Genomic DNA, 144,179 nt, shown 5'->3' with positions numbered 1-144,179 from the left:
CAAACGCCACGTGTGTAAGTTTTCTCCGGGCTCCGCTTCCTTCCACTCTCTTTATTCCAATATTTTTTTCATTCTAGTCTTCGACGTCTTCTGTAGCTTAGCTGGCATAACCATTACTTAAAAACAAATTTTCTTATGGCTCTTGTGAGTTCAGTAGCCCTACTTTCTACATGAAATTTGCCTGGAAATATTCCATTTAACAGTTAGCTAGTGGTAGGGACGTAAGCAGAGGATATCTCGTGATAGTCCTGATACTTCTCTCGAATCCGGACTATTTTGTAACTTTTGCCTAACACTAGGGGCGATTTTATAGATTTTACTACAATCTGTTCTCATACGGAATTTATCCTTCTTCTTCTTATTATTATTATTATTATTATAGTAGCATTGTAGCAAATTCTCTACGAAACCTTTTTGGAATAAATATAGAGCTATATAGGGGATTACGATACTTTTGTTCTTAGAGGGGCCTTTTTTTTACTTATTTCAGGATCGATGACCTATTTTACCCATAATTCACCTGGATTTTCATTTAAAAAACACGATTCATTTTTATTAATCCTTAGAAGCATGTTTTTTTTATCTCTTTTCAGAAAGCAGGTTTAGTTTTTAGCAGTCCATGGAAAGACCTGTTCATTTTTTTAGCAGTCCATAAAAAGCTCTGTTCATTTTTAACAGTCCATAGAAAGCGCTATTCATCCTTTAACAGTCCATAGAAAGACCTGTTCATTTTATTAGGCATTAGAAAACCCTGTATATTTTTTATTAAGCATTAAGAAGCACTTTTTGTTTTTTATTTACCTTATGACGTGTGTAAGATGTTTTCGCTGGCGCCATTACTGTTTTGTTCCGTTGCGGCTTTCCTTTATAGACTTGCGCACGCTTTGTATGACCGTCAGTAGTAATGGCCCCACTTGGCCTCACTTTGGACTTTGACTCCGACCTTTGTGACGTCATAGGTCAAAGGTCAATGACCTTGGCCCGGGGTCAATGACCTAGGGGTACCTAGGACCACCCCCTCTAAATTTTGGCAGGGGTACCTTGGCCCACCCCCTAAATTTTGGCAGAGGTACATAGGACCACCCCCCTTAAATTTTGGAAATTGCCAAATCTAAAAATTGGGTATGGTAGCCTAGGACCATAGTATGTACCTCTAGCAGTATTCGGGGTTTATGTCGTTCCCTTTCATGGGTAAAAAATTGCCAAAAATTCAAATTTCGGAGGTTTTTGACCTAATTTATCCCCTTTGATGAGGTATTATTACCTTATATAGTTATATGGGCGTATACAGGGGTCCATTCCCTTTCATAAGACATGGGTATATTAATGCACCCCTTCAAAAATTTGGGAGGGGTACCATGGCCCACCCCTTTAATTTTGGAAATTGACCAATTTCAACATTGGGTATTATAGTACAGGACCCTAATATGTATTATAATAAATTTGGGTGGTCCACCTCATTTCCTTCTAGGGGTACAAAATTGCCAAAAATATAAACGTAAGCAATACGTTATACCACGTGTTTGGTTTTTGGCTCAATTTATCTCCTTTGATGAGGTATTATTACCCTATATGGTTATATGGGCGTATACAGGGGTCCATTTCCTTTCATAAGACATGGGTATATTTGTGCACCCCTTGAAAAATTTGGGAGGGGTACTTTGGCCCACCCCTTAAATTTTGGAAATTGCTCATTTTATATATTTGGTATTATAGTACTGGACCCTAACATGTATTATGATAAATTTGGGTGGTCCACCTCGTTCCCTTTTAGGGGTACAAATTGCCAAAATATAAACGTAAGCAATACGTTGTACCACGTGTTTGGTCTTTTGACCCAATTTATCCTCTTGGATGAGGTTCTATTACCTTATATGGTTATATGGTTATTATAGGGGTCTATTTCCTATCATAAGACATAGGTACATTTGTGCACTCCTTTAAAAATTTCGGAGGGGTACTTTGGCCCACCCCTTAAATTTTAGAAATTGCTCATTTTATATATTTGGTATTATAGTACTGGACCCTAACATGTATTATGATAAATTTGGGTGGTCCACCTTGTTCCCTTTTAGGGGTACAAAATTGCCAAAATTTTAGTACAACCACGTGTTTGGTATTTGGTACATTTTATCCCCCTTTGATGAGGTCCTATTACCTTATATGGTTATATGGTCATGTATAGGGGTTCATTATCTATCATAAGACATAGGTACATTGGTGCACCCCAGGAGGAGTACCTTGGCCCACCCCTTAAATTTTGGAAATTGCCCAATTTAAACATTTGGTATTATAGTACAGGACCTCAATATGTTTCGGTGTTTCTATTGTTAAATTTTTAAGTACAACCACGTGTTCGGTTATTGACTCAATGTATCCTATTTGATAAGGTATGGACGGGTATCCCCTTTCAATTTGGTAGTACCATTCGGGTGTATTACAGTCACGTGATCGATGATTTGGTTTTAATGTGCGACGAGGTCCCTGGTCAATGTTCTCTAGGAATTAGGTGGAAACTTTGCACAGGGTTCTCTCTTATATCGCACAGTTCTTTAGGAGAATCTGATAACGTTGTATATGGAATGGACAATAAAAACACATAAATAAGCATAAATTGTATTTTATTCATTTTTCTGGTTTCTTCTTTTTCTTTCTTATTGACAATGTTTGTATATTGAGCTGGGTTTCTTCATTAGACTGCCTCCTCTTCTTGATTGCGATGATTTGTTTCCATGTTTTGCAGCATAGCACCCGTTTGCAAAGCTTCGTATTGTGAATTCTGTAAAAAAGAACGAGGAAAAAGATGATTAGTATAGAAATAGATGATGATTAAACAAATACATTTGCAATGATAAATATGATAAAATTACCTGGAAGGTATATTGCAGCAGTCTACGATCATTAACCGTGGGTACTGTTGTGAACAAATATTGAATTTCACGCAGAGATTTTCCTTGGGCTTTACAGCACAAATAAAAATAAGCATAATAGCCACATACGGATGAACCAAGACTTTGCATTTGGCTATTATTATATTTATAGTACATACAATGAAGTTTTAAGAATGCAACATGTTGTGGTACATAAGGAGGAAGGCCATAGCTGTCAAAATATTCTCCAACACCGCGATGATCAATATAAATTGCAATCCAATGACTTCCTAGTTTTGTGGATGGATCTGTATTTACAATCATTGCCAGAGGAAGAGAAATCCGTGAGGGCAACTCATCGCTTGCAAATACCCCGGTAAAATGATTTCTGAATAATGGACTACCGTGTAAAGCACTAGCTAATTGTAATGTATTCAACATCGTGAATGGAAATGATACATAACGTATACGTACCTTGTAATTTAAAAGTCCAGGATAATGTTGCGCTGGTGGTCGATCTCTAGGAGTGAGGAAAACTCTCCATACACAATACAGTTTGCAGGTGCTGCTAATTTCTCTTGGAAATGAACTTCCAATCGGATGGCGCCATGTCGTTGTAAATTCCAATAGTGACAATCTCCAGCAGAAGAATCGGGAGTTAGGTCAAATACAAACAGTGTATATCCATTCTTGTAGTCGGCTCTTGAAATTGTATTTCCAGTATTGGTAAAATGTATGCCAGAGCCTGAGAACAATGTGTGGTACGATGAAATGTAGAGATTTTCTTCAAAGTTGGGTTGCAACGGTTTTGAAGGTACAGCTTTTCCATCCACGTACAATGTAAAGAAATTAATGTTTAGATGTTGAAATTCAAATGGATTGGTGGTAATAGTTCCACTGGATGCTTCATTCGATGTAAATCCTACAATAATACGATTTGGCAATGTTCCCATAAACAGGTTATCAATAGTTTTGGATTGTATATCCTTCGGGATGGTAAATGATTTCATTTGAACCCTTGGCAGAGGATACTTTGCCGGTGTAGATTGTAAAATTTTATTGTGTGCCAATTTGACACTAGGGCTGATGCTGACTTTTTTCACCTGTAACGATGCATCTAGAATATTGATTTTTGCATTGACACCACTTTCACCGGCCATGAGACAAAAGTTTGGCTTTGCAGGAATAAGTTTCACACGTAATTCCACTCCATGAATTAAAAATTTATCTTGATTAAAAATGTCACAATGAAGATGTCCAATCATATCGAATTTCATACTTTGTTTTGTCAGTTCATAGCGTTGTTGAAATCCTTTGTTCTCACTTGTGGTTGCGTTCATATGACCAGCCGTATCTTGATACCACATTGCTGTTTGCAAATGTGTATTTTTAGCTCCATCACTATAATTGAGCAGTTTTTCCAGGTACGAACGATATGGATGATTATGTGACGGAAATGAAATCAGTTTATTGTTCAAGTAAATTTGTACTTCACTAAACATAGCATTTAGAAAATCATTGACAGGTGCAATTGCTTTATCCGTATTGATGAAGGAGGAACCATCTGGTTTCACAATTTGTGCTTGGATGTATAATAAGGTTTGTGGTAAATCAATGTATTCATCACTGCTACCACTCACTACAAATTCTATTGGTGAATTTTCAGCTATTGAACTAATTGGTTTGTAGCCAATAATACGATTGTCCAGAACACTGGTTTGCGTGGGCAACGTTGAAAAAATGTCCAATTCACTTTTTACACATTCACAGGATTGATGATGTAAGAAAGCCATCGTTGAATTAATCAAAAATATCTGGTGACGATGCCAATGATCTCTTCTTCTTCTTATGTGCTAATTTACGTCTCTTTGTAGGATTGATGGTGTTGTTGATCGTTGGAAGGTCAACCTCAAACTGAGAGCAGTCATCCCATTTTCGTTTATGATATCCACTTCCCAGCATAGTTTTCAACTTGTTTTTAGCTTTTTCTTGTAAATTTGATTTTGCCTCTTGCATCCGTTGATGAAACGATTCTTCCAGCGGTTGATTCGAGATCACAACATCATTAATCATATTGGCACCTGATTTTAATAATTCTTTTCCCACAGTTTTAGCTCCTTGCTTCACAAGTGGTAACACTGAACGAAATAAGCCACCAAGGAAACTTCCAATGCCATGTCCTGCTTGATAGGGACTTCCCACATAGACGTTGCCGATACCGGATAACGCTTGTTTTTGGTAGTATTGCAAATACGGATCAGTCATGACGACGACGACGGAAATGTAGTTTTGTACACACCGTTCCAAAGGTGAATGGCATACGATGACCTGTGCTATCCCTTATATCGATTTGTATTTGCTCAAAATTCATTTTTTCCACCGGAACATAATGTGCAGGATTAAAGATTTGTACTGCATGACTTCCAAAAGTATGATTCACAGGATCCATGTTGACAATTCGTAGCAAGGGTACCATTGTATCTCCAACAATGACAGATTCAATAATGTCACAATAGACGTACATTTGTGATGGTAAGCCTAATCGTACATCCGGTGTATATTGTCCCTTTTCCATATCTTTTAAATCACTTTTCGGTTCAAATCCAAGCATTAAACTAACACTTGGTGAAATTTGTACAGAAGTATCGATTTCCTTTTTGGGATGTCTTATGAGGCATATATTATTAGTTGCGTCATGAGATATAAATAAATTGGTTTCTTTATGATGTATATTAATTGCATGAATAAGATCCCGTATATTGTTATAATAGCGTACAGGGATCGTTACAACCTTCCACGGTTCTTGATCATTACTACTTGATGATTTGTAATATATTTTATTGTTTTCACTGTTAATGTTCAGCAAAGAATGTGGATAATGAATCTCTACAATTGCCACATCCCATTTCTGGCGAAACTCTACACGTCGTTGTAATTTCGTAATATATGAAGTCAATGTATTTTCTGGAAAATAATCCATGGAACTATTACTGGGAAGTGTAACGTAAAAATCTTGATCAGGTTCCATTCTTCTTCTTCTTCAATGAAGTTGCAGGGATCCACGAATTGAATGAGGAAGGATATCCTTTCCACTGGACGAGATACTCCTTTCTGCGACCATTTGTTCTTGTACGTAATATTTTATCGATGAGGAACGTCGAAGGGAGCGGTACTGGTTGTAATTCTTCTCTGTAGAAAACACCATCGATAAGTTGATGATTTAAATCCTCTAGTCGATACACTGGTGGGTTTCTTGGTACAATGGCTTTTACTTTGAATATTTCCCAAGTCCAGTTCTCGAGGTAACCCTTGTCAAAGATACGTTTTGTTTTACTTATACGAACAGTATCACCAACAGATAAATCCGTATCTTGTTTTGAACGTTGTAGCTTTTTGTCGTATAAGTTATGCCACACCTCCAGTAAATTGTCCTGAGAAACGTTTGCAGGTGCCATTTTAATACTGGAATGCCGACTTTCATTGTATGCTTTTACAAGTAAAGGCAATACTTTGATGTAATTGTATGTTTGATATTTGGTAAAGTATTTCCACATACGATGTTTCAATGTCTGATTAAATCTTTCTGCGATGCTGGCTTTAATATCTGGATCCTTTGTTGTAACATGTTGCACGTTGTGTTTCCTGAGAAACTTTTGTACTGTCTTGTTGGTAAATTCAGTTCCTTGATCACTACGTAGCACAATTGGTTTCCTGTCCTGGAAAATCATTTCAAATGCATTCACTATATCCTCGGCACTTTTTGATTTTAGTGGTACAGTCCACCCGTACCGACTAAACACATCAATCACTGTAAGAATATAGCGGTAATTGTCATTATAGTTTTGAAGTGATTGTAAATCATTTAAATCACATTCCCATTGATCATCAATATTGTTGACAAGATAAAAATCTCTACGGAAACGACGACGTACAGGACGATGTAACGTGTAGGTAGGTTGTTTGTTTAACCAAAGTTTTATTTTGGCTAGAGGTATAGATTTTCCTGTGGCTTGCCATAATTTCTTTGCAGTAGAAAATGATGCAGGATGTGCTGGATTGTAATAAATGGATTTCAACTTTTTGTTCATGGTTTGTACGTTGACCATTGTGGAATGATACGTTTTCTTTTTGGTCGGACTTCTAAAACATCATCATCTTCTTCTTCTTCTTCTTCTGCTTCTCCGGAAGAAAATAATTCAGGTGCCGGTTTTGGTGGTGCAGATCCTTCAGATGCTGTTGTACTATTATGCTTGACAATATAGTTTAATCTCCGTGGATTACCGATCAATTCTTGAGGTGTGTTTGACGATGCAAGGTAGTTGCAAAACAATTCCCAGCCTTGAGGATTAGAATGTTTCCTCGGTCGAGTCACATCGCACATTAAATCTACAATATTGGATCCATGTAGTTTATTATCGTTGATGTACACTGTTCCTTTATGATCCCACGTAATTGCGTCATCTTGTTTTAAACGACGGAATAGTAGTTCGGCTTTCTTACGATACATTTGTGGTATTGCGGCTAAAATTTCTTGTTTCGTGCTATCGCCAACATTCGGGACGTCACCATCAGGTTTCATTGATGTAATTGTAAGTGGTATTGGTTCTTCTTGTTTACGTATCACATAAAGATATTTCTGTAATATTCTATTGTACTGATTCCATTTTTCTTCATCACTTGGATACGATGTATTCAATATAGATTGCATTTCACGATCGAGATTAGATTCTCGATTTTCACTCACAGGGGATGATGATGCATGCATTCGTTGAAGCATTTCTGGTGGCACTAAAACCATCTTCTTGCTATGTTCCATGATGTTTATTGTTTAAACAAAATACTGGATAACACACTTCCTACAATAGGTGCAAGTAATGCAGGTAAGAATCCTCCTTGTTGTACGGCTAAATGTTTCTTCTTTTTATCCAATGATTTTGTATTGTCTACGAGATAGCGGAGCGTGTTCTTGTAACGCTTTAATCTTGACTTCTGCGCACTTGTCAGTGGAACATTGCCTTTTAAGACATTATAACAACATTCACAAATACTATGAATTAATGAAGCGTCTGCATTGGCAATAATAGCTTTACGCAATCTTGGTTTAGCTTTGTGCAGAGCACGTAGCAGATCAGCGTGTTTCACTGTAGGAGACATCGTGACAGACTAAATCATTCTTTTCACATGCACAATAATTTAAACATGTTTTGTTGGTACGTAAACATAATGATGCAAATCGTCGGGAAAAATATTTGTACGAAATCGCATTTCATCGGGTGTATCTTGTTTAAGATCCATCAGTAAATAACCATGTGGATTTCTTGTTGCGTCGGCATAACTTTCTTGTAGAAACAGTGGATGCTCAGGCATGATTTGATAACTCATATGCTTGATTTGTGACTTGTCACGTGGATTTTTAAACAACACCAAATACGAACAATTTAAACTCATATTTCTATTTGCTTTACTTTGATGAAATACATTTTGTGTTATAAAAATCACACTAATATTTCGATGATGTGATCCTTTTGTGAACATATCAACAATATCACTATTCACTTCTCGCATATGGTCATCAATAATAATCAAATGTGGTCCATCTTGAGGCTGAAAATCTTTCATTCGTGGAAGTCCTTCGTGAAATTCTACTGGAACTGGCATTGTTGCATACACGTCTTGCCATTCTGCGTAATACCAGTATATCTTACGAAATTTTGCATTGATCATGGTTGGGAGATGTGACAGTAATCGCTTCACAAAATACGTTTTTCCACACCCACTAGGCCCTGCGAGAATACAGGTAAATGGATGTTTCCACTGTGTATCCATGATGAACACTAACACCTTGTTTCAAAAATGATGCGTATTTAAAGCGAGTACAAATTTTTTTGTTTTAGTTTGTAAATTCTTGCACTCACTGGTGTGAAAAGGAAAGAAACAGTTCATCTGTTTATCGAGTAGTTGAAAACCGTTTATTTGTTAATCGAATAGTTGAAAACCGTTTATTTGTTAATCGAATAGTTAAAAACCGGATAAAGTTTAACGGTTAACCGTGAAAGCTGATCACTGTTTGATTTTGTTGAAAATTTTTTTTTCAAATTTTTTTCAAATTTTTGTTTGAAATTTTTTTGTTTGTAAATTTATTCTTTCAAAATTTTTTGTTTGAAAATGTTTCGTTTCAATTTTTTTTTTCGTTTCCAAATTTTTTGTTTGAAATTTTTTGTTTCAAAATTTTGTTTGAAATTTTTTTCGTTTGAAAATTTTTAATTTTTTTTGTTGCAAAATTTTTTGTTTAAATTTTTTTTGTTCGAAATTTTTGTTTTGAAATTTTTCGTTTCCAATTTTTTTTGTTTAAAATTTTTTTGTTTCAAACTAAAAAAACTTTTTGTTTGAAATTTAAGTTTAAAAAATGTTCGAATTTTTTGTTTAAAATTTTTGTTTGAACATTTTTGTTTCGAAATTTTTTCGTTTCAATTTTTGTTTTCATTTTTTTTAGTTTGAAAAGTTGAAAAAAAAAGTTTTAAATGCCAAGAATCTTTCCTAGAGAACATTGACCAGGGACCTCGTCGCGCATCAAAAACCAAATCATTGATCACGTGACCGTACTACACCCGAAGGGTACTACCAAATTGAAAGGAGATACCGTCCATACCTTATCAAAGAGGATACATTGAGTCAGTAACCGAACACATGGTTGTACTTAAAAATTTGAAAATAGGACCACCGAAACATATTGAGGTCCTGTACTATGCTTCAATTGGACAATTTCAGTGGACCCCCATTGCCAAAAAATTTAAGAAGGGTGCAACAATATACCCATGTCTTATGATAGGATATGGACCCCTTGTAATCATAGGATCTCATCAAAGGGGATAAAATGGACCAAAAAACAAACACGTGGTACAACGTTTATATTTTGGCAATTTTTGTACCCCTAAAAGGGAACGATGTAGACCATCCAAATTTATCATGATACATATTGAGGACCTGTACTATAATACCAAATGTTTAAATTGGGCAATTTCCAAAATTTAAGGGGTGGGCCAAGGTACCCCTCCTGGGGGTGCACAAATGTACCTATGTCTTATGATAGGGAATAGACCCCTATACATAACCATATAAGGTAATAGGACTTCATCCAAGGAAATAAATTGGGCCAAAATACCAAACACGTGGTTGTACTAAAATTTTGGCAAATTTGTACCCCTAGAAGGGAACAAGGTGGACCACCCAAATTTATCATAATACATGTTAGGGTGCAGTACTATAATACCAAATGTTTAAATTGGTCAATTTCCAAAATTTAAGGGGTGGGCCAAGGTGCCCCTCCCAAATTTTTCAAGGGGTGCACAAATATACCCACATCTTATAAAAGGGAATGGACCCCTATACATGACCATATAACCATATAAGGTAATAACACCTCATCAAAGGGGATAAATTGAGCCAAAAACCAAACACGTGGTATAACGTATTGCTTACGATTATAGTTTTGGCAATTTTGTACCCCTAGAAGGGAATAAGGTGGACCACCCAAATTTATCATAATAGATATTAGGGTCCTATACTATAATACCCAATGTTTAAATTGGGCAATTTCCAAAATTGAAGGGGTGGGCCAAGGTACCCCTCCCAAAAATTTCAAGGGGTGCATTAATATACCCATATGCTATGAAAGGGAATGGACCCCTGTATACGCCCATATAACCATATAGGGTAATAACACCACATCAAAGGGGATAAATTAGGTCAAAAACCCCCGAAATTTGACTTTTTGGCAATTTTTTTACCCATAAAAGGGAACGACATAGACACCCAATACTGTTAGAGGTACATACTGTGGTCCTAGGCTACCATACCAAATTTTTAGATTTGGCAATTTCCAAAATTTAAGGGGGTGGTCCTAGGTACCCCTGCCAAAATTTAGGGGGTGGGCCAAGGTACCCCTGCCAAAATTTAGAGGGGGTGGTCCTAGGTACCCCTAGGTCATTGACCCTGGGCCAAGGTCATTGACCTTTGACCTATGACGTCACAAAGGTCGGGGTCAAAGTCCAAAGTGAGACCAAGTGGGGCGATTACTACTACCGTCCGCCAGGCTCGCTGCGACTAACTTTTACAGCCTACGGATTGCGAGGTGCTAATGACATTTTCCTGTTTGTCGGCTCTTTTATACTTTAGATCAGGTAAGAAGAGGGAGTTATTACATACCTTTTCACTTACCTTTGATGACATGCCCGCAACTCCGGTGCTGCCTATTTTCATGGTTGTTTGTTCTTGTCCGCTGGTTTATTGATGTTGGCAATCTGCTTTATGACGTAGTAGAATTTGATGCGCGAACCGAAAGCGAAGAAATATTGCGATACCGCAATTGAAACCTATGGCTTTAGGGTATACTTATAACCTCATTGAGTATTTTGATTCAGATCATTACTGAATTTAATAAATAATAATTAATTGCGTGAATATCTGAATTTGATATTGTAATTTTATGAAAAGTATAAATATTGGGCACTTATGTATTGAAGAAAAAAAAAATTATAAAAATACGAAAATTATTGCAATGTGGATATTTCTATGGCGCTTACACGTACACTATCCGGAACTAGATATGTTTACAAGCTGACGTTTGCATGTCGCTCTTTTCCAGAAGTATGCCTCATTTGACATTAATTGCAGGCATAGCAATTGATTGCAGAATATTTGCTGCTCCTTGCAAGTTTGAACTATGTACTTTATGCACAGCACTTAGCATTGTTAATACAGTTTGTATTGTAATTTCCGCTTATTTCCATTTATTATTATTATTATTATTATTATTATTATTATTATTATTATTATTATTATTATTATTATTATTATTATTATTATTATTTGAATTATGAAAATAAGTATTATTTTACGTAAGTAGGATTGGAACTTAGACTTCATGAATTACTAGTCGGTTATGATATTTACTATATGTCATGATATATATGTCTGAGAGAGAGTTAGTTTTGTGTTACAGAAAATTATTATAAATATGTGATTGCATTTTTAGTATATAAAACGATATAGAAATACCAGTACCTATGATGTAGATGCGATAGTTTTTTATTGCATGTTCAATTATTTATATGTGAAATTACACGTTACAACTAATTGATATGTATAATACAGTTAATAACTTTTAATTCTAATTGCCGAGATCATATGATTTTAGTTTACTTTGGGATTGTGTTATTTAGATTTTAATGTTTAGTGTGTGTGTGTCCTCATAGTTATATAATCGGTAACAATGAACAAACAATTTGAAAATAAGAAGACTTATTTACCAACCTAATTCCGTGCTGTTTAGATTTCATGTTACGTATGTATAAGAATCGACATTTTATATCGGTACATAGGATGAATGTATTTGAAACTAAAATTGTATTTTAGATATTTTGGAGGGCGGACTTTTTAAAGATAAACCCTTTTTGTTTTGTTAGGTACTTATTCTTTTTGTATTTAGTATACAAAGGGCGCTGCATTTTTATTTACCATATTAATGCGTATACATTTAAGGTATAATACTTGAGTTCAATAATTTTGACTAATTTAATACAACTTGTATTCAAAATAATGGCTGCATTTAGGATAATGTCAATTTAGAGTGAATTTTAATTATTTAAAAATATTTACTACGTACAGTACTAATTTTACTAGAACTTAACACTAGTTTCAAGCTGTTCTGCTTGAATGAAATTAACATTAGCGATTTGATTTACATTGGAGTTATTTCGATTATGCTCTGAAATTAGAATTCTTTTCTTTATAGTGGGAAATGTATATTTGTGATTCCTTGAAAAACTTGTTACCGCCTCTGAACGGAATAAACGTTTATTTTATTTTGTAGTTTCGCTTTTGTGAAAGCTCTTGAAAAACTATATGAAGAAGAATGTGGGTGAAAATGAGAGAACTGAGAAAATTTCCCATGCACGATGTTTGTCGATTACAAACATACATGGTTCAGAATTGAACCAAGAGTATTGGCGCTAAAAATTTAGGCAGTATGTTTCCTATAACTAAGAATAGAGAATTTTCTTTTACTTCAAAAAATGTTGATAATTGCAGGAGTAAAAGTTAAACATTTTATGTGATTGTGTTGCAGAAATATTTATATATTATGTGGACATAAGACGTACATTGATTACAGTACTAAGACTATTGATTTAGGCGAGGATCTTAGTTGAGGCCTTTTATAGAGAGGTTTTAGTTTAAGCTTGTTGATGACTGCATTACTACACTTTCAAATTAATATAGTGAAAATGATCCGTAGACGGGCTAAGGAGATCGGATTGCAAATGAATTTCTCCAAATGTGAGGTCAGCTTTCTCGGAGTTTCCAATGAGCAGTCTAATAATCTCTTCAAGCTGTTTGACGAAGCCGCGCCTGGGATTCAAAGAATTTCGACAGATGACGCCAGCTTATTAGGAGCAGCATTATCTAATGAGGCGAGACGAACAATATTAAAAGACAAAATTTCTAAATTAGAATTCTTCTTTACACGTCTTTCCTTGATTTCAGCTCACTCTGCCTTTTACCTACTACGTGCCTCATTGTCCATGCCAAGGCTGCTATACTTTCTTCGCTGTGCTCCTTCTTGGCGGGATGCTGATCTACTGGAATGCTATGACAACACCTTGAAAACCGGTCTAGAATCTATCCTGAATTGTTCACTCAACAATAACTCTTGGCTGCAGGCGTCCCTTCCTGTTAACCACGGAGGTCTCGGCATTCGTCGCGCCATGGATCTGGCTATTTCATCCTTTCTGTCTTCATTCTATGGCGCTAAGCCATTGATCGAGACCATTCTCCAACAAGATCTTAGCCTAGTATCGGATTCGGATGTCAACGATAGCATTGCTAAGTGGTCATCTATAGTGGGATCAGATCCCCCTGACCTTGATAAGAGAGGACTACAATCCTCTTGGGACGATCCTCTTATAAATCATCAATTTTCAGCTCTGCTTCAGTCATCCGATAACCCAGAAGATAAGGCCAGACTTCTAGCTACATCATCTCCAGAAGCAGGCGCTTGGCTCCATGCTATCCCGTCACCTTCTTTAGGATTACATCTTCCCAATGACAGTTTTCGAATTGCCAGTGCACTGCGTTTGGGAGCAGATGTTTGCGAGCAACACAGATGTCCTGCCTGTAGAAGTGTCGTAGACAAGAAGGGCCTTCATGGACTCTCCTGTGCCAATAGTGCGGGCAGACATTCACGCCACTCCAGCGTCAACGACATTATCATGAGGGCACTAATTTCAGCAGGAGTTCCTTCTATATGTGAACCGTTGGGATGCAGTCGTGCAGACGGCAAGAGGCCAGATGGTATGACTCTAATACCGTGGAAGAAAGGAAAAGCACTTCTATGGGATTTTACTTGTTCCGACACCTTCGCCCCTTCAAATATACATTCTTCCTCAGCACAAGCTGGCAACGTGGCTGCTCGCCGGGAAACAGAAAAGCGCAGGAAATATAGCAATTTACTCGACAAATATCATTTTGTCGCTATAGCTGTCGAATCGGGTGGTTCATGGGGTCCCGAAGGCCTTAACTTTATAAAAGAAGTTGGTCATCGCATTCGTTTATCGTCAGGAAATGCTAGAGCAACCTCGTTTCTACTGCAACGCATCAGCATGGCAGTACAAAGAGGGAACGTTGCATCAGTTTTGGGAACGCTACCCTCTGGTAAGGAACTGGAGGAGATCTTTTGTTTGTAATCTCGGCGAAGGTTTGAGGATGCTGTTGTGAGACATATTACAATAACGTGTATTAGTGAATAATTATATTTTAATAATCTGTAAAATGTAAATTGTGCACTGTTCAAGGAATGTAATATTTTGTAGTTTTGCCAGCGGACTTAATGCAAAGTGGGATCTTATTGTTGTCTAATTTCTAATTTTAATTAACTTTGAATGTTACAAATTTGAATGAGGCCGTCGGTTTTAACAATATTTCATTGTTAAATTTGAATGTAAATAATTAGGCAAAATTGCTTTGTTGTTACAATACATATATATAATTTGATAATGTTGATTAAGATAATATTTACAAACTTAATTTCAAATCTCCCTCTTTGTTTAATGTGCTACCACGTAATTTTATTTCCATTTCTTCTCTTAATAACGTTTTATATCCATGAGTAGACCTGCATATAACCGATGCATTTTCAAATATAATTTTATGCTGTTCTTCCAGTGCATGTTGAACTAATGCTGACTTTTCTGGTTGATTTAATCGTTTACATCTTGTGTGCTCATTACATCTGTTTTTATTGTACGTCCTGTTTTGTTCAATGCATGTTAGGCCATATTCACATGGAAGTGTCTTAAAAGAATTTTTTTTAAAAAATGTTCATAACAATGACTAGATATATATTTGTATTTTCATTTATGTTCTATAGTGTCTGAGGAAGGATATGGTAGATATCCGAAACCGTTACATATTATAGTTTAAAATATAGTGGATTTGAAGTGAAAATATTTAAAGTTGCGCTCTCAAATGGAGTTGAATTGCAAAGCTTTTGGTTGACAGTTGGACGTGCTAGCTGATTATTTATTTCCTATGCTGCACAACAATATTTTATTACATATGCTTTTATTTGACACGATTTATATACATTTAAATCACCGACAGAATCACCGTAGGTAAAAATTGTTTTTGTCTCGAAATTTTATGTTAGGTGTTTTGGTTGTTTACCGTAAAATATTTTCTCATGGGGTATATGTGAATTTGATTCTAAGGCTAGAATATATCGTTATTTATAGAGTATTTGACATAGGTTTAATTGAAGTTGGAAATCAAAGATCTACACATTGACATATGATGCATATATACTACACACTGATATTTGGTATATTGTAGATATATTTAAATTTACAATATAAGAGAATACTAGAATTTGCCATAACTTGTATTAGAATTTGCTGTAGAATCTTATTCCGCAGGTCAACTATTTGAAAATTTGATTGAATTACGCTTGTATTTTGCTGAAGTAGGTTGTTTAGAAGATTATTTTTGTATAGAGATACAGATTAACTACACGATGTTACTGTATGATGGTGAAAATGGTTGATACTTTATTGTTGAAATAATAGATATGTCATTATTTGGTTTGTAGGAAAAGAATTTATGGAAACTTGTCTGTATTAAGATTTCAGAGTGTAAGATAGAACTTTGTTTGATGCTATGTACCTTACGTATAGATGATTACAACTTGTCGAATTATACCCAGATAGCAAAAATGACTTGCAACAAACTTGCAGCAGATTTCCAATTCAAGTCTGGCAAACTTGCAGCAGACTTGTAATGTAAGCCTGCAAGTTTGATGCAAGTTTAATGCAAACTTCCTAGTTGACGCTCTTCAAACTTGCAGCACGCCTGCAGTGCAAGTGTATGGTAAGTTTGCAAAGCAAGGTTCTGCAAGGGGTTTACTTGCACAGCAAGCCTACTGCAAGTTTCCACTTGCACTGCAAGTGCACAGCAAGTCGGAAGCAAGTTATTACAGGTTTGACGCAAGTCTGTGCAAGGATACCACTTGCAATGCAAGTCTACATCAAGTTTGTAGTAAGTCTTCTGCAAGTATATACTTGCATTGCAAGTCTACAGCAGGCCTTCAACGAGTGAGTGTAGTAAGTCTTCTGCAGGTATATACTTGCATTGCATTGCATGCCTTTTACAAACCGAACTTTTACTGTATACGAACAATCACACAGTATATTTTTCTCAACAACTTTGTCAATAATACCCGTTTAAAATATAAATTTTTTCTACATACTGGATACTTACGTAATTATCGTAATTATTCACCTGTTTTAATGCTTCACACACTTTGCACCTACTACAAATGGCGGCCTGGTGGGGAGATTTCTAAGATTAGACTTTTGTGCCACCTGTTGGTAGGAACTAGAACTTGCACACTTGCTACAAAGTTGCAGCAAGCCTCCGAGGCAAGTAAAATCTAGCAAGTGAAAATCAAATTACGACATTTGCGGGTAACTCTTTCAAAACGTCTGCAGCAGGTGTACAGTGCACGGAAAGTCTAGCAAGTTAAAATCAAATATAGTGAAAGACTTGCTGCAAACCAACATGCTATTAGGGTATACACACTTTTCAAACTTGAAAGCTGTTTACTGTATTATATTAATGCAATAATACCAGGAACTACAAATTAATGTTATAACTTATTATGCCTTATTAGAAAATATTTCATCAGAATTGGAAACTATATTTGAAATAAAATTGAAGACAAAGAACTATACTTGAATTTAGCAATGATTAATATTTGCTTACTATATTGACTAGAGCTTTAATTATGTGTTATGATCGCATCGCAATGTTTCTTCGCTTTCGGTTCGTACTACGTCATATAGCAGATTGCCAACATCAATAAACCGGCGGATAACAACAAGCAACCAGGAAAATAGGTAGCACCGGAGTAGCGGGCATGTAATTAAAGGTAAGTGAAAAGATATGTAATAACTCTCTTCTTACCTGAGCTAAAGTATAAAAGAGCCGACAAACAGGAAAATGTCATTAGCGCCTCGCAATCCGTAGGCTGTAAAAGTTAGTCGCAGTGAGCCTGGCGGACGGTCATACAAACCGAGCGCAAGTCTATAAAGGAAAACCGCGGCGGAACAAAATACTAATGGCGCCAGCGGAAACATCTTACACACGTCATAAGGTAAATAAGAAACAAAAAGTGCTTCTTAATGCTTGATAAAAATTAACCTGGCTTTCTAATGCCTAATAGAAATGAACCGGTCCTTCTATGGACTGTTAAAAAATGAACAGCGCTTTCTATGGACTGTTAAGAAATGATCAGGGCTTTTTTTATGTACTGATAAATAATGAAGAAAGCTTTCTATGAACTGCTAAAAACTAAACAGGGCTTTGTGAAAAGGAAAAAAACAAATCATGCTTTTAAGGGATAAAAATGAATCGTGTTTTTAAAATTATGGAAAAATTCAGGTAAGTATCGGTCCGTCCTGAAACAACTAAAAAAAAGCCCCTCTAAGGACATAAAAAGTATCGTAATCCCCTATATAGCTCTAGCTATTCCAAGGGGTGAAAAGGTTTCGTAGACAATTTTCTTCTTCTTATTATTATTACCGAATATTTGACACCTCAACATTACGTCCTATTAAAATGCAAATAAGCATACGGAAGTTAAGGAAAATGAAAAGAAATTTTTTGGACCATCTATAAGGATTAATTGCCGTATAAGAGATACTTTGCAAATAAAAGAAGGGGGAAAAGGTGTCAGCTCCTGGACAATACGAAAATCGAACCTTAACAGAAACTAAGTAGGATATGTCTTTATCACGATACATAGTAACGACCTTTCTTTGGGTAAAAGACTTTGGACTATGTATGCGTTATGTTGATATTTTAACAAAATGTACATACAAATATAAAAAAAGAATAGTTCCTATTTACAAATTTTGGTTGAACAGATGTATGGAACGTGTTGGAAATGGCGAACAAAAATATTATTATTTCTAGTAAGAGTGGAAGAACTTAGAAACAATTCCACAATGAAACAATAATGTTTGACACATTTATGACACATACCCCATGTTGTCATGAATTGTTTGTTAAACACGTTGGGCCTTGTGCAGAGTCGTTCTGACGCGTGATTAATGCAATACTAAAGCGTTCGACTAACATATGTTGCCTGCAGTAGTCAGTCTTTTAGTATGACTCTAATCATACGTCAAAATGACTCTGGATGAGGCTCGGTAAGTTTTCAGAGAGTACGAATCGAGATTGTACACTTTGACGTCATGTTATCAGTTTCTCCTGTGAAGCAAGTCGTTTCAATTCTAACTTGTAAGAACAAGAGAAATTGACCGTTTTTCATGTTATTATACGTCAAAAATATTAACATTGTCAATTATAAATTTTTCTTAATTTCTTCGGCGAGAATCGAACAGTGGACTCCTAAATTCGAAACCAATGCTCAAGCCAGTTTTGGGTTCGGTTTAAGCTTGAAACAGGATGTGTCCGTTTATTTCAGAAAACGAACCGTAATTTGGTTCAGATTTGTTTGAAAACAGACATTATATTGCCACTTTTCAGAATATCCGTATATATTTTGGAAACGTTTCAAGCGATATGTAAGGTTTTCGTTTTAGGTTAAGGTATTATGAGTCCGCTCTTTCACTTTTGAATTGAATTATGATTCCCCATGTTTTTTCTCTATATATTGTTTTTTTTGTGAAAACACGTTAATGAACAATTGAAAATACAACTGTTTTTCGGTTCGAATTGGTTTGGGTTTACAACTTGAAAATGTAATCTTTACGTTTAATGTCCCACGATTATGCCTGTTAGATTCAAGAAGACTGAGATTAAACCAAGTGAATTATGATGGACGAATTGGTGGAATGAGAAAGTGTGAGTGTCCCGAGAAAGCCCACGAGCACGATGTCCGTCTCAAGTTCACTTGCCTTGGGAACGAACCAGGTACCCTACCCATCAGATAGTTTAGTAGGCGGAGTCTCAGTTTCGATTCCCGGTAAGAGAGCCTTTGAAATATTAAATGTCCTCGATGTATCTGTGTTCGTGTCCCTGTCATTCAATGTTACTGGAAATAATTGTAAAACGAGAATAACCGAATATAATAGATATAAGTTACAGAGATACTTTCCGTGAATAATAAATAAAAGTTTCTGAGGCACCAGCTTCGTTAATGATTCGAATTACTCTTAAGACCACTTTCTCCTTTATGTTCTTCTATGTTTGTAAGCCTTTATTTTATTTAAATTTGAATTCTCTGGACTATAGTATTTTATCATAACCGACATCAGTCTCTCATCGTTAATAAAATATTGGAATCGTAAACGTTTGCGATTTCCTACAAACACGAGTGTTTCTTGACTCTTACTTAAAAGGGCAGCCTTAGGATACTGGCTTGAGCATTCGTTTCGTAATTTAGGGGTCCGCGGTTCGATTCCCGCCGAGGAAATTAAGGAAAATTTTATAATTGACAATGTTAATATTTCTGACGTATAACAACATTAAAAATAGTCAATTTCTCTCGTTCTTACAAGTTTCTCTTCTCGTTGAAACGACTTCCTTTACAGGGGAAATACTGACAACATGACATCACAGTTTACAATCCCGATTCCTATTTTCTAAAACTTAGCGTGTTTAGCAAACAATTCATGACTACATAAGGTATGAGTCATAAATGTGTCTGAAACATTAGTTTCATTGTGGAATTGTTTCTAAGTTCTTCTACTCTTACTAGAAATAATATTTTCGTTTGCCATTTCCAACACCTTCCATATATCTGTTCAACCAAAATTTGTAAATAAAACTATTCTTTTTTTATATTTGTTAAAATATTAATATAACGCATATATAATCCAAAGTCTAAAATTTGGCAAAACTTACTTAAAAGTAGGGACTTTGGGGAAGAGGTTCCGTACCTTCAAGAAACACCTCTGCAACTACCCAAATTTTAAACGAAAGCGTTCCACTTAAGTTTCATGTAGAAAGTATTCTACTATATCTTTTAAGGAAAATAACTGTAATAAAAATAACTGAATATCACTCAAGAGTAAGGCATATAACAAACTAATATTTAGGATATGCAGAGGTAATTATAAAAGCTTTGCTACAAAAATACCTACACAGATTATAATTCAATGAGCTCTGAAATACAAAGTAACAAAATAGCCTATAGCCTATAAGATTCAGTCTACAGAGCAATTGTTACTTAAAGAATGGACATAAACTATTTCGAGAATCGGGACGTGAAATGTTTACGACACTTTTCGTCTCGTCTCGATTTTCATTTCCAAAGCAAGACGATAATTTGAGTTAGCCTTGCCCAGTCTCGAATGTATAATGTTAATTCTCATGTTATTTTGTTTGTTTTAGAAACGAGATTAGAAATTCCTCTTCTCGTGTGCAACATTAAACATAACCGAAATATTCTTGACAAATGTCACGTTTCTGCTTCTAATGGTATGACCTGAGTGATAATTAGCTCCTAGCTTTTAATCTTCTGCGAGATAATAATAATATTAGTTAATTATTGTTATTACTATTATTATTCCTGAAGATTTGATAGTTCAAGTATTGAAACATCTGAGTATTCAAATAGTTGAAGTTAATAAAAGCTGTTTCATCGCCACCAAAAATTCTAAAGTAAGAAAAAAAATTCTTCCCACACGGAGATTCAATTCAAGAAACTGCAGATTACTTGTCGAGCGCCTTGACTACTGAATCACAATGACTACGCGGTAAATGAATCGTCTTTAGTGTAGCTACGTTAGGTTTGTTTGCCTCCGCTTGGAAAGTTGTATGTTACTTTAATTCATTTCAAAACGTCTCACAGTGGGGCGAAAACGCAAAAAGCTGGCCAAAAGTAAAAAAACGAGTTAGTAATATAGGAATTTTTTATGTAGTTGGCTAAAGTGATGTTAGAAGGGCCCAAATCTATAAATAGAATAGGGTTTTTACTTTATTCCGACTACCTGAACCACTCTTAAGTAGACCCTTCAGCAGGTCAAATGCTTAGAGAACAATAGAAGAATTGTGACGCGTCCGTTGAAACGGTTGTAACTTTCGAACGCGTTCATAGTTTTTAAATCTGTAAAGTTTTTCTATATCGTACTGGTAGGTAGAATAAGTGTATGAAGTGAAAAATTAATAATAATGATGTAATAATTTATAATTTGAATCGAAAGTCAGGCAAAATTTTCACATTGATTATATATTTTATTAACTTAAAGCGTTGAAAACATTATGTGCACCCTCGTGCACCACGTTCATATTTTGTAGAATGGTAGTCTATTAATTAATGCTGTCCACAAAAACGTAGCTGTCAAAACGTGCCAATTACAAAGCGTGTTGATGTTAATTATTGTTCATTTAATGTTACAGTGACAAGCCGTTGCAGTTATCATAACCGAATCAAATACCAGTAATTTGTGTCATTGAAGTAATAATACATTTCTAATAAATAAGAACGTAAGTAACAAGTAATTGTTCATCAAAATATGTGAAAAAAGTGAATGTTGTTAAAGATACATTGTGAAAATTACGAAGTATGTTGACATTCTTTTTATTCCGCCATTTTGTTTTTTTCAATTTTAGTTGCAGAATCGTAATCAGCAAGCTCAATAACCCCTTAATACTAAATTTCATTCAATTTGAATATAGTTATCATATTTTGGCCAGCTTTTTGCGTTTTCGCCCCACTGTGCGTCTTTCGTATTTCTTTTATCATGATATAAGTGTTATAAAATATACCTAACAAATAGCAGAGTAAGATAAAGAGAAATAGGTTCTGAGAAGTAAAAATTTGTACTGAAAATTCCCTGATTTCCAGATTTTTCAGGTCGGTAGGAATCCCGTTTCCTCTATTCTTTGGGTAGTCTTCTGTGTCCCAAGATCTTCGAGTTGTTTCTGATACGCAAATCATTTTGCTATACAGGTGGAGAGTTTATTTTATGTACGTTTTTTTCCTGGAGTGTAACGCCCGGCGGCGACTAGATCGGACCATTTCAGTTGCCTATCGCCAGTGTCGCGACTTTCTGATTTCCATGCATTGCAGAAACTCCTGATGCACTTCCAGCCCTGTCATCTCAAATATTCCATTGAAGTAGAAGACACGTCGACAACGTTCAAAATCCACGAGTAAGAAGACGATTGTAGATATCTATAAGCCTGAGACTGGTGTAATAATCAAGAGTGTGCCTCAATCAAGGACTGTCTGATCGGCGCTGAGATTAGTGCATTATTAAAACAAAGAGGTGTCGGTCAGCTAGCTATTTTGTATATGTATGAACGGAGAATTGTCGTTTTCTATGTGCTACTTATATGCATTTTTTTCGAGCATAGATCAGTCACAGATAATACCATTTGTAATTAGCAACCTGAACTTTCACGAAACCAAAAAGAACAATGTAAATTAACAGATTATTTCCTACTCATTTTGCGTCTAACAAACACTGTAAATTATCAGAAAAATGTATACATTGGCTTTACAGTCTTCTCTTAATATATACCGGTAATGATATAAACTGGAAAAACTAAAAACGACAAACTTCCTAATATCTCAACTTGAAATTCTCAAAAATCGTAGGACATTTCACGAAATTTCTTGTGGAAATAAGATTTCTTCACTTACCAAGTAGAAAACCAGATAATACTCTCTCAATTTAACTAACTCTAAAAAAGACATTCCATGAAAGAAAAAAACAATTTCAACTATATTCCAACAATACTCTCATTATTATTTGTGTAATAGATTTTTAGTACTTTGGTACTGAGTTCGTACATAAATTTCAAAGAGATGTAACTAGAATCAAAATAACTGTAAAACATTTACGAATATTTATTTATTTATTGTGATAACAACTTTATAATATAAATTCTAATAATAAGAAAACGTTCAAAATAGGAATCATGAATACAATAATGATATATGTAAAAAAAACAATACAACGAATATTGTAGATATTTGCTATATACATTAGAAATACTACATTGTAACTATTACTATTACCATATTATTACTTTGACTCTTAGAATCGATAAAGCTAATTGACTCTTGAAGATGGACGTAAGAATATCGCTATTCATTCATTAAAAAAATATACGAATACAGGTACAAACTCATGGAAATACCACTATACAATAAAACCACTCCTTAATGTATATATTTACTATCCCATAAACTTCTATGCTTAATTTGAAACGAAGTACACAGAAGCTTATGGACAATTGCAACAAAGGATGGTATCGTTGACTCCATTGGTTTCACTGTAAGAGATGAGATTTGTTTAATGACTTTTAAAATCATCTTAGCAACAGCAGCTAGAAGTATTATTTATTATAAAAGTGGCCTCTGCAATGTTTTCTGTTTTCGACATTTTATATACATTATAATAGAATATAAAAACATATTCAGATTGGAATTTACGCAATGAAGCATTCCCATATAAATGAACAGACGAGATACATCTCATTTCGAAACTAGTGACGTGTTTCCACTAATTCGAGGTGTGTTTCTTAACTAAGTACAGTTTTGAAAAAAAATCGTAACAATTTTATTGTTATATGAAAGCCTGTACCTTAATCTACTTTTGTACATAGTTTCCATCAATATTAAGGCACTTATCGCATCATACAACAAGCTCTTGAGTACCATCCTCACAGAAGTCTGCTGCCTGATTTGTCAACCACTGCAACACAACCTTTTGACCTCATCATTCTCCTCGTGGCGTATCAGATAACTACGAAATCGTAAAGCGTCTGTTCTCTTTCACGTTTTTGTGAACTTTCTGCACCAACTCTTCAATGGTGACAGAAGGTCGTCCACTTCGTCCCTCATCATGAACATTCATGCGGCTATCTTTAATATTTCTAGTCCATTTCCGTATCATTCTATCGCTCATAATGTTTCCTCCATACATTCACAAATCTGGCGATGAATTTTAGCCGCTTTCACGCCTTTAGCACTAAGAAAACAAATTTCAGCGTGTATTTCACAATCGATGGGGTTCTCAATAGTCGGAGCCATTTTATCTGCTCACAAACAAACGTAAACACGATCGAATGTTTCCGTAATGGGTCTGTGGCTTGCCTACAGATGTAGGTTCACTGCCCATCCGCGGGATGCTGACCGCAGCGCAGTAGTGGCCGAATTTCAAAACGGTATTTACTTAAAAAACACGCCTCGTACATATGTTCATGTTTAAAATGAACAGATATAAACACATGAAAATTTAACTTTGTATTTAACATTACGCTAATTTCATTGTCCGACCAATAATTTCAATAGTCCTTCAGTTCTATATAATACAATCTTATGAAGAAATAAAGCAATTTTACAGTCACTAAACTGTCCTCATGCACAGAAAATTATTGCTGGGTGGAAGAATTATACGAATTACATTTAATCAAAAGTATTTTTTACTTACTAAATAATTTTAATCATAACTGAATAATTTTTTTCATAATTGAACTGAAGTTTTGGAACAAATTAAATTCCGGACACCTCAACTAAGTCCATTCAGAACGTAACTTACAATTTGGAATTGTCAAATAGAGTCTAAAGACAAGATAACAATCCACAAACTTTCCATTTCAGAAACTTGGAACTTATTACACGTTTCCATTCTGTCAAATATCACATTACTGAAAGTTAAATTTTTCAGACATTTACATTTACATTTGAAATAACAACCAATTACAAAGTTAACACTGGATTCATGAATTAGAGAATGCCATTTGAAACTATAAAACATACTTTTAACATATTGTTTCAATTTATCCCCAAATGAACACTGTACATGCCTAGGTGTCTCACTGTTATTAAGTAGATGAGCTTGGGAATTAAAATTGAAAACTAAGTACCTGCACTTTGAGAAATTGATTCTAAGATTAATTACACATTTTACTTTGCAAATAATACTAAAAAAGGAAAGCTTAACATACTCGCGGTATCGTTAAAAGATATCTTCCTTATTAAAAGCTTTCGTGCCGGTGGTAGGAAAAACAATATGCTAGGAGTCTGTCAACCGGTTTTGCATAATAGAATACAGTTCAGACAGAAAGGGAAAGGATAAACCCGAGTCCAATATAGATCAGCTCAGTGACAAACGTATCGTATCATCAGCGACAGTTTTCGAACATATCATCTATGAACAAGTTAAAAAAAAAAATGGATGCCTGTGTTTTCTGACAACAGAAAGTAAGAGGAGCAGTAGTTCAGTAACGAGAAACCACCGACGGTTATATCAAAACCTGCATCATACTCACGAAAGATATTCCTTTCCTGACTATAGGTTCTCGATACACTTCACTGTAATTGGAGCTATACAAGCATCGCTAAATTCAAACCAATGGTCTTGAGATGATTACTCGAAATTAAATTCTCCTTGCGCTGAGTTTTCATACATTTCATTATTAAACACTCCCCCGCCTGCCACGCAGCAAAATCTTTGTCCACTTTGCATCTCTTTCCCGACTTCTGCTCAAACCAATCATCCGATATGTCAATGAATTTTCCTTTGTTAGATGACGTATCATTTACACTTTTTTTCGCTAGCTTCGAGTAATTTCTATTAAAGTTCACTGACACTCCTTCCGGTTGAATAGTAACAGTATCTGTTTCTTTACAGTGAGTAAATATCTCACTATTTTCGATTAATTTCAATATTGATCCATGATTGTTCTTATATCGTTTCTTACAGGAGAACCCGGTCTGAGATGTACAAGAACTCAATAGCATTCTGTTTTGCGCCATTGAAAAGTCGTTAATTGATACGTCAGGATGCGACCTTATTTCTCAGATGTATCGCGGAAGCATAATCAATTAAGTGTCAGTGTCTGTCAGTTGTAACCGAGTGAGCGAGAGAGAAGAGAGCTTTCTGGATCTAACGGCTGCCATCGCAAATAGGCATACTCTTTAGGAAAGTCCGCCGATTCTCACTTTCTCCCTGCTTCGCTTTAGTTACGACCCTCAGACGCTAGAGCGCTTTAAGGCCAACCGCTTTGCTTTCCCGTCAGAGTTAGACGTTGGAGCTTTCTGTGAGCACGAACTGCCACCTGAATTCACGACCTCTCTGTTGTCATTCACCATGGAAGTACGTATGGTTGTCATTACCATGCTTATATTCGGAATATAGATCATCTGAAAAATTGGATCAAACCAGAAGTAGAGTCGCCTGTTGTCTCTTCAAGTCCAATGCAGCAGAATCAACCATCTACGAATAGTCTTCGAAACAAATGACCTAAAGAAGTTCTGTACGAATTGCTCAAGCGAGAACCAGATCGTATGTTCCCTTTGCCCCAGCTCTGTCAGCGGCTTACATCTGAAACCGGTTCCTCCTGGAAGAAACGATTTACGAACGACCATGGAGCAATATTGAAATTCATCGAAAATGGTAAGATATTTATTCACTGTAAAGAAATAGATACTGTTAGTATTCAACCGGAAGTGTCGGTGAACTTAATAGAAATGTACTCGAAGCTACCGAAAAAAGTGTAAATAATACGTCATCTGACAAGGGAAAATTCATTGACATGTCAGATGATTGGTTCAAGCAGAAGTCGGGAAAGTGATACAACATGGACAAAGATGCTGCCGTGTGGGCGGGAGAGTTTAATAATGAAATGTGTAAAAACTCAGCGCAAGAATTTAATTTCGAGGAATCATTTCAAGACCACTGGTTTGATTTTAAGGAAGCTTATATAGTTCCAATTACAGATAACATATTAATTTCCATTGGTGGATTGCTAAGACTGGTGTATTATAAGTTTCTGCCTCGGAACCCAACAATCACAACTGAAGTGTACTGCCTTCAGCTGAACACGTCATTAGAAATTATGCACAAAGCAGCCATCGCTTGTCAGTCGTCTGGGTTCCATACTCGTCCAGGACGATACAGCGGACAGGCTACAAAGCACCCAGAAAAATCACTGTATTCAGACAAAAGGTTTTCCCGCACTCTACATATTCCCCAGATTGGTCCCTTCCTACTTTCACTATTTCCCAATTTGAACCGGTTCATCTTACGAAGATAAACGATTCGTTAACCAAAATTCTGTTATCTGCACTGTGAGTAATATTTTTGAACACTGTGATGCGGACATCTGATAACGTAGCAATTCTGTCACTGAAAACACATTCGAACCGCCGTATTACAGAAAGCAGAAGTATTATCTAAATAAAATACTTTTTCTTGTTACTAATGTACTTTGTCTTTGTATCCGACAGGATAATAACAGTGAAACAATCCAAACTAATTGTTGAAGATGTTTGCGTAAAAGATTCATTCTAAGTGAAGAAGATAGATACGAGACGAAGTTGAATAACCCCTTTCCCCTAAACGTTTGTGCAAAATTTTTCTCTTCATTGTACGAATACATTTCGGGTTAGAAATTTCCAATACTTTCAAGAACTTCTTTCAAGGCTTATGTTTAATTTTCAATGATCAATTCGCAAACGAATACTATATTAATGGAATTAATTCATCCATCCATATATATATATATATATATATATATATATATATATATATATATATATATATATATCAAAGCCTAAGTAGGTAAAAATGTGGGAAATGTCGGCGACACCATTGTCGGAAAGGTCGGATAGATAAGCAGAAGGAACCGTGATTCAATGAAGAGTGTGTGGAAGTGGGCCAGATTATAATGGCTTTAGAATTTGACAATTTTTAAATGTTGCAACATACGAAAATTTAAAACGGAACCATACAATATTTTTTGGTGCAAGAGGAAATGCAACACGTAAAGAGACCGCTGAAATGTCAACAATAGCAACAAAATACGAAAGTTGTATAAAAGTAGTAAACTGATTCAGGAACGGAAATCAACCTAGATTGAGTGTAATGGAGGATGAATATGGCACTATTCTATTCATACTAAATAAATTGAGAATCATTACATTACAATTTTCCTTATAATGGAGAAAAATTTAAAAAAAAAAAAAAAAAAGCCTGAACAGCCTCGCAAAGCTACTCTATCTGTCTTATGAATTTATTTCTTAAAATTCACATAGCATTGGTATAACAAACAAAACAAAAAAGTACCAGGTAGAAACATCGACCACTGCAGAAGTTACTTTGTTTTAAGAAAAACATTTAATTAGATAGTACACGTGCACAATTATTCTTATATAAAAATATACACTTTACAAATGATATTATACTCAAAGCTTGTATTAATTTAATAAAAAACAAATGATTTATTTTCATATACACAAATATACAGGCAACTGATATATATATATATATATATATATATATATATATATATATATATATATATATATATATATATATATATATATATATATATATATATATATATATATATATATATATATACAGGGTGGGCCATTTTAATCAATCCACGGAAATATCTGAAAAATGATAAGACAGAAGAAATGTTTGAAATACACGGTATATATTGCTAAGGGGGAAAACCAATTCCGCCAAAAGTACCCCTCACCGCCCACCGTAAATGGGGGTAACTTTGAAATGTCAAATGGGAACATGGGTCGAGTAATACCTCGTTCGAAAGGTCTTGGAAAACTAAGTAACGCTGTACCAAAAGATGTTTCATATGGAGCACCAGTTTCAAAATGGCCGCCGGGTCGGAAACTCCAGTACCCGTAGTATGAAAACCATGGAAGGTAAATGAATGGAACAAAACTGAAATACGTAAATATCATAGGGCATATCGAATGGTGTGGTCCCTATGATCCCAGTGGCCTCCCTGAAGGGGTCTTGCGGGCTAACTTCAAAATTTCAATGTCCAACCGGACAACGGTTTGGGCGTACGCTTGACCTATCCAATGCTGTTTGGAAGGCAGACTTCATGGATAGAGAATTGGTGCACTGAGTTAATGCGCATGGCCACATTTACATTTTGATTAACTATTAGCACGCATGTCATATTGTGAGCTTGAGGGACGAAACGGTGTGCACGTATATCCCCGAAATGCTTTCTGAATAACGAGCACGCATTGCATAAAAGTTTCTGTGGCGACGGAGATTAGCAAATTCACACGTTTGTAAGTTCCAGCAACTGCATTATTCGACAATTTCTTTCGTATAACGTTCCTTCTGTTTTCGCATCAAATCATACTCAGCCATACAGATATGCGTTACCATTCAAATAAAATTTCACCTTTTTTTGTCACTACAGCGTCATCCTTACAAACAAATGTTTCAACCACACTATCCTATTTGTAAGGTAGCCTTAATTTGCGAATTAAAGTAGAGTTCTCATTTGAACTTTCCCTGCTACTTTCCACCCCACTCACATACAGAGCGCAGGAAGAGAGACTTAGATTTCTCTCTATACATTATGGCAATTTTACTCTAATATTTTTTATCTCTGTTGTATTATTCTCGAGCCTTGGAACGCCTCCGTGGTTTTCCTATTTAATTTTTGTTATTTTCATTTATGTCTAGCCGTATTCATACTATGGGCACTAGACGTTTTCTTAGACACAGTCACCATGTCTTGGCGATCATTTTGAAAACGGTGTCTCATGTCGAAAATATTCTTACAGAAGCTGTTTGATATTAATTTGTCTATGTAACATGATGTTACTCGCTTCAAGTTGCTATTTGAAATTTTCAAGTTGGCCCCGGATACCTTTCAGTTGGCCCTTGGAGTCACTCCGACAACCTCTCGATGTGCCTTACGTCAGTTAGCTACTCCAGTTTTCTTCTGTTGATTTATCTCCAATCGCTTTCATATTACGGGTACTAAACTTTTTCTCTGACACGGATACTATGTTTCGGCGGCCTTTTGAGAACACTGCCATTTCACCTCAATCGTTTTCTCCTGCAAGATGTTTGATTTTGCAAGATTTATCGAACGAGGTACCACTCGACTCATGTTACTATTTTAAATTTTGAAGTTAGCCCCCAAGACCCCTTCAGGGAGGCCACTGGAATCACAGGGACCACACCATTCGATATGATATTTACGAATTTTAATTTTGTTCCATTCATTTACCTTCCATGGTTTTGATACTACGAGTACTGGAGTTTTCGAATCATATCATGGCGGCCATTTTGAAACTGGTGCACAATATGAAACATCTTTTGGTACAGTGTTATTTAGTTTTCCAAGACCTTTCGAACGAGGTATTACTCGACCCAGGTTCTTATTTGACATTTCAAAGTTACCCCCCGTATCCCCCATTTACGGTGGGCGGTGAGGGGTACTTTTGGCGGAATTGGTTTTCCCCCTTAGCAATATATAACGTGTACTTCAAACATTTCTTCTATGTTTTATCACTTTTCAGATATTTCCGTGGATTGATTAAAATGGCCCACCCTATATATATATATATATAACAGTGCAAGTAATAATATTTTCATTATTTTTAAGTAAATAATTCATTTATTTAAAAATTGTGAAGTATTTTCCATTGGAGCTTTGAGGTTCCTTTTTCTTCTACTATTTTCAAAAATTACACTGGGATTCTGGTCCTGACTTCTCCAAATCTGATCCTGTCTTACCTCGATAGTTACTATTACACTGCTTTAAAAGCATTTATCTATTACATTACCTTAATTTACTTTTTTAAATTAAAAAAATATATACGTTACTCTAAGCTACATTAAATATAATGTAAGCTAAAGCAAGAACTCAGTATATATGAATAGATAATCAGGACTACTATCAATGTGCAAGTGTGAAAAGCTTGTAAAAGCGCAGGTTAAATACAACATAGTAGATGAATGTCATAAAAGCTCAATGTCAATCATGCCACAGAAAGCCATTGTTATATGATTTATAACACGGTATGACTACCTTTCAACCCCAACTTACAATCCCACCGAGAAAACTGAACGATTTCAACTACATCACAATAGATATTTTTAACTTCTAACTTACAACTACACACAGTGGGCAAGTTGAATTTGTGAATTAACCAAGGACACAGAATTGATTTCACTTAACGTTCCTGGAAAAAGAATGAAAACATTATTTTTGTGGAAGAAATTGGAATAAGAGTCGATAGCTAATTGACTATCTGATAACTTTGATCTTACGATTCGAACAATTTACCAGTTCTTCTAGTATAAGAATTAAAAATAGAAAAATAAGTACGTGGACCTTTACTGAAGTTCAGAAGATGTGAAATTCATTCATTATCATCACATTTCTACCAACATTCGAACTACTTGCTAATTTCGAATACTTTCAAAAGCTTAGAATAGAATTATAAGTAAAAGAAAATAAAAACAAAAATTTAAAAAAGTCTCCTCCATAAATTTCCAGAAGCGTGGAAACTATGCTTTCGTACTGTACTCTACAATGATTTCCTATTGTACTGTGTTTAATTAAAGACAAACAGTTTCACAACAAAAATCTCTTTAACACGAACTGGAGATGATAATCAATATTCATTTCCATCCAACTGCTGAATCCAACTGTCAGAAGTAATACTCACCATAAACCATTTCGTACACACTAAAATATGCAGAGAGAAATATTCATAGTGGAGCTTAATATCTAAATATTCTAAATTACGATTCAGGGTCAAAAATTTACAAAAAACTTAGACAATCACAATGCCTGAACATGATTGTTCTTTGTGAAACCAAAAAACATATATACTACGTACGCAGATCATTAATTGTTCTTTCATTTTCGCAAAATAGTGATAGACGTCAAGTCCCGTCATACACAAATCAACTATCTATTTCTCAATGTAAACTCTGGCCTGGAAGTACAATACAAAATTATTCCAAATTTGTTGACGATTGATCCATTTTCGTTTGGCCCTGGGACATTTTCAAGAGTAATATAAATTTTGACACAATAATTCCCTCCGATATTCAATACGATGTTCTTGTGTTTCTGTGTTGTTAGTTTTGAATTTTGACAATAAAATGACAGGAAATTGATTGATTGATTGAATTTAATATCCCTCTTCAACACTAAATTGTATGAGACGGAAAGTACTGTTTGAGGCGAGTTTTTATCTGTCACTATACGTACCGTCATCAGATATCGAATCCGGATCAATGAAAAGTGATGAAAGAAAATACTGCCCCTACTACAAACAATGCAATTATACTATGTTCATATCAACACTTATCAACGATCGTGAGCATATGTTAGAATAAAAATTACATACCCGCTTTGGGATCAGAACACTCATAGTGGTGGAAGTAAAACTGTATGTATACAGAATTCCATCTACGAAATAAAGTAAATTTACATGACATGTTCACCTCTTTATTTTCTACTATGACCTCAAATAGAAGATCGTTCGAAATAAATGATAAGAAGAATAATTTTAAAAATCGTCCAACTTTACAGTTTTTAAAGTCACCACATAATAAGCACATAATGTATACAAGATGTTGTACTTGGATTCGAATGCTTCTAGACTACTATACTACGGTACTAACAGATACATACAATTTACAATGAACCACATATTTCAAATATTTTTTTTAAAAAACTTTGACCAAGTAATACTGGTATTTATGTAAATTTGACTTAAAAAGTTGCATGTAATATTACAGTAATACTACAGTAACTACCGTTTTTTTTTTTTTTTTTTTTTCATTAGAAGTATGTATATATAGTCTAAGGTAAGCGAGTAGGAATTTGCTATGGTTTCAAGACTGTACGAAAGAAAAACAGGCATTTTTTCATTATTCTTACTTCTTTTAGGTTGATAAAACTGTCATTCCTTGCATTTGTGGAACATCTCATTAATAGGAGACTGAGGGTTTGATAATAGGAATGTAAGAAACACAGAAGGCTATTCTCAAAATATTTCATGAACTGAAAACAGCTCCCATTTATGCAACTTTTTTTCTTCTTGCCTTCCTATAACTACACATTCAGTCTACTTCCTTGAAAAGTAAAGCATGTTCCACGAATAAGCAATACACAATTTTCAACAAGGAGGTTAAGAATAATAAATGCTTTAGCATCTCTTTCGTGCATATTCATCATTGTAAAAAGGGAATAGCATTTTGAGTCGATTGTACATAAGATTAACTTTACAATAATACATCAAGAAAAAATACGTCAGAGTAATATAATATTCACTTTTCATGCCTATTAAGAATGTTCAGTAGAAGGCTCATGCAATCACAGACAAGTTATCAACAACAACTAAATTTAGGATTACACTCAGTTCATGATATGTTTATTGACATCTTATGCTTATAGAAATAACATGGCACTGGTTAATATTAAACTGGTTCAATTGATGATCATAATAATTAAAAATATTCTTCAAAAGTGGAAGTTGATGTTCTTAAATTTCTTGTACAATTCAAATCTGAAAATGAAAGAAAACATAGCATTAGGTTATGAATATGTTGTATGTTAGCAAAAAACATACAATTACCACACTTTATTATATATAAAAAAAAAGAAAAAAGTAAGAAAAATCTCAGTTTGACCTGATGTACATTCCCGATTATATCGAAAACCGTTAGTCATATGTCAATGCGGTTTTCACTAATCGAATAAGCTATTCCCATGGAAGGTTCTTACCTATAAAATATTTGAAAATGTTAATAATTAACTAATTATTTAAAAAATTCCGGCTACGCCTGATGAAAAATGTTATCCTAAAATATGAGGCAGCCCGGTAAGCAACAAAGTAAGGAGGGTTACATATAACAAAGGGGAGTAAGAATATTCCTGAGTCAGCTTTCTCCAAATGTTTAACACTGTTTGGTGATGGGATGTCTAGGTCAATACGTCTTGACCGACTTTTGCCAAAATATCATCCACTTTTTCTGTGATTGGCGCCTATTGCAAGAAGCATTTTGGATATCGAAAGTAGTAAAATTAATAAACTTAAAAAATAACAATTTCAAAAATGCACTAGAAAGCTGAAAACTTTTTATTTTAATATAAACCAACTTTTAAAAAAGCAGTAGAGAGCACAAAACAATTATAATAAAATGCTTAAAAGCAAAAAATATTTGATTAATGTTATATATAAAAATATCTAAGTCATGCCAAGCTAAACATATTAATACTTCATAAAATCATCATCGAAATAACTTTATTTTAAGCATTAATTTGTTCAGCTTGGCACGAGCTCAATAATAATAATAATAATAATAATAATAATAATAATAATAATAATAATAATAATAATAATAATAATAATAATAATAATAAATTATTTTCTGCTTTTAACCGCTTTATTATTATTTTCTGCTCTTTAGTGTTTTCAAAAGTCGATTCATATTTTTAAAAAGAAGTTTTTATTTTTCAACAATCACACTTACGAATTCATAAACTAGTTATTCCTTGAATATGTTGATCTCCACCATCATTACTTAAGAACAAACACTGACACTGAATGAGCACAACTATAGAACGTAAATGTCTATTGATTAGAGAAAACCGCTTCTTTCTACATATTACCGTTTTCACTATAACGATCAATGTTCAAACTGGAAGTGGTTGATTTCTGACACTTCCAGTTTTAATTAAGATATTGAATGTGTTCTGAATGCCCATTTTAATGAAAGTCTATGTGGGAAATCCCAACAACAATTTACGGGACCTTATGATGTTCGTAGTGATTAGACTGTAGACCGTAGTACTATCTCTTGTTGACCTAATCATTCTCGGGAACACCGTATCAGGATAAAACTAACCAAAGGTTAGGAAGACAGCGACAGATGAACAAAAAAGTGAAGCAAATATTAATCTTTGCACACGATCACCACGGAATCGTCATTACAGACAGAGTTCCCTGTGGACATGCATTCCTATATTTTAAGTGGTTAGAGACCCAGTGCACCTTCCTTGGACTGAACCACAGGCTTTACGACGCCAGGTACATTACTGCTCAAAAAATTTCAAATACCTCAAATCTGAGGGACCAACTAATATGAACATATTATTTTGGCACGACAATTTTACACCGTGTGTCAGAAATATTCCTGTTTGCAGCATAGAACTTGATCACAATTGGATCAAGATCTGAGATACTGCAAATTATAATAATGTGTGGTGGTGGTAACATGTTGGCTTTGTTTCGAAGGCATAGACAACTGGCGTTATTGCAGTGACAGAAATTCGAAAGGACGACAGGTTTTACATGTTTTGTAGTTCTTTATATCTAGCTGACATCTTAACGTTTAAAAAGTCAAAAATATACAGGGTAGCCCAAAAGTAGGTATTAGGTTTCAAATGACCCGATTCATGGCATTTTATATAATGTACTTATTGTTATCCATACAAGCAGTGACTTACAGTTTCTTTAAAAACACTCATACCTTAAGCTTGGAACAAACAGAAGCAAATAAACTATCTTAATAAACTAAAATGCCATACTTTGTAGGTTTGTATAATTACTTTTGGGTCACCCTGTAGTATTTTAAAAAGTGTTTACGACGACCTATATACAGCGTTCTGTGACCAACTGTCATTTGGTGGAAGTGTATAGCGTGCTTCTCGTTACTGAAACGAGCAAAAATTGGGCATTCGAAACCATCGTAAACACTTTTCAAAATACTGTATTTTTTAGCTTTTTAAACGTTAACAGATAACCATGACATAAAGAACAACAAAACATGATGTAAAACTGTTCTTTCGAATTTCTGCCCCTACATTTATCTTCATATGTCTATATCTTTCAAACAAAACTAATATGTTACCTCACATTCCGCACATTTGTTTATATTGTGTAATATCTATTACAAATTCCCGTTTTAACATTTATAATTAGATACATCATCTGCAGTATCTCTCAAACCCTGATCCAACTGTCGCCAAACTTTATGCTATTAAACAAAGTACCTCGGATACATAGTGAAAGGGTTCTTGTGCCAAAATAAGAGGTCCACAGCAGATGCTCATTCAAATATGGGGGTGTTCGAAAAATTTGAGTGGTACTGTATTTTATTAGTTAATGCCTGATACGCAGAGGCCAAATCCTTCTACAGCTAATCACTGATTGGAACAAACCACAAGAGAGCTTACTACCAAAAGTTAACTGCATTTTCCCCGCAATTTCTAAGACGGTAGCTAACACTCTCAAAGAAAGGTAATAGGATACAATTGGTCCGATAGGTCAAAGCCTATTTTCCAGTTATACCTACTAGTTGAGTGAATGATCCTAGTTAGTAGGGGTCTTGGTACTTCCGGTGTCGGCGCGTTAAGGCATGCTCACTTGCCCCTAATGGCTTACGAGGCGACCAGACCCACCAAGCTCTGTATCTTTCCATGTGACCACAACTCGGCAGAGTCTAACTCATCATCTGGGAATCCCCTGGAAAACGAAGCCTACCGGCTGAAGTATCAAGTTCAACGTAGACAATGTTACTGCAGCTAATAATCTTGTGAATGGCTGCAAAATGTGTGCCGAAAAATGCATAAAATCAGACTCGGCCATTTAGTTTGCATAGTAATGCATGGTCACATCTGAGGTTAGCTGAGACCGATTTGGTGACAAAGTACACTGATCTACACTTTGATCATTATTTTCAACCACCTTACAGTCAAGACATCAATCACACAGACTTTGATATCTTCTCGAAGCTGAAAGAGCCCTTATGAAGATAAAGATTCTCCCAACTGAAGAGGTTTCTTCAGTGGTTATTCGAACCATTAGACGACTACACAAAACTGGTACCTTAGGAACAGTAGATCTGCCAAGACGTTGAAACTCTGGTGCTGAAAAACAATGGAACTATTTTGAAGGACTATAGGGAGAAACTACTTGAAATTAATCTCGTAAAAGAAATATTTATCTTACATTCTACGATTTCCTCTTCTGAAACACAATTCATTCCTTGAGTGCTCCGTAGCCTGTCCCTGTACCTCCAATGACTAGTCAAATCCCTGCCAATCCGAAGCCTCGGATTCTTCGTCCTCGCGGCGACCAATAGCTTTTATACCAGTTTTTAGTAATGGAGTCCCTTTGCCCTTTCCTGAAAATACGGGAATTAATGATTTTCACAATAACTCTAGATTAATGAAAGTACAGAACCTTAAAATTCACCATTTTTATAAAATCTCTACGAATAGAATTTTATTATAATTAGAAATATATTTAGCCAGTACAGTACCTAGACGCTATAAAAATAACTTCATCCAATCTTACGCATGAATCTACATTATCAATACGAAGTAGATTTTTCCTAATGCTTCCATTAAGAAACACTATGTCACTCTATTCTTTGAACAGTACTCTACGAAAAACATTGGGTCAAAACACCAAAATTGATATGCCACACCATCCACTTATTACATTACTACTTCTCAAAGAAACAAAAAAAAAAAAAAAAAAAAAATCAATTTTGTGAATCTTGGACGGGTAAAACTACTTTATTACACTCTGATAAACTGGAGTGTAATTAAATTACACTCTGATAAACTGGAGTGTAATTAAATAATTTAGTTATCTCCATAGTTACAAATTCTTACACTATAAAATAAATATACTACTATTCATTATCTTTATCGTTATGAGCAACGGTTATCAATTCAGAAAGAAAATAGAAAAAAAAAAATATTTACCTATTAATCCAGGAACTTGCAGTAATGGCATTCTGACAAGAAATCTTATAAATACATTGTTCCTAAGTCTGTGTTTAGCCATCCTATAGAATACTATTTTATTCAGATTTTTTAAAATGAAGAAGTGATTTAAATGTTAATAATACGTTTATTTCTCTTTCATTAACAGCAACAATCAAACGACAACAGAAGATAAACGAGAACACAGAAAGAAAAAAAATCTATTCAAGACTTATCGTTATTAATTTCAAGAGGAAGATTATAATTTAGACAATAAGTAGTTACATTTACATTCTAATTATTATTCTCATTCTCCGATGCCGACTATCTATATTTAAAAAAATGTATTTCATTGTATATAAACTATTACAATAAATTATCGCTATTCAACATGTTTCCATTCATTTGCGTAGTTATTTGCAAACCATAATAGTTAACATTTTAGTCAGTCTAGGTATAGTTTTCATCTAAATATTTTCGTGCATTGTGAACATATAGATTACATCCATAGTGGTTCCTACAGTCGTTCAAGGTAATGCCTCCTCAAAAATCTTATCATCATGAAATCTCCCTTATTTGGCATGTGGTCAACATAGTCATTCATATTATATTCATATTATTATTGTTATATTTTAGTATTCAATTTCAGACTTATTATTGCAATTTTACCACATGCATTTTCGTAATCTATAACAAAGATTCCCAATCTCTATAATTTCACGTAAATTGGGTTATAACACATTAATTTCGATTATTCACATTATTAACTAATAAGACCCTAACCTATCTAACCTAGCCTACTATACACATCATTGACACATTTACAATACACAAAATAAAATTATAGCATTTTTAAATATTCCCCGTGAACAATAGGAACATTAAGTCATTAAATTGTTACCTAGAATGAACATAAAGTAGCAAATAAGACATTTGCTGTTATCCTTGATAAGGTTTACTTGCCATTATAATTAGCATCATTCGGAGAAAAATTTAATCATCGCGTATAATAATTTAATTCACGAATTTCTGAGTTAACTATGGCTAACGGGACAGAAACGTATTTAATTTTAAGAATAATAAGATAGATGGCTATTCAAAGGACATTGATGTATTGTCGTAGACATGTTAGTGATAAGTCTGAACAACCTCCATAGGCCTACCTAGACTTGTGTGCAGACAAGACGAGCTTACTTGCTCATATTAAGAAACTTAAAATCCTCCTGTAAATTCAACATTAATATGGAAAGAGTTTTTCTAAATAGCAAAGTTCCTTTTTTTTTTTTTTTTTTTTTACTTAAATTCACAAATTAGTATCACGCAGGGTTGAAAAAAACGTTTTTTATGTTTAAAACGTTTTTAACGTTTAAAACAAAGTACTTGTTTTAAACAAAAAAAAAATGTTTAAAATGTTTATTTTGTTTAAAACCATAATCTAAATAGGCATATATATTACATTTTTACACTCTTAGATATTGCTTGCCATCTATATTCAACCGCTAGATGAAATTTAGGGAACTTCCCTAATCTCGATCCGCCCAAATATTCAATTCCGGAGAAAGAAATCGGGATTTTCCCGATCACCGTTCACAGAATATGTAGTTTAGTTTCTTTGTGATACGTTCTACTGGTCGTCTGCATTCTTAATCTTTAAACGTCCATTGACGCAACTGCTGTGTCAGAGCTTTAAACTTCAATGGCTCAGTCTTAAACCTCAAATTAAGGCTGGAAGATGGTTTTGGTACCAATTTATTCCTGAAAGATGCAGCTTTGCTGGTGTGCATTTTATGTATGTGAGAGGAGGGTAAATATCGTGGTTTTTGTTTTGTTTTGTTTTGTTTTTTCAAGTTTTTTGTGGCCCATTCCCCCTCTTGGGAGATAGATTCATAAAAATTGTTACGTGAAGCAATGAAGTAGGCCACTACATGGTAATATCGTGTATTTGTACTTCTTGCTTATATGGGGGGCAGGGAGGGGGCAAAATTAGCCAATTTTTGGAGTTTAAGTTTTTTGACGTAAATTACATTTATTTTTACAACAAACATCAATAGCTCAACTCATTAAGACCTATATATGATTACCTACCACATTAGCTGTATTTTTAAATATTTCTTTTAGTCCGAGTTGATGGAATGTTTTTTTCCTTTTAAACTCACTCTAAAAGATTGTCGGGAAAGCACAAACAGAATAGTGTATACATTACTTAATAATATCCCCTTACAAAATGAAACGAGGGGGAAAAAAAGACAACAGTATACTGCAAATATTAAAAGTTATATAGTGCTCATCACACAACAAGGTGTGTATAAGGCCATATTGCTCACTGTTTTCATCCCCTGATGGTGCATTAGTTGACCAAAGGAAAATTTGTTAGCAAAAGTCTGCACCCACCAGGAACATACAGGATGATTTCTGATACATATGCAAGCTTTAGCTTTTTGACGGGAGCTTTCACCATCATACGCTGTAACTGTAGGAATGGTAACTTTATCACCTTTGTACGGTTTAAATAGCTAATTGTTATCAATATTAATAGACAAAGATACAGTCATATAACCCTTCTCATCTTCTTTGAAATCTACTTGCTTATACTATTAAGTTGGAGGTTCTGTTTTTTCCACAAACCTTTCGCAGTTTTCTCGAAAAATATATACCACTCTCTGAAGTGGGCTCCCTGTTCAGTTACTACAGGTTTTGCTTCAAACTGAGTTTCGATTTGGGTCTTCGTACCATTTATTACAAATATCAGGTAGCCAATAGATGCGATCAAAACGATGAACAAGTCTACCTATAACACCAAAATCCCGCTCACATGACAAAACTGTATCCATAAATGGGAAAATAAGGCACCTGTACAAATCTGTTCATGATCAAGGACATTAAAAATCATAAAGGTGTGATTTCTATTATATCCTGGACATGAATAACTAAACAGACGTAATTCTTTGATGTCTAAACAGATGTTGAAAAGAGGACTATTACAGAGGAGTAAACCAATCTGGACTTTTTTTAGCTCCGCCTTCATATGTGTAGAATGTGGCATTCTGGCCTCATGTATGAATACTAAAAACACTTTCAAACAAACTATCTCTTGAATGGAAATGTAAGTAAAAAAGTAAATTTTGTACGAAATCAAATACTAATCTTGCAATATCTGATCTGTTCCTACACATTTCAGCCACTTGTTCGATTTTTCTTTAAAAGTTATAAGCCTCTTTTTATGAACCTGTAACTCCGCTGCTACTGCAATTTTCATCATTTGTACTTAAGTAAGAAGGCTTGATTTTAGTATTTAAATACTCACATGTTGAACATAGGACTATTTGGTGTCTTCCGAATCGACAGCCATAGTTTCCTTAATAGTACTTTTGAAAAAAAAAAAAAATCTACGTTCTCAAGCTCCGGCTATTTTTCAAGAAATATGTCATATATCATTTTAAAGTTGAAGACAGCTTCCAAATAAGTTACAGAATTTTAAGGAATGAGGCTACGAGTGTGTCAGGTTCTATTTATCAACTGCACCTTCTGAATATTATTGTCGCTATTACATTACATCTAATATCTACCGGCTGACTTCGTTTAGCTAAAAGTTTATGACGTCGGAAAACTGCTTTACTTGAAACGGCACACAAATTTGAAAACTGATTACTTCTACGTGATCTGAGTTTTTCATTGCAAAATATTTTAATATAGAGGAAATGATTAGATTAACGAGCTTTAGGTCGATTCCGACTTACGTCATGGCATTCTAGTAAGCCTCGTTCTTCGGTCTCCCACTGCAAAAGTGTATGTATACTGTGCTGATTATTTTTTGTTTTTCTTCATCACAAAGCACGAAGTATACACTCACATTTAGGATTCGTTTATTTTCTTTCTACTAATTGACCAGTTGTTACAAACTTCTCTCCTCTATGTTTTATCTCTAGCGTCATATTTGTACTACTACCATTTCCTTTTTTCTTTTTTTTTTTTTTTTTTTTTCTATACTAGCCTGTTGTATTTTGATTCACTGCCAAGAAAACAGGATTACAAACTTACTTAGTTTCGAAGCACAGAACAATTAATCCGTTCAAAACATAAGATACCATTAAGTGTGCATCACGATCCGCCGAGATGCAACGAACTAAATCGGCGTTCTGTTGGAAGTGAGAACAAGGTATATTAAGGTTAAGAAGGTAAACTTAATTATAGGCATTATCATGTCAATCTTCTTCATCTCAGCTAAACCGTCAGTACCCAGTAAACGCAACAGAAGGGTGTGAATCTCACTTCTACTAAATTAATCACTTTCGTTATATCTATTGCTCATTTTAGGAGTAAAATTTCTAGAACGGTTTAGTTTGGCCAAAATATGATTTTTTTTCCTTATTACTCTAATCCACTAAATTATATCTATATTTACAAAAAACATTAAACTGCGTCAACTACATATCATGCCTTCCATTGTATTTGAACTAAAACATTAACAGCAGTTTCAATCATATTTCCTAACTAGTACAATTAATATTCATTACATAATTTTGTATGAATTTTAGCTATAGTATTTTCTAAATAATCTCAAGTTTGTATGAATAAAAAAAAAAAAAAAAAAAAAAAAAAACCCTATTGCACAGTCTGTCCATGCATCTGATCTGTAATACCACAAAATCAAAGAAAATAACTTACCCAAAACTCTTGCGTGGAAGATAACAGTAACTGGAACAGCAGCTGCTGTCTTTAAATGAAGTTTTTCCTTCAACAACTTTTCTTTATGTGCCAGAAAATGTACCGTTAGTTTAATTTTATCTCCTGCCTGTCCCAGCTCGAACACTTTGGCGTTGATATTTGGGGTAGCATTATCGTCCATTAATAACTCAGTTCCTCGGCCTTCCAACACCATCATTTTGGGAATTGCCACGCTGATCTCATACAGATGATCAATTTGGAGAAAACCTAAATGGACATTTAGAATTTGTCCTTGATCGGCAGGTACAATAAGGATAGTATTGTCTTTTCCAAAAACATCTTCATCTTCAGGGAAGTGAACTTTGGGATGGTCTATAAAAGATAGAAATAAGGTGTAGGATGTAAGTGTTCTTATTAACAGCAAATAGGTCAATTAATGTAAAATCAAATAACTCACAACCTATCAATCTCAGACTCTTACGAAATTTCGAGAGATGGTAAAGGACGAACTCATACGCAAGAATTCAGTTTCCAGTGACAAGCCTTTTGCATCTAGTAAAATTGCAAACATGTTTTTAAGAAATGCTGATTTTCATATACAAGTAGAAATTTAAAAAATCGTAACTTTCCTTTTATTTTTCCACAAACCACTGCATTAAATTAGGTGCATTATTTATCCACCAACAACTTATTTGGCCAAAACAAAACGAAAGGTACATAGGAATGGTTTAGAAAAGGATTTACAAAGAAGTGAAATGTGATACTTCATCAAGTTTCTTAAATTGGAAGACAAGAATTATCCACAAATGAAAATCGGAAAGGTCTCCCATTTCCGTATTACACCGGTTCTTGTACTTCTCACTCATCCAACGTAACACTAACACAAGATGGAGCAGTGCACTAGTGTTCTGTCATTAACTCAAAAGTTTACGTGCTGTAATACATGGGTGCTTCCACTATCTTGATAACTATTTGTATATAACGAATTGCGTACTAAAAGAATAGCGAAATCACTATCACACAATACTAAAACAAGTAAGATATAACCCTTTTCACAAAGCACTTTATAAAATACGAAGGTGAAAAGTAAGAAGAAAAGAAAACAAGAATCGAAAAGTAGCAGTGAATTGTTCCGGTGGGCGGAATCTTGGAATGCACTCATGTAATACAGAAGGTTTTTTCAGGTTTATGGTAACGAATTTAGTACCCTTACCAGCTTAAGAAATGCTGTCACACTACCAGTGATTGTGTTCGGCGTGCAAGCTGTCTGTCTGTTAGCTACCGTCTTTCATCTGTTTCCACTGAAGAAACTGCATTGAACCATTGTTTGATCAACTCTGTCCCATTCCACTTGACAAATATCAGTGTACGCGGCTTTTGACGGCCCTACGACCATTTCAATAGCGGGAACCTAACAAATTCACAGGAAATTTCACAGGAGTGTCTGTAAAAGGGAGTATATGAATTCCTGTTTCACGTGCCATCCGCTCCATGTACGTCACTGTTGACTCTGCGTATGACTGAACGACTTCTAGCGAATGATAGCACAAGATGTCACTGCCGATGGAATATCATGGCAGTATAGCGCGTCAAAAATGTTAATCTAGTAATCAGGGTTGTGAAAAACCCATGTTCTTTTAGAAGCTCAGCCCAGAGGGCAAAATTGGGTTTTATTAAACATTGTACGTCCATTTCAAGTCATATTCCTACTTAAAATAACATTTAAGCATTCATGTTCTATTGTACATATTTGTAATAAATAGACCCCGGAAGTTCAGGCATTTATTTTGTGTAAAATAGGCAGGCAAAATGACATTTAAAATTTGACAAATAGGCACTAAAAGGCAAAAACAAAAGTTGTTACTTTTTATAATACTCAAACATTACATGATATTTTTCTTGTTTAGGAATTTATTTTGTGTAAAATAGGCAGGCGAATGGCATTTAAAATTTGACAAATAGGCACTAAAAGGAAAAAACAAAAGTTGTTACTTTCTAATACTCAAACATTACATGATATTTTTCTTGTTATATGAATATGTGTACAAAATGTTACTTACAGTGTATGCTGGTTGCACATGACTACAAGATGCTTCTTTAAGTTATCAACAGTCATACTTAATCGCCTGTCAGAAAGAACGGTTTTCACAATAGAAAATGATCTTTCCACGTCAACTGAAATAACTGGGGCGTACATAAATGAAGCTATTGTAGATGGACTCATTTCAAGATCAACACACTTTTCACCGTTCAGATCATCACGAATTTTCAACATATTTTGAAAGTCCTCGTTAGCTGCCACAACACGTTTGCACTTTTCATAAACAGCCAGTCCTTTTCCCCCGGCACTTTTCCTAGCTGGTCAACTGTTTCCTGAAAGATCTGTAAGGATGTTGGAAGGGTTTCACCTCTTTTCTCTAGTTTCGTAATAGTCTCTGGCAACTTACCATAATGCACTGAAATGAATGCAAGATCACTGCTGAGATCTGAACAGCACAAAAGTTTTTCACATCGGAAATTGAAGCAGCATCCTCTTCTGATAATTGTCCCATCACAGCACGGATCGTTTCCAGGTTGTTTGCATAGTACACTGCTGCTGAAATCCAGGTCTCACACCTCGTGATAATCGGCTGTGGAGGACGGGAAGGAGATTTCAGAAATATTTTTTTGGTGTTTGAAATTAGCTTGTCTACTTTAGGGTACAACATCCTTATCTCTTCAGCGATTCTATGTATGAAATGAAATCTTTGAGTTTTACGTCCCACGGTTATGCCGGTTAGACTAAAGGAGACGGTGATAATGAGAGATGAGTGAAATGGTGGAATGAAGAAAGTGGGAGGAAACGGGAGAACCCCGAGAAAACCCACGAGCACGGTGTTTGTCCACCACAAAGTTCACTTGGCGGGGGCTGGGATCGAACCCGGGACCCCAAGCACCAGAGGTGAACGCTCTACCACTGAGCCACCGCGCCCCCCGATTCTATGTATGCCGTGAACTAAACATGTGATATGAATCATGTTGGGGAACAGCACTTTCAATGCCCGCGCAGCTTTCTTCATGTACAGAGCAGCATCTGTAATGAAAAGGAGGACATTATTGTGTTGTGTTCCTTTTGGCTAGATGAGAAAAAGCCAATTTGTGAATAACTGAGCTATTGATGAGCCATTAGCCTTTTCGAGCTCTTCTACAGTCAGAAGAAATAACAAGGGTGAGGATGGTTCCATGGGTCCAATGATGACGTTGGTTAGGTATTTTCCTGTAGAGTCTGTCGTCTCATCTATCGAAATCCAAATCTTTTCCCCACAAACCTCGTCACGAATCTTTTGCAGAGACTTTACATAGCAAAAATTTAAATATGTTTTCTTTAGAGTAGCTTCTGACGGTACAACTTCCTTCGTGCATTTTTCCAGGAAATTCTTTAGTATCTTGTTTTCCAGCTTCCAGAAAGGTATTCCCGCTGCCATGAAAGCCTTGCCTAAGTCAAAAGAAAATTGTGATTGTCTACTGGATGAACAAACAGCTGTTGAAATCAAGGACAATTTCTTCTGTCCCGTCATTTTCAAAGCAGCATCTTTATATTTAACAGTATTCAGATGCTGAGATACAAAGTATTTCTTGTCGTGATTAATAGCTTTGCCACAAACGTATCTGCGCCAAATTCACGGACGTATCCTTGTAACTTACTGCTCAACGGTATGCTAAATTTTGGCATGATGCGGCCTTTTGTGCGTTCGAATCTGGAATAAAGAATATTGCTTTGAATGCTTCGTTGATTGAACTTAGTTCTTTCTTTCTTTCTTTTTTACAGAAGCTCTAGTTTCTTTTGATGCCGACTGGGGAAACAATGGCCCCGCGAACAACAACTTGAAGGAAATCACCGCTCTTTGTTGCAAGCGCAGATATTATTTCTGATAGAGCGCTACCGCCTTTGTTCGCATTAATTGTTACAATCCCAAAGTTCGCCGACTTTCGTCTAAGCTAGCGTTTTTAAATCAACCTGAACCTGAAGTCAATGTTATTGTTGAACATGATATCACGCTACGCAGACATTTCAATGAAAAAATGACATTCCTAATCGAGAATGAGCATTTATAATTTGAAATTTTTGTATCTAAAATTGCAAAAAAGGCAACAACAACAACAACAAAAAAAAAATTTACACATCCAAAAGTTGGTGAAGCTATTAAAAGGCAAAATAAAAAAAAAAAAACTTCACTGCAGGCTCACAACAACACAAAATGAATTTTTCCTTTTAAAAAGATACAGATACAGGCATCTTTAAAAGAAAGGCATTTTGCCAAAGTTTCGGGCTCTAGTAATAAAACTATGGAATTTCTCTATCGCTTAAAGGGAATCAGTGAAGACCCATTCACATTTCGTGGAACATATTTTGTACTTTGAATTCGCTTATATTTCGATTTCTAGACAGGAAGAAGTAGACAATTTTCTAGCGTAACAAAAAGGCGAGTGATTTCATATAATATAGAACAAGAATAAAAACCCCTATTATACTCAGGATTCAAGAGTCAGCCATCCTGACTGAATATTTCTTTAACTTCTCTCAAAATATGCCACGTAAATACAGTACCTCAAGTTAGGAGCCAGAGATGAAAGAAAGCGGCTTTGTTAACCCTTTTGGCACAAATGTTGTGTCACGCATACATATTATTAATTATCCCCTAGAACCTCGCCTATATGCTTGCTTCAAAGTAACTTTTGTCTTATGTTCAGAGGGTATGATGTTATAACAAAATACATTTTACGCTCTTTGCGTTCGACGATATAAGGTTTCAAGTTTGGTCTTGAAAAAAAAAAAAAAAAAAAAACCTATGTGTTTTGAGCTAGCGTAGAAATATTTCTGTTTTTGCTTAGCAAAGTGGAAGGAAAAGAAAGTTTATCAGTTTTGTTTGTCGGTACTGAAGAGTCACAGTTCGTGAGCATATATTAAGAAATGAACATTATAGCATTTTCCCCCTCTTTTCTCTCCATTTCCCTCCTTACATCTAGAAAACTACACTTTCATTTCACTTTTTTCGTACTGGGCAATGATTTAATGTTCTTAATGTTATCATACAGTAAGTACATCCTTATACTAAGCATGGCATAATACTTTTTATTATTATTATTATTACAGGTATTAATGACATATGTGTAGTGATATGAGAAAACAACACCTGCAGGAAAAAGTGTGCCTGACAATAATGACAGATGATGGTGTGTTGCAATCTATACTGAAAGTGAGAATCACTCTAATATAAAACTAACGTATCGTATCTGCCAACGTTGTACACCAGAGTACTAAAGAAGCTATAATACCAGTTTCATTTTCTAATTAGAAAATATGTCTTAAATTTAATTTCCAAATTGTAAAAGAAGTATACAGTGAGCCAACACTTGATACTTCTACACGTAAGAATTATACACATTGGTTTCAAATGAAATTTAACATAAAATAATATTTTTTGCAGGGAAATCAGATATTTGTCAAAACAAGAACAGAAAAAAAAAATACAAATGCAGAGTCTACTACAGTGACATGAGAAAAAAAAAAGAATTCCATTAAAAAGCACTTATTAAACAAATAACAGGTAACGGTTGCAAAGAATGAGTCACGGCAGCCTAAATAAATATTGTGACAACAAAACAGCTTCCCCCGCCCCCTCCCCCCCAAAAAAAACGCGCTTCCATAAAGCAGAGTTTACTTTTTCTTCTTTCATACTTAAACAATGAGCTCACAATGAAACTTCAACTGAATAATTTCATGGAAAAGAACAACTACGAATATGTTCAGATGGAGCACTTGAAGTTGGAGTACGCTAGAACAAGATTCGGGATGTTAATAATACAATTATTACGTACCAAAAATACAGCTATGACGGAAAATAAAATGTTGGGGAAATGTTTATCTAATTACTGAAGCGAAAAACCGTGCTTAAGTACAACTAAAACATAGAATAACACTCACCCTTTTTCTGAGTCATAGTAATGTCTCCGGTTGCACTGCTGCAAATAGTAAAAAAAGAAAAATTTCACTATTATTAACTTGCATTTTTCACAATCATATACACAAACTTTGCTCTTCAATAAATTGCAAAAATAAATGAACCACAACTGATTCGGGAGATTAAACGGATAAGCTTCTACATTTTTTCCCAAATTTTCATTAACTTTATATATATATCTACTGCATAAATGAAGTGGAACAAAACGTTACAGGAAGAAAATCTTTGAAAGTATCCCAAAATCTTTTCTTCCTATGTCTAACTTGGGAAAATCTTTTAATCTTAAGATTGGAAAGTATCATATTCCAAACCTATGCTCTTTCCCGTAGTGGTCTTATTACTGATCTTATATTGAAAGTACTTTCTTCATTGATAGACACCAAATAAACGTAGACACTACCACTGTGTCGTGTAACATAATGAAATTTACAGTGAGGCGGTAAATTGTACCAAAAGAGTATTCCATGCACAATTTGTCTAAATGAACAAGACAGACCAAGATGGTTCTGAGTCTCTTCCTCTAGGTAGTGTTCTACCAGTGGTCAAGTCCACGGAAATCATAGTGATTGACATGGCAGACTTATGTTAATTACAGGCATGGTCACAATAACTTTCACGGTTGAAACCATTGAAAAAAAAATCCTCTTTCTTTTAAGTCAGCGGTTGGGTGTGTCATTAACTATCCCATAATAAGGACTCGTCTAGACACAACAAATAAAATGTGTTCAATGGATCCTCCTGTAGTCAAAAATTTCAGAAATAAAACAGTTTCCATTAGGATTTCCTGGGCGGAGATGATCTACAGAAACACGGAGTACTATCACAGATCTAAAGATTAAAATAAAGAAAAAAAAAAAAGACCACATCAGAAATTGCTTATTGAAGTGGACTAACAGCAAAAACTTTGACCAGTGACAAATTCTTAGCTTGATTTATTCACTAATAATTTGGAGAGAGAAGGTTGGCCTAAGTGATGCCGGCCGAAATAAAAGGTGTTTTTGAGTTGAGTCTGGGTTTCTGACCTTTTTATTAGTATACTATTCGTAAAACCAAGATGTATCATATTAGTTTTTTGTTACGAAACTTTGGAATTTAATTACACGAATTAGAAGATATCAAATATTCTTAAGACATACAACGTACAACAAATAATAAATATCAATCTTATTCTAAGAACATCAAAAAATGCTAATTATACTGAATAAAAAAAAAACTCGTCTTATTTTAAGATAATTAAAGAACACATTCATGTATGGATTATAGTAATATTTGAAACAACATATGCAATTTTACATTTTAAAAAGTAGATAAAACAAAAGGTAATAATAAAATTTCGAGAATACAGCAGTCTAGAATGTTGGAATTTTCAAGTTGAACCATTCCTAGCACAAGGTGGATGTTTCTTTGTACGTATTTATTTTCTCGCAGTCAAAAAACAGTGATACACGATGGGGGGCTGGGGGTCCGAATTTCTGGCCTTTCATGTTTATGTAACAGGGGAGAATTGGTGCCTGGCAACAGCGAACAAAATAGAACAACTCGTTTAAAGAAAATCGTAATTAGTTATGTTGTTATGCACAAAAATGTTAATTTACTCACAAGAAACAAGAGGCATTATGAATATCTGAAGGAGTCGTACTTCTTGAAATAAGTTTATATCCCGACGAAGATCACAGGAAAGAAATAAATGTTGAAATTTAGATATATTATATAGATAAATTAAAGGTAACATTTTTTAAATTTCATTTATATAAGTAAAGGGTTGTTTATCGTAAAAAAAAAAAAAAAAAAAAAAAAAAAAAAATGCCAGATTTTATCTGTATCTTTACAGACACAGCATGCTTGGTGCAATTATGCAAAAACAAAAACAAAAATAACAACCTGTCCTAGGTAGTCACTGCATGTTTGTATGACATTTAATCTGTGTCCAGGCAGGGCGAACCACAAGGGTCTTTAAAGTAGCGCGTCCGTTTGCGAACGTGGGTATGCGCATAAGAGTTCTTTATTTCTACATTTGCTAATACGACTATTTGTTCGCGTGGTTAAAAGTAGTATCATCGTTCGTATCTGCGTAAGAATACCAACTGGAGTGGGCTTTGTAAAGTTAATTCCTAATTTTGATTAGTTTATGTGTAGACACCAATTAAGTCAGTTTATCGGCAATTATTAGAAATGGCATCAAAACAATATTCCAATTTGTTAGTTTATATGGGTTTTTGAAATGTTTCTCAAATAAAAATGATAAATCTCTTAAAGTGGTGTTTCGACATTCCGTTGCGTACTGCAAACAAAAAGCACCGATTCAGTTGATTGTCTAACTGCCACACGAAGAAGATTCCCCACATATTCTGTTTCTGACACGGAAGTCTCGGCTAAATTAACAGTCTATTTTATCGAAACAGAAGAATGGCTCACGCACACTCTCAAAATAAAATATTTCTTAAGTTCGTTCTTTCATTGGAAGGCATATATTATCCAAATCTACTAATTAATTTTTATGACTTTCCCGTCTCAAATACGCGCAACGTTAATCATATCTTTCGATGGTGCTTCGTCTCATCTTCATGTTTGTCCCCTTAAATCACCATGTTCAGGTCTATGACTTGAAACAACTCGACATTGATGTAAGTTCAGGTACAGAGACATGAAATTTGGGATTTCCCGTATATGAGTCTTTCTGAATTATTACAGCATTCGAAAAGGGACAAGTAAGTACAACTGAATGGTCTCCGGAGCTGTTATAAACCTTAACGTAAAAGTACACAAATGAAAAAAAAAAAAAAGACGAATAGATTATTAATACATCTAAATACTCTTTCTTTTACAGATAGCTAATACAGTAGGGAGTTTCCAATGCAAGAAAGTGAACATTCAGAATGATTCTTCAGAAGTTATCTTCATTAAACAGTACAAAAAAGATATCCTGAACCTTAAAAACATGAAAAATGCTGTCCGAGTTCTACAATATATATCATTGTTAGTTGACCATATTTCGCCACACTTCTTAGCAAATAACAACCTGATATTCAAATACGCTTCTACTATTAATAGATTTACATACAGTCCATGTATTTATTTAAGATAATATATGAATTTTAAAAAATGTTGAACATTCAAAATATACATATTTTCCTGAAGAAAACTTCGATGTTAAGATTGAGTATACATCATGACAAATTGGATTGGTGATTTTACGAAGGGAATCCTTCCCAAGCTCTCTGCATTTAAGATTGTGTATTTTGTGTACACATGCTTCCTATCAAAACATAAAAAACATGTACTTGATAAAGGAAGAATCTCTTGACTATCAACAAACGTAACTATTACGAGGGGTGCTGAAAAAGTTCCTGACTATCAAGAAAAGCAGGTATATATATCACCCTCTCCTCCCACAATTTTAGCGGGGCTCAATTTGAATTTAAATGGCATCAGAAGTGTCACTGTTCATTTCAGAGACCTCAAAAACTATAGATTCGACACTAATATCGGTCATTTTCGATCATTTGTAAATGTCTTTCCCTTCCTTAAGTTACACCCGTCAAAGTGATATTACCAAAATCATCTCATGTTCGAACTTAATCTAGGTTGAAAATTTGATCGAGATCGGTCCGGTGGTTCAAGAGTGAAGTCACATAGACAGTCACTTTCATTTTTATTTTTTCACCCCCTCCCATTCCCCCTCCCCTATGTTGCACCGTCAAAGTTAAATGATAAAAATTATTCCAAGCCCGAACGTCATCTATGTTGAAAATTTGATCGAGATCGGGTGGGTGGTTCAAGAGTTATTAAATTTTATTATTTTTATATATTTGTGCCTCCCCCTTCCGTAAGGTCTGCTCTCAAAACCACCCTAGGTCCGAACTTTATCCTTATTGAAAATTTGATGAAGATCGGTCCTGTGGTTAAAGAATGATTAAGTCACAAAGACGGTCACTTTTATTTTTATTCTTTTTACAGAAGGCTGTTTCAGCCTTATGGTAGTGAAGTACAGACCCGTGCCCTAGGACGTAAAACCCCGTTTCCACCAACGATCATGTTCGCTGTGAGTGCCCCGTTGGTGAACGACTGCACGACATCGTAGTTTCCACTGAAGGAGACCTCTATTGAGCACTGCCTGATTCAATTTCGCCCACTACTCCTTGCACACTTTTCAATGGCCACCAAGTGTGGTCGGACGACGCTTATTGATGTTCCATTTGAGGAGGCCGAAAGCACAGAAGTCCATAGGGGATGCATCTGGTGACTTGACGGGGATGTCTCGAAATGGGATAGCCTTTACACCTGTCTCCTGTTCCATACGTGTCATGTAGGCCAACCGTTCGTTTGGCAGTATGGCTGCTGGCCATGTCCTGGTGGATGAACACTCTGTCAGTGTCATTGCCATAGAAAGCCGGGGCATGTTGGCGATAGATGGGTTCCAGTACATGCTCGATATAATACGCTGCATTCACCTTGACATTTGATGACACCCGGTGTATCGGAAGCTCTCCTTTTGCACAGAAACCCGTCACTACTATAAATCCCTTTGGAAAACTCTCCTTGCAGGAGCGAACCCATTTTGTATGATAGGTTCCATCACTGCGGCAGTAGTAAATTGCACGCATCTGCGGGATCCTGTCAAATAGACCCATGCTTCATCCAAGGTGATCACATAACGCCATTTGTCACCTGCCAGGTAACCTTTATACAGTCTTTTGCATGCCACCTGCCGTTCTGCGATGTGCGTTGGCTTCAGAACATGGACCCACCGCTTGTGTGCACTTCTGAGTCCCAAATTGTCGCGTATGATTCGGTGTACAGTTGCCGTTGACCGGCCAACACGCCTCGCTATGTCACGTTGGGTGGGTGGATTCTCCTGGGTCACAAACCGGCGGTCCTTGGCAATGACGTCTTAACTGCGTTGTGAAGCCGGTTGCTTCTTTTGCCCCTTTTGATGACACATGGCAATGGTTTGCTCCGGGTTTGCATTGCGATGGATGGCTGTATTAATTTCCTTATCAGACACTGTGAAACCTTTCTTCTTGCACTGTGTTCTTATTCGGCTATAGCTGTTGCCAATATCAGAAAGTGCTACGATGTAGTCCTTCCAAAAAGGGTCGATTTTCGGCGGAATTCTACTCACACACGTCTCTCCTCTGCACGGCTTGTACACAAGTGTCTGGCTACTCCGTACTGCGTATGTCACGTTGCTGAAGCGAAACTAGCGCCTCTGGTGGCGACTGCAAATTGCTACCATAAGGATGAAACAGCCTTCTGTACATATATTCCCCGCCCCCTCCTCCAGGTTCTACCGTAAAAGTGAAATAATGAAAACATCTCAGACCCGAACTTTATTTATGTTGAAAGTTTGATCAAGATACGTTTGGTGGCAAAAGAGTTATTAAGTTTCATTTGCATTTATAGATTTCTCCCCTCTCCTTCCCCTCCTCTAAGTTCTACCGTTAAAGTGATATGATAAAAACCACCTCAGGTCCGAACCTCATGTATGTTGAAATTTTTTTAAAGATCGGTCGGGTTATTTTTTGAGCGATGAAGTCACAAAAGCAGTCACTTTTATTTTTACTTTTTCTTACATATAATCTCCCCCTCCCTTTCGTAGCACTGTAAAAGTGAAATGAAGAAAACATCCCAGGCCCAAACCTTCTCTATGTTGAAAGTTTGATCGAGATCGGTCGGGTGCTTCAAGAGTTATTAAGTTTTTTATTTATTTTTATAGATTTCTCCCCTCCCCTAAGATCTATTGTCAACATGAAATGATAAAAAACTTCCCAGGTTTGAACTTGATATATGTTGAAAATTTGATTGAGATCCATCGTGTGGTTCAAAAGTAATTAATTCACGAACATAGTCACTTTCATTTTTATATTTATTGATTTTTGTATATCTCCCACTCCATCCCCTTCCCTACGTTGCTTCGTCAAAGTGAAATGATAAAAATCATCCCAGACCCGAACCTCATCTACATTAAAAATTTGATCAAGATCGGTCGGGTGGTTCAAGAGTTATTAAGTTTTATTTATTTTTTCTGACCCCCTCCTCTCCCTTCCCTAAATTTTACCGTCAAAGTAAATAGCTAAAAACAATCCCAGGCCAGAGCTGCATCTACGTTGAAAATTTGATCGAGATAGATCGGGCGGTTCAAAAGATTAAGAGTCACAAGCATAGTCACTTTCAATTTTATAATATAGATTCATAGAATTTTTTAGTGCATTAGTTGTTTTCGTACACGAACACGACATGCCAATAGTTGAATTTGTCAAATAAGCAAATAGCATAATGGCTTTGAAAAACTGTGTTCGAATTGTAATGCTTCACACGTTATGTGATGGCATTCCAAACTCTGATCGTTTATTTACTCATTATTCTTATGATTTTGTTGTTCTTATTCATTCAATTAATTATTCAATAATTTGTCGTTAATTTTATTTTGCATCTCAACGGAAAGCATATGTTGGCTAAATGGTACAATTTCTGCGCCTCTAAATTTCTTCGTGAAAAGAGAAGCTTAAACAAATGAAAGTTAAATGGTATTCTTAAGAGTTAATTATCAGAAATATGAAGGTTAAAAGTATGCAGTGTTAATTAGTGGACCCACTCCGGGTTCTCACACGCAATTTCCGATGACCATCTTTATGTATTAAAACTGTTGAAGCATAATCAAAATTTCTAGTGGAAACAATGTTATCTGCTCTTGTGATATCTGATGGCTGTTTACAACATTTAGGAATATCTGGACTGTTGATGCTACAGAAAGTTATGAATATTTTACTAGGATATGGTATATATGTAAGTCTAATATTAATAATCCTGTTTGAGAAATGAAAATCCGTAGAATGATTTGGATTACAAGGTTTATTGAAATGTGGAACTAGGCGTATTCCAAGTATGTTATACATGTGAAGAATACAGAAACGTCGAGAAATTGAATAAAAGAAGAAATAAGAAGAATAAATGCGCTTTTATTATTGATAGAATAGTACAAAGTATATTTCATTTTAGTCAAGATAAAATATTTAATTAAATACAAATATAAAGAAGTAAAGTTATAAAAGCTCGAAATACGCCTAAGAAACTAAAAGATGAAAAAGAGTACTTTTTATCCACATATTTCTTATTGCAATTAGGAATCATTCTTCAGGATAGTCAACACACAAAAAGTTAACTATGGAATACCTTCAGATAATAAACTATATTTAAAAATCCAATTATTAATAATACTAGCATATACCTAGATATACTTGCTTAAAACATCTAAGAATATATCAAGTTGAATTAGACCGTCGTCCAATTACATTATAATTTGGATGGATCATTGGAAAACAGCTACATCCTGAAGGAGAAGGAAATAAGATTAATATGTAAAAGCAGATAATGTGTTTCTTGATAAAATATGTGCATGTTAGTTTATATATGTATTATGTATGTATATGTTTTGTGCTGTTTTGTAGTAATAACATGAATTGTGAACTGTTTGTTGGTCATTGTATCTAGGCATATTCTGATTATTCCATGTTCGATTCCTTGGGTACAGACTGTCCTCATTCCGTATCTGGAAGCGTTTGTTTGTGTTTTCTTGCTTGGGATGTCATCCTAAGCTGGCGACTAGGGCCGTTCACGTCGACTTCGTGAGTGTTTCAGCGTTCACGCAGTGTAACGTGTTCCTATTCTTTTCCGTTGCGTTTTATATTTACTTACCCCACTCTTCGTCTTCTGCTGCTTTGAAGAGAGTCCACTGATAATGACAGAAGATGCATCGAAAGAAGAACATGTGACTACATCGCAGTGGTGGTGACGAGAGAGGAGCGTTTCAGCATAGCAAAACGAAAAGGGTTTCACCTATTTCTAATGCTGAAAATTCTACTTTTCGTTAACAATTAGAATTCGCGCGCCAAATGCTTTACCAAGATTAAGTCTATGGACATCTCGTTTTTCGATGATTATTCCCCAATGGTATGTCAACTCAGGACATGTGACCCCTTACGACACTCAGCGCGCTCTCTCGAATCACCATGTCAAATTTGGTTAACAATGGTTCAGACATCCCGGAGGAGTATCAGGATAAACGAACACCTAAATCGAGTAAAGAGGAGCTTCGCTCCAACAATTGCTATTATACTACTTATTCATTTTCTTTTCAGACCGGCTTATGTCAAATTCATTACACATTTCCTACCCACTGCGATATTCAGTTATTAACAGCTTCAAAATGTAATGTAACTCATTGTCAACGTGAATAATAAAGTGTAAATACTAAAATAAAATTTTAAACCGAACTTGGTTAAAATTTTAATGAAAGTTAAAAAGTTAATAAGCAACTCGAACTCACTGCCTGTAGTGTGCGCGCTCGAGCGTGCAGTGACGCACCACAACTAACTGAAAATTATTCAACGTGTATCTCCGTCATGTGGATCATTTCTTCTTATTCTCATATTCGGACCTAGAACCGCTAAATTCAAAACCAAATTAATTTCGATCGTGCAGCTTAAGGAACTGGAACCATACATTATACATTTAGTTCTTTCTTGAGGGAATGTACTCTATAGGACCTTTGAAACAGTTACGATTTACAATAGGGATTCACCTATTATTATAATTTACGGAATTAATATGAAATATAATGTTGATAGATCAATGTGTAAAGTAACAGAAATATAATGCGATCTTACCTGTGAGATACGAAGTTACGGATGAATGAAAGACAAAAAATAAAGTAATTGAACCAACACTCCTCCATAACGAACCCATTATGGAGAGTATGCAAAGCTGAAACCAGTGTGTCAAGTATGGAAGCGAAACAACTGTCGTGAAAGATTATTTATTATGTTGAGGTTGGAACAGTGTATAATGACGGAAATAACATAAATCGTGCACACAAGTGATAAATCTGCAAAGCAGTAAAAGATAAGGGGGCACGGTGGCTCAGTGGTGGGGTTACTTCTGGTGCGTGGGGTACCTGGTTCGACCCCAGTCATGTAAGAAAACTCATGCCAAAGAGTTTTCTCCATGTACTTCCGTTTCCTTCCACATTCTTATTCCACCAATGCTTCCATCATTCACTTGTATTCAGGGACGTAGCCAGAATTCTGAGTTTGCAGGGGGGGGGTTCAAAACAACACCGACAACGTTTGGGAGGTGATTCCTGTCACCAAGATAAGACAGAAAGTATAGACACCAACCTGGGTGCACAAATGCTTCCTTTTGGAGTTATAGGCTGCCAAAAACATGAAAAAATGAAATTTAAAGGCCCACAGCTCCAAAACTATGGGACCTACCGTAGTCGGGTCAAGACTTCACTTAGAAACTAGTATGTGCTCTATCCAAATATTCAAGTTTCAGAATCCTTCGGTACTTCCGTAACAATTTTTAGAGTTAGTTGGTGAGCACTTCAAATTATATAACCGTAGGCAAACTCCCTCTATAAAAATTGTCTCGTGAATACCTTAGTATTCTGAACCATGTATTTTTGGATAGCGGGATACTACCCGAAACCAGAAAATTGTTCATACTGTTATTTCGGTTTTTATACGCTCTTTGGTTGATTAAAACATTTTACACCATTTTGTTTGGCAGACTCCAATGCTTCATTGTAGAGGCGTAATGAATTTTCTTTTGTTCTAAGTTCTTTTATGATTTCAACAACCGAAAAAATAGGTAACTGGGTGTCTGCTAGGGTAATATCTTCTCCTTGTAGAGAATTATTCAGGCCACTAGTAATTCCCAAAATCTTGCTAAAAACAATCAAGCACGAAACAGTTGCGAATGATTTCAGTTTGAAATACCCTCAGCTTCAGTAGTCTTCTTAGCATCCTTAGCCTCTAATGCAGAGATTATGGCTCCATAATTCTTTCTGACAGCATTCAGTGAACGAATAACGGTATGTGAAGCCCAACGAATGTCTGAAAAGCCAGGTATACTGGACTGCTCCAAACCTAACGTTGTCTGAGCTTGCTGTAATCGTCTATGAGCTTTTACGACGGAAATGCAATAAATAATAATAATAAAAGGCATTTGCTTGTTCGAACTCACTCACTTTTACAATTATTAAATTTAACTGGAGCGTATAGCTATCGATATACAGTGCGAGGAGATGTGTCTTCCGAAATAACTTTTGCACACCACCTATGTGGCCTCTCATAACGCTCGCTCCATTCTAAGCTTGCCCAATGCATTTTGAATCCTTATTAACACCTACAGAAGCCAAAGTTTCGATTTAATTGTTTCCGATATGTATAAAACATTTAGAAGTTTAACAAATTTCAAAAAGTGTTCTATCGTTTTAGATTTTTTTACATATCTCACGCAAGCACTGAAGTTGTTCAGAAACACTAATATCTCGCGTTTCATCAGCCATAACGCTGAACTTTCCAGCGGCATTCAGTTGACTTACAATGACATTGATGATTTTTTCACCGCAACACAAGATAACTTCATTTTGAATTTCTGAGGATAAATAAGTGGAATTCCCTGGCGTTTTATATTCTTTGAAAAAGGATCAAAATGTCGTAACGACCCGAATGTTTGCAAGAAATTAATTCCCTTTATAGTCCAGTCATTATACGAAATTTTAGAAAAAAAATCATACAAGCAAGGGACTTGGTATGAATATTCTATATACCTTTAGGACTTAAAATATATAAAGTCCCCAAAAATAAAAGTTGTGCTCAAGCCGCCATATTGGAAAATGGCTGAACACCCAATATTTACGAAGGAAATCGTAGGTCTAGGTTTAAAATAATATAGTAAGCACACTGATTGGTATCAACAACGTGAAAGCAGTCTTCGGGAAAATACGACATATCGGTAGACTTAAAACATTTGAAAAGAGACGCCCTTTTATTTTTTCACTGTCAAATAAGAATGGTGGTTTTGGTGCAATCTCGTACTTGAACCACCTTCTCAGTTCTTGATGATCTCTAACAACAACAATTATCATGTTAAAAAGTTGCTGCGTATTGACAAGTAGTGTTTCATTGTTTATGATAATCCCAGACTTTAATGCTGCAAGGAGAATTACTTTATCTTTCCTGTGAATGATTACAGTCCAAAAATCTTTTCCCTCTTTTGCTGCTAAGGAAGCCATTCTCTTTCCTATGACTTGATCACAAGCTACTGTATCATCTGTGACCAGTCCTGACGCGATGTTGATTAGTTCCTCAGATTCTTGATGAAATGGATTATGTTCCAAGAGCCATATGCAAAATGTTTCCGCCTCCCGGTAATAACGAATCTGCCGAGAGGTTTGTTCTTCCTTATGCTACTTAGGGAATGTAAAGGTTTGTTAAGTTTCTCTACTGCTTTTGATATTTCCCGTACTAAGTGGTAAGGAAGAAATCCGTCCTAACAAAGTCTCATTTGTTATGCCTCTACCATGAGTAGGTCCAACTACAAATTTTATCGGGAGGGTCAGTGATTGCTCTATAACCACATCAGTGGATACCCCCGACCAATATCTTTCAGAATAACGAACGGAGAAGAATCCTTCTTTCGTAAACTTTTCGAAACCTTGTGTTGACATTCGATGTTCGTATTCAAGTACCAACTGAAGATACAGGTGAGCACTTTTTGCGTACAAATTGTGGCCTGATGTATGAAAGGTAGGGATCATAAGTTTAAATATCTCCACATGCTTCCTCCAGTTTCCAGTTCTTTCGGCTGCGATGAATTCCATGACCAGCATCAATTGGTTCATATACAGAAGCCACAATTTTGCGGTTAGGCTTTCTTCCTTTACTCTTGTACAGATTTTATTTAAGTCACCTACCACTTGGACACATGTCTCAGACAATGTTAATTCTGCCAATGACTTTCATATAACCAATGAAAAATGCGCAAAATATTAGTAGATGTGCTCTCAAGAATCGAGAGAAAGCATGTCCTGACATGAGGTGGGGAATTGTGTTTTTAGCGTACACACTTGACCACAGTTTCTCAATTCCGCTGCCACTCATGATATAACCTATCGAACCTAAGAAACTCATTAACAAGTGAAAACCACCTAGTCGTACACTGTGTTGAAAGAGGACTCCCAACCTCCTCTGACATTATAACTTCATATTCCTTTACAAAAAGAGGTTGGTCGAAAGTAACAACACATGATTTGTTCTTAGGTTTTCTCTCTGAAGCAGCATACATCAAACTGTATTGATAGCACTCACATTACTTGCTTCTAAATTCATAAAAGGAATCGGCAATACTTTAGTAATCAGACAGGCTCCTTGCTCTTGAAAAACTGTTTTCATGTAACCATTCCAAAATGGTATTGGGTTCTTTGAGAACAAGAACCCACAAATCCAAGGAATATTAAGCTGGATTCCATGCCTTGACAATTCACTATTCATTTCGATGTTTTGTATCTTCAAATCATTTAAGAAAGATGTAACGGATTTCTTGTAATGCACAATTTTTATACTATTCAGTTGAGGGTATATTATCGTTTTCACATTTCGGATATTAGGTGATGGACTTGATACTGTTTGACTTGAGATTATGCACTTTATGCTACCAAGCGTGTGAACACGCCCCTTACCACCTAGCGTACTCGTGTTTACATCTGTATTGTCAAACACAAACTTCATGAAAGAACTGTCTTCTACGTCAGGTTGGGTACTTTCACTTGCACAGTTTTATTAGTGTCTATTTACAATATTCTGATCTTGTTTCCACGCAGTGTTGCCTCTATAACAGCAATAACTCAAAAAGAGGGAATTAATTTTCCGAAAATTCCCTCCAGTATTTCCTTATATTAAACACTTTAAACAGCAACAGTACACCAATTCAATGCCCATTTCTTTGTGATTCCAGAGATGAGTAACTCGTTTATATCAGCAGGTAGAATGGTGAAAAAAATCGCTTTACGAAACATTACTTCTGTATTACAGAGTTCTTTACGCAGTTCAGACAAACGCAATTATAAGAACTGCAAATAATTATTCCCTTTGATTTCGTCGGAATATTGTGTAACTTTCAGAATATATTTATTATGTATTAGTATGCTTGTATAATATCATTGGGTATGAATTCCATGCAGTGCTGCCATGTTACAGATGAAAATATTCGAAGGAAGGGAATTTTGGGCACTAAATCTTAAATATTTCCCACCATTACTTCACTTTAATAGGTACTACAGACAATTGCTATATGTCGTATGAAAGCTTATTTTATTGTGATTCTAACGAGGTATAACTTGTAAAAATTGACCAATCAGTGTGCTTACTATATTATTTTAAACCTAGAGCTACGACTTCCTTCGTAAATATTGGGTGTTCAGCCATTTTCCAATATCGCGGCTTGAGCGCAACTTTTATTTTTGGGGACATTATATATTTTAAGTCCTGAAGGTATATAGAATATTCATACAAAGTCCCTTGCTTGTATGGATTTTTTTCTAAACCTTCACTTTTGAACCTATTATGACTGGACTACTATTTAAACTGCTGTCATCTTCATCGTTGCCTCGGAAAGCCAACCCCTGTCGACCCAAATGGTTCACAATCGCGACTATACGTTTCAAGCACTCGCGATGGGCAGTTTTTCTTCTCTAGATGCGTGGTTTTGCAGATCCAGAACATCTCCAATTTCTTTGAACTTCCGAAAACATTCAGCTGTGAGATAGTAGCAACTTCCTTAGCTTCTTAATTATCAACAGTGTACGAATGAATATTTTCCTCAACAACATGCACTTATCAGTTTCGCTGCAGGTACTCACCAATTGCTTATCACTTTTTCCATCTGAAATAAAATATCCAGATTTTATAAATCTTTCTATATTTAACTTAATTTCAAGAACATACATAGCAAACTTAACACTGCACACTCAACGTTCAATAAGAAAATACTCTTTCCCGCTCAGCCTATTGCCAGCGCCAGCGCATATAAGGGTCTCCTCTGTTTTGCCAGAATCGTTGCTAAATATAATAAAAATAAGAAAGTAAATCTACAATCAATACCTTCTCGTAAAACAATTCAAATCTAAGATATTATGTTGCAAAACTCAGCAATGGGGAAGAGGGATCCTTCTAGCCTTTGAGTCGAATCGATCTTTCAGTTTTGTCCTAGTCGGTTATAAAAAGTGCATTCGCATAGATTATTAGCCTTAGTACCTCACGGCGACTCTAAGGCTGGAATCACTCTGAAGGCTAGAAGAACCTCGCAATGTTAACGAAGATAAGGCCCGGGCCCCAAAGTTACAGATCTTATACTATTATTACCGTTTACTTAATGATTAAGAAATTGCCTATAAATGGATTTAAAAACTAAGCTTTTCTTAGAAGTATGAACAATTTCAGTTTACTGTGGATATTTTTTCATTTATTGTCGGATAAAAACAAATTGTAACATATAATTTTAAATAAATATTTGGGGGGGGGGGCAAGCCAAGATTTGGGGAGGCCGGTGCCCCCCGTGCTCCCCCTTAGCTACGTCCCTGCTTGTATTAATCATTCGTCTCCCTTAGCTTAAAGGGAATGACTGTGGCACGTTAAACTGACAGTGAGACATTTCATTACGCTTTATTTTCTTCTTGTAATTTGTAAGTGAAAGTGTAAATGAAGAGTTCTTTCCACTATCTTCATGAATGTGTATACCCACCGCCGCTGACGTGCTTGTTCCCTACAGAGACACTATCGCACGAATGTCTAGCTGCGCTCCTGACTAAGTGGTTCAGATAACATTATCGCTTTTATTGGCCATATAGCACAACTTGGTAATGTTTTCTACTACTACCCTCGTTTACGTGTACGCACCGTCGCTTACTCGCCTGCATACGAACGCACCTACCGCGGGGCCCGCTGCGCTCCTCCCCTAACATTCTCGCTTTGAGTGGCACAAATTGCTTAGTATTTCCCCTCTACATGTTTGTAGCATTTATACCCCACATCGCACAAAACCCCCTAAACTGAATGTGCACCAAAGAATCCAACTCCACTCTTAAGAAATGAATGAGTGGATCCCTATTACAAAACTGCACCCTACAAACACTGTTCTCTATCGGAGGATTAGCATTCCCGAGTAGAATATTCACTTTAGGAGGATTGTTAGAGGTACAAGCAGACGGTGATATATCTCATAGAAACAACTGTGGAAAAATATACTCACTGATTTGTGCTAGTTGGCAACTGAAGGCGAGTGCATCTACCCGAGTTAGTGCAGAGGGCCCGCGCGTTAGCGCGACGGAGCGTCAGCGATGGAGAGTATGGGCATAAGAAAAACAGTGGGGAAATAATTTAATAGAGAATAAGATCCCATGCTTTACATATGGGAGAACATTGGAACACGTATATCTATACGTATCGCCTTAGTTTACTCCAGTACATTTCTTCAGCAAATTTTACAAATATGTGGTTCCAGATTAGGGTTCACTCGAGCAGACGGTAGGCCTACTACCAAACAGAAAATCTATAGGTAAAATAAGACGTGAAACATTTTTTGTGAAGGAATGAGAGTGTGAATATATAAGTAATTACTGTCAGTGCACAGCATATTGAAATGATGATAGTGAAAGTACTGTATGTGTGTGCTCTTCCACTATTCTCGTTTATGCACATACCATCCGTCGCTGACGCGCCTGCTCCCTGCGGACGCACCCGCTCCTGCTCTGACTCGGTTGGATAACATTCGTGCTCATTTGTGGCCACCTACTACAAGTTGGTTCATGCTTTATGCACTATGCAATACGTCCACACTATTTATATTGAGCCTCTCTGAAGTCAATCTGCAAGTAGTAATGGAGTTCCTCATTTAGTGCATGCTCTATTAAAAGAAATACAACGCTTTATCGTAACCTGAAAATATAAGAAATATGTCATAATTTGGTACGTCTACTAGAGTAATGCCCCAGATTCTTAATCAGCACTATTTCGATTTTTAAAAATACGTAGTGGATTCCCTAAAGTAAACGCGTATACACAATATCTAGAAGTAAATTTACTATTTTCGTTACACTTTCAGCTCACCTTCTACTGTATCTTCAGACCCAACCTCAACAGTGTTTTGTTGTTAGATCCTAATCTGTTTTATTTACGCACGGAAACATACCAGTTTCCATACTAATTATAGACTCACGACACATTTTATCGCATACCGAGAAGAAACACATTAACACTTGCCTATTGCTTCCTTAACTTTGCTATACTTCTCTCAAGGACGTATAATTGAAGATCTCGTACTATGTTTGGCCATTTCAAAATTCCGCTCCACAGTAATCTATCTCCAACGAAGTCTTGTTGGACGTCAGTAGAAACTATTCTCAAAAACTCACTGTTTACGTAATTCGGCTAACAACAACAAGTTATATTACCAAACTTTAAAACCCATTAAACACGGCGCCATGTTAACACATCTTCTTCTTCTTCATCACTAATCTAATAGAGATGATACGCCGTTAGGCACAGCGCAGTTATTATATGGATTAAGCGAATAATAAATTAACTAGTAGCAGTGCCATGTGTATATCACGTGAATGAGTATGGTTTGTATAGGGTAATTTTGTCATAATCATTATTTAAACCGGAAGTGGTAGTAGATTTCCTAGCGCTTCTGGTTATAGTAATGATTAGACTTTGGCTAGCTGAGGGGCTCCGCCCCCAGTCGCCCATGTTTGCTCGGCCTACAACCTCGCATTTCTAGAGTATCAGCCTTTACATCAAGAGTGAATTTCGTGCATTTGCTCTTACTTGAATTCGGTCAGCTGACGAGGCTTGCTCCCAAACCCGCGTTTGCTTGGCCTACGGCCTTGCACTTCCTACATCCACAATTCTACCGAATTTTAAGTTTCTTTTCTATTTCAGCTACCTAAAAGATAAGATTTTGTATCCCAAGAAAACACCCAATTAAGTAACATAGAAATTTCTTCATCCCTTTAGACTCGCTAAAAATTACAAATATTCACTTTTGGTAATTTTTCTGTGGGTTGGTCCTGAAAACATACAGTCATGCCAAATTTAATCATTGTAGCCGTACAGGAAGTGCCCAATAATTTTGGGTGTAAATATGTCCCATAAAATAACATGGAGATTTTTCAATTGCTCTTAAAACCCCTCCAAAGTTGGAAGTTTTTATTTTTGGTGATCTACTTAGGTAGCGCTAACAAAAACATACAAGAACACCGAATTTCAGATTTTTATTCCAATTCCAAGAACCTGAAACATGAGATTATGAGTTTTTAAAAAGTCCATTTAAATAACATGGGGAAATTTCTTCATCCCACCTTTAAACCTCCTCAGTGGGGTCCAGGATATGATCAAGGGAGGGCCAAATCCATAGTTCGCTGTTTTATCCAGTGTAAAGCAGAAATGAAGCCCATTTTATCCAGTATATATTTGGGCGTCAAGGGGGAGCTATAGCTTCCGCTTGGATCGGCCACTATATATATATATGACCGTGCCGTTAGGGGCGTCGGCCCCGGGCGCCGAAGTAAGGGGGCGAAAATTCGGGAGAAAAAAGGAAAAAAGATAGGTAAAATTGCTTGTGTTTAGGCCATTCTGTCCTTTGCCAATTAATTATTATTAACTTTGTCTGTGACAGCCTTATATTCAATTTTTGATAGTGTCATTCTGTATGTAGTGCCAATTTTTCTGTACAGACGGCTCTTGGGGTGACTTTTCCTCTACCCCGAAGTTTCGCATACTAGTTCCTTTCCTCCTTTTGTTCAAAATTTACAGTTAGGTCGGATCCAAGCATCTTTTGTCAGTGTGGGAGTGAGAGCTTTATGTATGTAACACGCTACCGCGATCATGCTTGGAGGACCAAATTACATTTCCAGGGGTGCCCACAAGGGGGGGCTATGACGCAAAGTGCGTCATTGTAATATTTGGGGGGTTAAAAAATCTGTATAAATATGTTTGAGGGAGTGTAAAAATTAATCGAAAAGAAGATTTTTTTCATGGAAGAACACCTACGGGTAGACAATTGGGGGGGTGCGTCATGGACATAAGGGGGGATGGGCACCACTGACATTTCTTTTCAATTGGAATAACTATCAATCTTCTGTGTACCAAATACAGTCCATTAATTGTGTAATTCTTATTGTGTGTTAGTATTAAATAATTATCAAAACATGTTTTTACACTGTTTTTATGTATGTTAAAACAATAAACGTTGTTTGCATAAACAGCTTGGAATATATGTATGGGGGCGCCGTCGTATACTCTAGCACCGGGCGCTAATTTTCCACGGCACAGCCCTGTATATATATATCGGGTGTTGCAAAATAAGTGTTACAACTCTTGGGAGGTGACTCTTGCCACTGAGACAAGAAAAAAAAGTTCTCTTGAACTTTCGGCTATCGGACTTAGTTTCGGATCTACAACGTGCCGAAAGCGTGGGAAAATGACTTTCGGACGCTAATAGTTTTGAAACTATCCAACGTAAAGAGGGCGGGTAAAAAATTCACTGAAGAAGTCATACCTGCTGTATTGAATTTTGCATGTTTCATAATCCTACCGCGCACGCGCAAGGGATTCCCCAAAGGAACGTAGGGAGTCCCGGATAATCTGCCAAATGAAAATTGGTCTAAATGGATATAAATTGATAGGGTTTCTACCAGGTAACAATAATTCGTTTGTATTAAGTCGATATCTAGAACGAATACAAAATGGCGGACACCTTCATGCCCGTTGTGTGTGGTTGCATAATCGCCAGGTACAGATGATGGCCAAAAGTGACGTTCTGAGTATTAAGTGTAGTGAATTTGTACTCAAATGCTCAAGAAAGACATCTGGAGTGTCGGTAGAGCACAATACATGAAGCAGGGTGATTCACATGTGTGGAAACACGTAACGAAAAATGCCCAGAAAAATGCACTCATACTAATTAAACATGATTTCAAAGCACCGGAAATGTAAAGAATAGCATCAAGAACATGAAAGCCATTGCCGATTCACCAATAATATTCCCTCAATGGACAAATGCCAGTCCGTCCAATCCGATGCAATATAATGTTCATGGTCGCATACGAATAAGGATGCAACAACTGAGGCCAAGTTGAAATTGTGCAAGAGGACTCACAAAGGAACTGAGTAAACTAAATGAATGTCACTAGTGGGATCGCATGATCGATATTGAAATGTGGCCAATGTGTGTGTTGATATCAACATGTAGCTAATGGACAAATGTCAACATGTCCCACTACTGCTGGGACACCGTCTCACATGCGAAAACTAGGAAAATAACGTTGTACATTCTGCTATTACATTTGGTCCACTTTTTGGTAGAACGTAACTAGAACATGATTGTATCAATCTCCCTCTTTGTTTGGGACATTGTCCCACAGTTGACACATGAAAAGAAATCTCTTAATCCATGGTTCAAATTCTGATAGAGCGTGAAAATAACAAACTTGTATCATGTCCCATGTCTCACGTACTCGAAATATAGGAAAATACCTCCAGAAATTCGTATCTTACACACAGTGAACATGCCAAGACAAAGACGAAAATGAACTAATTTGGCACATATAACACTACAGCTGGAACATCATACATATGAAAAATAAAACAACATGAGAAATAGGAAGAAACGTCTTAAAGCTCTGATTGTTTACAACTGTGCAGTAGGAGTAACAAAATGAAACACACAAGCATGTCGGGAGGCTGTACAAGAGCGCTTGCCAAACAAAGTGGGTGCTCCTCAAAGAAATGAATACACAGAAAGTGAGGCTCCCTCGAGCCTCAGGGCTAGAGCGCTCGCTTTCGCTTGCGTGGTCGCAGTTTCCAATACTACTGGGAGCACACGGCCTCAGATTTAAGACCCGAGAAGTTATTTTCTTATTTTTCGCACGTAGGACGGTGTCCCAGCAGTTGTGGGACGTGCTGGCATTTGTCCATTAACTACATGTCGATATCAACACACACATTAGCCACTCTTCAATATCGATCACACGATCCCACTAGTGTCATTCATTTAGTTTACCCAGTATCTTTGTGAGTCTCCTTGCCCAATTTCAACTTGGCCTCAGTTGTTGCATCCTTATTCGTATGCAACCGTGCATATCATATTGTATCGGATTGATGGAATATTATTGGTGAATTGGCAATAGCTTTCATGTTCTTGACGCTAATCCTTACATTTCCGACGCTTTGAACTCACGTTTACTGAGTATGAGTGCATTTTTTTTTCTGGGCATTTTTCGTTACGTGTTTCCACACATGTGAATCACCCTGCTTCATGTATTGTGCTCTACCGACACTCCAGATGTCTTTCTTGAGCATTTGAGTACAAATTCGCTACACTTAATATTCAGAACGTCACTGTTGGCTAGCATCCGTACCTAGCGATTATGCAACCACACACAACAGAATGAAGGTGTCCGCCATTTTGTATTTGTTCTAGATATCGACTTAATACAAACGAATTATTGTTACCTGGTAGAAACCCTATCAATTTATATCCATTTAGACCAATTTTCATTTGGCAGATTATCCGGGACTCCCTACGTTCCTTTGGGGAATCCCTTGCGCGTGCATGGTAGGATTATGAAACATGCAAAATTCAATACAGCAGGTATGACTTCTTCAGTGAATTTTTTACCCGCCCTCTTTACGTTGGATAGTTTCAGAACTATTGGCGTCCGAAAGTCATTTTCCCACGCTTTCGGCACGTTGTAGATCTGAAACTAAGTCCGATAGCCGAAAGTTCAAGAGAACTTTTTTTCTTGTCTCAGTGGCAAGAGTCACCTCCCAAGAGTTGTAACACTTATTTTGCAACACCCGATATATATATATATATATATATATATATATATATATATATATATATATATATATATATATATATATATATATATATATATATAACTTCGTTTAAATACTTACATCATTGAATCTTTTGTCTTGACGAACGACAAAAGTTCAGAAGATCTTCATTTCTTGATTTTTGTTTATTATTTTCATATTACCATGCCGAGATGATCTACTTTATATTGAAGAAGGCGAACAAAGATCCAATTTCGGATCCTGCCCAAGACCACAACGTCCTGACGTAATTGACCTCATATTGAAAACCACAACAAGAAAGGAAAAGATGCAAAAGATATAAAGTCCTCCTGGCTGGTCTAGTGTATAAGGCGCACAACTTTAATGCACGGGGTCCTAGGTTCGATTTCCGATGAGCGATCCTCGAAATTCTAACGAATTATGGTGGTTCGGATTCCACCTTTAACTACCGAACTGAGTTAACTGAGAACTGAAAAGAGAGATCATACCTCAATCAACCAAAAAATCTTCAAATACGTCAGGTAGGAGTTTTTACTTATTGACATTTTTCTTAGTACTTCTCCATACTGACACTTCTTCATTTTTACCCCTTTTCAATTATTTGTGTTCATTTTGATTTAAAAGTGCCAACTTACTATTTTAAATTCTCCAAACATCATTTTAGTATCTGAGTTCATACTTTCACTCTTGAGATTTCATGAACTTTTATACCACTATGGATTACGGAAATGCATTGCTCGTTGTTTCTCTTACATCATATTGCATGTTAGAACCCAGTCTTTCCTTATGTAAAGTTTGTTTTGTTCGATCCCGGTGTTGTGTATTTTCTCCCCTTTTCTTAACTTTCCTTTAGTCACTTAAACATAATTTCATTAACAATTCTATAATATGGTAATCCCTATAGGAAAAGAGAAACGAAATTAAATCTTTCAGATTCACGTAACGTAGTTATGCTTTGGAGACTAAAGGAGCAGGGGCGGATCCAGGACCGACTTCTGGGGGGCGTGGGTTGTCATACTGCTACTTAGAGCTCCTTTTACTAGCTTCAAACTCTGAGATGGGTTTTATTTATATATATAAAATAAGAAAGTTGCCTATTCTAGGGGGGGGGGGGCGATTGCCCCGATCGCTCCCCTGGATCCGCCACTGAACCTCCTAAAAATTAAAAATGTTCATTTTTGGCAATTTTCCTGTAGCTTAGTCCTGAAAAGCTAGAATCATGTCAAATTTCAACTTTCCATGTCAACCGGAAGTACCAGTTTATTTTATGTCAGTGATTCAGTTCATGTAGTTTTATGGTCTATTATTGATAGTAGAGTGGAGATTGAATTTATTCTTAGAACCAGTGGTGGCTTTCACGGGTAGGCCGGGTAGGATGGAAATGAAATGTATTGTTGAGATGCTTAATCGATTGCAGAAAACTGCTTCTCTTATCTATTATGTTTACACTCTATAGCAGGGATGCAAATAAGCAACAAAATTTTACTAGCTCAAGAAAAAAGCTACTAGCCCATATCCCACAATAGAAATCATTCACTTAAACTACCTTCGGTATGATATTAAATACTCGTCCGCACCGATGAACCACTCGCCCCGGGCGAGTGGTTGTTTGCATTCCTGCTCTATAGCAATTGACGTTAAAACCGGAAGTGATTGATTTTCTGCCACTTTTGGTTTTAATAAAGGAATTGGAATGAAAATGGAATACCACGATTTATTATTATTATTATTATTATTATTATTATTATTATTATTATTATTATTATTATTATTATTATTATTATTAGGGCTATTATTAACCATTTGAACTTTTACCTAGAGATCTCACTGTAAGATCTTAGAGTAATTTATCAGCATTAAAACTTGTGCTGAAAAATCATGGATAAGTTTGGCTTTAACCTTTCTTAACTTAATCTGAAGCCAAACACCTTGAGCTACTAAAATTTCAATAACTCCGTCAAATTTAAAGATAGAGAAAAGATATTGGTACCGTTGGAAAGCTCTCGTTATGCTCTATCCCGTTTATTTAAGGTATGTTTACAGTATCTCTTATAGTTTCGTAGTTATCTTCGAATAAATTATAATAATGTACGAAAAAAATCGAAATTTCGATAAACCTGCCGTCATATTTAAAAATGGCGGCACTATGTTTCAACGTTACGAATGTTTCTTGATTACAGTGTTCATTTCTTGAATTCAGTACAAGAATGAAGTTTCTAGCTTCATTTAATGATGATATATTCGTGTTTTAGGTAAATATGGCATTTTCGCATGGCCTCCATATTGAATTTCCAATTTGCCAACTTATGACCGGGTTGCCAGATGATCACACAAGATTTTTCCACCAATTAGACGTGTCTTACTTGGATATGAAGAGAAACTTAGTCCACCTCAAAATTCCTACGGGTCTTATGGACAGGGTCTGTTTTAGAAGTGGGAATTCTTGAAAGTCACTCTTGATGATGAGTACAACCGAGAAGAAACGACTGATTGTGCTGATGGTGCATATGATTCAGAATTAGAAGAAAATATACTTCTTCAGGAGGAAGGCCAGTGCAAAAGGTGTTACAAAAGTTACCCAGTGTGCTTTTCTAATTTTGCAGAGTTGTAATTTGTATAGTAATGCGTATCCAGACTTGTTACTACCATACAAATTTCTATTGACTGTACCCGTAACTCAATCAATATGTGAAAAGTTTTTTTCAAAACTGAAATAGATTAAAAATAGGTTAGAGAGTACCATGTCTGAGGAATATTTGGAAATCTTTATGTTGATGTCTATTGGAAAAGATTTGTTAAGGAATGTTTCGAATGAAAAGGTGATAGATACAGTAGCACCAAAAAATAATACACTAAACCATCTGCTAATTTTGTAATATAGTATACGTACTCCTTGAATTTCATGTAATACTTTGAACAATTCAGAATAATATGCTGATGAAAGGATATAAGGTTTTATTGTTAATTGTTAACACTATTGGCTTACTGGAGAAAGAAAACTGTGCAACTCGATTTGTAACATTCAGATGCTAGTGGCCTTTGAGGGGAAAAGCCCCGCGCCCCTCTAATGATGCTTATCCGCCCGTGGTATGGGCTTGCTTTACCGTTAAAGGCGTCAGAAGTAGGGATGCGCACGAGACGAGTCGAGACAGGATTTTTCTGACAAAATTCGAGTCGAGACACGGCTCTTCCAATAGAGAAATATACATTTTTCGAGTCGAGACATCATTTTTACAGCACATTTTTCGAGACAAGACAGTCACAAATCTTGTCTCGTGTGCATCCCTAGTCGGAAGGATGGAGATATGTGAAGATTCAGTTAAGGCACGAAAGTATCTTGAAATTCTCGAACGTAAAGTTCTCACAACAGCTAGAGACTACTTTTCGGGGGGAAATATGGACTACTTCGTTGTCTAGGACGATAATGCTTCATGTCACCGAGCGAAAATCGTTAATACGTGGTTCAAGGATATGAATATTCCGAGACTCTGGTGGCCTCCAAACTCGCCTGACATGAATCCAATTAAAAACGTGGGCCATTATGGACAGAAGGTTGAATAACAAGACTTTCTAGAATAGGAGAGAACCCATGGAACAGATAGTCCGGGTGTGGTTCCGCGAAATCGACGTTGCATTCTGTCATAGACTTGTTACCAGTATGCCTCAACGATTGGCTGTACTGAAAAAATCCTATGGAGGTCATACAATGTAGTTTACTGTGTTGTATCTTTTTATGTTCAAACACAATATTTTACCCTTCAAACATATGATTTTTCTGGTTTTGTATTTTTCTTATTGTGTATTTAACTTTTACGTATTACTTCTTCCGGAATGTCTAATACACACATAGCTACTAATATATGCATATAAATTATTTATAGTCATTCGAATAAGCTAAAATTGTGGGATATGTGCTGAGGATGGACAGTTCATTACAAATATATAATGTAATATTATCAGAAATTCATGTAGAAAATAATTTTGATTAATGAACCTTGTTGAGAACTATATCCGAGCAAGTATCGCTATTTTTTCTTTACAGAGTGTAGTTTGACACGGAAGCAATTTTCGGAAGATTTCTCGTAGCCAAAATCTTATCCTTTCCCAATTGTGTACGACATTGTTTCCCAAAATGTGGGCCGCGAGATTTTTTCCTTTTAATTATGAAAATTGGAAGCGTTTGTTCATGAGATGACGTTACTCATCCCCGAGTCCTGCTCTGTTGTAGTCAGTAGAGATGCTGGGTTAGGTGCTTCAAAATATGTCACGAGGCAGGGCATTGCGTCGCGAGTAGTATTAGCTCTGTGTTATCTTTCTATAGAAACACTAACCCTCTTTACGCATGTGTACAATTTCAGACAGCATATACAGTTGAGAAAGAAATTTACATTACACTTGCTCGTTCGTCACCAGTTGATATTCTCGTACCGACAGAGTCACTCTATTCATAAATGTACATTACAATTCAGTTTTAAAATGAGATATTTGCGATATACCTAAAAGAAAACAACTAAATTTTTATTTATTAAAATTTAAGCATCGAGCTCTATTTTATAACATTCGTGGCCACTCGGGGTGTTCGCAACATCCCCAAATAAATTTCATGTTAATCACTCATACGGACCGCTATTGAACGAACTGGATAGTCTCTTTATACCTCTTGCTAGCAAATATGGAAGGTTATTGTTTGCAAAAACAAAAATCTTAATTTAGAAATAGAGTACTTACAACATCCTTTAATTTCCTGGAGAAATCGCTGCATGTTCAATGGTAGTATATGCATGAGAGATGAAAGAAATATTTATTCTTCGGATTTTTATTTGCAATTTAGTAGCTCCAGAAAAGTATGATTTATCCGAATACATATTTGTCACTTAGCAGAATCTAAGAACTGCGAATATTCTTGCTTCTTCGTTTCCGAAATTATTTTTTCAACAATTAATGCTAAAGCAAAATAAATCACAACTGGCGTATGCACACATGCAGGTGCAAACTCAACAATCGTAACTGTGGTACTCTTTGTGTATTGTGCTCCATTACGCCTAAACAAACATACTGTGCCGGCAAGTGAGTGGCATTAGTACATTAATTAATCCAACTGAAATTTGCCCAATACTGGTGTAATATAGATGATGAAATTGTAAATTGAAGCTGTAAGTGGAATGTGAGTACATTACGTTTTTCATCTTTGCATTTCTATTTCAATTTTCAATGTCGATAACCTGGTTTTGTTAAAAGTGAGTTGAAGCTCGGTCTATGGTGCACAAAATGAGGATAAGAATCAACACCTCCAGGATTATAAAATATACTATACAAAATACATACATGTAAAAATAATTGTTCATTTGATTTTTCTTTCTTTCTTACCTTTAATTAGTCTACTACTTAAAGTATTTACGATTGTTATTATTATAGGCAGTTAATTGGTTTAGAACTTTGTGTATAACGTATTACAGTATTAGGGTTCGAGTCCTGGTACGTTCCCGTGAGAGAAAGCCATATATAACAGTACTGGGTTCGATCCAGGTACGTCTCACATAGGGATTAACCATATACTAGAGTATTGAGTTCAATTCTATTCACTCCCTATCGGGATAAACCCTTTTATTACTGTATGTGGTTCGTGTCCTACAGTCCCAAAGTGGGCTTGCGCTTTTACCATGGTCTGGGTTCGATTCTCCACCGTTCGAATGTCTTCTTTAGCATTTACTAGCGGGTTGGATCGACCATTAAAACTGACCACATAGCCGCTGGACAACAGGTTCAGAGTTCGGTCAGAACGTTACGGGAAACCGGCACAAAGCTAACTCCAATTGTATTCTTTAGCGCCAATGCAATTTATTAATGTATGAATTACTAAGTTGCATATGCGCTAATCACTCGTGCTGTAAAGAAAAATGAATTAGGTTATTTCTTAAAATTAACACCTATAAATTTAAACCATGATTATTATTTTGAAAGGATACTCGAATTTTTTTTTTGAAATATCAAAACCATTGCAAGTGTCGGTTTCATACAGTACAAGCAGTCCGGCTTAACGAAGTTTTTGTTTATCCTACACCTACCCTAGGTTTTTTCAACACGAAAACAATTTTCAAAGGTTTCATTTGCCAATAAACAAATAATGTGAATGCATATACTAATACAAGATTTTCATCAATCCTGATTACATTAGAAAGCGGTAGCTCAAAACACAAAATCGGTTTCTCAACATGTATGACTGTTGCATAGCACAAGAAATTGACTAACTTATCACTGCTTAAATCACAATTACTTTTCTTTCGTGATAATTTTCGATGTACACCAATTTTACGGTATTCAGAGTGAACTCTAAATTGCATTTTTTGTTTCACTAGGTTTTTCCATTTACCTGTATGTTCGATCTTCGTCATGACGTCACAATCAGCTGATAGCACATCACTGACAACAGTTGGCGATTGACATTTAATTTTCCTATTATGTTCACTTTCAAATCGCTGAGACGAAAAAGATTTATTCACCCGATTACCACATTCTTCCTGAAAGGTTCGTGATTTTTATCTGTAGGTGATGAGTGGTCAGCACCTGACCCCTTTACTACGTCATGGATCGCTAAGTTACTAGTGTGATTTGATTCGAAATTTTGGTCACTTTCAAAAATATACGTAGAGTATTGATTACCATGGGGCGACAAAACAACTTTACAATTACGACTATTTGTTTGAGCATTGGAGCGACTGTAATGTTTATTTCTCAAAAAACATTTACGAACAAACTTGGAAAGCTTTGAAAAACAATACAACATGCGTTTGATTCCTTTTAATTTTCGTCTGACTTTACATACTTTCTTTTTATATTGCCGGTGCTTATTGCCATATTGAACCAGTAAATTATATTGTCTTGCCCTTTGACAAACAACATTTCGTAATCTACTAAAATATTCTTGACAGGTTTTTAATTTCTTTTCCCACGTTACTGAGTTACGTTCATTACCATTAGGCCTACCTGGCGTAAAGCCGTTTGTACTATCTTCTAAATACACAATTTGAGTGCAAGTGACTATGCAAAAGGTGACATAATTTATTTCTTCTATCTGTATATCTTTAACTTTCAACTCACAGCTTAAAGAACTACTCTTCTCTTGACAAATCTTTACAACCCTAACAGACACAAAAAATAAACAAGTTTTGTGAAACGGAACGCATTCTAATTTACTGGTTAGCAAGGTGCCATAGAGGCAATCTTCCTCTAACAAACTTAATACACTACAAGGCTGCGTATATGGGCTACTCTCATTCCCCTTTTCAACGCAATTTATTACCACTCTAGTAAATCTTTCTGTAGTGACGCACGCATTGCATCCCTGAATGCCTTTTGTTCCTTTACAAACAAACAAACAATACCGGAAACAGCTGGCTGCTGATTCATGCACACAGCTACGCTGGACGTGGCCAACTCGATGGTTGGTGGGGGTTGCAAAGAAACAGCTTGGTTGAGCTTGTTATTCTTTTTTCCTTCTATAATACTATTCGACAGAGACAAAACAAACTCTTTGGCTTGGCCTAGTTCAACGTTAACGTGACTAACAACAAGAATGATTTCTTTTTCTGTTTTTAATTCACACTCAGATATTTCTTCAACCTGTTCAAATTCATTGTCAAGAAATTCAACAGTGGCTTGATTTACAACGATAGGTGGTGACTGAGACCTAACACATGACAAAATAGTACAACTTTCAACACATTCATTTTTCACTGTTCGTGCGTATGCTTTCTGAGCTACGGGGCGATGTCCCACAAAATACCTTCAAACTCACGTTCAACAAATTCTAAATTACTTTCAGCAAATTTTATTTCTAAAGGTACTGTTTTCTTTTGACGATTCTCGTAATTTTGAATATTTTCTAGCTCATTAACTTTTACAAAAGGATGCGCAAAAATTACAGTTTCAAGAGGATCAGCAAACCTAACCCGTTTCGGTGGTACAACTTGACAATTTATTTTCTGATTATCACTGAAATCCTTGTTACAACTAACATTGTGTTGCTTTAAATATCTTTTATATATCCTTTCAGCTAACCTTTCTTTTGCAATACGTACAATGTCTGAATTTTCATACTGAACTTTCAATTTATGTTTAATGTCTGACAAGGAAATAAATTCTGATTCAAGAACACATTCATCTTTGACCTTTCGATAGAAATCAGATTTACGTAATTCACACATTTTAGCAACAACTTTATCTTCAATTTCGGCCCTATATTTTATGTTCCTTTTCAAAAGAGATTTTGCAATTTCCTGTTTAGCTCTTTTACGAATTTTACAAATTTCCTGTTCTACTTTTAGGGCATTTTCGACTTCTAACAATGTAAAAGGTTCTTTTCTATATCTGAACTGACTTTCTACTATTAAGTACTCTGTTTCTTTCCATATTTTTCGCATTTCATGCAAAACAGGAATTATTTCTCTATTTACGGACATGATGATTAATTTACTAATGCCAGAACAACAAAATTAAATAGCACTTATGAGGCACTACAATTTACCTTAATCGAGAAAATACAATTAACGTCGCCTTTATGCGGTTTTACCGAACGTTCCTGTGCTATCGGGCGCCATTTATTACAGTATTAGGGTTCGAGTCCTGGTACGTTCCCGTGAGAGAAAGCCATATATAACAGTACTGGGTTCGATCCAGGTACGTCTCACATAGGGATTAACCATATACTAGAGTATTGAGTTCAATTCTATTCACTCCCTATCGGGATAAACCCTTTTATTACTGTATGTGGTTCGTGTCCTACAGTCCCAAAGTGGGCTTGCGCTTTTACCATGGTCTGGGTTCGATTCTCCACCGTTCGAATGTCTTCTTTAGCATTTACTAGCGGGTTGGATCGACCATTAAAACTGACCACATAGCCGCTGGACAACAGGTTCAGAGTTCGGTCAGAACGTTACGGGAAACCGGCACAAAGCTAACTCCAATTGTATTCTTTAGCGCCAATGCAATTTATTAATGTATGAATTACTAAGTTGCATATGCGCTAATCACTCGTGCTGTAAAGAAAAATGAATTAGGTTATTTCTTAAAATTAACACCTATAAATTTAAACCATGATTATTATTTTGAAAGGATACTCGAATTTTTAAGTTTTGATTTAATTAACACTTGAACTTCACAAACAAAACTACATCACTTATGACACTTCAAACAGATAACTGATTGTTGTGATATATATATTGATTTAATTCAGGCCCATTGATTATCAAGAACGCGGATTATTAATTATGTTTCCTTACATTGCTGATTTTTACACCTTCACTAGCACTGTTCGCTTGCTTCGACACTAGAAGGGAGACCATATCGGAAATTCAGAGGGGATGTCCTGTAAGTTGCGGGTTGCTTTCCTCTCATCCTCTTTGCGATAGGTTGGATGGTTTGCCGTTCTCCAGCTCCATGCTGCCAAAACAACTTTATTCACACTTGTTAAAAATATTACTTAACGTTGCTCATTCATTGTAATTGTTCGTTCTAGTTTCTTGTTATAACTTCACTAAACGTATGTGTCAGACTCTTCATTATTGCAATATTTTCGCACTAGCTAATTCATTCGTGGTTGCCTCTTCGGGTGTATCTATAACACTAACTTCACTTTTCTCTCCGTCTCGTCTTGTTGCTAGGCAAAGAATCGGTTTGCTACGCAGTTTGGTGATGTCAGAAGCTAAAAATAGCTATGACAGCCCATACATTGGAATTTTTGGAGACGACGTTTGTCCATTGTGCTGAATTTTAGCTCCTTATATGGGAAGGAGAGAGGAACTCTACGATTTCCGTCGCAGACGAGACGCACATACATATATGCACATTCGTTTGTTGGCTGAGAGAAAAATTCTTAAGAGCACTATTATGCGAGGTTCATTTAAAAAGTTAAAAATTTTCTTCATTAATAATCGATCAATTAGATCGTACAGTTACAAACGTAGGTACCAGAAATCTCCATATTTCACACGTCTATATAGGTCAAGATCTACCATCATGCCACGTTTCATTCCGACCAGATTTTTTTTTCTTTTTCGGAAGAGATTCAAAATTTGACCCAGAACTTCGGAACCAAAAACCTACACAGCGTACTATTTCACTCGGTTATACAGAATGTTACAGTCTATCATAATGTCTCGATCTAGTCTGTCTAAGTTCGATCTCGATTGGACGAGTTCGGTGTATAGGCCTATTCTTTTGTTATCGAAAATGTGACTGTCCTTAACTCGGAATCCAAAGCCAGCACAATATAATATTTCATACGCTTATATAGCAGCATAAGATACACCGAACTCTTCCGATTGGGATGGTGATATATTTTGTCTTATTTTCGAAAGTGTGCCTCAAAATTTGACTGTATCCTTATCTCGGGAACCGAAAGCCTGCACAACATAATTCACACATCTATAAGCAGATCAAGGTCTAACAACATGCCATGTTTGATTGTATAGTCGAGACGTTCTATCGGTCCCCAACTCAAGCAGAAAATTTACCCTAACCGCCCTCATAAATAATACTCCAAATAAGCCATAAACGGCACGTGTTCGGTGTCGAAGTAATACGTTGTTGCCATCGTTAAACTTTTATTATCGATGGATACATTATATAATAATAATAATAATAAAACACAACAATCATTAAAGGAATTCAGTATAATAGTATGGACAGGGGCGGTCAAGGACGGATTTCTTTGAGCGGCAAAGATAGATTGTATTTTTTTCTCATCAGGCTTCTGCGGCACTGCCTTGCGGGGGGGAAGAACAGGGGCGAACTACTTAACATGTTTGGTTCGTACAAGCGTTATCGTTATGGAAGTTACATAATATTAACAATATGCTATATTTAAGAGTAATATAAGCACATATCATGAAACTAATGATTGATTTCTTTTTTTCTCTTCATTACAACGAATTCAAATTAAATGAAATATATCAGTTTAACGCCCCAGAATTATGCCCTTCAAGCTAAAGGAGACGGAAGAAGGAGGACGCAATGAAAACAAACGTAACGAAAAAACTAGATAAATCTGTCTTTCTGCGAAGACTACTGAAGAATCAGTAAGCAAGAGGGTGAAAATTGCAACATCGCTTTCTTTTTCAGCAGGTCAACTGGCAGGCCACCCTCAACTGGAAGGACATGTTGAATTATCGCTCCCACGTAACAAAGAAACACGTGGTTTCCTTCAATTGTGTTCCACTTCCTTTGTAGCCGCCTGGGGATGGTTCGAGCGATTTTACTATAATAGGATGACTTCGGTTGAACTCGTACGATCAGTGAAATGAAATTAAATTTTTGAGTTTTACGTTCCATGGTTATGCCGGTTAGGCTAAAGGAGACGGTGATTATGGGAAATGAATGAAATGGTGGAATGAAGAAAGTGGGAAGAAACGGTAGAACCCCGAGAAAACCCACGCACATGGTTTTTGTCCACCACAAAGTTCACTTGGCGGGGGCTGGGATCGAACCAAGGACCCAAAGCACCACAGATGAACGCTCTACCACTGAGCCACCGCGGCTCCTCGTACGATCAGTGTGCAAATTGGACTATTGATATTGAGAAGAGGGGTGAGATGAAGTAAGGTCCAACAGGATAAAGAGGTCTGAAGAGGGCACGGTGGTAGAGGGCTTATCATTGCATGGGATAAATGGTTCGACGTGGGACAAACTGTAAGATATCATGTCATCACAGAGGTCTGAAGATGCAATAACTCAAAATGAGACAATGGATGTTCTCCTCCCCCCTTCCCTACACACACAAATATTATTATCGGTTAACACTAATAAACATGGAATTTATTAAATCAATCAACTTAGTATAAATTCTACATATTGCTGAGAAACGGGCATATAATTTTTCCGAACGTGTTTGACCGTAGCATATGTACAATGTAAAAAGTTTGCAAATCCACATGACTTCGTTGTACTGTACACAGTATAACGTCATTCACTTCCAATGATTAAATGGATCCGGATATGACTGAAAGTGGCAACTATTGCCAGAATAAAATAATTAAACTGGGCGGCGGTGAAAACAGAGGACGTGAGTATAAAATTAGAAGCCAAAACAACATTTTACATCTATTTTGAATAGAACTAGAATATTTAAATTATACGAAAGGACAAAAACCAGTGGAATTTGACAATATACTCAAACTTTTTTTGTCATTAAACACAGTTTTCCGGGGAAAATAAGCATCCCCAGCAGAGATGCTTCAGTTAATTTCTTTCGGGGTGGGGGGTAGGATTTAATCAAAATATGATTGGGGTAAAATCCGCCGGTAACTCGCATCTTCTGTATGATTCATAGTGTCCTTGATTTTCAGAAGAAAATAAATTTAAGGATGAAAAGGATTAATTGAATAAAAAATTAATGTTCCATATTTTATGACTTGTGCTCATAAAGGCTCTTAAGTTAAAGGAGATTGATGGTAGGCTTGGTTGAACGATAGTGCAAGAATTAATGGAGGGAAAAGGAACCTTCAGACAAGATTACCTAGACATATGAGTAGAATCAAACCAGAGACCCTTTGTACTAGAGCCACTAAAAAGAGTAGCAGTTATCAGTGAGTCATTCAACCTGTATACTGTTGAGTACTTGGTTACTTATCTATGCAGTGTGAAGTAGCCGTTTTGAACGTAATATTAATTATTGAATTTGCCATTCAGAGAGTACCATTAAAGTTGAAGGCTACTAAACGTTAATTGGATTCGCTTCCTGGTTTAGTGCAGTTAGAGAAGTCGGTTGGCATTATTACAATTGCCAACGAGGATGCGATTCAAACCCATGCATGCAGAGCACTAAGGGATTGATTTTTCCCTTGTATTGTGAATCATACAGCGTTCATTACACTCTTTTTCAGAAACTCATATTTAAAAATGGAAGTTGGCTTGTGTATAGCCCGCTCCCCCACTTCTTTGTCACCGGAACTGGAAGTCACTACCTGCTACTGCTACTACTACTACTACTATTACTGCTACTACTACTTCTACTACTACTAGTCCTACTACTTATATCGAGAACAGAACCCAACCAACCCCTGCGGGGCTTCTAACCCGTTCCTACTACTACTGCTACTACTAGTATTGCTACTAACTACCACCACCACTACTACTACTACTACTTATACTAAAACCTCCTTACCACACGATTTACATCTTAAATCTTTATAACATGCGATTCCGATTCATTAGGAACTAATATGAATCGTTAGAATCACTATGATTCGTTAAAAATCACTGGGAGGAGCGGGCTATACTCAATCCTGGAAGTTAAAACGAGTTAACTGACGAACAAGTTCTAATTGTCATAAGGAGTCCATAGTCTCATATTCTCAGCAAACAATCTTTTATTAACCACAAACCATCAAAAACTTTCGTCTTTTTCTTCATACTAGTTCATACCAAATATCTAGAACATTTCTAGTCCAACTTTATTACCTACATTCCTTAGGGATCGCATTTCGCAAAATGACACCTTGTCTACAGACTAGAACCCAAAGAGAATATTTGTACAAAATTTCAATGTTCTACGTCTAATAGTTCCTATACGTTTATGACTTAAGTTAGTGCAGTTTTTGAGATATTAGCAACTTTTGGATTTTCATCCACTAGTAAACAATTCTTATTTTTGAAGATAGCCAGAAAATTCGACCCTGTCCTTTGGAAAATCTGAAAACTTGGTTTGGGTATGTTTAACAGTATGGTCTCTCGGTAAAACAGGTCAAACTGACGAATGAACAGGCATCGAAAAATAACTTTCTCGGTATGTTTTGTGGAAGTTCTGAAACGTGTAAATGCGTTAAAAGTAAATCGATCCAGAAGCAAACAGAAGAAATGTTCAGTTATAGCGTTACTAAGGAATAAAACTATTCACTTTGCATAGGACAACAACACTTAAGCATACATTTTGTATAATATATATATTAAAAAAAAAAAAAAAAAAAAACGAAATATTGCAATATGGAAATATCACAGTATCAAATAATATTGAAATATGTCGAAAGGTCGTTCATATCGAAATCTATACATACACAAGTAAAATTTTACGATATCAATATTTGAAAAATATCGCACAATTGCTCCTAACAATTAGCTTCAACAGTGTCATCGGTACGGATTTCTTACAACATGGTGAAACAATGGACAGAGTTTGGTATGTGCAGATTATTAAAGAAGTTCACGAAAGCTATTCGAAAAAAGGAAAAAAAAATGCATGCGTTCTACACCACAATAATGCTCAACTCCAGATATCAATGGAAACATCGCAGGCTATTGCCAAAATGAGGCACTAAGTAATGTCCCAAATCCCTCAGTCTTGACTGAGTTCCATTTGTCTTTCCCTCTCAAAAACAATCTTCGTGGACAGTATTTACATTGTGCAATTAAAAATCACTATCAATACGTAGGTCAAAAGCAACCAGCGAAACGTTTCCAAAACGGATTTCAGTACTGAATTGAACGGTATCAGAAATGTATCGAAAGCAAAGGACAATATTGTGAATAGCCTCGAATATCTGTGATTCATTACACATTCATCTAATCAGGAACACTTCTTGACAAGATTTTATGTAACATGTTCTCTGGCACCATGTCAAATAGTGCCCAGAGAGACTTTTAATGCTTTGAACTTCTTCCTCCTTGGTGATATGTGAAGTTAAACAATTCTTAAAAAATATATATATATTCAATTAGTGAACATAGGATGAGCAATATACAAAATGTAGATAATAATAAGTAAAAACTCAGTAAGGTAAACATCTCATATTAAAAACTTCTAAACGTAAAGAAAACACTTTAAATGAAGTTAAAACATTTTATAGCATTTTATATAAACTGAAATCTACAAACATTTTTTAGCGTCCTTTTAAAAACATAATCTTTATAATTTTTATACATAGATACATACATACACCTTGTTGAGGTGTAATATTAATTTTTAGGTACAGTCCCACTCAAAATGGAAAAAAAAAAGTGACACTTCCTGTTAGACATCTTTTACATGCATCCGTAGCTAGGATGGTTTGATACACAGACGTGGAATAAAATCTTAAAGACACAACAAAAAAAGAAGGAACGTCTTTGTATTATACAATCTAACCTACGGAAGACTTTGAAGTGGAACTGTTTTTTGAAGAAGACTGTACATAATTGGATTGGCTTATCTACAAAAAATAATACAATATTAACAACATTTATTTAAAATGTTGATTGGCTTAGAAACCAAATATATATATACAAACACATTTATATTTATATATATATTTGGGATTTTTTGTTTTAAATCTACCCTTTCAGCATTAAATTATGAATATTTACATTAAAACAAAACACGGAGGATATTATCTGTAATATGTGGATAAGATCCACATCAGAACATTTTTTTATCATTATACATTTATTTGGGTCTTATTAAATATCCGTCTGATCGATATAGTAAGTTAGATGACTCGTTTGTATGAAATAAATTTCAATTAAACACTTACAGCGATAATTACATGATAGAAAACTTTTCATTTTCAGTTATACAAACACAGTACAAAATCTGAGCATATGTTCAATTATCATATATATATATATATATATATATCTTTAACAGAGTGCGGGAAAGTTACAATGAGAACACCCGGCAACTTCTTAGAAGTTAAGTTTTGTGGTTATTTTAAAATTACAAATTACATACACCAAAGCCATCAACTACATATAAACTACCTTCCTGAAGATTAAAAAAAAATATCTAAACGTAATACTAATTACTGAAAGATTTTTCTATTAATTACCTGAACCAAGAAGAAAGAAAGAAACTTCTGAATATCATGAAACGTAATTTTTCAATGTTTCAAAGTAGGTTCCTAATATATGCAAACATTAATAAAATTATTAACACTAATAAAAATTACATTAAAGTTCAGCATGCCATTCTGTATGGAAGTAAGTTGCCTGGAAACTTTGTGTTTCTTGCTGAATGAATGTCCCCAAAGAGTTCAATAGAACATGATGAGGTTTACTGTTCTACACATACCTAAAAATTAATGCTTGACACTTAGAATTCTTAAAAACACAAAGACAGGGTAAAAGAAAAATATAAACACGATACTAATGATGTTGGTTACGGAATTTTATGCCGATTGCTTACAGTACAGTAAGTGCTACCACCTTGTCACAAAAAATTTTGTATTTCTATCCAAAAGGATGTCGGAAATATATACTAAACTAAAAGGTATTTACATGATTGCACAGAACATAAATACACTGAAGACAATACACACTCAGCTTTCAAAAAAATTTGAATGGGAAGTAGAGAGGAGATGAAAAATCATTAGAAGTGACATTGATACACGACCACAAGATCTCCATTCTGAAGACAAGACACACACCTGCTTGAAAGCTCAACATTCAGTCCATTCAGCGTGTGTCCAATTTAGAGAATTAGCAGTAATTTATCTATGGAGTAGTCGCAATTCAAAATCTGCTTTTCCATTGGTTCATGTTGCAATGAAGATTTATTCATTCCACATCATCATTATCACACAATTAAATAACATAAATTGTGCTTTGAATCACCAAAAACTAAAAATTATTTTACCGAATATAAATTACTGTTCTTTTCTTTCCACACATATCGACAAGGGGACATTGTCTAGCATAATACCCTGTGACACAACAAACTTAACACTGTTGCCAACTCAACATAAAAGTTGTATTTTTTTTTTCAAATGGCACAATGTCAGGTTAATACATATTTAAAATCTATGTTAAAACGAAAACATGCAATGTTGTAAACTAAGGATACTACAGTATCACAAACATCGACAACTGCGAGTGAGACAGGCGGGTTAATGCACATCCAAAAGGAATTAAATGTCGAATACTACAACGATCATATGACGTATTTCGAACACACAGAAACAAAGTTACAAGGAATTGAAAATGATTTTTTTTTTTTTTCAAAGGACTTTATTCCGAAGAAGTGTCTCGGTAAGTACCACGTCGAATTACGTACATGGTTTCCAATAGACAAAGATAATAATGCCGTTTACAGCAATTTGATATCTCAAAGCATTCGGGAGATAATGATATTCATATCTATTGAAAGCCATTTATGTAATTGGATGAGGTACTTATCTCAACAGTTTTTTGAAATAAAGGCTTTTGAAAAAATCAAATTTTGAATCCCTTGTAACTTTCTTTATATTTAGTTGACATCTCTCATATCATCATCATAGTATTACGAACTTTCGATGTACATTACCGGTCTGTCTCATTTGCGTTATTACTGACGTAGAAACCAACAAAATTTGATAGTTCTTCGTTGTTTGTGACACTGTAACGTTCTTCTTTTACAACACTGCATGACAAGTGATATATTTGATTTTTATGTTTTACATGTAGATTTGAAATATGCAATAACCTGACGAAGTGCTATTTGAAAAAAGCTGGCTTTCTGTTGGGTTGGTAACACTGTTAACTTTGTGGTATCACAGGGTATACCAAACAATGACCCTCTGGCGATATTTGCATGGTACAAAATTTCAGCGATTTTTATCCACTTGTGGAAACGTTACAAGGGCGTATCAAGATGAAAGGTCCACCCTGTATATGTATATATTTCCTAAGATATATATAACAGATGTTTGAAAGTAAGATATAACAATAAACGTTTTTAGTAGTTCTGTACATGTAGCACTTTATATGACAGTCTGAATAATTTCTACACTATAAGAAAAACAGTTTATTTGGTAGCGTTGTCTGGTTTCCAAAATTTTGAGATTGTTATATTTGCGTTATTCATAAACTGGCCGAAATGTGTTAATAAATTCATTGAAAGAAAACACTTTTATACGAGTCAGCATCGTCAGTTAAGCGTTGTGAAACTTCCAAATGTATTTATCAAGAAGCAACGTTATAAATGAGTGCAAGATGGAGTTTGACTGAACACCATGGTACATGGAAGCTTCTCACTTACTAGTGATGGAAGAATACTTATGACGGAAGCTTAGAAAGTGACATGAAATTAGTTTAACGTGTCCTAGTTATGCCCAACAGGTTAAAAGAGATGAATAATAATTGGAAATAAATGTGATGAAACAGTAGAATGGAGAGAACCCCGAAACAAACTAATTAACACGATGCTGCTCACCACAACTCACAAGGCTTGATATGAACCAGGGACTCTTCACATCTGAGGTAAGCTGTCACTAAGCCACCACTACTCCTTCACCAATGACCAAGAAACTTCAAAGATTGCTAAACTTTTTAAATAGAAATGCAAGAGTTTAATAATTTGCTTCTTTAAAAGCTTATTACAATGATGAACTTACTTCGGAATTTAATTAAGGGCGAAAATTAAATTTAACGAATTAATATCTTGTTCAAAATTGTGGCCACCCATTTAAATAATTATTATTCCCTTCTGTCTCTCTAAGATATTTATTTCAAGCCAAGATAATAACATGATCTACACACAATGAGGGTACAATCTCAGAAAGACTTGCAGATGGGTGGGAATTTTGTACAAGATTGTACACTCGTGGTTTTACAATACTTGTATAAATTACAAAAAGTTTACAATTTCTTCCGATAGATTAATTGCCTCCCTCTTGTACAATTGACAGATCAATTAAAATCAGATAGACATGTGTTCTTAAACGAGATTTTAACAGAATTTAAACTACGAGGCATGTTTCTAAAGTAAGTACCGCTTTGAATTTTTAAATATACTTCGTACTTTTTCGTAACAATTTTATTGTTCCATGAAAGCCTGTATCTTAATCTACTTTTCTACATAGTTTATACCAATATTAAGGCACTTATCGTATCCTACTACAAGCTTTTGAACACCACCCTCAAAGAAGTCTATCGCCTGATTTGACAACCACTTCAACACGACCGTTTTGACCTCATCGTCGTCGTCCTGGTGCTGACCACCCAGATGCTTCTTGTAAATTGAGGGAATTTATAAGATAACGACGAGATCGTAAAGCGTCTGTCCTATTTTACGTTTTCGTCAACTTTCTGTACTAAGTCTTCAGTGATGACAGGTCATCACGAACATTCGTGCGGTTATCTTAAAAAGCTAAGGTAAAACGATTAAATATAGTTTATACATAAATATATACTATACATTTATTTTCATAACTTAATTAATAAGGTTGTATATAATTATTAGGTCTGGCCAGACACACATACATACATACATATATACTGTATATATATATATATTTAGAGGATAACTTGTGTGTAGAATTTTGTTCATAGTTGTACATGCTAACTTTTTTCTTTCTTTCTTTTCTCTAACGTACTTTTTCTTTTAGCTTTCAAATATTTTGTGGCTGCACATTTAGAATGGAACTTCCTAGAAGCTTGGAGGCTTTGCCTACCCAAGCTGTTTTTATTATTATTAGCGAAAATATAAACCTCGTAAAAAAAAAAAAAAAAGGGAAAGAAAAGCGTTACCGACCATATAAAAAAACGACTCTCACTCGTAATCTTTTAAAAGATGGTCAGCAAGGCTAAGTGATGTCCTTTTGATTTTTTCTGTCTTCTGGTAGGGAACTATCTAAATGATGGTAGTTGCAGAGAGAAGGAATTTTCTCTGGGCCTGATTGAAGGCCGTAGAATTTATTTAGTAAAGACAACGAATTTAGTTGTAGGGAAGGCCTGAGTGATGGTCTATCGCAGAGCGCTGATTTGACTGAGTTTTGAATATTATTATTATTTTTGATATACAAAATTACTAAATTTTTGTTTATTAGGCCAGAGAAAACCTGAATAATGGTGTTCTCTTTAGGGAAGTTAACCTTCTATGTTCACAAGTGGGTGTCAGAGAAAAGGTTATTTTTTTTTTATTTTTTTTTAACTGATGGAAAGTTGGTGTCAGGCTTTCCTGATACAAGTAGGTCATCAGTCGAAGCTGGTTCGAAGTGGCGAACAGCGGGTTTCCGATTAAAGGAAATTAGGAATCTGTGGTGCTGAGTTATGCACCCAGACTTTGAAATATTTAAGCACTAAAATGAAGATACTCTAATCAAAAGATACTAATGTTATTTAGTTGAGGCTGAAAGAACCTCAATTACAGAATTTTGATATTATATATATATTGCCTTTTTTTCTGTGAATAAAATATAAAGCCTACCAGTTATATATATATTTAATTTAAAAAATCTCAAGAGTAAATCCTACAACCTTAGTTTGATAGATTAAAATTAGATTTCAGTTTAAACCTTCCGTTGTAGAAGAGGAGGAGGAGAAAAACAATTATTTTCTTTATTAAAGGTAAGATAAAAGCAATGCTTTATGAGAGAAGCATTATATTTAATTATGTTGGGCCTGTTTATACGCAATGCATTTGAGGTAATGGAGAAAAACAGGAAAACCGCAACAGCTCTAATCCATTTTTGTACCATTCTATCGCTCACAATGTTTTCTCCACACACTTCACTAATCTGGCGATGAATCTCAGCCGCTTTCACCCCTTTAGCATTAAGAAAACGAATCACAGCGCATATTTTACATTCGGCGGAGGCATTTTAACTACTCACAAGCAAACGTGAACACGGTATGAATGTTTCCGTAATGGTGTCTGTGGCTTGTCAGGATGTTAGTAGATAGCGCGCATGCGCGGGATCCCAACCGCAGTACTACAGCGGCCAAATTTCAAAATGGTACTTATTTTAAAAAACACGCCTCGCACAAAACTTCTTTTTCCTTTTTTTAAAAGATTGTTTTCGACGTTTCATTCATGCTTTATATGAGGCGTTTAGGGCAGGAGGACGAACTCAGAAGTTACTTGCAATCTGAAGGCTCGGATATAACAAATTATATGTGACGTGTCCGAGTAGTAATATCACTGCTCTGTGGTAGCTACCATACTTATACATATAGTTGTAGAAGTCGTTCCTCTTTCTCTTAGAAAATAGTCTAAAAAAAAAATAGACAATTATTTTGACAGTTCACGTGCATTTTCAGGATACAAATCTCTGGTGAGTTCGCCCTTACCACCCGAATTTTTATTTTTTATTTATTTATTTTTTATTTATACATCAGTTTCACTACGTTTCGAAACTCTTGACCAGTTGTCATCGTAGGAGCTATTCTTAGATTACATAAATGTGTAATATTAATGTGGAAAAATGTTACACATAGGATTGTAAACTGAGAACTTATGAAAGTATTATTTCTGTTTTTCCTTAAACAATTACTTCCATTAATCCGTTCGTTTTTTTTTTTTTTTTTACTTCAACATATCAATCAAAAAAATAATAATCTACGGAATATTGACAAAACTTTGTTTTTTTTGAACACATACATGTTGTTTCTTGGATCTGTTCCAATATAACTTGCATGAAAACTTTAATGTAACAGCACATTTTACTTTAATGTATTCACGCAGCTCAGCGGGAGAACCTGCACAAGTGAATAGATTAACAAATCAATAATAAAGTAAAGAAAAATAAATAAATTAATAAAAAAAAATCGTTATTACCATATTTGATTACCGTTTCAATCAAATTCTCAAACTTACAGTAGTAACATAATTTACATTTGAGACTTGTTTTAACAGAAAATTACAAAATGCCTCTATTAAATAATTATCTTTTGCATCTATTTGCTTTGTTTTTTTATGTTTAAGAAGAATAGGAAAGGTATTGAAATAAGTACTAATGAACACATTACAATCATGAGTTAACAATGGGAGAATATAAAAATCATTCAATTTTATAAAATAACCATGATTACACACATGATATGTCATTACACCTTCTCATCTATTCACAAGGTACTTCAGATACCAGTCACGAACTGCATCCAATGCATATCTTTTGTATTTTGTTTTTTTTAAAAATATTACTTAACTTCAAAACAACTCAGAAAGCACGGAAGACAGACAAAACAAAAGTTTTTTCCCCATGTTATCATACATACAATATGCACAACTTGATTATGCACAGCTTAACTTCATCACGTACAGTTTAGTGTGTAGTTACACAAAAGCACACCACGTTATATTATGCAACATAATTTTTATTATAATTGCATTATTTAAGAAAAGTACTCGAGTGCATAGGAATCTATTTAATCGCTGATTGGCATGCATTATTGTTATTATTACAAATAGCATGTTAAAAAGAAAAATAGTAGGTTTCGGAAATTAATTATAATTTTCGTAACTAAAAAAAAAAAAAAAAAAAAAAAAAAAAAAAACGTACAATACCTCGTAAAATACGTTAACAGAAGTTTTCTCTTTCCCCTGCAGAAATTTCATTAATCGGTTTATAGCATCTCTGAACCAATCTATGTAATGGACATCAATAATTAAACTTTTGATATTACATCCGTGCCTTATTTTACTTGAACTGAAGTTACAAAGGCAACTGAATGGGTTTATCAGAGTTGCATTAATTTATCATTAAGTATTCCAAAACTAAATATAACAGATATCTCAGTTTAGAGTTTACTGTTTATCTTGATACGAATTCCGTGGCTACATACTCTGACCTACTGGATTTATAATTACTTTGCATAGAACAACCTCAGGTTTAACTAACGGCTCTTGTAACACCCTATTACATAGATGTCGAACGCTTCCATACCCAGCAGTCGCTGAATTACCAGACACAAGTTGCAGCAGTATACCCATCTGCATTAATAATAGCAATGAGAGTTCGCAAATATCACTAATCTGAGTGGTCTTGTACGCTTTTACTTTATTTGCACACGTTATGACTTTTCACTCGAATTATTCTTGATGTTTAATGCACTTTACATTAGGATAAAATTGGCAAAATATGAGTTATGAAGGGATGTTTTTTACTTTAAAAAAAACTTCCAAAAATAATATGCATTCCCTTAGGTTCAGAACATTTTTTCGCAAGATTTCTTTTGTGTGTATTTTGACGACTTTTAAAATAGATTAAATCCAAAAAAGTATTGTAGATATTTTACGTATCTGACAGGTCAGTGTTACCTTAGGTTTTTATAATAATCATGATTTATTCTTTTAAAAGTTTAATTCTATAATTATTTCGAAGTAGACACTAATTTTAAGCTAGAGTACAAAAATCTAAAAATCCGAAAACGAAAATCTCCCAAATTGCTCACTCTTCTAACATACCTTGAAACATTATACCTATCCCCCACTTGTTTCCTATCAACGTGTGAAAATAAACAACTTGTGCTACGTAATTATATGTTCAAAGGTCATCTACAAATTAATGCCTGTATCGAAATCTCATATTAATATCCGATTGCAATGCAATCTGCAACTAACTAAATAACATAAGATAAAAAACGAAGGGTTATGAGTTCTTGCAAACTGAGAATTGTCAAACTCTGAAGATAAACAACAGACAGCAGGAGGCATGGAAAGGACACAACTGACGTTAGCAACGTTAGAAGACAGATGAAGTTCAGAGAGGAGGAGGAGGGAACCTTGGCTGTGAATAAATATCTAGTGACAGACCTGCAACCGAAGTTACGAATGAAAACTGACAGGGTGCATGCGCAGACAACCGTCATATGATGTGATTGGTTGGAAAAATAATGCTATAGAAACGAGTAAGATGGTGCAAAGTAAACAAAGTGTGAGTGTGTGCAAAAATCAGTTGAAATGTTTCGAGCGATGGGATGAATTTTCCCGGAATAAGTTTTCGTTTTAGTTTTTGCATTCTTATATAATACGGAAGTTCCTGAAGGACGGGACCTACTATTAGCGTAAGCTCAGAACCACGACGAGAGCTCTGAATCTGCAGGTGGTGGGTGAACAGATTATTACTCAAGACAGTTCCCCACCACGCTATCTGCCCTCCAAGAGAAATGGATTGTAGGACCAGGCTACCGATCCCGGCTTTTCAGAAGAAACCTTCTACGACTTAGAAACAAAATGTGCGCTAATGGAGTGGCATCTGTTTTCTTCACCGAAACACAAAAAGGTCAAAACCATGCGATCAAGGTGATGGTGACGATGTTTTGCAACTGAGAATGTATCATGTTGGAACAAGGTAATACAATGAATGTGCAGACTTTACAGAAGCTGAGGAAAGCTATTTGACGTAAAGCAAAACACTTTAGATTGGACAGTGTTATGTTCTTCAGCATCACAAACTCTAGTTCCCACTTGTCAATGGAAAAAACATTACAGACCAATTCCACAATGGGGTGGTCAGTAATGTCCCAACCCCTTTACAGTCTTGATTTAGTCCATCTGATTTTCATTCAACCCCTCTCTATTTCTCAAAACTACAATCTTCGTGAACGTGGAAGGCAATAAAATCGTTCTGAATCAATGGATCAAGAAAAAAAATATCCAGAGTGGATTTCAGAATTGGGCCGAACAGTGGAAAAAATACATTGAAACTAAAGAACAACATTTTTGAACGGCCTTAATAGGAATCCGACATACGTATCTATTTTCACACAAACTTCCACTTCTTTCTCCTTCAAATGAACTCTTTACAGCACAGGAGAGCAGGCATTACTTTCGAGAGATCACCTGATCTATACTAACGCTCGCTTCTCTTGCCATTAAGAATTGGAGGTTTTTTCTTCTTTTTTTTCTACTACTCTGTATTGCACCCGGTTTTCACATCATTCGTTACGCACTGGAATATATTTAATGTAATTACTAATAGAACATTTGCAACACATAATAATAATAATGAATTTAGCCACCTTCTTGTATTCCATGTCAATTTTTACTTCAATATTACGAATGCTTCATTTGAGCATCCATCCTTAGAAACAAACATCTGCGGAATAATTTTTTAATAAGCTCTTCCCATATTTGTTGAATCAACACAGTGGAAAGTATAAAGCGCACACAAATCATATCAATACGTCGCAGTAAATTACAACTACCAGTAAAATTAGAGGCAACTCCTATTTACTTTCAATATTCAACAAATTATGAATCTATGTAGTATTCGATTTTTTTTCTTGTATTACAGGTTGTATAGAAACTGGATTCTTCTACAAAAATATCATATAGTCCTTAGCATGAACCAGATAAGAATACAAGAAGGAGAATACATTCATTATTATATTTAATGTCTTACCTACGTAATTCATAGAACTATGTTGGAAAGAAATTATGTATCAACTAGCAACTCAAAAAAATTAAAATTTAGTCCCACTTATTTTTCCCTTGCTTTCATACAGAATACAAGGACCTTAAATGGAATAGCTGCATTATTACGACGGGTACAATGATAACATTTAATTAACACACTAGTCAAACTAACAGAAAATGAAGTATCTTGGAACTTTACAATGGGTACATTTCCTGAAAAGTATAATGATGGGCGGGATACGTCGCATAGGGGAGTTCCAATTGGAAACTTTTATAAAAAAATGATATTTGGGAAAGCCAAGGTATTTGTTACTGAGATAGGTAATTGATCTAACAGGGTTCGTTTATGCAGAATTCAACTATGGTATCTTCTTTCTGTGGCCAAAAACCTTCAGTTTTTCTAAGTAAGGGTTCGTTACGGATAGTAAGTCACGTATAATTAAAAAGTTTAGAAACAAATATCAACGTGCATTCTATTACCATACGTCTTGTTGGAAGTTTCGGTGCTGACGATCTCTTAGTTTCAATGTCTAGAAAAACTAAATTAACAGCAATCATGGATCCATTGCGATCCATTTCTGCTATAGCGTAGTATAACGCAAAACAAATATATATATAGCACTTAAAACTATTCTAAGTAGGTTCTGAGAAATTTCACATTTCACACAGATATCACAAGGAGGTTAAAGGAAATTCTGCAGAGGGAAACACCTAATTTCTAACATAAAAGTATACAACAGACAAAAGGGAAAGATTTAAAAAGTATCAGTACCCTATTATCCTTTTCATCACAGACATTTGTGTTGAGATCCCAGCACATTTCCATAAATTTCTATATTTATGTATATATATATATATAAATCTCTCTATATATAATATCTGTACAAGCACAAAGAATACAGTTTATAATTCCGTTCCTGTGCAACTGCGTGACACACATAAACCGAAATCTCATACGGTTAAAAATTTAATACAAACATATTTACAAGCTGCTAGACTGAAAGCATTCAATTCTGCATTCTGAATCTCTTCCTCTAATACCCTGAAAGCCTATTTTATTTTTTGTGAAACCACTCGACCTTCACAAGCTCGAAAGTGAACTCTTCACACTCAACTTTGACGCTTGCCACCTCAGGTGAACAGCCTGGAAAAATAAAAACAGAGATTTCGTGAATAAATACAGTTCCAAAATTTTTATACCAAATTCTTAGAATTAATGTATATCATCATTACGCTGATTTATTGAGCGACAGCTGAAAATCAATACCTGAAAATCATAACCTTGAAAGTACCTTTAACACTAAATCTTATCTTCAAGATAACAACGAATACTATCGCGGAACACTATATCCTCGGAGTGTTTCGTGTACATGTGTCTTGAGCAGAATTATAAAGTATATTTACAAATACATGAAGTTTGAACGCCTATAATCAGATCTAGAATTACTGAATAAATTCCCTGTTCATTACATTATATGCTCTGTAGTAGCCTGTCAGTCATAGCAGAATGGAATGCAGCTTCACTTTGTTTCTCTTTTTCTTAAAGTAATCCACACCAGTTTAACACTTTTGTATAAAATTATAACGCATATAATTATGAGAAACTCTTACGGCGATTATACTTTCCATCTCTTCAGTTCATAAGAAGAAAAAGAAATGCAGTTTATAGCTGATTTAACATTTACCAAAGTATGAGGGATGCCAACATTTCCTAGTCCATCTCAGCATTTCTTAACCTCTGCTTCTTAGAGGTGTGCCCTACCTACAGGACAATTCATAATTTTATCCAAAATTTCAGAAATTGACAACGCAGCCAACAAACAAAAATCAAAAACATTCCTCAGACAGAGGAAAACTTCTTCAGGTTTCTTACTTTATTTAGAATTTGTAACTCCAGTCTGATGATGGGAACAGTCTAGCTACTAAAATAATCACCATATTTATAAAAATTGAAAGCCACAATAGGTGACATTCCTTTCTTAAATTTACTCAACGACTGTTTCATACATGCCCCTTGGTGACACGCTAGTTGTTCAAATCTTTAATTCAGTTTATTCTATACATACACTAGAAACACATTGATGGTAGTTGCAGTATCCACGCTTTTACTCTTTCTTTCGTCGAAAGTGAAATACGCAACATACGTGCCGGCAACTTGATTTCTGAAAATTGGTACACGATTCTTTTGCACGCGGTTCAGTCTTACCGAATTTCTTACACCATTGTCGCTGAACTGTGTGCAGACTAGTACGAAGTGCACTTTAAAAGGTTACAACACGCCCACTATTTAGCAAATTCCAAGACGGAAACTGTATTCTGTCCTCAAACTATCACGTTTGTGCACTACTGTCCTATAATATATTTTATATTATATTATATTATATTATATTATATTATATTATACTACGAGAAAAACATATTTTTAATGTCAGTTGAAGTTTTCTTTCTTAAACCTATTTTGGTTGCTGAGTTGATTTCTGAAATATCGATGGGAATTATGAATAGATCGGCAGATTTTTTCAAGATCAAAAGGTTTGTTCCAAAAGGAGTTAAGATATACTCTCCAGTCTATCTATCTTATCTTCGCAGCAGGAGTTACGCCTTCTCACACAGACTTCGTAAAAATCCGATCACCATAAGCGATACCAACTTCTTAAGAAAGCACTATGCTCAGTAAATAAAGAAACATTAAACACACCAAAAACGGCGTGAGCGCTCGATCGACCATTAACAGCTGATACACATGAAGTTTAATGTTAATCTACAGTTTCACGTGGGACCCAAACTACATGAGATCCCACCGAGAATCAAAACTAGGTCTCCGCGCCTGCACGCTAACAATAATCACAAACGAGTTCACCGACTGTCGGTAGTTTTACTTTTCGTTATCACATGAGATTGCTTTGTTTTAGCAGCAGCCATACCCATACACTGATACGGCCAACCCCCACTGAATACAAAATGAAAAAAATAATAGAAACTTTTAACATAAAAGATCATTTGCTTTTGTTACAATGTTAATGTAACGTCTGTATATCTGTAAATAAAGCCATTTATAAAATAAATATTTTGCTTTGAATAAATTTGCAACTGAAATAATTTCTTTAGCATACATATTTAAGATTACACTGCCATTTTCAGCAATTTGATAAGATTGCTATACTGCTTAAAATGTCGTATTTGTGGGAAATCTTTAAAATGCATATTGCTTTCTTTTGCTGCCATAACATTATAGCAACAGTTTTTGGTAGCTGTAATTACAACAGGTCCTTGCATATTTAAAGAAGTCTTCGTCCCCAAATTCCTTTCTGCTTGCCTAATGAACTTTCATATTACGTGTGTGTTCTACACATTTCCACCACGAAAACAACATTACGTCGAAATATGCAACTGTCTGGCATATCAGCATAATAAAACACATACGCACCCACTACAGTATTGAAGAGAGGCATGCTACTAAAATAATATGAAGACATTCGCAATATCAAAAATAAGACGGAAGAATTAAACAAAGATATGTTAAAGTATGATTCAGGTTTATTGTCACAAACTTGAAGTTGGATTCACTGGGTACGGGAGTGAGAAGTAAACAAGCCCAGCTATGACGAGGTGCAGTGTTTGCCTGCCAAAGTGCGGTGCACGAGGGCAATATGCCGAAAGCAGGAAGTACAGAAACGCAAAATATTGTGGTAAAAAAATGAAATGAAATCTTTGAGTTTTACGTCACACGGTTATACCAGCTAGGCTAAAGCAGATTGTGATGAAATAATGAATGAAACATTGTGATAGCGAGCTTTTTCCACGCACACAATCGTGATCGTGCAGTGACAGTATTCCACTTCAAAAAACCAAGGTATTAGTGTGCGTGTGTGAGAGAAAATTTATCGAGTATTTAAACGTGCTCTGGAAATGATTATCTACGATACAACACAAATTCAGGCTTCCAGCCCACAGCATGTAACCAGAGGATAATAGAAAAATCAAGGAATTTTTTTTCGAAACAACCAAATCTGTCAATACGACAAGTTTCTGCAAAATTAAAGGTTTCGCATGTTTGCGTGATGAGAAACAGGAACATAGCCGAAACTGTTCTGTAAAAGACAAAAGGTAGCAAGAATACGAAAAGACGTTAAGGCGAAAAAGAAATGTAGAAAAATTGTATAAACACCCCACACCGTCGGGAGGTAACTTTGTCATTGATGATGCAACAAAAGGTCGAGTGCTATACCTCACAGATGAATGCCATGAGTATTGTACGAGGTGTACAAACAGCTACACAAGCAAAGGTACAGCCGAAATCAAAATTTCCCAAGATATGATAGTCTGGAAGACAAGTCTCCAGCGTTTGTAACTGACGGAACTCTGAACGATGAAACGCATGTTTTTTTCAATGTCTGCGGAGAATTCTGTTGTCATGGCTACATAGTTTAAACATTTCTGACCTTATTTTATTTTGGCCCGACAAGGCATCATCAGATTTTATGATCAGCACTATCCAGTTTCTGGAAGAAAATCACATCCAATATGATGCGCGTGTGGAGGAACCTAATGTCAGTGTCCCAATACAAACTCACAGAGTTGTTCTGGGCTCTCAAGATAGATGGTTCCTAAAAAGGTCCTTTATGCGAGTACCACATATTTTAAAATAGATTGAATTCGGGTGTACAAACAGGTGGCAGCAAACCACCTAAACACCCTCTTTTCCAATTTCAAGAGGAAAATACACTGTGTAGGACAAGTAGTCTGTCTGAAGTGGTACCTATAATGTGGTCTATGAAACACCGAGCTTTGGTTTGAAAACCTTATTTTAATTTTTATTCTCACTCTGTTCTTTATTTTGTGACAATAAACCTGAATCATACCTTATTTGCATGAAGCCAAACAATGTAATGATGAAGTAATAATGATACAAAATGCAGCATGATTATAAAATTGTATTATGGGTATTTACACGTGACAATCATGTACCGTAATTCCTATATTCATACTTCATCTATTACTATTTGTCTTCTATACACTCGTCTTCTTGCTTTCATTCCGCATATGTTGCTATTGCATGACGATGTTTCTGCCTATGCTAAATACATGTGTTTCTCGTAAAGGTGTAATATTAACCTGACTAATTACTTAATACCAAAACGTCATTTCCAAGATATTCTGAAGCTTATTAATCTAACAATCAATAACTCTTATCTCTAATCTATTTAAGGACTTTGGAGAACAATCCCATATTATCCTTAGTTCACAATCTATACCCAATTAAGGCCCAGGTCGTCTTCCAGGCCTAGATCTAAGTCGCTAAACAAGAACAACTACTACTCCACGAGATGGCGACCCAGGGCTAACTTTAAAAAATAGACTTCCTTTCATCACGCTCCATGAAGAAGGTTTTCACGAGGGAAGAACGTGAATTTCACAAATGATCAAAGTGAAAAGTCACAGCTTGTAGCATAGAATGAATTCCATTAAAATATTTTCTCCATAAAACAGGCTTTTGGTCAAATTCAAAGTGTTTTTTGCAGCCTTCCACCTATCTTAGCAAACCATGTAGCATCGTTTGCGAACAAAGTTTTAGTACTGGTACATTACCATTTGGTTCTGGTGTCTTTTCATCAAGCTCTACAGCTGTTCCGCTTCTGCACATAAACCACTTAATACACGAACATCACAATTGATGATTAACCAGTTTAGATGGTCTAATACCACTTGTACAATTTTCTTAAATTAGATACATGATACTACTTGCAGCTGCTGCTTCTCTCTGAATTTCACACACTCCATCTGCTATAAATTCTGCTGTCTTCCACCTACTTGGGTACATTGCAATACATGCAAGGGCTACAGCTGAGTCGGAATGAGAAGTTGTAGTAGCTATCTCGACTTTTAAGTGATTGAGACTTGAAGTCCATTGCTATCACAGAACACACTGGCATATAGTTCAAGGCGTGATAGTGTCTGCTTTTCGATAGATATAACTATCGCTTATGCAGTCAGCATGTTCATTACAACGCTTCCTTTATAACGCATACACACCAAAGCGGTATTTATGTAGTAGTTAGGGAACCCAATGAATTGGAATTTCTGCGTATCATGTGTATCACAGTAGGGTGGGCCGAAAAAATCTTTACTTTTTGGAATTTTGATTGGCCGGGTTGCGGAAAAGATGCCTCGTGTTAGTGGTAGTCACACAAAATTTGGAATTTTTCTGTCAACCCCTTCCTTTGCCTCATGGGACTTGAATATTTTTATAGCTGCGGCTACGCAACCCGCACGACACTACGAAGAAAATATTGTGCTGCACAGCTATTTTTGTTTTGAATTTCGATTAACCAGGTTGCGGAAAAGTTGCCGTGTGTTAGTAGTAGTCTACACAGAAAGTTGGATTTTTTTTGGTCATCCTCTTCCTTTGGCTCATGGCACTTGTATATTTTTATTGCTGTGGCTATGCAACCCGCACGACATTACGAAAAAATTGTGCTGCACAGATATAATCTTTGGTTCTTTTTCACGCCGAAGCATTATGTGGCTGAAAATAAAACGCAAGATAAAAATGAGATGCGATATTGTTCCTATTTGGTTAAAAATTATAATCAATTAGATGAAAAATTGTATTTTTATGTTTCAATTCATGTTGTTCATAATTATATAACGTGAACAATATGTTGTCAACCTTACATTGCAGCAATTTCTTTTAGACCCGTTGATATTACAAAGAAAATTTTAATCAAGTAATCTGATATCAAGTAATTTTGAAATCGGCTGTACAATAATAGAAAATATATATTTACCTTAAACATTGTACACGACTATAATAATAATCCGTAAAGCTTTTTTTTTTTTAAAAAAAAAAAAAAAGTTGTTGTGGCTACTCGCTCGATCTGCATCCTTTCTTCCAGAGGAATTAAGAAGAATCCTGCATATTGTAATTAGCTCCAACGCTTACTCTGAACATCCGGAAAACTTGTTGCTAGCAATGATCACCGACAAGAGCCTGGACATCCAAGTTTTAAAATGGAGAAGATTAAAAAAGTATCGACAGAGATCAAGTCTACGTGAATTTGTTGTTCCGAAAGTAAACTTAGACGCAAGTAAGTATCATGAGATGATCGACTGGTTCTCAACGGACGTCACCGAGCCACTATTGACAAGAAAACTTTCTTCGAGCCAGATAGAAGAATATATTACAACAGCAGCTACAGCGTCTGAAGAAATTAGATGTTTTCCGTGCCATTCGCAAGAGGAGGAGAGAGTGATAAAAGTAGTTACAGAAACGTGAGCATTAGTGCGTGGAGCGGATCGAAGAGATGGCTTCATCATGGCAATATTAAGAGTCTCGAAGAAAAAATGCAAAAGTTGGACTCCCAGCAGGACTATCAAATGTAAATGAGCCAAAAAACGGAAGCAAGTGAGTGGAACTCTATTTGCAGCAACCTCCTCGTTGTGGGTTCTTGGGTAGTTTCGGAGTGTATGTGCCAAGACGAGCTAACAACTACAAGGGAAGGTTTATTAACTATTTTTCATGACCTATATTCATAATGAGTTTTGTAAACATCAATGTAACTTCTTCGTCTAATTGATTATAATTTTTAACCACATAGGAACAATATCGCATCTCACTTTATCTTGCGTTTTATTTTCAGCCTCAGAATGCTTCAGCGTGAAAAAGAACCAAAGATTATATCTGTGCAGCACAATTTTTTCGTAATGTCGTGCGGGTTGCATAGCCACAGCAATAAAAATATACAAGTGCCATGAGCCAAAGGAAGAGGATGACCAAAAAAAATCCAACTTTCTGTGTAGACTACTACTAACACACGGCAACTTTTCCGCAGCCCAGTCAATCGAAATTCACAACAAAAATAGCTGTGCAGCACAATATTTTCTTCGTAGTGTCGTGCGGGTTGAATAACCGCAGCTACAAAAATATTCAAGTCCCATGAGGCAAAGGAAGGGGTTGACCGAAAAAATCCAAATTTGTGTTGACTACCACTAACACGAGGCAACCTTCCTGCAACCCGGTCAAAAAAAAGTTTTTTTCGACCCACACTAGTATCACAGCAGTAGAAGCTCTCAGCAACAATCATGCCACTGTCTGATAATGATATTTGGAAATGAATCATCCCAACAAATTTCCTGCTTTCACATCTCTGTATAAGTCTGACCTTTATAGAAGTAAGTGGTTGCTATACTACCGAATCAAATTGCTTCGCTGTGCCAGGAAATGACTATTTATTCGTTACCCCACGATGAAAATCTGGCACGATTATTTAAAATGAAAATTCTATCTTGAAATGTAGACCACTGCACTCCAAACACCTTAATGGGATCATCATCCCAGAGACATCTTATATCTTATGTTCGTTGCTCTCAGACAACTTAGGAAAGATTCTAGAACACTTTGCTCACTACTTGTCTAGTTGCGCAAATTAAAACCTTCCTCTTCCAACAGCTGTGTTAATTGCGATTATCACAGAGTTAACTTCGGTAAAGCAATTATCTACGTGGAAGTCGTAAGGTAAACTGGGTGCCACAAACACACACACAATGACGGAGGCAGTTTTTGCGCACGAACACAAAAGAGAAAGAAAACATAAAATTACGCTCTAAACGCGAGCAGTTGCAGTATCAGTGACCTTAGGTTTGTGTAATCTACTAGAGTTTGTTTAAAACACTAAAAGACTGTTTACTCTACATTCCAAGATTGAGAGAAAAAAAGAAGAAAAAGAAAAGGGAGGGAATATGAAATTGTTTTTAAAGGGAAATAGTAACTGATGAAATGAAATCTCTTCTATAGAATATATATTATACATTTTGAAACAACTTGCGAGTCATGAGTTTGATCCCAGTATTAACTAGTTAGATTACAGCTTAGGCTTCTTTTCAGGAGCAAGACCATACAAGCCGTGGGTCTACAGCTTAACATTGGATTCAAATCACATGAACTTCCATCAGGAATAGACCTCGGGTCTCCCGCGCCAAGGGAACGCAAGCTAAACCTCTAGTCATAGGAGAGCTCCCCAGTATTCATGTAGTGAAGACTCGTGTGTTTAATTATAAAATACAATTTATTATATTTTTCAAATATTTAATCCCATTCTAATAACCCGACAACTGACAAACCTGTAATAAACTTACCATGTTCTAGGAGACAACATTAACTTCTCGAGGTGAACTATTCACTGAAATAATTCCCATATTTTGAGGCTCTCGCTGCGCTTCGAATGTGGCTTGCCTTATCGCTTCCTTATATGGTCCTCTTTTCTTTTTATTGTACCTTGTCTGTAAGGCACGAAAAAACACATTATCAGAATAGTTTAACTAATACCTCAGACAGAGAAATCAAGTTTCAAATAGCGGAATATAAATAACGAGCATACAAGAAAAATTAACGTAACTTTCCTTAAGCTGGTGAATTGCAACAATCGATTTTCTCCTCAGTGAATGTATCACAGATTTTAAATATTATATATATACCACGGAAAAGTAAAACCAATTATTGTCAAAGCTGAATTTTCTTCCAGAAATTGGGTGTTTGATTATTTTGTTAGTACCTGCGTTGAAAGTTTCAGGAACAAGGTTGAAAATTAACTGGCAATATTGATTGAAGTGAAATTCCGCCTTTTAGAACAAGATGGCTGCTGCATATTAAACGTGGTGAAAAATTCTGCTCAGTAAAGGTTTGATTTACCAAGGTAAGGTTGACACTGTATGAAATGATGTATGTACACTTTGTAACATGCACTACAAGAAGATACATACTTCTTATCTTCAAAATAAATATAATTACACTTAAATTTAAAATACCAATATGTTTTTGTCCCATTCCGTCAGAATTGTTTTAAAACCATTTATATTTGAAACTCAATGTAATATATGGTAAGCGACCACAAAAGGCCAAGATTCACTCTGTCCCATTCAGTCATGAAACGACGGGCTAAAACGCCACGAACAAAAGTGGGAAACGCCCCGAACACCGGTATTTTAAAAGATCTTACAACCCCTGACATCGACGGTCGTAGAAGATACTTTTTCCTTTAAGTAGATGTAACATCTATGGAATAAGTTCTTAAATGGTGCACATGAGTATTCGGCTTTGTATTATTTGTCAGTAGGCCTATTTCATTTCGTATTACTATATTACACTTCAATTTCACCATAGTATATTATATTATACATTCCATATTATAATTTCATTTATATTAGTATTTTTAGTAAAACTGTACGTTTGAAACCGATTGTTTCTTATTGTATTAGTTTCCAGAAGTGTCCCTTTCCGTCACATTCTGTCCCGCTCCGTAACAAATATAATTCAAAATGTTACCCAAACTACTCAACTGTTAGCACTAAATCTTTTATTATTATTATTATTATTATTATTTTCTTCAAGGACGTAACTAATACTGTCATCCATAAGATTATGACAGAGTTCTTTGGAATGTTAACAAAAATTTCAACTCAAGTCCTCTCATTTGAACTCCTTTCGTCCCGTTTCGTCACAAGCACTTAAATTTATCTATAGGCAATAGCATATGTCTTACTGCACACATGTTGACATACAAATACCAATACACTTTCCCCTTTTATTATAAAAGCAGCCAGAGATTTACGTTGCTGCTTGCAACCCACGTCGTGCAACGTCTTCAAATGTTCGAAAATGGAAGGAGAAAAAAGAAAGACCGAAAAAACAAGGCCTTTTTATTTAAAATAAAACTATCTTCCTCTACAGAAAAGACTATAAGGTACAAATACAGTGCCAGCACTGTTTCAAAACCTTAGGGTAATGTTATCAATAAAAAATCCTTTACAAAGAATTTATTTCGTTTATTAATACTGTTGGCAAATTGGTCTCTCAAGCAAACTGTTCGTAGTTTCGAAAATAAATTTTTCAACAGTCTATGTTATTATAAACTCCACATTTCACAACCCAATTGAACTCCAAATACAAGCCGCGTACTTGTAATAAAATATTTCTACTAATATCCTCTGATCTAACACTTCGCTATTTTATAAATTTCTTTCCTTCTTTCAGTTTAACGTCTCTCAATTATGCCTGTTAGCCAAGGGAGACGAATAATCAAGGTAAGTGAATGATGGTGGGCGAACTGATGAAATTAGAATGTGGGAAGAAATGGGAGTACCCCGAGAAAACCCACGGACACGATGTTGTCCACCACAAACTTACTTGGCCGGGGATCGAACCAAGGACCCCCGCACCAGGCATAAGCACTCTACCACTGAGCCCCTCAGTTTATAAATCAATCAAAAGCCATGTAAAATTCACAATTTGGGAATATACAACAGAACTACTGACGATATGGGTTAAAGTGTTCGTGACAAAAAAATATATACGAGGATAAGTCAAAAATTATGTGCAATATAGTTGTCACTTTTCTTACATTATTCATACTGAGCTATATCCTCGTTTATTTTATTGTTATGCTGCTGTGGTCATCCTTTGAAAGTCTGACAATAATTCCTCCATTTGTCTTCGTTTTGTTGTAGATAGTTTATGGTCACTCCATTAGAAGTTTGCACCAAAGATGAACAACGAGCAGTGATCCAGTTTTTGTGGTCGGAAAGTGTCTCAGGGGCCGCAATCCATCAAAGACTTTCGGTACAATACGGAAACAGTATCTTGCTGCAACCGAGTGTCTACGAATGGATTGAAAAATTCAAAAATGGTCGCACAAGTGTTACGACCATCTACGGCTTCTTCCTCGTGCGTAACACTTTTAACAAAATCCGTTGTTATTCATATTTTCTGATCTCTTAGTACAGGCCATTTACTTTTAAATTTTTGTTATGTATTGTACTGTACGTTTAAAAATTTATTACAAGAAAAAAGGAAGTCCAAGAATTAAAAAAATATTAACACTTTTAAGATATAATTTTTAACAGCTAACATAATTGTAGAAAACATAAAATGATGTATACTGTTCAGAATGAATAAATAAAATTTTACAATAAATATAACATTCACGTGAAGCGATTTAAACTCATATTACTGTTCACTCATACATGATTACGCACATGTGAAAAAGGTAGGGCTAAGGTAAAAGTTAAAACCTAATGGTTTTCAGGTTTTGAAAAGGTTTTTGATAGATGACTGCTTCTCCTTCACAAACTCGCGTTTTTACGAAGGCGTTAAAAAAAGCATCGATCATACACGAAAAATTCTAATTTTACTACTTTTTTTAAATACTAAGCTGGATAGTTGAGAGTCTATTGTATCTAATAGAACATTGTTTGTGATTACTCTAATACTACTTCATCCTCAGGTTCTTACCACGTACGAATGCAAATGATTGTTTTGCTTCTTATTATCAAACGAATTGAAAACAACAATATATAGTATTTTTTTAACCTGAATATTATGCAATATATACCTTGAAAGTTTCCAGGAAAGGACTTAATTGATCACAGGGCATAAGCGAAGAGGTAGAAGATCCATACCACGCAACATGGGCTTGAGGTGTTAAACACACGCCATCATCTTTCCGAGATACCGTTATACTTAAAACCTAAAAAAATAAAAAGAAGTATTGGATAACGATTTAAAAGTTCTCTCTATCCAGATTGTGAAAATAAAAGTTTCTTCTAACATAAAAAAAAAAAAAAAAATCAATATTGAAATAATTATTTAAAACTCACCTTTGTATTCGAATGACGAATAGCTGAATGAATAATCAGCTATACGAAGTTCAGGAATGAGCCGTTTCCCTTTCTCAGGCTTTGAAGTATGCCCAAGATTACATCCTCACTTTTCGACTAAATCATTAAAGAAAATCACTGTACACCATTGACAAAAATAACAAAATATGTAGACTCGGAAAAAAAAAAATAAAATTCGTGATGACTGAAAAATTGAAATGATAATACGCTAGCAAGAATTATATCATATTTCCTAGATTATATCTTGCATCCTCCTCAAAACTACCGCTACATAACTTACATTAAAAAACACTAATTACTAGTGAATTTCACCAGATAACACACCAGAAATTTTCATTAAAACTTCAATGAAAAAGTCAATATAACTATGAATATTTTAGTCATCAATTGGAATCACAAGCCACCCCTTGGCGCAACCTCCAACAAAGAAGTTTTATTTACAAATAATTTTGTTAGGGTGAATTTATTATTATTATTTTCCAACATTTGATTTCTTTTTTGTCTTATTATCACTAAATAATAGTTTAATTATTTAGTGAGAATAACACAAAAAATAAATCAAATATGATTTTTGTTAATGAACTTGGTTATCACGGTATTTCTGTTTTGATCTAAATTTCCTTTCTCCGTATCAGGTTTTCGAGTTTTAATATAGGATTAATCAATAACAGTCTAAACTTTCAAGCGGGATAAAATGAAAACTACAAACGATAAGAACTATTATCATCATTATGAAAAACAATTAATGGCATCATGCTTAGAAGAGAACATTGTTTAATTGATCTTCTTTTCTTCGGTGGGCGGAATGAAATCTGAAGGTCCAATTTTGCATACCCCCATAGAAAATACTTAAGGCAGAGAGATCACATGATTTGGATGGCCAGTTTACAAATCCATTTCTCAACAGAATGTGTCATAAGAACTTTTAATGAAAAAATCCAGAATAATCCATTTCCCCACCGAAGTAAAGGCAGACATTTGATCATTTTTGTTTCCCACAATAAAAAGGAAATTATTCCATAGTTTTCATTCTATCTTATTTTAAAGTTCTGACGTTTTTATTGGTTAACTTTTTACAAGAAAACTTCAATACTTCTCTCAATAAGTGAAGATCAGTGTGAAACCTAAACCTCCTGAATATTATTCGGACTGTGTAAATTACTCGACGATTCTGAAACAGTAAGCTTTGTTTCCTTAGCGTCCATTACAGTTCCTTTGTCATGACACCAATGTTTCTTTTAATCACTCAAATATATGAATCTTTACACTATATTTAATGACTCATTTAAAGCAAAATTTTATTTCATTTATTGATTGATTTATTTTGGCAAGTTTCGATAGAGTGTTTGTTAGAATGGGAACAGAGGAAAAGAAATCTATTTTGAGTCTTTCCAAACTTTTCCTTGACGTAAAAGATCTTTGAGCTAAGGAATGCCACCTTTCAAAGTAGCCGGTTTTTTTTTTTACACAATATATTGACCTTTGTGTGTTCTGATGGTGATGGGTTTTAATTTCCCATATATATTTCTGACATGTTACTCGAATGCTTTTCCTCCAGACGTGTAATAAACTCACAATTGTGAAGATGTTGGCTAATCACATTATAGAGTAGCGCTTCGGTATCATATTCCAGCACTTCACTACATTATGGTAATATTATAAATCTATTTTCTATTTATCTATCTATCTACTGTATTAAAATGCTACAATAGCAACAAAAGCGCCTGAGCTCCAACAAATAAACTTTGATTTCAAACCTTTCATTTACGGTTATTTGTGACTTCACGTTTAACAGTAACAAATATTTTAAACTATGTGTACTTCAAATAAATTATTTAAGTAGACCTTTTTTCATATAAAGTTTACTTTTTTAAATTATTGTTCAAAGCATTTGTATTTTAATAAGCTTTTTCCTAAATCAATGCAAATGAATTGTGCTGCCATCTTTGGAGTTCTTTTAAACTACACGTTTGTGGGCATTTATATGTTTGTGGCAGTGGCGTATTTAAGGGGGGCTTCCGAGCTTAAGCCCTCCCAGAAATCTTACTTACTATAGTAAAGTATATGAAATATCTGGCAGAATTTTCACATTTTCAGGCAAAGCCCCCCAAAACAAAATCGCATATATACGCCACTGGTTTGTGGCCAATCCTTTCGACCATGAAATCTCGGAAACTACAAGCCCTAGAAAGATGACATTTTCACTGATCGATTGCAAATTTTGTGTAGATTGTCCAGTTCTAATTGAATATTTAAAAAACATGGCCATTATTTCTTTATTACATTTTTACGGGTACACTGAAAGTGTTGAAATTAAAAAATAAAAACTAAAGCATCATATCCTACACATTATACATTCCAACACTACACAATTGTATACAGGAGTACATACCTCTCAGGCGTTTATTTCATTATCAAATGATAATAAAAAACGAAAAATAGCCATTTCTCCGCTCTAACAGTACGTTGATATCTTTATTGTTTGGAGTGTTTTGCCCAATGAATATTGTTTGGAGTGTTTTGCCCACCATATATCACTGACATTATAATTAATTGTGAGTGTAATGTATTTGCTTATTACATACTGCATGCAAGAAGAAAGAAAACACTGATCATACATTAATTAAAAACTCCAACCAGAAGTAGACTCAAATCTTGCAAACAGTGCGATACTGAAAAAGTAATCGAAAAAATCTTCCCTTTATGGTATCTCTTGCCAATTTTTATCAAGACGTCTTTCACTTGTGTCTGTAAAGGGACATGTACAGATGTGAGGAATAACAAGGAGATTTATGCTCATATGTGAATGATGCGCTGTGTAGAGAGCGCAGGTTCAGCTAGTATATGAGCTAAAAGTACACTTAAGTCAATATAAAATTAATGGTTGCTATTTCAGATTAATGCTGCCCAATTTTCATAAAAACACCAAAAATAGTTTTATACATCGCCAAAGATATGTTAAACCATGCATCTTCTTATCCACTTTCCCACTGACGAAAGCTATCCACGTAACATGCCAGAAATATAAAACAGAAGTTAAAAAATGTTGATCACACCACCACAGGATTACATAACAGTCAGTACTGTGTTAAATTTGAAATATGTTCTCTACGTTGCTTCCAGTGGGCTATCTAGTAGCCACAAAACAATAGTAGAGGGTCAACCATGAAACACTAGCTGAAACCATTGTATTGTTACTAGCATTACAATATACAATAAATATTGGTAACATACATCATACGAGATGCTGAAAGTTGTTTTGCTCATTTCAACACTTCTGGACACGTAGCAGCACGTTGATTCTTCCACGACGAAACTGAAGATAGCGTTCGTGATGTTTTTTGTAAGTTCATCCAGATTATGTGGGTTACCAGAGAGAAAAATGGCACATGGACAAATTAGAAAACCATGTTGCCATAATTTCTTGTTATAATTCTTCTAAAAGCCTTTCTTGAACCCACGCCAATGACTAGCGTAAGAGTCTCATATTGGAAAATGCAATTGCTGGTTTGTTCAGGGGTTCAGCTATATCCAGATATACATCGGAATTCAACAGCATCTCATATTTGCCACATTCACACAACCAGATAGGTGGAATAAAGTTTCGTCATAATAAAATACAATGGCTCCACAATCCACCTGGTATCCATATCAGTAACCATATACAGTAGCATACAAGTTTAGCATTGTCGGGCTCTTCCAGTCATTGAAAACTTGTAATTCGGTACTTCCTCAGGTGTAGAAATTGCAGCACTCGTCGATCATCATTTGTAATACACCCCCTTGCTGTAACAGTTTTCGAGTTGGTTTTCAGAAGCTGCTGAATCTTACGGATGACTTCAGCCGTGTGAACTGTTAGAATCCTCTTTTTAGAGATTGGTAACGGTTGATTTCACAGCATTTTTGTACCAGACTCTGAATACAGTGTTTTGCTGATGCTTTTGTTTATAGGTACTTATCAGCAAACACTGACAGTATAAATAATAGGTAAGATGGTTCATTTATTACTTAATAACAACGTCATTGTTAAGTTTTACCTTAAGGCATTAAGGAAAGGAAAAAAGTGAATATGTAATTTTGCACATATGTCAAAACATATGTTCTTCTTTCTCGAAATTCATAACTGATAATTAATTCGTCTGTATCTCGATAGAATACTAAGGTGAGTTTTTAATTAGTCAAAATGTGTTCCATACGGTCCATGTCAAACCACAAATAAAAATTTAATGCAAATAACATAATCAAAAATATCTGCAATTATCACTTAATATCTATAACAACTTGGCAATCGAATCCGGAACAGCTCGCACTGAAGATGAGAACGCTAGCAACTACGGTACATGGGGCCACCTTGAGGATAATAGATTATTCCAATTAATAACATCTACTTCCAAGTAGTGTAATTGTATACAATGTTTAAATTAACCACTTAAACCCACTGATCAATTAATTTGAAACTGGTTTATTTATTATTTACTTAATGATGATTTTGTAGCTTATTCTTATATATAAAATAAAGTGTGTTTTAAGCTTTGGTCAGTGTTTCTTTTGTCAAAACTTAATTCTTATATTTAATAAATAAACAAAAATATCCAAAAATTACCTTTACAACTTACAAATGTTAAAAGCAAAATTTTAATATTTATTCTTGATGCTCCAACTTTTTTCTTCCTATTTTAGGTAATTATTAATGAGTGATCATGTGAACGCCAAAGAGAAGCACAATGTGTGTTTTGGTTCATAGAGACAACATGAGGCACATAGGTACAGTGTAACTTTGCACTACGAGTTATTTCCATAAGTTTCCTGTTCGACACTGAAAATATTCTGCAATTGCTAAGCCGTTCGTGGCATGTAGTGCCGTCTATGGAAGTAATAACTGTAGCTGCATCAGTTCGTCGGAGGCAGGCAGTTGCGTTGAACTTGCATACTGCATGACAATGCTCCAGTCCACATGGCTGTTGTTTGCCAAGGCTGCAATGAAAGACCGAGGTTTAGCGGAGATTCAGCATTCATCATACAGCCCAGATTTAGTATTGAAGCCTTGGCACCAACAGCCGTGTGAACTGAGCCATTATCATGCAGTATGTGAGGTCAAAGCACAGCGACTGCCTCAAAAAACCGACGCAGTAAACACCTTTTAATTCCATAGACGGAACTATGTCATGAACGGTTTATTAGCAATGGCGCAATATTTCAGTGTAACGACAAACTTTTGGAAATACCTTCGTTCGTATAGGAGGCAACCTCCATCCAGACAAAACATTAGTGAACTCATGGAAAATGGTTGAGTTCTTTATGAAAACGAGTGCGATGCGGTAGCATCAGTGTGATGGCTGTTGGAAAGATACGCCACGAGTTCCAAAGAAGTCCTAGCAAATGAGCTAGGATTGCTGCAACTCAATTCCATACCACAGTTCATGCTGGGCTTTACAGGAGTCTACGACCGTATGCGTACAAGGACCAGTTCTGCATGCTCTTCAACTTATCGACACAGAGGAGTAAACAGCTTTTGCAGTGACGCTACACTGCATAGACCAGAAAGATGATTTCCTTCGATGTATTCTAATAATAAAACACAAATATCTCAGTCTGTGCGTAACTTTATTAGCTGCTGCTACCTGCGCTATCGCTTGCCTGGCTGACGCTAATAGATGTCGCTATCTGCGTTATCGTTTACCTGTATAACTAAGTACTTGAATAATTGAAGAGTTTGATGCAATAAGGGCGTAAGTCTGAAACATGCAGTTGGAGAAAAACGATATTGAAAATTTAAGTAGTGTTTTTTCTTACATAAAACAATGTAATATGCAATATTTTATTCTGATAATGAATTGAAATGTTACCAGGAGGCTAAACAAGCATGGCAAAAGCCACAAATGCGTTTGATGCAAAAGGGCGTAAACTCGCTTAAGCCCTTATTACATTAAACTTCTCCATTGCATAAATATGTATTGAGTTTGGAGTGGTTGATGGGCAATCTCAACAAATAAATAACCAAATGAATAAAAAGTTAATAAATAAATAAAAATGTAAACAATTTTAACTTTTGTTTATGCACGATTTTATGCCATAATGTACAACGGACCGAAAGCTCCAGCGGAACAACTGATGTATTTTAGTCATGAAACGACATTCGGTGTCCGTGGTTTGAATGAAACGTCGTAATGTTCACATATTGAGGTTAAAGGTTCCAAATGTTATATATGTGACAGAGAGAGATAGATAGAGCCTTAAGAGCAACGTTTGGTGCACAATTACATCATTGGCCCTATTTTTTCCCCTTTGTTTCTTTTACGAGTTCATCATTTATCGGTAATATTTTCTTCCATACGCTCATTCATTCCGATGTACCGCAACTAACGGACCCAATATCTTTTTCGACCAAGATGGTACTTGGCGACAGAAGTCTATGAACTTCTTTGATGCTACATTCATTTATAGCGGAGTGGACAGGTTGGTCCCATTCCGCGGCCGCTTCGTTCGCCCAACTTAAGACTCCATAGCCTCTTCCTGTGGTGTTACGTGAATAATTCCGTGTATCGTACAAAAACTGCGAACTACAGAACTCGAAAGATGAATACGCAATGCGTTTCACACAATTACTGATGACATGTTTCAGTATATATAGAATTCAGCCTGAATGTGCTTCGTGCACGGAACTGTAACCACACGACAGTGAGGTGAAGATTTATTTTTTTTTTTCTTTTTTAAGTTTGTGCATCACGCAGAAGAAATTACAGTTAAATCTATATATTTACAATTTGAATTATTACAATTAAGTTGTAAAGGTAATTCAGCCGAAGTAAAATATGTAAATTATAATTTGAATTGTAAGTAAGTTAGAAAAGTAATTTTTGGACACACTCTTAATACACAATTACAACAAAGATTAGAAAAACAAACAAAAATAAATACATAAATAAGTTTGATAATTAAAATTAGTTGAGTGGTGCCTTTGAATACTCAAGTTTCATGCACAAAAGGTGTATTAATAATTCTTACTTTGGGAAAGTACTAAGCTTACATTCATCCCCTCCTAGTAAGTACGGAGGATGCAGAAACAATAAAATCCCCTTTATCTTATTTTACTCCCTAACTCTGAATAAATGTAATTCCTTCAAAACTTCGGCTAAAAATTGCAAACCATACGTACGAAGATAGGATGGAGGATTTTCAAAACAACTTTATCCTATTTTCGTGATCAAGGCCCTCGATTTTCATCCGAAATATTAAAGAAATTACATTTAATTACACCTACAGGATAATTATATTAATTTTTCATTTATGTTGTAGACAATGAGAATTAACCAACTTGAGGGTTTATAACATTTTCTCCATTATGTAACAAAGAGAAAAATAACTGAATACATATTGAAATCACACATATGACAAAGCAGAAACGATAAGTACCAAATACATGAAATTGACCACAGAAAATTTCAATCTTACGTGTTATTAATACCATATGTTCACATCAACATTATTTACATCTTCGCACTTTCAAACACATGCAATCCAACTGAACAGTTGGCTAAATCTGAAAGATGTCCAACTTCATAGGTTTTACTGTAATCGCACAAATTACTTCAGCTTTAGAGTAATTTCGGTTAAAAAAAATCGATAAAAACGAACTATAAATATTTCATTTACAAATATGCATATATACACATGATACTAGATTTGTATCTATATGTAACTGTAAATGGATAACAATCTAGACTAAAGCACCTACTTTATTACGGTTCCATAAATTTATCACTGTCTTCATCAAATACATTACCTGATACGGTAAAATACCAGTATAACGGAATATTGGGGAACTACGAAATTAATTTCTTACAATGAAATTTTACTATACTGAAACAAGTCAGTTCTCAAGGACTCATCCGCTGTTATATTCACTGAGGATCTACCTTCTTCAGCATGAATTTACAGGCAAAAAAGAAATGTGTAACTAAATAATAAAAGCGTGTAAGTGTAGAACAATGAAGTGGAATCACTCAACGTCTATTCATCCATTTACTGTGGAACTTTTTCTTAAAGGTGCGTGCTGAACAATTTTTAAGGGAGAATATTACGTTAAAATTAGCGTGCACACAATTAAAACAAACCCTTAATAATGGCAGTTAACTTTTAATATTTTATACCAAATACATACCTTGGCTAAAACTTACTTCTTTATTTCTTACATTGGAAGATACATAAAACTAACTTTCAAACCGCTATCCTGTTCGACCGATCGTGTACACTTATGAAAAATGGTTGCCGTATCATCTGAATAATAAAGCAATGTAATAAGAACAAAATAGGATAAATTATAACTTTATTTAACGAAAATAAAGTTAAATATAGGCAAAACTAAAAATTCTAAATTTACAATGAAATGGTCTAGCACATTAAATAGGGAAAAAAGAAGGGGCCTAAAAATAATTTCGCAATTCTGAACATTCCGTTACAGCGATATTTTACTGTAGTGCTTTGGTCGGTTTTGTTGCTCATTCACAGTCTTATATACATATATTCATTTACAAACTTATTGAATATTTACCTTTCCTGGCCACCACGGAAATCCATGTATCTTTCCCCACACAACGTCTCCGACGGTCATTTTGCGTCCATCCCCCATGACACACGAATTCACTGCCTGAGTTGTGATTCTCATCATCAACGGATTAGTCTTTTCACCAATCGACGGGAAATTGGGAACCTCATCCGATTGGTCGTCTTGAGGACAAAATTCGGGCGTGCTGTCACCGGGACTTTTCGAACCCTCGATAAATGTACTGGTCACTGCAGCCGTGGAAGAGTTCGAGGAGTTTGAACTAGATGTCGAATCACAGCGCATATAAGCATTGGCATTCAGTCTTTTCAAACTTATTGACAACTTTTGCTTCAAACACCGCTCCTTAATGGCACTATACGAATCACTAGCAACATTCCAACATTCGTTTCCGTTCGGATCTTCTTTCATTACCACTTCACTACCGATGGCCCCGCTCAAAGAAGTTGCAACTTTTACTTTCGCCTCTTCTGGTTCTTTGTGTTTGCGTTCTTCTTTGTGTTTTTTCTTATGTTTCACTTTGTGTTTGTGTCTTCGGTGATAGAGCGCTGCTGCTTCGTAAGCAGGGGAAGTGCCACCTAATGCATACGCGGGAGATGTACCACCTATGGACCTTGCAGGAGATGCGCCACTTAACATTTTTCTTCGAGCTTCTTTCTTAGCCTTTTTCAATGCCCGTTTAGCTGCTTTCGCACTTGCGTCTTTAGTTTTAAGTTTCTTCTTTTCTTCCACTTTTTCCTCAGTTTCACTTTCACTTGGGTTATAGTTCTGCAGTTTGGCAGGAATTTTAAGAACAGTTCCCTTCCCCTGAGAATTACCAAATGATATTTTTATCACTGGGGTCGTCTTTGCATTTTTGGCCTTTTTCTCGGCGTCAGATCGTGCCTTCTTCATGCTATCTTCAAACACACTTTCATCCCACAAATCTTCCATAGATCCCACACTTCGTTTCTTTCGTAACACCATTCTCTCGCTGTCGTTACTGTCTTCTTTGGTGTCAGACATGCTGTGATGGATAAACTGCGGAGCCGTAGCCCCTGCCAAACTACTTGTTGGCAAACTTGCCGTCGATTTTGGACTTAAAGAAGAATAAAGTTTTAACATACATTTATTATCTATCAAGTCTGGTTGCTTCCCACCCGCACACATGCTCATACTGGAATGTTCCAACAGACTTTCAACAGAATCAAGTCTATCAACCATTGGTTGTGTTGGCTTTGAATCAATTGAAAGACAACCACTGAACGATTTTTCCGAAGATGGAGATGATAAGATTGACTTAGTCTCTTTGCTAACTCCCTGAGATTCTAACGTGGGTCTAATCCAATAGTTACCTACGATTTTTATTTTATTCATGTTTCCGTTTAAAGCGCTCGAAATTTCGTTGGGTTGTAACCTTGGAATTTTGGGAATGAGTGAGGGGGACAATTTTGTACCTGATTCTGATTGTGTTGGACTTTTCTTTGGTTGGTTTTCTTTCTGGTTCTCCGATAGCAGTGGCCGAGGACTTCGTGGGGAGATTTCATCTGCACCGAGTTTTTTTTCAACCTTTGTGGTAAGTTTGCCACTGTCTACCTGTGTATTCGAATCACTACTACTTTTTCTTTTTTTGGAAAGATCCACGTTTTCAGAGTTTTCATTACATATGCTGCGACACTTTGAACACAACACTTGACGCGGACGGAGGCGAACAGTCATTCTAGAATTTTTGTATCTCGCAGGGGGTCGTATAGTCCTTCGCAAATGAAAGTGACTCGCGAAGTCTAGCTTGCTGCTTCCCTTATCTTGAAAATACGTGAATCTCTGGCTGACTCCAAAAAGTTTATCATCTTCAGCTTCAGTTTTTGGACTAGTTGTTTGCTGCAGGAAGTCCCGGGAGGGCGTAACACCACAAGGCAAGCCTCTGCAAACAAATCGAAATATATTTGTTAAAATGATTTCTTTACAGTATGATTTTCTTTTTAAATTTCTCTATTTCAGGTTTTCTTCTTCTTACGTAATCGAATACCTACTACTTTTATATTCAGTACACTCCCAACATATTTACACTAATAATCAGTATGAAACTATATTCTGCAAAAATAAATAAATAAATAAATGGTATTTACAACCACATATATATATACTATAGATAGATAGATAACCAACCTATTTATAATGTATGTTTTCGGAAATGACCGGATTTTGTCTAAATTCTAATTTCCTAAAATTAAAAAGAAAAATTCAACAACAAAACATACATAAAAATAATCTTGCTGAATATTTTCAACAAAAAATACACTTATTTGCTAAATATATTTCAGACAAAGATATCTTACAAAACGAAATAGTATTCTTTATCTTTAAAATTAATGAACATACAGAATATATAAAATGAAGCGTGAACAAAAGAAAATGTGGATAACACAGAAAATGTTCTTATTGATAACTCAACACTCCTTTTCAGCCTAGGACTCAGAGGCGTATCTAGAGTGGAGAAGTAGGGCACTGCCCTGGGCAAAAAGACGAGAAAAACGCTCAAAACTAAATAACTTTTGGAAAAATTGAGATGGAAACTTTAAAATTGGCACACTCGCTGGTTTCATCTAGAGAATCAATTGAAGCGTTTTTTTCTTGAACAACACGTCAGAAAAATCAATTTTTGAGAAAAATGCGAAAAACTATACTACACACTAAAGTTTATCCAAAAATGTCTATTTATTTATAATATACCAAGCGTAGGCAACACCTTGACAGGTGCAGATATATCACAAAATATGTATCTACGCGCAGCAAACACAATAGTACTATTAATTTCATGTCTGACAAAATTTGACATGTGTCGTTTACGGTTGAAAAATAAAACCACGGGGTTAAAATGGATGAAAACGGACTTTTTATTTTTTTAAATTCAAAAATTAGCTCCCTATCAAAAACATTTCTTCCGAACGATATGTTTATGTAAGTAAATAAATATACGAGGTCCGACATTAAAGTAATGACATTTTTTTTTTTAGCTGATGCTGGCAACCCTGCAGACCGAAACCGCAGAAATCGTGTGACCTTGCGCCTGCTCCACTAGCACAGAACGTGGGACTCACGAAATATTATTCACTATGGAGTTAGAGGTTAAAGAGTGCGGTCGTGTGTTGGACACCCATCACAACAATGAAGCAGCGCTACGCAATCTCCTTCTGTGTGAAACTTGCTGAGACTACCGCGGTAACGTACCCGAAGCTTCAGCAGGCCTTTGGAAATGAAATGTTATCAATGACACAGCTGTATCGTTGGCACAAAATGTTTGCAGAAGGCGGAACAAAAATCGAAGGCGAACACCGAAGTGGGCGGGACAGGACGTTTGGGCGCCGCCATTTGGGCGCGGACGTTTTGGCGCTGCCGTTTGGGCGCAAAGCCGTTTAGGCGCGAGGTACATAGTAAAAATCACAATTTACGACATATAAAGTAAGCTAGGCACTGAAAACTAAGCGCCAATCAAGATATATACATTTCCTACACTTCTATCTTTATCTCACCTCATTTATCTGTATATTTTCTATCTCTATCTTATTTATTTATCTAAATTAAATAGTTTAATGCGTTTGTGGCATTTGTTGCCTAACCTCGTCATGGATTGATTTTTCGCTTGTTCACGATTCTTGTACTTCTGATCTAATTTTTGTATTATATAAGAAAGCTAGGAAATAAAGGAATCAGACGAGCTGTTAATTTTCTTAATGTTAATTAAAACATATTGATTTAATTTTTGTATTTTTTTAAAGAAAGTTAATAATTACATATTTATGAATATTAAAATTTGTTTTCTTTCGTATTACGTTTGCCAAACTCTTCTCTTCCTTAAGTCCAATAAAGAACTACCAATAAAAGATTGCAGCGTAGTCGCTAACACTCGCCTTCGGTGCGATCGGTTCCGGGTTCGATTCCCGGTGGGGGCACTCGGTCGAAAAAGTGTAACACGCTCTTTCAGGCCAACCACCCTGAATGAGGTTTTCCTGGGTTTTCTTCATTCACACCAGGCAAATGCCGGGGTGGTACCTAATTTATAGGTCCAGGCAGCTTCCTTCCTTCCCCAATCCTTTCTTCCTTCCCTTTCCCCGGATAGTGTGCTCCCTCAAACGTGACAGGCTAAATGGCCTTAGATGCCGAGAGCCCAGAAATCTAAAAATCCTATATCCTAATCGAGTTGAGGGAAAGATATTTTGCATACATGGTGTCTAAGACATATTTTGCATACAGGATGTCTAACACATTGAGTTTAGGAACTGTAGTATGCCGTATTTCTGGTATCACTTTTTTTTATTAACATTCCAATATAAAAATCAAAACTTAACACACATTTTTTCGTCCCATTGTAAGCATTTAATCTGCATTAAAGAAAGTGGCGAAAGAAAGAAAAAAAAAACAACGATTTCAAAGTGAAAAATAATAGTTAAGTGTACATATATTGGTCATTTAGCCACTAGAAATGTGTTTGACATTCACACTTATTGCGTAACTACAGCAGAAGGCCTGCTTTAAGTTTTTTAATGGAATAGGCTCACTATGTATGTAATGCAGTCAATCATATGTAGTCTGGTCGACTTACATTTGGCTTGAAAAGTTATCAAATAAAAAGCACACTTAACTTTCGTTGAAACTTAAATTTACAAAATTTAATTGTTAATTCAGTTTTTATAATTTTGAAATTCCAGTATTTCTAGTATGTAAAACAAAATCCAGTATAATTCAAGGACTTCTACTACAGTAGACACCTTGTGATATCTTGATTCGAACTTAGTACTCAGCGCCTAACATAACGACTTTTTAACTCGCGCCCAAACGTCCAGTGCCCAAACGGCGGGGCCCAAACGTCCGCGCCCAAACGTCACGTACCGGAAGTGGGCGACCTACAGCAACACGAATGGAAGAGAACACAGACAGGATGAGGGAACCTGTGCGACTGGATAGACGATTAACCGTGAAAATGATTGCAAATGAACTGAACATGAATCGAGAAACAGTGCGTCTGATATTAACTGAAAATTTGGGAATGCGAAAAGTGTGTGCCAAACTGATCCCGAAAAATCTCACACAGCACCAAAAAGATGACCGGAGAACTGTGGAGCAAGTGAAATCTAACCCGGATTTACTGAACAGAATTATCACTGGTGATGGAAGTTGGTGTTTTCAGTATGACCCCGACACGAAACGTTAAAGTGCGCAATGGTGTTCAAAAGATTCGCTGCAGCCAAAGAAAGCCCACATGTCGAAGTCCAAGGTGAAATGCATGCTTGTGTGCTTTTCTAACTCCAGCGGAATTGTCCATAAAAAGTGGGTATCTCCAGGGCAGACAGTAAATCAACATTTCTACATAGAAGTTCTTGAAAGACTTCGAAAACGTGTCCGTCGTGTTCGTCCAGAGATTGCTGACACCTGGATCCTCCATCACGATAATGCACCAGCCTATACTGCATTGTCTGTTCGGCAGTATTTGGCATCAAAATCCATTACAGTGCTAACACACCCTCCTTATTCACCGGATATCACCCTGTGTGATTTTTCTCTGTTCCCAGAGGCGAAAGCAGTTCTTAAGGGAAATCATTTTGAAGCAGAAACAGATAATCAAGCAGCTGTAACACGGGCTTTGGCAGGCATCCCAAAAGATGATTCCAGAGATGCTAGCAACAATGGAAACGCTGATGAAGTAAGTGTATACAGGCACAAGGGGAGTACTTTGAAGGTGATCACATTGTGGTTGGTTAAAAATGTAAGTGGAGGTTTTTTTCAACAACTCTCATTACTTTATTGTCAGGCTTCGTATATGATATAATTATATTAAAAAGAAAAAAAAATATTTACACTTCTTTATAAAGAAAAAAAATTCAATACCTACTCACAGGAGATTAACCAATGTTTTTACAACAATTAAATACATATTCATGTGGGTAGTTAGGCACACGTATCTACTTGAAATGTAAGTTGAATGACCATTTCTGTGTCGATAAAAAGATTAAAAAAAAAAAAAAATGATATTATGAAACGAAAGCTGTTATCAAAATTAATTGAAAAATGAATATATCTACTAAAATCACAGTACTTCTCAATCTTCATGAGTTCAAGTGCAGTTCTACTCATTTCGACATTACAAAATCTTCGGTATCATCACTATTTTCAACCGATCCATTCTCATTCGCATCCTCAGGAGGACTGTTATATAGAAACAAACCGCACCTCCGCTCGATTATTTACATAGTGAGAACATGAGCGAGCTGGCTCGTGTTTGTAGGATATTTCGGTCTCTGGGTTCAAAATATGCAAGTTTGTGCATCTAATCACGGTACGAGCTCTTTATGCAAGATGATATTTAACCTTTGAATGAACGAGACACAAGGAGAAAAAAGAAGAAGAAATAGAAGTCCATAGCAAGAATAGAAATACTGTGCAACTAATTTCGGCATTTTTTAAAATTAGCTTTTCTTATTTCTAATTGCAAATATTAATTTAAAAAACACACTTCTAGCATTATACGTTGATCAGACCAAAACATTCAGACTCACACTGAACTCAAAAATATAACTTTATTACATGCAAATTACTAAGTATTTCAGAATTTTCCTCAACTTTTTCATACTACAACGACTCCCCACGGTTTTACAAACACAGTCTTCTGAAACTCGAGTTCTGATGGCTCTAGGTAACCAATTAATTAATCCGAGGAAATATTTAAAAATTTAATTTGTATTTTTTTTTTTTTTTTTTTTTTTAATTTTTGCTCCACTGTGCCCCATACCAGTAGCTTCATACTTGATGATACCCCTCTCACAAATTCTTGATTTTTCTCTAGAATCCTTTACCTGACTAGATTCATTAGAAGACTAGATTTACTTTGCCTCCTCCTGTGACGCATTTGAATTTGGCGGCGGTCATTGTTGTTAACTGTATGCTTGCTACCTAGCTTCTCGGTAACATACAAAAACGTTGTGCGTCGCGGTTCTCTCGTTTTCCTCTCTTTTCATCTCGGTTTGTTTTCACTTTCATTTAAAACATGAAAAGCACTATTCTTATTGGAACGGTGACAGAAGTGCAAAAAAATAGCGACATTTTGTTTTCATTTCAGATGTCGCCTATGAAACCGGCCCGATACGACTCACAGCGAGTGGTAGACGATTAAAGCATTGCATGTGTGTTGAGTCTGTGTCAACATCCTTGATCTCCAAAACTTTGTATTGTTTATGTAGAATTTGACTTTATAAACTCTTCACAGTATCAAAACAAGACATTTTAAAGAAACATTAAAGTTCAGCAAGTTAGTGTCATATTGGAACTATCTGTTTAAACAATCATCAACTTCGGGCCGGTCTAATGATCTGGAATACACAAAACAGGAAATATATATTTAAAAGTATTCTGTGATCTTTTAGCATTTATAAAACAAAGAGAAATGAAATTCGTGATACAGTATTATACGAAATTCGATTTTAAAAGCGAATGAAGGTGGAAACTTCAGATGCGCCACAGTAGGAGAAAGTAAAAATCGAGTGTTATCTGATAAAGAATTCAATAGGAGAACCAGACAGTTATAGCAATAGTGACATGCAGGAACTAGTGATGTGATGTCTAGAGCTGAGATGTCACAGGTAACTAAAGAACATGATATCCAACAACACACAAAGAACACTGCTACCTAATCCGTTGAGGACAGAAGAAAAGGCTGGAAGCAAAGTGTTTCCTAAATATTGAAGGATGTTTCGTAGGAAATTAGACGACGGTCATGGCGAGAAACAGGGCCGGACTTAAGCCGATTGGACCAATTGCTCCCAACTGGGCAACATAAAGTCTTTCCAGCCTTAGAACAAAGTAGACATAAACAAAGCGAAATGAATTACTCCGCGGCTCACACGTGCTTCGGCAGCGAGAGACGTGAACAGCAAGATCGTCTGCTAGCTTACTGTCGTCGCATAATTTGCAGACTATAAGGCTACAGTGAGTTGGTAAATAATTAATGGACTAACACTGACTACTGCTATGGTGGAGATATATATTTTCTTAAATCCTTATATAAACGAAATTGTCCCTATTCCTGTTGTTCTCTTTTGTGTTTTATAACACGAGACGAAAATGGATTATTGTCACACATCGTCGGCATGAAACTCTGCATTCTACAATAATTTTAAATGAGTGCGGAAGGCGCGTGAATGCATACCCATGCGCAGTAAATACTATATGTCCAGATACGGGTGGGGTTGAAATAAAGCTACATCTGTTGTTAAATATTATATATATTGCGTTTATTATCACAAAATGCAAGATAAATTCAGATGTCTTCATTTGAAATTATTATTTTAGTAGGGATTATATTGCGGTAGGATACTAGTGCACTGAGACCAGTAACCAATCACTGATCATCGACAAACTGGTAGTTAGGTTGGTTTGTTTACATCAATTTTTTTCTAAGGCTGGAAAGAGAATAGGTGTGTAATATACTGTACTCTCAGTAGGTACTGTACTCTCAAACCATACATTGCAAGTTGACTGAGAACCTAAGTTCGACCAGATTTCCCAATTGGGCCCCACATTCCTAAGATCGGCCCTGGCAAGGAAGTGAAGTAATTACTCATGTCTGCTCTATTGTCCTATAAAGATAGTCAGTTTTTTCTGCCTTCTCTTTTCTAATCAATTCGTTAGTTTGAACTAGAGCATGAAACAGGATATAATCGTTGAAACGCATCAAAAAGGATAAAAATCCTAATAAATGTCCTGCTTTCTTCATCTAGTAGAAAGAAATAGAATATATATATATACATATATACGTGCAAACAGATGACCTATTGATGTAGAACTTCAAAACAGATTTTAAGAGAGAAGAAGCGTTATATTTTGAATATATTAATTCACTACCTGAAACTTCTTGTCAAATATAACTTACTTTTACGGAGCACAAGGAATCACTTCCAATTAACAACAACACCAACGTCAGTAAATTTCCAATTTTACTGAAACCCTTTCCGTTCTTGAGCCCATTTTGAAAGAACATCTTTTCAAGCATACTAACATCCTGAATAGACATCTTATCTTTGCTTAGTGTTTAAAACAAATTCAACCATCTAATGGCATCCACTATTGCAAGTCATCCGTAAAGTCAGGTTTCATAGCTTAATACTTGACTTCACTCGTAATCAAGCACATCGAGAGCACATATCAGTATAGTATGATACGAGAAGTAATAACAGTTTTTGTTGACAACGGAACGGTACGTCATTTCTTGGTTTTATAGAATTATGCTAAAAGCTTGACTAAAATCATCCAGAAGGAACTAGAGGATGACGAAATACGTATGAGAGTTTTTCGGTCCCAGTTTTATAACAACGCTGCCGTAATTACAGAACCCAGAAGCAGCGTTAGTCAAGGGATCAAGGAGAAAAATAATCTGGCAATGTTTCGTTCGCTCAACACAGGGCTGGCAAAACCTGAAAACTAGTGTTCCTATAGCTTTAAAATCGTGAGTCAGAAATTGGATGGAGTGCAAGGGTATAAGCTGTGAAAATGCTCACTCTGTATATTGCAGAAGTACTTTCAATTCTTCAGATCATGATAAATGATGAAAGCGAGAACAGTGAAAGAATAAGATAATAAGAACAATTATCCAAAAGCTTGTTAAACAACAGATTTCTAACTCTGTTAGCATTTTGCAACAAAGTACTCATTTCAATCATGTTCAAAAGAGACACTAAGAACCAGAGATGAATTTTCATTATGTCGTTCTAAATTTAAAGTACTTCAAAGATAATTTTTATGCAGAAAGGGAAACTACTCTGAGTTCCTGGACACAGGATTTGACTTCTGTCAAAATCAGAATGTTGAAGTTGAAAGACGTGAAGGGAAGAACTTATGCCCGGTGAAATCCTGGGAGATGATGGACTACCATTAAACAGAAAAATGAAATGAAATCTTTGAAGTTTACGTCCCACGGATATGCCGGTTAGGCTGATGATGATGAGACGGTAATGATGAGTAATGAATGAAATGGTCAAATGAAGGAAGTGGGAGGAAACGGGATAACCCCGAGAAAACCCACGCACACGGTGTTTGTCCACCACAAAGTTCACTTGGCAGGGGTTGGGATCGAACCCGGGACCCCAAGCACCAGAGGTGAACGCTCTACCACTGAGCCACCGCGGCCACACCAGTAAACAGGAGATGATGAAAATAATGAAGGCATGACAGCTGAGTTTTCATGGAAATGCACAAGTTTTCACTCGTTGCAAGAAGCTGATTCGAAATTCGAGTTCCTCCTGGACACAAGCACATTGTGCTGACTGTAAAGACCTTCCGGAAGTCTGAGCGAATTATACAGCACAAACAGATCTACATCCGTAGTTATAGTGACAGTTCTTTATGAAAGTCGCATCAAATTTTATCGTTACAAGCTTAGAGAAGAAAGCTTACATTTACATACAAATTCTTGTATACAAGAATTAGCATATTTATTGTCACACATTAAGAAGTTTTTCGCTTCACTAGTAGCGATAAAATTTGAAATTTAACCGATGTAAGTTCCATCAAAAGCTGCCACTGGTTACATAAAAGAAAATGGACTGTATAAAATTGTTTTCAACTTACGCTGTAACAATTTCAAGGTCTGAACAGTTTACCGAGTTCACGCAGTATGGAGATGACAATGTGTTTACCAATCTGCACATCGAGTGTGTGTTTACCAATCTGCGAATCGTCATTCAAATAATGCTAATCATTGCTGTTTCCGTTACTAGCAATGAAAGAATCAGCAAATTAAAACTAATTATTCTGTACTTAAGAGCATCCGTAAGTCAAGACAGGATAAATTATCTTGTTTACTAAATGTTCAGAGGAAAGAAGTTAAGAAAAACTAATTTTGAGGACATTATAGTCAAGTTTGCAGCAGTTCTAGCTAGAAAAAACACTGACATTTGAGTATACAAAATATACGATAATCACTCAAAAGTAGACTATGTTGAAGTTTCTTCAATAAATTTAAACTTTTGGTTTTTGTTAAATAAATACATAAAAACACGTTAAACTGAGTATACTTTGAATAGTGGAGTTTATTTTTCTCCCTAGTCAAGTCAAATCATGTTTATGAAAGAAATAGAAAGTAAAAGATAAAATTGAAATAACCTGAACATAACGGTAGGAATAAGGTTAGGAAAAGCAGCGGCACAGTTTCTGCGTCTGTCCTAGGTGCTGCCTAATTTTAGACAAGCTACTGCTCAGACTATATATATATCAGAATTATATTGCTTATTTTAAGATTCAAACTGCAACTCTAATTTTTAATTCGAGATAAACACTATCAGGGATTGAACCTGAGACATCACACACAGAAGCACGCGCGTTAAATACTTGGCTACAAAACAATTTTCGAAAATGTTATGTCTTTCTTGCTTTGCGTCCCCAGGAGAGAATCGTGATTCGATTCCCTGCAAAAGTATCACCATACTCAAAACATTTGCCATCTTAAAGGCTATTATGAAAATTTTTGAGGAAACATGCAATGTTTTGTACATGGAACTGCCTGTAAAAGCCTGTAAGATTTTGACAGGCATTATACAGGCGTCTGTTTCGGCGAGAAAACACATGTAAAGAAAATATTACAGGCACATTGTCTTCAGGTGATATGCATGTCGAAAAAATATTAAACTTCTGTTGGAAATTTTGCACGGAAACACGCGTTGTACAGAGCCTGTACATTAAAATGATAACATGCAATGTACAGTTAGTCACTCACATGCAAGTAAATGGAGGGAATGTGTGCATATAAAGTACCTTTAATGAATTGTTGATAATATTCGCAATACAGTAAGAACGAAAAGTACAAGGAAGGTACCTGTTTATCAACATGTAATATACATGTGTGATAGTCGCATTACATGTAAATACCATGTATTAGCGTATAGCATGGAAAACGTATAATGTAGAATATGTTATTTTACATTTATCATTTCGTGTACATGCGAAGTGTGTAACTCCCCTACGTGCAGTGTACAGGTGAACGGGAACATGCAATGATCACGATTGCCAATAAATTGATTAAACAGATACGTGTAGTGAACAAAATGGATTGGAGCTAAACATTCACGTTATAGGCTTAGGATATATGCAATATTCAGGCACAAGTCTCCCATTCGACATTCGCTATGCAAGGTCCTAACACATGTATAATAAATGGGATTACAATTGAATACATTGCCTGTGTTATCTCCGTATGCAATGTACAGGCAATGCGCACGTAAACGGAAAATGCAATGATCATGATTGCCAATAAATGGGTTAAACAGATGCATGCAATGAACAAGGTTGATTGGAGTGAATCATTAATGTTACATGTGTAGGAAACATGTAATATTCAGGCACTAACTCTCCAGTTTATCATGCACATATGCAAGGTCCTGATACATGTATAGTACATTGGAATAGAATTGGACACATTGCCTAGAACATGCAATGTGTGAACTCACCTACATGCAATGTACAGATGAATGGGGACATGCAATAATCATGACTGCCAATAAATGAAGGGTAAGGAAAAAAAAAAGGAATGTCACAAAACTTAATTTTCAAGAAAACGGCGTTTTAATATTGAAAACTGCGTGCAAAATGAATAGGGTTAGTCAAATCTTTTGCCCTTTTTAGATGGGCATTTCTACATCTACGCATGCATAGCGTATACAGTCAAATAGTATCAAGAGTCATCAACAGATAGGACCAAGCATACACATGGACATTCCTTGTTTGTTCCCCTTTATCCTTCAAATGGATTAAACAGATACGTGTAGTGAGTAAATAGCTTAAACAGGTACATGCGATGGACAAGGCTTACTAGAGTGAAACATTCACGTTACAGGCGTAAGGAACATGCAATATCCAGACATCAAGTCTCCACTCTGACATGCACATATGCAAGGTGCTGACACATATATACAGAGGCGTGCGCAGACCCTCGGATTAAATGGATCAAATGGTAGTATTACTAATTAATGTATACAGCCTACATTCTAGTAATCGGATTTGAATTTTACACATTTTATTTCTATATTTTTATTTGAAGTACAGTATCACGCATGACCCACTTTTCACCACTGGTAAGTACTCAATGGGAATTGGGTACATCAGGGACGTACGCATGAATTTATTTTGGGAGGGGTCCAAAGCTATTGTGATCTATACAATACATAATCAATTCATGAACAGGCAAACTGCATGTTATATGCGGCTCTTATGTACATGTTACCTACATGTCTTCTGCGTGTCCAACACCTGTGACACGCAAATTTTATGTACACCTAATGCGATGTATTTTACATGTATATTCCGCTAACACGCCCACTAATTCGCTAACACTTGTATTTTACATGTATTTAACATGTCAATTACATTTTTATAAAATGAAAAGCGGTTATCGTCAGATCCTCATGAGGTAACGTATATGCCAACTGCATGAAATATGCCGGTTACGTATGTGTGTTTCCACTCTCTACGTGTTGTTTACACGCATTTTTCACGTTGCAAGGTTGCAGCCCTATCAACATGAAAACTACCTGTTTTCGTGAAATGAACATGCAATGATCTTGAAAGAAATCGATACCTGTCTCATGCGTTTAAAAGTGTTCCATTTTCAGCCGCCTGTAAACCACCTGCATTTTCTGTCTGCGGGATATTAACTGTGAGTGTGAAAATATACGATATTTGCATTGCTGAACTTTCTCTAATTCTACTGTTACATATGAGAGAACGAAGAGTGAGGAAAAAATTCATAGTAATAAAAAAAAAAAAAAAAAAAAAATGAAAACCTAGTACAGGTTAAACGCCAATACTGATTGGATTTAATTTATTTTCAGACCGTGTCTACATGGAAGAAACTTCTATGTTTAATAAGCAGAAATAGGATCAGTAAGACGTAAGTGTCCTAGACAAACAAAAATCTGCGCTTCTATAAAAGAGAACTGAAATCTCAAGATACTAGGTCACCGACAGTCATTGACGACAACTACAAATAGGCTGCGAAACCATGACTGGATCATTGTAAGTCAGATGCAGAAAGATAAGGATTCTCAGTCGAAGGTAATCGCCAACCAAAATGAAAAAAAGAATGTAGGGCTTATATTATGAGCAATCTAAAAAATTATGCTACGTCTTATTTTCTAGTTAGGTCTTCATCTTGAGGGAAATACGGTATTTGTTTTTCATCCGACCTACGAATTACTACACGGAGAATTGATCTCATACACTACAATACTTCTATAATTGATCAGTGAAATAGCTTTTATCCTATTTACTCTTTATTTTTACTTTCTCACCTGTAGTATAAGGACCTTAATATCTTCAATAAAAACGATTAGTACAACTGTTTTGTATGTGTAGTATAATGAATCTTCCAATAGTTTTCTGAGATTGCTAAGATCGGCAAAACTCTTTGATTATCATTCTCACAAAATTAATAAAATAATAATGATAATAATAATAATAACTGAAAGTTAGAAATGCTTAGTATGGGTGGAATGGCAATTAATTATTTCACATGAAACTAGTTTACATTAGATGCAATCAATTCTGGTAATATATTAGCATTAGTAACTATATTTCGGGGCTTTCGACATCTACCAAGTAAGCCCGTCACGTATGATGGATGACGTCCCTCGGCGATCATACTACTCTTGGAATTGGAGGAAAAAAGCGGCCTCGGACCATAATGTTAAGTACCATCCAGGCATTTGCCTCGTATAACTGAGGAAAACGCACGAAAACCTCACTCAGATGGCTGGCCTGAAAAAGTGTTACGCTTTTTCGACCGAGTGTCCCCACCGGGAATCTAACCCGGGACCGCTCCCACTAAAGGTAAGTTCGGTATTGTATGTATTTTAAGATATACTAGGTACACTCATGTCCAAAATAACTGTCGCATATCTATAACTGTCTTATTGTAAAAAGATAATTTGATAATGATTCTGCAGGGTACTTTTAATACTGCTACTATATGTATAATAAGGAAATGTATATTTGTGGTAAATTTCATAGGAAAAGAATTACAAATACGACAATTAGGATGAGTAAAACAAAATGTTGCGAAATGGACAAGAAAGTTTTGTTTTCGTTTTATCGTTCCTATTTACTGCTCTTTTGATATGAAATTTGCCACATGTTGGTCTTTGCCGATTATACTCATACCAACATTATAAGAAATACCGGGCAAATTCGTTATCAAATTATATTCCTACAACAACATATTTATAGACATGCGACAATAATTTTGAACATGAGTGTACATTTTACATTCAACTAAAAGCACACTTCTGTATCTAGATCGAAACCTTGAGCCGAAATACTATCTTGTAACACAAAACAGTTATAGGAAAAAAAAGCGCACCACCATTTAAAAATGTTGATCACTGTGGACAGACAAGTTACCGCCTTCTCCGAATTGTTATATCATAAACAAGGTAACCCTAAGTGGAAGAGGAAAATCTATGATGATAATGTTAACCATATTCAGCAGTCAGTGGCGTGTCTACAGATCTTACGAAGAAAAAGGTGTGTCAGAAATGATAGTGATGCTGATATCTGTGGTGTTTGTTCGATCCAGAAAAATTAAGAATGTAATATGTGTAGCTGATTTTCATGTTCTTATAAAAGAGAATGTGTATACATTGATTTTTTTTTCTTTCTTTCTGTACGATTGGAGTTTCTACTTGTATGTTCGCACACAATAAAATGTGAGAAGGCACATGAAAAAGGAATTTTAAGGAAAGGGAGAAGGGAAACACATATAGGACGCAGTCATGAATTTGATTAATGTTTAATATATATGATAAATAGATTTTTCATACGGCTAAATATACTTCCCGTTACGTACGCCGTGTCATCTTAAAATTGATAATATTTGATGTAGGACATTTACATTTCCTCTGTACTTATAGAAATATTAACAGCCTTATTTGGTCAACCTTGGAGCAGAAGCTGTTTTGTCCGGTGTTAGGTGTTCAAGTGTGACACGGAGACGGTAATATCTGAATAACAGAAAGCAGATGAAATAACTTTCTTCCTCGTCAACCGGTAAGCATTCGTGTGCAGAATGATACAACGTTACAAAGGAACAGGGGAAACACAAATAGATCACGAGCAAAGGCACAGGACTTTAGCAATACATCTTTTCCAGCATCTATCTCTTTATAGTTGCTTCATGCTCAAGTAAGGGGTTCATAAACGTTACCATTCTGGAATTTTGGATCTTGGATTTTCGTTAATTTTCTGGGTCAAAATAGAATTATCGGAAAAAGTGGTATATCAATTATTCATATACGTATATACGAATCAAATGACATACATTTCGTCCCAGTCGGTCACTGGTCTCTTGCCTAAATGGTCCCACTTTTTATTTTTGACCCCTAATTTGAGGCAAGGTTCTAGAACACAGGTCCCCCTTCCCACTTAGCTGTAATAAAGACAGAAAATAACGTGCCCTGCGGGGCTATAACCCGCCTTCACTCGCTACGCTCGCTCTGCAATACTATGTGAATTAAATTATTTACTTTGGTACAGAAAAGAACGAAATTAGCTATTAATCTATATGGGGGCACCTGTGTTCTAGAACCTTCCCCTAATTTGACCTTGATGCCGTCGACCAGAAATCAAAAGTGGTATCATTGGACACAGCTCATCAAAATCTACAATTCAAACCCCCTAAAAATTGAAAAACACGGTGTCACGCCAATTCCCTTTTAACCAAGGAAAACTTTACAATATACGCTCCAGCTGCGCATAAAAAAAAATGAAATGAAATCTTTGAGTTTTACGTCCCACGATTATGCCGGTTAGGCTAAAGGAGACGGTGATTATGAGAGATGAGTGAAATGAAGAAAGTGGGAGAACCCCGAGAAAACCCACGAGCACGGTGTCTGTCCATCACAAAGAGCTGCGCATCAAGTAAAACGCTTTAAAAGGTTATGATACAGTAGGGTCAGGTTGGGGAAATTTGGACCATTTTCTAAAATTGATCGAATATAATTTATCGTGTCCACGTACGGATACTACATGAAACGGACATTGTAAAGTTCACCCAAAAATCAACATTTAAATTCCCTAAACTTACGGATATTAAATTATTTTGAATAAAATTCGTCATCTGTCTGTTAACCGATATTCATGTAATTCACTTAATTGTCTACACTCAACTCGAAACGAGAAAATTATGTCACTATTATATTGGAAACTTTTTCACTCATACATTTTAAAACAATTTTGATATGAACTAGGTAATACGAAAAGCGAACCATAGGTACTCGAAAATGGAAGATATTACCATATTTATGATATCACTCCAGCAATATTATAATATTTGTAAGTAGTGTTTATATTTCCGAGAAAAAACACAAATGCAAAAATCCTTCGAACTAGTCGAAGGTAGTACTAAAGCACAGTGTTAATAAATGTCTGTATTTGATAATTAGAAAAAAGAAACTTGTAAGTGAATTTAAATAGTTATAATACAAAATTAGCTATATACAGTTTTGATGAAATTAATTGATCGGGTAATGTAAACATGTAAAATAAATAAATAAATAAAAATAAAAATGTAAAAAATCGGTTAGTAAAAAACTAAATCTACTAAACGAATACATAAACAATGAAATATTTTGTTATGGTTTAAAACCGGAACAAGAAGCGTACCGAAGACGATAAACTAGGGCGACGGTTCAACGAGCATAGAACTGCCGATAGTAGTTATTATTTTCCTGGGGTATGATTATCCTATTTACTGGTGTCCAACAAAACGGTCGGATTAAACGCTTATCATTCCAACTTTTAATTCATGGATATAATATTTACATGCTGCTGCTTCATTTAGTTTTTTTAATATTTAACTTTCATCGACATGTTTTCAAGTCGCAACTAACATTAAGAGGCCATGTCAATCATAAATATATGCTTCTATTACGCTGTTTTACGAGTTGATTGGAGATTAGTAATAACTTGATAGGCAAATATTTTGAAATTCGTAGGTAGGCATTGTTTGATGCATACATGGTATATCTTACAAGAAAAACAAATAAATATAAAACAGTGGCAAAGAGAGAAACATCTCGCAACATTCTTGAACTTTCGTAACACCGTTGACATTTCTATCGTAAATTTGTAAGAGAAAATACATATTTAAAACTTTCTAAAAATTATGATTTTATTACTCGAGGTCTGAAATATTTAAACGTACGATAAATTTGACAAATATCAAGTTCAGTGCTTAGCTTTATATAAAATTATTCACGCCCTTGCTCTTGAGAACACAAAATTACAAACATGGCTGCTTTTTTTATAGGGAATGGAAAGTTACCAGAAACTGAATTAAATGCCAAATACCTAAATCCTTTATTTTACATCCAATTTTCTGGATTTTTATTGCTACTAGTGCAGAAAAATGTCTAGATTCCATTGGTTATACTTAATGTACGAAATATAGTAGCATTTAAGCACAAAGAGAGGCAACAGCTGACTCATTTCTCTCTCTTGTAAACAATTTCGCCTTCGTATGCATGCATTAGTTACGCATTAATTTCTACTTACTTCTTTGTCGAATCCAAAAGAACACCTTGGTAAATTTTACTTTCATGTGTGAAGGACACTACTAAAATGTCTTGAAGGGCTTCTTCCACATTAACTAATATTTTAGAATTTTTTACAATTTTTGTTTGTGAGCAGGTCCCAGAGTCCGCCATATTGGCTGGAAGAATTATAGACCCCCTTCTTCCACGGCTAGCCGCGTTCGCTGGGATTACATCCGTTCAGTACAAGTTTCATTACAATACGCATGCGCAAGACAAGGATAATACAGAAAATATTGTTTTTGTCAATGTATCATGATGTAATTAACGGAAATAATTAATAACCTGACTACAGATTTTTCTTAGTAAGGCTGCAATATGTTTTTTGCAAATTTTAAAGCATACATTTTACCTATAGAGAGCTTAAGTACTACCGATGGATTATGTAACAAATATGGCGTTCCGAGAAGTGTGGTCACGAAACACAAAATGTAATATTGTATTTTATTTTTAATATTTCAAAATACATTACAGACTTTCCGAAAATGTTATTAATTTTTATCGTTGGTAAGAATGCATACTTTGTACAAGTGCATCCAACATGGAAGTAAGCACCTAAAAATTTCTAACAATTTTGTTTGGATTATTATCTGCTGCAGCAGCAACAGCAGAAATCTTTGTAAACTCGGTTCAGCTGTCACTCAAGCTATCAAACTATTTGCAAGGTCGAAGTTTTCAACAAGTACTCATATGGGTTTCGCTAGAGAAACCTGATGCAAGTTTGTCAGCTTAATTTGAAACATTGTTATATTCTCTGCATTAATTTTTACTATGACTAACCATTTTATTGTAATAGATTTCTGTCTACTTGAAAGCAATATCGTGGACTCCATTACGTGCGTATTTTCTCGGCGCTTGGCTTCGGTCGGAATTGCTTTCTGCTTGCAGTTCAGAGATCAGAGTAGGGTAGCGCGCGAGCCAAATCGAGGGAAGTTTTCTGTTCTCCATTGCTCGAGGTCAGTGCTCTATCTCAAACCAGCTATAAGCATCTCAGATAAATTTGTATTTATGGGATATATTTTATTGCATAATGATTTCTAAAAGAACCGACACATTTATTCATATTTTAGCATTCGAGACATGAAATCTCGTATTTAGACTTATCACTTCAAATAATCAAATATGTTCAGGGCCGTATCATCGGGGGGAAGCGGGGCGACGGACCCGGGCGCCGAAGTAAGGGGGGCGAAAAATTCGGGAGAAAAAGGAAAAAGATAGGAAAAATTGCTTGGAATATATGTATGGGGGCGCCGTCGTATACTCTCGCCCCGGGCGCTGATTTTCCACGGCACGGCCCTGAATATGTTTCAGCTTTTTTATACAACTTATAACTATTATGGCATACACAAAGGGGATTGATGAGGCTTCAGCATTCCCGAAGTTTTTGAAAATCAATATTTTCAGATGAAAGAAGTAGAGAGTGAGTAAAAAGCAGAGAAATAGAAAGCCGTAAAAATAAAATGAAATCTTTCAGTTTGACGTCCCATGTATATACCGTGTAGGCTAAAGGAGATGGTGATGATGAGAAATAAGTAAAATGTTGGAAAGAAGAAAGTGGCAGGAAACGGAAGAACCCCGAGGAAAACCACACACGGTGATTGTCCACAACAAAGTACACTTGGCGCGAGCTGAAATCGAACCACGGAGACCCCATGCACAAGAGGTGAACGCTCTAGTACTAAACCACAGTGACTGCAATAGAAAGTCTGAAAAATGTAATCTTGTCCAAAAGTGGATGAGTGAAAATTTCCTAGTACTTTTTGTAGGTTGCAATGCAAAGCGTACCTCCACTTTAGAATAAAAAATCAAAGAATTGAAACCAGATTCGCAAAACACGAGAATGAAAATGCTTTGTGAAACGAAACGGTCCAACAGGCATGACGCTGTATTAATTCTCAAAGAATTTCGATTCAAGTTGTTGCAGGTGTGCATCAGCCACAACCAACTTTCTGGTGAACATTTATGAAAATACCGACAAGCATCTCAGTGCGTCATGCTAATTCATAATAGTAAACGAGTGAGGTTAGATTTACATTGAAGTTGCACTATCTGATCGTGACGTATTGTCATGTGGGTCTGTGAATTATGATAAAGGCAGGGGTAAAAATGGAGTATTCGGAGGGACGCCGTTACCCCACTTCAAGCAAAATATCTATGGCGTCCCCCCATTCCTAAAAAAAATACAATGGGCAAAGATAGGCACGGGGGACGGCGTGACGTCATGCGTCCCCCTACCTTTTCAGATCCACTTTTATTCCTGGATAAAGGTGGAAATAAAACGAGCCCTGCGGGATTTCTAACCCCCTTCGCTCGCTGAAGCTCTCAACTATGTTTCGTAGCGTAAGTAAATAACTTTTTTTTTTTTTAATTAATAAAGTTTTGTGTCATGTGTGCAAAGTGGATTAAATACTATGTGACATTAAATAACGATCGGGTGGTGCCAGTGCCGGACTGGCCACGTTGGCTACTTGGCGGTCGCCAAGGGGCCCCGCAGGGATCACGAGGCACAGGACCTTCAGGCCTTGGTCTAATTTTTGCGATCGTAAATGCTTTCTTGAGCCTTCCGAGCAAAAAGGTTGCGGAAGTCTAAATTCGTCTTTCCGAAAGAAGACTTCTCGGACCCCCCCTTGCTGTCACTGTGAGAGGGCATTTTCTAAATTGATTTTTTTAAAAACTAGACTAAGATTTCCAATAAGTCAAAACCATTTGTTTCCTTTACTTTCTATATTTACGGAAAAAGATTTATTCCAGAACATAGACAAACAAAAGGTAATTGATTAGATTGCCTCATCAAGTGAGGAACTGCGTAAAAATCTGTCAAAGTAACTGAAGTAACCTCAAGATTACGTTTGATTGCCTCAGTATTATTGTAACTGTTTTGCGATCTGTTTGTTTTGTACTACACATTTATTAAATACAGAAAATATGATTTATCACGTATCATGTTTTGCAATTGTCGTGTTATATATATTAAGGATATTAAGCCTTATAGGATATATATATTATATATATTAAGGATATTAGTGTTATATATATTAAGCCTTTAAGGACCCACGCCAAGGGCCCTCAACTTGACCAGTCCGACACTGGGCGGTGCACCTTCAATCTAAATTTAACCTCACTCATAGTAAACAGTCATGATTTTAGAGTCGATACGAGCGCTATCATTTCCCCGCTTAATGCTAATAGGTATAGCTATTGTGCAAGTAATCTGCCGGTTAAAAAAATTCTCATCGTTTTACTGCAACTTAAAAGCTGTTTGCATTTAATTATTTCAAAATAGAACGAAGGTGAGGTTGGCATTTATGTATTTAGAGACTCGAGGCTAGCAAATGTTGCTTAGCGCCTACTTACTAAAAGTAACACGATTCAATGAGAGAATATCTATAAAGCAGAAAGAATTTGTTAACATAGTTTCATATAATAATAATAATAATAATAATAATAATAATAATAATAATAATAATAATAATAATAATAATAATAATAATAATAATAATAATAATAATAATAATAAAGTGATTTTCGATCCACAGTGTGAAACTATGGTAGACTTCCAAACATCTATAACTACTGGTTGCAATAAAGGAATAAGATCAATGGTAGAATGGGTTCCTGGGACGCTATATCCATATAATAAAGTCATTATTTGCTATCATCTTTTTCAACTTCTAAACTTTTTTTCAGTTAGTTGGGGTCAGTTTTTCGTCGTTGTCCTCCACCTGTTTCTATATTGTGTCAATCCGCTGTAACACCACCTTCACCATATTGCTTTTAACACAATTTCCCGACTTCTTTGGCCAGCCTCAGGGTCGTTTCCCATTCAGTTCTGTAGCACGCACTCGCTGAGCTACGTATTCTTAATTCATTCCTTTTGTCCTTGAGTATCACTGGACATCCACCGCTACCGCAGCATCTTCATTTCTGCAACATGCAGCTTCTGTTCCTCTATTTTCTTCGTCGTTCAACATCCGTTCAATATGACAAGTGTCAGTATTGTTTTGTAAACTTTTCCTTTAAGGCGTATTGGTACCCTACAGTCACGTAACACTTCTGCCGCTTCTCTCCATTTTGTCCAAACACTGCTAATTCTGCTGTTACATTTTGTGACGATAGTGCAGGTCTCTACTTTTATCCTGCTCGTTTAATTCCCACATTTTTGGAGAACTGCTCACGCTAAATTTATAGCGGATGTCACAAGAGGTGAAATAACTAAAAATTACACCAAGAAACACTTGGGAATGATGAGAACTTAATCTAGGGGTAGAATAAAGACTTTGTTAATATTAATTGAAATTTATTACATTATAATTAAAGCAACTTTCAACTTACATTCGGCTTTATAATGAATAAGTAACATCATATTTATTATTTCTATATCTTTTAGGATAGAAGACGAAATGCAATTATACGACTGCTGTTCTTAATCGTGAGAGCTTTACTGTGGGTAGACAAAACATTGTGAAATGTGATATGACATCCCTAAGTTTAACAATGGTACTATCTGAATCTGTTACATACCTTGACTTGGATCTTGTATAGCTGTGTAACAAGTTGCTCGTCGATGAACTTCGTACTGATGTCGAATAATAATAATAATAATAATAATAATAATAATAATAATAATAATAATAATAATAATAATAATAATAATAATAATAATAATAATAATAATAATAATAATAATAATAGCGTTTCGTTTCATAATATGAAACTACGGTAGACTTCCAAACTATCCTCATTCGATATTCAGACTTCAAGTATTACTTGCAATAGAGGATTAAAATCTAAGATAGAGCCCGTTCCTCGGACGCTGAATCTATATAAAAAAGTCGTTACTCGCTATCTCTTACTGTTTTTGCTCTATGGAGATTACTATTAAAACCGGAAGTGGTAATTAATATCTATCATTTCCGGTCCCATAATGGAATAAAATCAGAGGTAAAATATATTCTTGGTACTGAATTCATATTAAAAAAATTGCTTTTCACCATTTCCGTGTTATCTATTTATAAAATGAGCGTTGAAACAGAAAAAAAAAGCTTAAATTTTCATCACTTGCGGTTTCAATAAATAGATAAAAGTCGAGACAGAGTTCATTCTTAGGACACTACATCTAACCGTGTTTGCTCTATGGAAATAAGTGTTGAAGCCGGAAGAATAGTAAATTGCAATTGCTGAAATCTATTTGTCGTTAACTATTGCTATTATATATATATATAGATGGTGATCAGAAAAATGGAAACACCTGTAGTTGGCAACACGTCAGATGTATGGGTTGGCAGTAGTGTCGTGGCGCCCGCAGCGCCGGACCGCTGGTGGTGGTGTGTTAGGTCGGTCTCCATACTACGTCAGGCGCAGTGGAACAGCAGTGTCCAGTGGCTGCAGCAGACGGAGGTAGTGTAAAATGGGAGACCTCTCAGATTTTCAAAGAGGGCAAATTGTTGGTGCGCGGTTATGTGGAGTGAGTGTGACGGCAGTGGATACTGTGTTAGGTGTGTCGCGTGGGACAGTGTCGAAGGTAATGACGGCCTACACAACACACGGGAAAACCACATCGGGGAAGCGGAACAGTGGGCGGAAGAAAACCATGAGTGACAGGTCACGCCGGGTATTAAAGCGCATTGTCACGCAGAACCGTCGTGCCACTGCGGAGCAAGTGACGGAGAAACTCAATAAGCACCTCCCCCACCCTGTTTCGACAATCACAGTCCGCCGCGAATTACAAGACATGAACTTACGGGGTCGTGTTGCACGGGCCAAACCGCTCATCAGAGACCATAACGCTTTCGCATGCCGCAAATGGTGCCGCGACCATGCAACTTGGACCGTGTGATATGATCGGATGAGTCATCCTTCACCCTATTCCCAACCACAGGTCGTGTTTATGTGTGGAGAACACCCAAAGAAGTTTATGATCTGCAGTGTCTCCGCCCAACTGTGAAACATGGCGGCGGCTTGGTGATGCTGTGGTCCGCCATATCATGGTTTTCATTGGGCCCTGTGGTCACACTTAGCGGACGAATCACTGCCAACAATTATGTCGCAATTTTAGGAGACCACTTGCATCCTATGGTCCGGATGTTGTTCCCGGACAATGACGCCATCTTCCAGGATGATAATGCACCCATTCACACAGCTGGCGTTGTTGCAGCGTGGTTTGAGGAACATCGGGATGAAGTTCAATACCTTCCCTGGCCCGCCCAATCCCCAGATCTCAACATAATTGAACATCTGTGGTCCGTCTTGGAAACACGACTCCGGCGACGATTTCCACCTCCATCCTCTCTCACAGAACTGGCCGATGCCCTGCACGAGGAATGGTGTAAAATTCCACTTGCTACCATTCACGACCTCTATGCCTCCATTCCACGTCGCATCAAGGCTGTTCTGAAGGCGAAAGGTAGCCCGACACCATATTAATCTGGTAAGTTGCAATTTCGTTCAGGTGTTTCCATTTTTCTGATCACCATCTATATATATATATATATATATATATATATATATATATATATATATATATATATATATATATATATATATATATATATATATATATATATATCGATCAACGTTGAAACTGGAAACGGTTGATTTCTACAACTTCCAGTTTCAGTAGAAGGTTAACGGAGAAAATGAAATCCATTTTTGGGACGTTAAATCGATTACAAAAATTCACTTCACGATATCTCTTATCGGGTTTGTTCCATGGAAATCATATTGAAACCTAAAGACTTAACATTTCAGTTACTTCCTGTTCCCGTAAATTATTACAGGTGATGATAGTGTGTTCTCTCCAGACGGTGAATTCATTCCAGAAACTATGCTTCTTGGAATCAATTGCCATTTCTGTTCTACAGCAATGAACGTTGAAACCGAAAATGGAGTATTTCTACCATTTTCCGTTTGACTAGAAGGTTAACGAAGAACATGGAACCAAATCTTGGGATGCTAAAACCATTGGTAGAAACCGCTCCTCTATATCATTTACCGTTTTTACTATATAGAAATCAATATTGAAACCGGAAGTACTAGTAAATTCGAACAACTTCCTGTTTCCATAAAGTGTTTCGGGTGGTTATAGTATGTTCTCTTACGACGCTGAACCGTTTGCCAAAAAAAGAGTTTGTTCTACTGCGAGAAACGTTGAAACCGGAAATGGATATTTTCAACCATTTCCGATTTGAATAGAGGATTAAGTGGGGAAATGGAACCTATTCTTAGAACGCTAAATCGATTGTAAGAAAGCGCTTCTCGATATCTCACCGATTTTGCTGTAATACCTGTTGACAGACAGACGAACGGACGGACATTGACGTTTTATAAGACTTTCGACTCTTATGTACAGCTTAGTTTGGAATAGTAATAATAATAATAATAATAATAATAATAATAATAATAATAATAATAATAATAATAATAATAATAATAATTTCACAAATTGTATCATGTTTAGGAAGCACAAGACAAGAGTTGATGCTTTCCCATTTTGAACATTATCCTTTCTGTTGGAAGATGTAGTATGAAAACCAGTTTGCGTCACCTTTGTGCCCCTGAGTCCCAGATTCAGGACCCATGGTACCTAGTGGCGGGGGCATGCTCCAGGAATACGTAGGACCACCCGCCTCTAAATTTTGGTAGTGGATACGTTAGTTTAATCCAGAGGTTTCCGATCATTTTCAACAGACGACACACTTTATTGAAGGCTTAACGACACCACGACACACTAGATTTTTTTGGTAATAATATAAATAATAATACTGAGACTATTATAATGATAATATATATTATAATAGTATAAAATTAGTAGTTTCTATACAGTTATCTAAGTGTCTGCAAGTGGAATTAAACATTGATGCAGCCGATAACTGGTACAATCTGTCTCAAAATTGATTTTAACTTATTATTAAAGCCTTCATGCTAAAAATACTTACGAGGGAAGGGCGTGATGTCACTCAGAGATAATTGCAACAAATTTGGTGTAGGAGTATGTAATGGGAATAGAAAAGAACGTGTGGAAGCATTCGTTTCACAGGCGTTCGGAATCAGAAATAATGGGCACTATCCGCAGTTCTGGAGAAATATGGCCTGTCAATAAGATATTGAAGGGACTTAGCCTTTGCTTTCTGTTGCGGCCAATGCAGAAGTTAAATAAAGTAGGCCTAGAATGAAAACAGAAAAGATGGGCTGAACAGAAAATGCGCTAATGTCCGCCCTCCCACCAACGAATGCCAGGATACTAAATCTATCAACTGCCCTTGCCATTACTCACCTTATCTCTTATCCATTGAGATTGAGTATGCATCAGTGTTCCACACACCAGTACTATATACGATTGACTGGCTGACTCTTGTCGATGTCGCGTCGTTCCGCCTTTATCTCCTATAGCAGTTGATGTAGGTCTAACCCGGCCGGTGTCGCATGTTCAGGCCTTGCACACACTTATCCACTTAAACATTAATACTGTTCTCTGAGCTGTTTTGTTTATAATGCAATAGTTCCACAGCACGCGTTGAAAGTCTGACATCACAAACTGTGCACAAGTCTGCTCTTCTAGATCTGTTTATGCTTCCTTACCACAAATCAATTAACACCTTGTTGGTTGAGTAAGCCACAACTTTCCATTGACCAGTTCAGAAACTGCAAGTCGCAAATTCGAGCTTCGTCTTTGACATCGATTTATTTCTGTGTATATATTTTCTTTATTTTCTTAATATCATTTCATTAGGCTAACTAGTGATGCACAAAAAATGGACAACAGATAAGGTGAGAGTAATGGCAAGGCAGATAATAAGATTTAGCAACGTGGCATTTGCCTGGGGGACTGAGAGAGAACATTGACGCATTTTCTGTTCAGCTCATCTTTTTTGTTTTCATTCTACTTTATTTAACTTCTACTGCATTGGCCGCAACAGAGAGCAAAGGCTCCGTCTCATCAATATCTGATTGACAGGTCATACTTTTCCAGAACTGTAGGGCCCATTATTTCTGATTCCGAATGTCTGCGAAACGAATGCTTCCACACTTTCTTTTCTATTCCCATTACATACTCCTACACCAAATTTGGTGCAATTATCTCTGAGTGACATCACGCCCTTCCCTCGTTAGTTTGGATAAAAAGTAGTAGCAACACTATTCTCACGTCAAAGGGTTGTTTTAGCACTACAGGAGTTCCATAGCTGATAAGGGATTATGAGGCAATGAAGTGTTGTGAGTGAGAATGACTGTGTGTTGTTCAGTTAAAAGCAGCAGTGCCAGACAGTAGAGGTGGAAAATAAAAGCACCATAACAAAATATTTTTGAAAGACGAACGACATCTGTGATTCTAGATTGAAGCAGCACATGGGCGCTTGTGCAACAATATATTAGAGACTTCGTGACAAACTGTCGCCAGAATGAAGGAACCACTTTGCGGTACGCATTATGATACAAGAGGAGCTGTCATCCAAATCATATGTCGGTCCCTACAGGACATCGACAAAGGCTGACTCGCCGACGGTGCACGATACCTTCTGTAAGGCATGTGTGACAGGAGGTAATAGAAAGGGAGGCGATTACGTTGAAGGAATGTAACAAGTGTTCTTCTGTGTACAAATCCAGGTAGTACGAATTATAATGATGCTACAATTACTTTTTATCCAGCCCGTGTAATTTGTGTCGCTTATATTCACGCTTATAGACAGCGATGTAATGCTGGAAGTTTTGGTAAGTCATGCCTGACCGTTTTCAAAAATGAAAGGCATACCCACCTCTATATATGCTTGTTCTTTCGTAAATGTGAGTATACACTGAACTATAAAAATATTAGGTAAATATACGTCGTATACGCACCATTATGTCCCTGAACATGGATCACCTGGAAGATATAAATACATGTTTTTAAATTTTAAAATTTCGCGAAACACCTAATGGAACTGCACGACACAGCGGTTGGGAAAGCCTTGTTTAACAACTCATA

At 35.7% G+C, this 144,179-nt stretch overlaps 2 protein-coding genes across 4 annotated transcripts; both read right to left on the bottom strand.

Annotated features, from left to right (window-relative positions):
- Nucleotides 1–31,463: 31,463 nt before the first annotated feature.
- On the bottom strand, nucleotides 31,464–65,143 carry LOC145692306 (adipose-secreted signaling protein). 3 transcript variants are annotated; one of them, XM_081767612.1, is made up of 5 exons: nucleotides 64,543–65,143; nucleotides 48,556–48,593; nucleotides 42,591–42,962; nucleotides 37,162–37,336; nucleotides 31,464–33,714 (listed from the first exon to the last, which is right to left on the bottom strand). In XM_081767612.1, the coding sequence occupies exons 2-4, from the start codon at nucleotides 48,569–48,571 to the stop codon at nucleotides 37,236–37,238; spliced, it is 489 nt and encodes a 162-aa protein (XP_081623738.1). In that variant the 5' UTR covers nucleotides 48,572–48,593; nucleotides 64,543–65,143; the 3' UTR covers nucleotides 31,464–33,714; nucleotides 37,162–37,235. The 3 variants fall into 3 exon arrangements, with proteins under 3 accessions (XP_081623738.1, XP_081623735.1, XP_081623733.1); XM_081767609.1 differs by having other exon boundaries at nucleotides 64,696–65,140; XM_081767607.1 differs by lacking the exon at nucleotides 64,543–65,143 and adding an exon at nucleotides 64,137–64,245.
- An 18,973-nt stretch (nucleotides 65,144–84,116) lies between these two features.
- LOC145692299 (uncharacterized) lies at nucleotides 84,117–134,407 on the bottom strand. The gene is made up of 5 exons (XM_081767599.1): nucleotides 134,184–134,407; nucleotides 115,605–117,519; nucleotides 106,768–106,902; nucleotides 103,517–103,660; nucleotides 84,117–95,525 (listed from the first exon to the last, which is right to left on the bottom strand). The coding sequence occupies exons 1-4, from the start codon at nucleotides 134,333–134,335 to the stop codon at nucleotides 103,523–103,525; spliced, it is 2,340 nt and encodes a 779-aa protein (XP_081623725.1). The 5' UTR covers nucleotides 134,336–134,407; the 3' UTR covers nucleotides 84,117–95,525; nucleotides 103,517–103,522.
- Nucleotides 134,408–144,179: the final 9,772 nt, after the last annotated feature.

Source organism: Thermobia domestica, chromosome 1 (genome assembly GCF_964235325.1).
Source record: "Thermobia domestica chromosome 1, izTheDome1.hap1.1, whole genome shotgun sequence".
NCBI lineage: Eukaryota > Metazoa > Arthropoda > Insecta > Zygentoma > Lepismatidae > Thermobia > Thermobia domestica.
The sequence above is the reverse complement of the archived record's forward strand: the minus strand, read 5'-3'. Positions and strand labels throughout refer to the sequence as shown.

Excerpts from the sequence above, each read along its gene's own strand:
- LOC145692299 (XM_081767599.1), bottom strand. The coding sequence starts at position 134,335 with ATGGCGGACTCTGGGACCTGCTCACAAACAAAAATTGTAAAAAATTCT. Across the intron at positions 117,520-134,183 it reads CTTTTGGATTCGACAAAGAA|AGGCTTGCCTTGTGGTGTTA; the intron begins GTAAGTAGAAAT and ends ATTTGTTTGCAG. Across the intron at positions 106,903-115,604 it reads TTCCGTGGTGGCCAGGAAAG|GTTTTAAGTATAACGGTATC; the intron begins GTAAATATTCAA and ends TTATTTTTTTAG.
- LOC145692306 (XM_081767607.1), bottom strand. The coding sequence starts at position 64,204 with ATGTTATCCAACCGAGTCAGAGCAGGAGCGGGTGCGTCCGCAGGGAGC. Across the intron at positions 48,594-64,136 it reads AGGCGCGTCAGCGACGGATG|CAGTGCAACCGGAGACATTA; the intron begins GTATGTGCATAA and ends TACTATTTGCAG. Across the intron at positions 42,963-48,555 it reads TACTATGACTCAGAAAAAGG|ACCATCCCAAAGTTCACTTC; the intron begins GTGAGTGTTATT and ends TATCTTTTATAG.